Here is a 144,179-nt window from a genome sequence, read left to right as displayed (position 1 = left end):
ATGTCATGTGATGAGCCCAAGAGGTTGATTCCTTGTTGTGGCATTAGAGGGTGACCCCCTCTATAGCATGTTGGTTTTGTTTCATGCTTAGTAGTTCATATGTGCAAGTTGTGCCTAGTCAAAGTAGGCATGTGGCTGAAAATTCCAGTTTAGTGAAAATCTGTGATTTTCACCAAGTCTGAGAATCTGCTTATATTTTATTCTCCTGTTGTTGTGCTTGTAGAAGTCCATGTGTTGGGAATCAGCCCTGGCTATCAACTAGAAAGTTGTAGCTTTTGTGTTTGTCTAGCTCTCTGTCAATTTTCATTCCATTTGGATTCGTGTAGATATTGTTTTGGGTGATGTCAAAATGCTTCACAGCATAAACAACTAGTGAGAATCTGAGATTTTCACTAAGTCCCTGAAAACTGATATTTTTGTCCAAGTTAGGAGTTGTAGAACTTTCTGTGTGGAACTCCTTTGTATTATCTTTTTGCTCATGCTTGTAGAACTTTTGAATAGCTTCTGCCATATATCTTATTTGGCATATTTGGGTGGCTATAGGTGCTTTGCATGTAGCTCTCAAACTGCTATGATACTGTTTATGAAAGATTGTATAGTTTTGATGTTTTGATGCTTGTGAGTGCATAGTTGATGGTGTGGTGATATTCCTTGCACCACCCAATCAATACATGTTTGTTTTGTGATTTGGCAACCTGGGAATAGCATAAGTATGCCATTGGAGTGTGTTGTGATGGATTTGATCCGTAGGACTCCATTTCTTGTTTCGTTGTTTCCGGTTGATCCGTAGCTCCGTTCGTAATGTTCTTTATATGTTTTTGCATCATTTTCGCATGACGCATCTGTTCATGTCATTCTCATGCATGTCAAGATAGCTTAGAGTGCAGTTCTGTCCATAAGTTTGTAGTTTCTTCTCGTTCATGTGCTAGTGACTAGAATAGAGATGCATGTTCATTTTCATTCCTCGGGTTAGCTATTCCCTATGTTGTTGATTAATGCAACTCGTGCATAGTCTGCATAGGGGCTAGCTATTCTATGCACGAGTAGAACACAAAAGGTTGTGGGCAATGATTTGTCAATTGCTTGCCGCTACTAGTCTTATTCTTTTCTGGCGGTATTGTAGGATGAAGCGGCCCGGACCGACCTTACACGTACGCTTACGTGAGACTGGTTCCACCGACAGACATGCACACCGTGCATAAAGGTGGCTAGCGGGTGTATGTCTCTCCTACTCTAGTCGGATTGGATTTGACAAAAAGGGTCCTTATGAAGGGTAAATAGCTTTGGCATATCATCGTTGTGGCTGTCACGTAGGTAAGAAGGCGTTCTTGCTAGAAACCCAAATCAGCCACGTAAAACTTGCAACAACAATTAGAGGACGTCTAACTTGTTTTTGCAGGGTTTGACATGTGATGTGATATGGCCAAAGTTGTGATGTTGCATGTATGATGTATGAGATGATCATGTTATTGTAATAGGTTTCATGACTTGCATGTCGATGAGTATGACAACCGGCAGGAGCCATAGGAGTTGTCTTAATTTATTGTATGAGATGCAACGCCATGTGCTTACTACTTTCACTTCATTGCTAACGGTTAGCTATAGTAGTAGTGATAGTAGTAGTTGGCGTGACGAATTCACGGAGACACGATGATGGAGATCATGATGATGGAGATCATGGTGTCATGCTGGTGACAATGATGATCATGCGATGCCTGAAGATGGAGATCGAAAGAGCAAAGATGATAATGGCCATATCATGTCACTATATGATTGCATTGTGATGTTTATCATGTTTTTCATCTTATTGCTTAGAACGACGGTAGCATAATAAGATGATCCCTCTTAAAAATTTCGAGAACGTATTCCCCTAAGTGTGCACCGTTGCGAAGGGATCGTTGTCTCCAAGCACCACGTGATGATCGGGTGTGATAGATTCTAATGTTCGCATACAATGGGTGTAAGCCAGATTTACACACGCGAAACACCTAGGTTGACTCGACGAGCTTAGCATGTACAGACATGACCTCGAATACGAGAGACCGGAAGGTCGAACATGATTCGTATGGTTGAATACGATCAGCATGAAGTTGCTCACCATGATGACTAGTCCGTCTCACGTGATGATCGGACAAGGGTTAGTCAACATGGATCATGTATCACTTAGATGACTGGAGGGATGTCGATTTAATAGGGAGTTCATACCTAATTTGATTAACTGAACTTAATTGTCATGAATTTAGTCTAAAAGTTGTCTTTATAAATATTGTAGATGACCAACGTCAACCTCAATTTCAACGCATTCCTAGAGAAAAACAAGCTGAAAGATGATGGTAGCAACTATGCGGACTGGGTCCGCAACTTGAAGCTCATCCTTGAAGCAGCTAAAAAGGTTTATGTTCTTGATGCACTGCTGGGTGACCCTCCTGCTCCCACAGCAGCCCAGGACATTCTGAACGCCTGGCAAACGCGGAGTGATGACTACTCTCTGGTTAGGTGTGGCATGTTATACAGTTTGGAAACGGGGCTCCAAAGGCGTTTTGAGCAACACGGTGCATATGAGATGTTCCAAGAGCTGAAACTGGTTTTTCAAGATCATGCCCGTGTTGAGAGATATGAAGTCTCCGAGAAGTTCTTTAGATGTAAGATGGAGGAGAACAGTTATGTCAGTGAGCACATACTCAAAATGTCTGGGTTACACGGTCGTCTGACTTTACTTGGAGTCGAACTTCCGGACGATGCTATAATTGACAGAATCCTCCAGTCTCTCCCACCAAGCTACAAAGGTTTTGTGCTTAACTACAACATGCAAGGGATGGAAAAGACCATTCCCGAGTTGTACTCGATGCTCAAGTGTGCAGAAGTAGAAATCAAGAAAGAGCATCAAGTGTTGATGGTCAACAAGACCACCAGTTTCAAGAAGGGCAAGGGTAAGAAGAACTTCATGAAAGACGGCAAAGCCGTTGCCGCGCCCGGTAAGCCATATGCCGGGAAGAAGAAAAAGAATGGACCCAAGCCTGAGACTGAGTGCTTCTATTGCAAGGGAAAAGATCACTGGAAGCGGAACTGCCCCAAGTACTTAGCGGACAAGAAGGTCGGCAACGTTAAAGGTATATGTGATATACATGTAATTGATGTGTACCTTACAAGCGCTCGTAGTAGATCCTGGGTATTTGATACCCGTGATGTTGCTCACATTTGCAACTGAAAGCAGGAACTTCGGAATAAGCGGAGACTGGCCAAGGACGAGGTGACGATGCGCGTCGGGAATGGCTCCAAGGTCGATGTGATCGCCGTCGGCATGCTACCTCTACATCTACCGTCGGGATTAGTTTTAAACCTTAATAATTGTTATTTAGTACCAGCTTTGAGCATGAATATTGTATCAGGGTCTTGCTTAATGCGAGACGGCTACTCATTTAAGTCAGAGAATAATGGTTGTTCTATTTATATGAGTGATATGTTTTATGGCCATGCTCCGCTGGTGAATGGTTTATTCTTGCTGAATCTCGATCGTGATGTTACACATATCCATAGTGTGAGTACCAAAAGATGTAAACTTGATAATGATAGTCCCACATACTTGTGGCACTGCCGCCTTGGTCATATCGGTGTTAAGCGCATGAAGAAGCTCCATACCGATGGACTATTAGAGTCTCTTGACTTTGAATCATTTGACACATGCGAACCGTGCCTCATGGGCAAGATGACTAAGACTCCATTCTCAGGAATAATGGAGAGAGCGACCGACTTATTGGAACATTGAGGCTCGCGGTGGCTACCGTTATGTTCTCACTCTCACCAATGATTTGAGTAGGTATGGGTATATCTACTTGATGAAGCACAAATATGAGACGTTTCAAAAGTTCAAGGAATTTCACAGTGAGGTTGAGAATCAACGTGACAGAAAAATTAAGTGTCTACGATCTGATCGTGGAAGAGAATACTTAAGTCACAAGTTTGGCACACACCTAAGGAAGTGTGGAATCGTTTCACAACTGACACCGCCTGGCACACCGCAACGCAACGAAGGGTCTGAATGTCGTAATCGCACTTTATTAGATATGGTACGATCTATGATGTCTCTTACCGACTTACCGCTATCATTTTGGGGATACGCATTAGAAACTGGAGCATTCACTTTAAATAGGGCACCGTCTAAATCCGTTGAGACGACACCGTATGAACTATGGTTTGGCAAGAAACCTAAGTTGTCGTTTCTTAAAGTTTGGGGTTGCGATGCTTATGTGAAGAAACTTCAACCAGAGAAGCTCGAATCCAAAGCGGAGAAATGTGTATTCATAGGATACCCTAAGGAAACTATTGGGTATACCTTCTATCTTAGACCCGAAGGTAAAACCTTTGTTGCCAAGAACGGATCCTTTCTAGAGAAAGAGTTTCTCTCGAAAGAAGTAAGTGGTACGAAAGTAGAACTTGATGAGGTAATTACACCCCCTCCCGAATCGGAGAGTAGCGCAGCGCGGGAAATTGTTCATGTGGCGCCTACGCCAACTGAAGAGGAAGTTAATGATAATGATCATGAAGCTTCGGATCAAGTTACTACTGAACCGTGAAGGTCCACAAGGGCACGCTCCGCACCAGAGTGGTACGGCAACCCTGTGATGGAAATCATGTTGTTAGACAACGATGAACCTTCGAACTATGAAGAAGCAATGGCAGGCCCGGATTCCAAAAAATGGCTTGAGGTTATGAAATTCGAGATAGGATCCATGTATGAGAACAAAGTGTGGACTTTGGTGGACTTGCCCGATGACCGGCGAGCCATAGAAAATAAATGGATATTCAAGAAGAAGACTGATGCAAAACGGTAATGTGACCGTTTATAAAGCTCAACTTGTCGCAAAGGGTTTTCAACAAATTCAAGGAATTGACTACGAAGAGATTTTCTCTCCCGTAGCGAAGCTGAAGTCAGTCTGAATCATGTTAGCAATTGCCGCTTTTCATGATTATGAAATTTGGCAAATGGATGTCAAAACAACGTTCCTTAACGGGAACCTTAAGGAAGAGTTGTATATGATGCAACCAGAAGGTTTTGTCGACCCTAAGGGTGCTAAAAAAGTGTGCAAGCTCCGACGCTCCATCTATGGGTTGGTGCAAGCATCTCGGAGTTGGAACATTCTCTTTAATGAGGTGATTAAAGCGTTTGGGTTCATACAGGTTTTTGGAGAAGCATGTCTGTACAAGAAAGTGAGTGGGAGTTGTGTAGCTTTCCTCGTACTATATGTGGATGACATATTATTCATGGGGAATAATATAGAGATGTTGGAGAGCGTAAAGGCCTATTTGAACAAGAGTTTTTCAATGAAGGACCTTGGAGAAGCTGCATACATATTAGGCATCAAGATCTATAGAGATAGATCGAGACGCCTCATAGGTCTTTCGCAAAGTACATACCTTGACAAGATATTGAAGAAGTTCAATATGGAAAACTCAAAGAAGGGGTTCTTGCCAGTTTTGCAAGGTATGAGATTGAGTAAGACTCAGTAACCGACCATGGCAGCAGATAGAGAGAAGATGAGTATTGTCCCCTACGCTTCAGTCGTAGGCTCTCTAATGTATGCCATGTTGTGTACCAGACCTTATATAAACCTTGCCATAAGTTTGGTAGGGAGGTACCAAAGTGATCCCAATATGGAACACTGGACAGCGGTCAAGAATATCCTTAAGTACCTGAAGAGGACTAAGTTGATGTTTCTCGTTTATGGAGGTGACGAAGAGCTCGTCGTAAAGGGTGACGTCGATGCTAGCTTCGACACAGATCCGGATGACTCTAAGTCACAGACCGGATACGTATATGTTTTGAATGGTGGGGCAGTGAGCTGGTGCAGCAGCAAGCAAGGAGTCATGACAGCATCTACATGTGAAGCGGAGTACATAGCTGCTTCAGAAGCGTCTCATGAAGGAATTTGGATGAAGGAGCTCATCACCGACCTTGGAGTGGTTCCAAGCGCGTCGGGTCCAATGACACTCTTCTATGATAACACTGGGGCCATTGCCATAGCCAAGGAGCCCAGGTTTCACCGGAAGACCAAGCACATCAAACGCCGCTATAACTCCATCCAAGACCATGTCCAGAGTGGAATGATAGATATTTGTAAAGTACACACGGATCTGAATATTGCAGACCCGTTGACTAAACCTCTTCCTCGAGCAAAACATGATCAACACCATAATGTTATGGGTGTTCGATACATCACAATGTAACTAGATTATTGACTCTAGTGCAAGTGGGAGACTGTTGGAAATATGCCCTAGAGGCAATAATAAAATGGTTATTATCATATTTCCTTGTTCATGATAATCGTCTATTGTTCATGCTATAATTGTATTAACAGGAAACAGTAATACATCTGTGAATAAATAGATCACAATGTGTCCCTAGCAAGCCTCTAGTTGGCTAGCTCGTTGATCAATAGATGATCATGGTTTCCTCATCATGGACATTAGATGTCATTGATAACGGGATCACATCATTGGGAGAATGATGTGATGGACAAGACCCAATCGTAAGCATAGCACTAGATCGTATTGTTCGTATGCTAAAGCTTTTCTAATGTCAAGTGTCTTTTCCTTCGACCGTGAGATTCTGCAACTCCCGGATACCGTAGGAGTGCTTTGGGTGTATCAAACGTCACAACGTAACTGGGTGAATATAAAGGAACACTACGGGTACCTCTGGAAGTGTCTGTTGGGTTGGTACGAATCGAGATCGGGATTTGTCACTCCGTGTGACGGAGAGGTATCTCTAGCCCACTCGGTAGAACATCATCATGAGCTCAATGTGACTAAGGAGTTAGTCACACGATGACGTGCTACGGAACGAGTAAAGAGACTTACCGGTAACGAGATTGAACAAGGTATAGGTATACCGACGATCGAATCTCGGGCAAGTTCTATACCGACAGACAAAGGGAATTGTATACGGGATTGATTGAATCCTTGATATCATGGTTCATCAGATGAGATCATCGTGGAACATGTGGGATCCACCATGGGTATCCAGATCCCGCTGATGGTTATTGGCCGGAGAGCGTCTCAGTCATGTCTGCATGCTTCCCGAACCCGTAGGGTCTACACACTTAAGGTTCGATGACGCTAGGGTTATAGGGAAATATTATACGAGGTTACCAAAAGTTGTTCGGAGTCCCGGATGAGATCCTGGACGTCACGAGGAGCTCTGGAATGGTTCAGAGGTAAAGATTGATTTATAGGATGGATGGTTTTGGACACCGGAAATGTTTCGGGCGTCACCGGTAGCGTACCGCGACCACCGGGACCACCGAAAATGGTCCCGGGGGTCCACCGGGAGGGGCCACCAGGACCAAGAGGTAGCATGGGCCAAAAGGGGGAGGGCAACCAGCCCAAAGTGGGCTGGTGCGCCTCCCACAAGAGGCCCAAGGCACAGGAGGGAGAGAACTGGGGAAACCCTGGTGCTGGTGGGCCTAAGGCCCACCTAAGGGGTGCGCCACCCCCTCCCCCTGCCCTAGCCGCCACACCTCCCATCTAGGGGGGTTGCCGCACCACCTAGGGGGAAACCCTAGCGGTGGCACCCCCCTCCCCTCCTCCTATAAATAGAGAGGGGTTTGGGGCTGTTTTGGCACACGGTTTCTTCTCCTCTCGGCGCAGCCCTGCTCCCCTCCTTCCTCCTCCTCCCACGATGCTTGGCGAAGCCCTTCCGGGAGACCTCGTCTCTCCATCAATACCACGCCGTCGTGCTGCTGGAGAGCTTACCCAACCTCTCCCTCCTCCTTGATGGATCAAGGTGTGGGAGACGTCACTGGGCTGCACGTGTGTTGAACACGGAGGTGCCATGGTTCGGCACTAGATCGGAATCACACCGCAATCTGAATCGCCGCGAGTACGACTCCATCAACCGCATTCTAGCAACGCTTCCACCAAGCGATCTTCAAAGGTATGAAGATGCACTCACCCCTCTCTCGTTGATGGTCTCTCCATAGAAAGATCTGAATATGGCGTAGGAAAATTTTGAATTTATGCTACGTTACCCAATACCATCCCGGGGCAACTCAGGAGATTTCTCTGGCCACTGTATGCTTTGCTTATCCGGCGTATCCTCAGACTGAGATACGCGGCTCTTATCGGGGTCGTCGACACATTGGGAGGTCCTGCTAGTCTTGTCTTACCTTAGCGATATATCTTGCGTATAGGAATCCCGGTGAAGCTTTGGTTCTCCCCAGAGTTGAGGTTTTCCTCTAAGGAATCCGACGAGATCACGAGATTCGTGATAGAGGATTACTTTGCGGCCCGTGACCGTTTGTGATGGACTAGTTGGAGCAACCCTGCAGGGTTTAATCTTTTGGAAAGCCGTGCCCGCGGTTATGTGGCAACTTGGAATATTTGTTAACATCCAGTTATAGATAACTTGAACATAATCCAATAAAATTGCCAACTGTGTGCGTAACCGTGACTGTCCCCTTCGAAGACATCTCTTCGATCGGGAACACGGTGGGGTTATGATTGACGTAAGTAGGTGTTCAGGATCACTTCTTGATCAGCTAATCATCGATCGCTAGTATAGACCACCTTCAATACTTGTTCTACGTAAGTTAGCCACCATAAATGCTTAGGATGATGCAACCTAAACATTGAACCTTCCTTACCTAATAACTTGACTAGTTCTGGCACCGAGGTCATAGATTGCTGAGTCCCCGTGGCTCACAGATTACTTCAACACACCAACAGGTACAGGTACGCCCAACACAGGTGATCCCGACGGCACCCAGCTAGCGTGGCAGTACGATGAGGAGAACGACCGCCTGTACGTGAACTATCCAGAAGACCGAGACATGGTCGTGATCGTGGGCAAGCATGCAGGGTAGCATAGCCTTTTTCTCATGTTATGTAGTACGTAGCTGAACTACCTTGTTTGAATAAATGACTGATGTAACTCTGATATTATTTATGAGATGGCAGATGAGTCCCTATTTGTCATTCTATTATTATGTATGTGCTATGTTATCGTGCTTGCGAAACGCTTAGATGTGCTTCTTTCCATTTTGGGGCCTCGTTCCCTAAATCAGAAAGGACCGCATCTTAGTCATTACAACGGGATATCATGGCTGGCCATCCACGGCGCCATGGCTAGCCATGGTCACGTGTTGGCCATCCGTCCCTCCCCGGTGTCATATAGGTCACCGTCGACCCCCTGGAAACCCTAACCCTCGATCCCCCACTCCCTCGCTCGTAGCGCTCGGTCCAGTGAGCTTCGTCATTGCCGCCTTTGTCGATCCCGGGGCCACCGACCGCCCCTCGTCGCGCCAGGATGTCCAGGAGCCTCCTCACTCTCATCTCCTTCGCCTACATACACTGAATCAAGTTGAGCCGCACCATACGCTCGGAATCGAGTTGGTTTCTCGCCATAGTCGTCGCCAACTCGCCGTTGATGCCGTCGCTCTGGTCTGTCCCTGTTGCAACCAAGCTGTCTACAAGCTCTGGGGTAAGCTCATCATCTAATTCCCCCTTCCCCGGCTTGATCCAGGCCTATAGACACAGCAATCAAGCTCGCTCGAGCTCCTGTATGCGTACGTGTGTGCTGCTCCTTGCTGCCGCTCCTTACTTTGTTGTCGTTGTTGCTGCTCCTCCTACTACTGTTGTCTCACACCGATGCTCCTGCCACTCGTCCGCGCGTATGTCGGCCCTGACCGCTGCCTGGTTGCGTCTGCCCGTTCCGCCCGCAGACGTGTTTGTTTGTGTCCTCTTGCTGATTGGTGCATTGTGTGCTACTTCTGTTGTTTACTCCTCCTACTGCCGATGTGTGCTACTGCTGTTATTTGCTTCTGCTACTGCGCTGCTATGTCAATCTATTGCCGCTTCTTGCTGCTTAGTTACTCCTCCGCTGCCAACAGCTGTTGTCAGCTCCCACTAGCTACTACTTGTTGTTGCTCTACCTGTTGTCGTGATACGTTTCCAACGTATGTATATTTTTTTTTACTATTCCATGCTGATATATTATCATTCTAGAATACTTTTGGGGTGTTTATTTACCAATTTATACTATTTTCGAGCGCTAACTTATTTACCCAGTGCCAGTGGGTGTTTTCTGTGTGTTTTTCACTTTTCAGGTTTTCCATACCAAATGAAGTCCAATTACCGTGAAACATTTTGGTAATTTTTTGTGGACCAAAAGAAGACCAATGAGCATTGGAATAAGGTTGGAGGACTCACGAGGGGCCCACAAAGCCCCCAGGCCGCACCGTGATGACTTGTGCCTCCCTTGTGGACCTCTCGACTCCATTCTTAGGCTTATAAATTCTCATCTACCCTAAAAACACCAGAGGGAGTCCCGAAACACTGTTTACGCTGACGCAAGTCTCTATTCTGATGGGAGGCCATCTCGAGCTCCATTCCGTCACCCTATCGAAGGGGGATCGATCATAGAGGGCCTCTTCATCAACCTTGCTGCCCTCACGATGATGTGTGAGTAGTTCACCACACACCAAGGGTCCATAGTCAGTACCCAGATGGCGATCTCTCTCTTTGATCTTCAATACAATGATCATCGCATCTTCTCTTTGATCCATATGATGTAATTCCTTTTGTGTGGTGCATTTGTTGGGATCCGATGAATATTGGGTTTATGTTCAGATTATTCATGATAAATATTTGAGTCTCCTCTAAATACTTATATGATTCTTATGTGCATGATTATGATAGCTTCGTAATTCTGTCCGATCTATTGAAATAGTTCGGCCAACTAGATCGATATTTCTTCGGTGAGAGAGGTGTGTGTGGTAGGTTAAACCTCGTGAATTTCTATATCACAGTGATAGAAGGGGACAAGATGTGTCTTTGTGTTGCTGCTACTAAGGATAAAACGATGGGGTTTATTCATATTGCTTGAGTTCACTTTGTCTACATCATGTGATTGTTCTCCATGCATTACTTTGTTTTACTTAATACTCTAAACACATGCTGGATAGCGGTCTATGAGTGGAGTAATAGTAATAGGTGTAGACAGGAGTCGGTGTATTTTTTTATGGACATGATGCCTACACATAATCATTGCCGTGACTATTGCATAACTATCCACTTTTCTGTGAATTGCCCAACAGTAATTTGCTTACCCACCGTATGTTATTTTTCATGAGAGATGCCATTAGAGAAAGCTATGGCCCCGAGGTCTATTCACAACATATTGATAAAACCTTCAATAACTTGCTATTATTTACTTTTTTATTTTATCTTGCTATCTACAATTATCTACACACCTCACTGGCTTGCAAATAACAAGACAAGAGGATTGACAACCTTGGTTTCATAAGTGAGGGAAATACTTACCCACATTGTGCTGCGATAACCCGTTCCTCTTAATGGAAAACTCAACGCAGATCACAACTATTAGGAAGGATTTCTCGCGCCGTTGCCGGGGAATATCATCACCAACTACCAAGTAACTCCACATAAAATTTCATCCACTTGTCCCTATATTTATTTGCTGGTATATTTAGTTTCTCTCATAAAAAATAAAAATACAAAAATATTTACCTTTGCTTGCTTAGCTTGTCACTAGTTTGCATCTTTGCTCTCTAGTTTACTTGCCTAGCTATGTTATCTTTATCTTTGTCACACCAAAACAGAAATTAAATGCAAAAATAAAGATAAATGGATCATCATCAACTAGCTAATCTTTTCAAAACACCCATTTATGTTGAAACAGTCGCTAGTGAGAGTGCACTAGATTATCTTTATGAGGTCTTGCTTGAAAATCATGAATCTAAAAATTGTGAAATTTATAAAGTGATTCCTAATAGTTCCTTGAATGAAAAGCATGATTCTTGTATTGTTGAATTTGAACATGATCCTATGTGTAATCGTTATGAGAGAGACAAATATGGTCATAGAAATTTTTATGTTACTCACTTACCTCTCTTGATATTCAAATTGTTAATGCTCCATTCTTCCTACTTGCTTATGCTAGACACTTATTGTCTTGACAAAATGTTTGCTTATAAAATGCCTATGCATAGGAAGTATGTTCGACTTAAATGTTCTTGTCACATGTTTTATGATGCTCTCTTTGTTATTCAATTCTTGTCTTTCATGTGAGCATCATTGAAATTTCAAGCCTACCTTAATGGCTATAAAGAAAGAGCTTGTTGGGAGACAACCCAGTAGTTATCATTTATTTCAGTTAGTGTGTGATAACATGATTATTACCTCTATAATGATTGTGTTTTTATGTTTTAATTAGTTTTTGTGCCAAGTAAAGCCTTTGGGATGATTTGCATGATGAGTAGAATTGATATGATGCAAAAAATAGAAACTTTGACGTCCAATGCAGAATTCCTCTGATTTTACTCAAACATATTTTTAAGCTGACATTTTTACACGATATTTCTATACAAATTCCTCAGGTCATACTATTGTTTTAGAATTTTTGGAGTTACAGAAGTACAGGTGCATTACAGATAACTACACTGCTTTGTTTTAGCCAGATTCTGTTTTTTGCATGTGTAGTTTGTTTGTTTTGATGATGCTATGGATTCTATCGGGAGGGTATAAGCCATGGAGGAGTTAAGATAAAGTACCCTATGCTAAAATAAAATAATAATAAATTTGTAACAGCAGCTTAAAGTATTTGATATGTTGCATATACTAACGAATCTCACGAAGTTCTGTTGAGTTTTATGTGATTGAAGTTTTCAAGTTTTGGGTATTGTCATGATGCACAAAGGATTGAGGGGCAGCAAAAGCCTAAGATTGGGCATGCACAAGGAACCCCAAGGTAATATTCTAGGAATACTCAAGTGTCTAAGCTTGGGGATGCCTCGAAAGGCATCCCCTCTTTTCGTCTCAATCCATCAGTATATGTTACTTGGAGCTCTATTTTTATTTGTCACATGATATGAGTTTTGCTTGGAGTGTCGTTTTATTTTGTTTGCTTTTACTTTCATTTTGCCACAATAATTGTTTTCTGGACACACATATTTGAGAGGGAGAGATACCACATCATCCCAAATTGTTAGAATACTTTATGTGCTTCACTTATACCTTTTGAGCTTAGCAGTTGCTCTAGTACTTCACTTATATCTTTTTAGCACGGTGGCGTGTACATTTTATAGAAATATTATGCTCTTATTCTTCACTTATATTTGTCTGAGAGCTAGACAAATAGTGATGGTAATTTTCATGAGTCATAAGACTAGATCAAAAATAATGAGTATCCAATGTGTGATAATTAAAACCATCATGTAGCACATATAGAGAAATTGTGGGTTAATGATATTGAAGTGGTGATATGAAAAAGGTGTGAGTGCATTATTATTAATTCAGATAGGTGTCAATGTTAAGAGATGTTAAATTCCTTGTTCATCTAAAGAATTAAAAAGGCATGGTGATGATGTGTGAGCATTTCTATTCCTTGTTGAAATCCTAGTGTTGTTTTGAGTCGGAGTCACGCGATGGTTAACTCCTACCAACCCTCTCCCTCAGGGCATGTGATACGTCTCAAACGTATCTATAATTTTTGATGGTTTCACGATGTTATCTTGTCTTCTTTGGTTGTTTTATGTACCTTTTATATCTTTTTTTGGGACTAACTTATTAATTCAGTGCCAAGTGTCAGTTCCTGTTTTTTCCGTGTTTTTGACTCTTTTCAGATCGGATTTTGGAACGGAGTCCCAACGGAAGAAAAAACCCCCAAATGATTTTTTCCCGAACGGAAGAAGATCAGGGGGGCTTTGGTCCAAGCTAGGTGGGCTCCAGGGAGCCCACAAGCCCCCACTCCGCCACCAGGGGGAGGGGCGGTGGGCAGGCTTGTGGCCTCCCTGGCCGCCCCCTAACCTAGATCTTTGGCCTATAAATTCCCAAATATTCCGCAAAAAATCAGGGAGCCTCGAAAATACTTTTTCGCCGCCGCAAGCTTCCGTTTCCGCGAGATCTCATCTGGAGACCCTTCCCAGCACCCTGCCGGAGTGGACTTTGGAGTTGGAGGGCTTCTTCATCATCATCATCGCCCCTCCAATGACTCTTGAGTAGTTCACTTCAGACCTACGGGTCCGTAGTTAGTAGCTAGATGGCTTCTTCTCTCTCTTGGATCTTTAATACAAAGTTCTCCATGATCTTCATGGAGATCTATTCGATGTAATCTTCTTTGGCGGTGTGTTTGTCGAGATCCGATGAATTGTGGATTTGTGATCAGATTATCTATGATATATATTTGAGTCTTTGCTGATTTCTTATATGCATGATTTGATATCCTTGTAAGTCTCTCCGAGTCTTGGGTTTTGTTTGGCCAACTAGATCTATGATTCTTGCAATGGGAGAAGTGCTTGGTTTTGGGTTCTGCCATGTGGTGACCTTTCCCAGTGACAGTAGGGGCAGCAAGGCACACATCAAGTAGTTGCCATCAAGGGTAGAAAGATGGGGTTTTATCATAGGTTTGAGATTATCCCTCTACATCATGTCATCTTGCTTAAGGCGTTACTCTGTTCTTATGGACTTAATACACTAGATGCATGCTGGATAGCGGTTGACGTGTGGAGTAATAGTAGTAGATGCAGACAGTATCGGTCTACTTGTTTTGGACGTGATGTCTATAGAAATAATCATTGCATAGATATCGTCACGACTTTGTGCGGTTCTATCAATTGCTCGATAGTAATTTGTTCACCCACCGTCTACTTGCTTTCATGAGAGAAGCCACTAGTAAACACTACGGCCCCTGGGTCTATTCACATCCATCGTTTACATCTCCGCTTTTACTTTGCTTTGTTACTTTGTTGCTTTCAGTTCTCACTTGGCAAACAATCTATAAGGGATTGACAACCCCTTCATAGCGTTGGGAGCAAGCTTTTGTGTTTGTGCAGGATCTTGAGATACTCCTCCACTGGATTGATACCTTGGTTCTCAAGCTGAGGGAAATACTTACCACCGCTACGCTACATCACCCTTTCCGCTTCGAGGGAACACCAATGCAAAGCTCCAAGGCCACGGGGGAAATCCTTTGCACACTTGCCTAGGAAGTCCCTTAAGGCGTAGCCGCAGCAGAAAGATCAAGCCAAGTATTCTCCCGTCGACGTGCCTATTTCTGGCACCGTTGGAAGGTCTTTTGTTGCAGTAGCAGAAGTATTTCTGGTGCCGTTGCCGGGGAGGAGAAATCAAGATCTATCCAAGTAGGTCTCACAACCTCATCTCTTGCATTTACTTTTGTTGCCAGTTGCCTCTCGTTTTCCTCTCCCCCACTTCACATTTGACGTTTTCCTTTGCCTTTCTCAATTGCCGTTTTCTTTTGCCTTTTGCCTTTTTTGTTCGCCCTTTTCTCTCGCTTGCTTTCTGTTTGCTTGTGTGCCATGTGCCTTCAATATGCTTGCATCTTCATTTGCTGAAAATCTAGTGATATGGATCCTCATCCACTAGCTAATCTCTTTAAGAGACCCACTTATGTGGAACGAATTGCTAGTGAGTTGAGAGCACTTGACTATCTTTATGGAGTTTTGCTTGAGATGTGTGAATCTGAAAATTGTGATGAAGAAACTTATGAAGTGATTCACGAGGGATCCTTGAATGAAAAGCATGATTGCAATGGTTTCACTATAAATTCTATTAGTGACAATCATGCTAAAGATATGCAAAACCCTAAGCTTGGGGATGTTAGTGTTTCTATGTCCACTACTTGTTGCAATAATCATGATTGGGGTGATGATCTTTCTTATGATCTTGAAAATTTGTTCAAACCTCATGATGAATATGATATTTGCAATAATATTGAAAGTGGGTTTGGAGAAGTCATGACTTTAGTTGATGATAATCCCACTATTTTTGAAGAGCATCAACTTTGCATGCATGTGGATCATGAAAATAATATCCTATGGGATAGCTATATTGTTGAATTTGAATATGATCCCACATCTAATTGCTATGAGAGAGGAAAATATTGTGGTAGAAACTTTCATGTTACCAAGTTACCTCTCGTTATGTTGAGATTGCTATTGTCTCTTTCTTCTTCCTTGCATGTGGCAGCTATTGGTTGTCTTGACAATCTGTTTTCCTATAAAATGCCTATGCATAGGAATTTTGTTAGACTTAGATGTGATTTTCACATGCTTTATGATGCTCTCGTTGTGCTTCAATTGTTGTCTTTTGTGTGAGCATCATTGAATGCCTAGCTAAGGGCGTTAAACAAAAGTGCTTGTTGGCAGGCAACCCAACGAATCTATCCTTTTTCTTTCTGTTTTGTGTTTTCCACACTTTCATAATTCTGTTATGATTGTGCTTTTTGTGTTTCTTTTTGCGTTTGTGCCAAGCAAAACCGTTATGATTAGTCTTTGGGATGATCGTTTGGTCATGTTGGAAAAGACAGAAACTTTCTGCTCACAAAAAGAATTTTCACTTTTTTCTGTAACAGATTTTGAGTTGATTATTTTTGCTGTTGATTGCTACGCAAATTCTTCACACTCTCGTAATTTTTCAGAATTGTTGGAGTAACAGAGGTATACGAAATATACAGATTGCTACAGACTGGTCTGCTGTTAGCAGATTCAGTTTTTGTTGTGTTGGTTGCTTATTTTGATGAAACTATGGATAGTATCGGGGGGGTATTAGCCATGGAAGATTGAAAGTACAGTAACCCAACATCGGCACACGTAGAATTTAAGTTTGCTATAGTACCTAAGGAAGTGGTGGTTTGCTTTCTTGTACTAATGTTATCACGAGTTTCTGTTTAAGTTTCGTGTTGTGAAGTTTTCAAGTTTTGGGTGAAGTTCTTATGGACAAAGAGATAAAGAGTAGCAAGAGCTCAAGCTTGGGGATGCCCAAGTCACCGCAAGAGATTCAAGGATGCCGTAAAAGCCTAAGCTTGGGGATGCCCCGGGAAGGCATCCCCTCTCTCGTCTTCAATCCATCGGTAACCTTACTTGGGGCTATATTTTTATTCACCACATGTTATGTGTTTTTGCTTGGAGCGTCTTGTATCGTAGGAGTCTTTTATTTTTGTTGTGACACAATCATCCTTGCTGCACACCTAGAGATAGAGACATGCACACACCGTGATTTTGTCGAGCTTCACTTATATCTTTTGGTAGACAATTCAGCTCACATGTGATTCACTTATATCTTTTGAGCTAGATACTTTTGCTCTATGTGCTTCACTTATATCTTTTAGAGCACAGTGGTGCATGGCTTGGTAGTTGATCTATGATTTGGAAGTAGTCTCAAAAGGGGTAGTTATCCAAAGGGATACGAAAACTTTCACCTTCATGTGCATTGAATAGTTAGAGAAGTTTGATTCATCTCAATTAGTTTTGAGTTGTGGTTATGGTAATATTAAAGTCATGCTAGTAAGGTGTTGTGGATCTAGAAATACTTGTGTTGAAGTTAGTGATTCCCGTAGCATGAACGTATGGTGAACCTCTATGTGATGAAATCTGAGCATGATTAGTCTATTGATTGTCATCCTATGCGTGGCGACCGGGATCGCGCGATGGTTTATACCTACCAACCCTTCCCCTAGGAGTACGCGTTGAATGCTTTGTTTCTATTACTAATAAAACTTTTGCAACAAGTATATGAGTTCTTCATGACTAATGTTGAGTCCATGGTTTAGATGCACTTTCACCTTCCACCATCACTATCTTCTTAGTGCCGTGCAACTTTCGCCGGTGCACAAAACCCACCATTAGCCTCCCTCAAAACAGCCACCATACCTACCTACTATGGCTTTTTCAAAGTCATTCCGAGATATATTGCCATGCAACTACCACCATGACATGTGCCACCACGTCTACATTGCCATTGCATGATCGTAAGATAGCTAGCATGATGTTTCCATTGATGTCTATGCCATGCAAGATCATTGCCACGGTACACTACCGAAGGCATTCCATATAGAGTCATCGTTACTCTAAGTTTTGAGTTGAAAGTGTGATCATCATCATTAATGGAGCATTGTCCCATGTGAGGAAATAAAAGAGTCCAAAGAAGCCCACCAAAAAAAGAGTCCAAAGAGCCCACCAAAATAAAAATAAAAAAATGAGAGAAAAAGAGAGAAGGGACAATGCTACCACTTTTTCCACACTTGTGCATATTAAGCACCATGATCTTCATGATTGAGAGTCTCTCGTTTTGTCACCACCATATAGCTAGTGGGAAATTTTCATTATATAACTTGGCTTGTATATTCCTATGATAGGCTTCTTCAAAATTGCCTTAGGTCTTCGTGAGCAAGCAAGTTGGATGCACACCCACTAGTTTTCTTTAAGAGCTTTCACATACTCATAGCTCTAGTGCATCAATTGTATGGCAATCCCTACTCATTCACATTGATATCTATTGATGAGCATCTCCACAGCTCATTGATATGCCTAGTTAATGTGACTATCTTCTCCTTTTTGTCTTGCAACCTCCACTACATTCCACACCATCTATAGTGCTATAACCATGGCTCACGCTCATGTATTGCGTGAGAGTTGAAAAGGTTTGAGAAAGTAAAGGTGTGAAACAATTACTTGGCCAATGCCGGGGTTGTGCATGATTTAAATTCATTGTGCAATGATGATAGAGCATAGCCAGACTATATTCTTTTGTAGGGATAACTTTCTTTGGCCTTGTTATTTTGAAAGTTCATGATTACTTTGCTAGTTTGCTTGAATTATTATTGTTTCCACGTCAATAGCAAACTATTGTTTTGAATCTAATGGATCTGAACATTCACGTCACATAAGAGGACTTACAAAGGACACCTATGCTAGGTAGCATGAAAGCATCAAAAATTCATTCTTATCACTTCCTTACTCGAGGACGAGCAGGAGTTAAGCTTGGGGATGCTTGATATGTCTCAAACGTATCTATAATTTTTGATGGTTTCACGATGTTATCTTGTCTTCTTTGGTTGTTTTATGTACCTTTTATATCTTTTTTTGGGACTAACTTATTAATTCAATGCCAAGCGTTAGTTCCTGTTTTTTCCATGTTTTTGACTCTTTTCAGATCTGATTTTGGAACGGAGTCCAAACGGAAGAAAAACCCCGAAATGATTTTTTCCCGAACGGAAGAAGTTCAAGGGGCCTTTGGGCCAAGCCAGGTGGGCTCCAGGGAGCCCACAAGCCCCCACTCCGCCACCAGGGGGAGGCGGCGGTGGGAAGGCTTGTGGCCTCCCTGGCCGCACCCCGACCTAGATCTTTGGCCTATAAATTCCCAAATATTCCACAAAAAGTCAGGGGAGCCTCGAAAATACTTTTCCGCCGCCGCAAGCTTCCGTTTCCGCGAGATCTCATCTGGAGACCCTTCCCGGCGCCCTGCCGGAGGGGACTTTGGAGTTGGAGGGCTTCTTCATCATCATCATCGCCCCTCCAATGACTCGTGAGTAGTTCACTTCAGACCTACGGGTCCGTAGTTAGTAGCTAGATGGCTTCTTCTCTCTCTTGGATCTTCAATACAAAGTTCTCCATGATCTTCATGGAGATCTATCCGATGTAATCTTCTTTGACGGTGTGTTTGTCGAGATCCGATGAATTGTGGATTTGTGATCAGATTATCTATGATATATATTTGAGTCTTTGCTGATTTCTTATATGCATGATTTGATATCCTTGTAAGTCTCTCCGAGTCTAGGGTTTTGTTTGGCCAACTAGATCTATGATTATTGCAATGGGAGAAGTGCTTGGTTTTGGGTTCTGCCATGTGGTGACCTTTCCCAATGACAGTAGGGGCAGCAAGGCACACATCAAGTAGTTGCCATCAAGGGTAAAAAGATGGGGTTTTTATCATTGGTTTGAGATTATCCCTCTACATCATGTCATCTTGCTTAAGGCGTTACTCTGTTCTGATGGACTTAATACACTAGATGCATGCTGGATAGCGGTCGACGTGTGGAGTAATAGTAGTAGATGCAGACAGTATCGGTCTACTTGTTTTGGACGTGATGCCTATAGAAATAATCATTGCATAGATATCGTCACGACTTTGCGCGGTTCTATCAATTGCTCGATAGTAATTTGTTCACCCACCGTCTACTTGCTTTCATGAGAGAAGCCACTAGTAAACACTACGGCCCCCGGGTCTATTCACATCCATCGTTTACATCTCCGCTTTTACTTTGCTTTGTTACTTTGTTGCTTTCAGTTCTCACTTGGCAAACAATCTATAAGGGATTGACAACCCCTTCATAGCGTTGGGAGCAAGCTTTTGTGTTTTTGCAGGATCTTGAGATACTCCTCCACTGGATTGATACCTTGGTTCTCAAACTGAGGGAAATACTTACCACCGCTACGCTACATCACCCTTTCCGCTTCGAGGGAACACCAATGCAAGGCTCCAAGGCCACGGGGGAAATCCTTTGCACACTTGCCTAGGAAGTCCCTTAAGGTGTAGCCGCGGCAGAAAGATCAAGCCAAGTATTCTCCCGTCGACGTGCCTATTTCTGGCGTCGTTGGAAGGTCTTTTGTTGCACTAGCAGCATGCGAGTAGTACTTTGATTTTTCATAAGACTAATAAAACTTTGCAATAAGTATATGAGTTCTTCATGACTAACGTGACATCATGGACATATGCAATCTCACCTCCTCATATTTGCTAGCCTCTTTGGTACCGTGCATCGCCCGTTCTCACCTTGAGGATCGGTGCAACTCTTGTTGATGCATCCAAACCCCGTGATGTGACACGCTCTATTGCACATAAACCTTTTATATCCTCCTCAAAATAGCCACCATACTACCTACATATCATGGCATTTCCATAGTCATTCCGAGATATATTGCCATGCAAATGCCATCGTCACTTCACATGACTAGTGAAAGGACGTGGGTGTTGCCTAGAGGGGGGCGAATAGGCGCTTTAAAATAGTTACGATTTAGGCTTGAACAAATGCGGAATAAAACTAATGTTTAATTAGTCAAGTACAAAACCTAAAACAACTTGGCTAACCTGTGTGCACCAACAATTTATGATAAGCAAGATAAACAACTAAGTGATAGCAAGATATATAACAAGAAACAATATGGCTATCACAAAGTAAAGTGCATAAGTAAAAAGTACGGGTAAGAGATAACCGAGGCACGCAGAGATGACGATGTATCCCGAAGTTCACACCCTTGCGGATGCTGATCTCGTATGGAGCGGTGTGGAGGCACAGTGCTCCCCAAAAAGCCACTAAGACCACCCTAATATCCTAACACTCTTGCACAATGCAAGATGTCGTGATTCCACTACGGGACCCTTGAGGGTGGTCCCGAACCCATACAAACAAGGGTGGGGCAATCTACACAACTTAATAGGAGGGTGCCAACAACATCAGGATGCTTCAGCACAATGGACTGTGGCTCCGAGATGACCTCAGATGCTCGGGTCAATCTCCACAACCTAATTGGAGACCCTTGATGCTTGCTCGGAGCTTTACACCACAATGATTGAGCTCCAAGGCACCACCAAGATTCTAGGACACCAAATCACCCAAGAATAACAAGCTCTAGGGTAACAAGCACCCAAGAGTAATAAGCTTCTCAAACTTCACTTCCGCATATTACCATGGAGAACTCAAACCGATGCAACTAATGCAATGGCAAGAACACACGGAGTGGTCAAGTACCTCACACTAAAATCCCTCCACAATAACAAAAGCTATGGAGGAATATGAGAGTAATAACAAGGAGCTCACAAAGAAATCAAAGATCTAAATCCAAGGGGTTCCCCTCACAAAGAGGAGAAAGTGATTGGTGGAAATGTGGATCTAGATCTCCTCTCTCTTTTTCCTCAAGAACTAGCAAGAATCATTGGAGGGACTAAGAGTTAGCAAGCTCGAAGAAGGTCAACAATGGTTGAAGAACACGAGCTCAACCGATAGAGACCATTGGGGAACAAGACCCCTTAAATAGGTCCCTCAAAATCCATCTGTTATGCACTCAGCCTGTGCACAAGCGGTAGTACCGCTCAGGCAAGCGGTACTTCCGGTGGAACAGAAGATTCAAGGAAAAATGTGCAAACGACAAAGATCTCGGGGTGGTAGTGCCGCCAGAGCAGTACTACCATTCGAACCAGTGGTACTACCGCCGAAGAAACGAGACACAAAAACTAAGCGCTGGCAGTAGCGGAAGTGGAGGACGGCAGTACCAACCGAGCGGTACTACCGCTTCCACCGTACTAGTATTTCCGCTCAAAATCTGCTCGAGTGCCGAAGATACCAGAGAGCTAAAAATAAGCGGTAGTAGCAGTAGTACTAGAGATTGGTAGCACCACCCGAGCGGTACTACTGCATCCACTACAACGGTACTTCCGCTTAACAGAGAAAAACTGTCGTGACACTAAAATTGCCATAACTTTCGCATACAAGCTCCGAATTGAGCAAACTCAAGCTTGTTGAATAGCACACGACAACTACTATCCAAACTCAAGCTTCTTGTTATATTAAGAACACGTAGTTATGAAAAAGTCAATGATATAGAGATGTGAAATCTCTATGAATGAAGAATCGGCAAAAACTCCAACATCGAAAACATCATAGAAGATGCACATGAACTCCATTTTCGATGAACTCGAGCTTGTCATGAAGATGACCATAAGCTCAAGAACCTACATAGAGAAAATCCAACCAAGAACCAAGAAATATGATGATGCCAAGAATGTGATGGTTTGAGCTCTCAACGAATGATACAATCAAGCTACTCACTTGAGCCCCCCCCCCCCCTTGTAATAGTACAACAATCTATCCTATAACCCGGTCTCCCAACTAACACACAAAGACCGGTAAAATAGAAAACCTATCAAGGATAAACCTTTGCCTTGCGCATAGTCCACTTGAGCTAGATGATGATCATGTTGTCCTCCTCAAGATGAACCACCTTTCTTGATTGTGCCAGCTTGATGAAGACTAGTAGATTGCTCCCCCATACTCCACTATGGGTGAGCCACTCTTCAGTACATATTCACAAGTCCATTGCCAACACAATCGATGGCAAGCTTCAATCATGATCTCTTCAAGATGCTCCACTTGAACTTGCACACCGCAATCTTCCATGGGTTGAATGAGATCTTCCTCTTAACACAAGCCCATGGAAACACACCTAACCCCACATAGAAATCTCACGAAGACCATGGGTTAGTACACAAAGCGTGATGGACAACGCTTACCATACCATGGTATCATTTGATCCCTCTCGATACATCTTGTGCACTTTGTGTGTTGATCAACTTGATTCACTCTTTGATTTAGTCTTGATCAACCTTGTGTCTTTATGGCCAATCTTTGGATAAAACCTTGAATACCACCATGGTCAACATATAAACTCTTTGAAACCAACAAATTGACTTCAAGAAGTGCCTATGGACAAATCCTTCAAATATAACTCTAGGCAACCATTAGTCCATAGGGATTGTCATCAATCTCCAAAACCACATATGGAGAAATATGCTCTAACAACAAGTTCGTTCATCATCATAATGCTTTGCATGAACATATAGAGCTGACATAGTATTTGTGGCAAAGACACCGTTCATCATATTTTTGATACATGTCACGCTAGATCTTTGCACATCCTCGTACACTGCCAGAGGCATTCATTCAGAGTCATATCGTCCTATCAGTTTTCATATTTAGTTCTAAGTAAATAAAAGTGTAATGATCATCATTATTAGAGCACTGTGTGAGTGAGGAAATAAAAATGTGGGAGGCCAAATGAGCCCATAAAAAAATGAATGAGAGAAAAGTAGAGAAGGTACTTTGCTACTATCCTTTACTACACTTGTGCCTCAAAGTGGCACATTGTTCTTCATATAGAGAGTCTCATGTCATATCATTCATATGCTAGTGGGAATCACTTTTTCATAAACTTAGCTTGTGTATTCCAATGACGGGCTTCCTCAGATGCCCGAGGTCTTCATGAAAAAGCAAGTTGGATGCAGACCCCACTTAGCTTCAGTGGAGCTTTCATACACTTATAGCCCTTGTGCACCATTTTCATGGAAATCCCTACTCCTCACATCGATATCTATCAACAACCATATCCATAACTCATTGGTACACATAGTTGATGTGAGACTATCTCCTCCACTTTTACCCCTTTTAAACCTACCACCATATTCTATTCCACCTTTATGATATGTCCAATGGTTCATCTCATGTATTGCGTGAAGAATAAAAAGTTGATGCATACTAAAAAAGTATGGTCTAATTGCGTGACTTGGACACTGTGGTTCTTGAAATTTTGTATTAATGTGTTGAATATGGAGCCATGCCTTGATAATATAATAAAGATGGATGGGGAGTAAAACAATCTTTGAGGATTGTATACTTTGAAAAATTAATGATTTGCTTATTATACCTATAAGTATTGTTATGTTAATATTTGTTAATCCATCGTTTCTCAATGAGCATACATACATAAGGTTACATCATGGATAGCCTGTCGCATCAAAAATTCTATTTTTATCATTTACCTACCCGAGGACAAGCAGGAATTAAGCTTGGGAATGCTTGATACGTCTCCAACATATCTATATTTTTTATTGTTCCATGTTGATATATTATCATTCTAGAATACTTTTGGGGTATTTATTTACCAATTTATATTATTTTTGAGCACTAACCTATTGACCGAGTGCCCACTGCTAGTGGGTGTTTTCTGCGTGTTTTCAACTTTTCAGGTTTTCCATACCAAACGAAGTCCAATTGCCCTGATACTTTTTGGACATTTTTTCTGGACCAAAAGAAGACCTACGAGCATCGGAAGAAGGTTGAAGGCCTCACGAGGGGCCCACAAGCCAATAGGGCACGACCTTGGGGGTCGTGCCCTGATGGTTTGTGCCTCCCTCATGGGCCTCCTGACTCCGTTCTTTGGCTTATAAATTCTCATCTACCCTAAAAACACCATAGGGGGTCCTGAAACACTTTTTATGCCGCCGCAAGTCTCTGTTCCGATGAGAGGCCATTTGGAGCTCCATTCTGGCTCCCTACCAGAGGGGGGATCGATCACAGAGGGACTCTACATCAACCTTGTTGCCATCACAGTGATGTGTGAGTAGTTCACGACAGGCCTACGGGTCCATAGTCAGTACTTAGGTGTCAATCTCTCTCTTTGATCTTCAATACAATGATCATCACGTCTTCTATTTGATCCATATGATGTAATTTCTTTTGTGATGTGCATTTGTTGGGATCCGATGAATTGTGGGTTTATGTTCAGATTATTCATGATCAATATTTGAGTCTCCTCTGAATACTTATATAATTCTTATGTGCATGATTATGATGGCTTCGTAATTCTCTCCGATCTATTGAACTAGTTTGGCCAACTAGATCGATATTTATTTGGTGAGAGAGGTGCGTTGTGGTAGGTTCAACCTGGCAAATTTTTATATCCGTAGGTCATCTACATCAACCTTCTTGCCCTCACACCCCTTAGTTGTATGACTCTATAAAGCTACTATCGAGTACCGAGGGTGATACCTCATAATGTACTCCTCATGTTAACTCTGTAGCCAGAGGTGGATTACGGAGGGTGACTCGTCCTTCACCACTTCTGATAATGACTCTGTCATGCAACCCCTCAACCTTGAAGCATCGAGGGTGATTCCTCCCTGCTCACCTTGACTGTGACACCTCGGATTCCTTTGATCCTATAGACACATGGTTAATTTAAATTTCCTACTTCAACATGACGAGATGTGTGGAGCGGGTGGATACATGCGTGATAGTGACGAGGCATGGCCGGGCATTCTTGGCGCTTGCCACAAGTGCTCAAGATGGGGCGATGGGACCACCTACCTGGATCATTGATCGTCACCGCAGTTAAGGAGCGGGTAGATACCCACGTGATAGTGATGGGGCGTGGTCGGGCATTCTTAGCCCTTGCCACAAGTCCTCGAGACGGGGCGACGGGACAACATATCGTGGATCATTGATCGTCATCGGAGTTAAAAAGCACTAATTGGTTTGGATATGTGATCTGAGAATGCCTCTGGCCTATTTTGCACTAACCACCACGTGGGGATAAGTATGGGCACTCTGTGTGGTACATTCGCCCGAAAGCTCTTCAGATGTCACAGTGAGCCGCACGTGCCCGGGTGGCCTACGTAAGCATCATCTTTGTATAAAGAGGTGCCAGAACTGACATTGGTCGTCCTCGCAATGCACAAGATTGTGAAGGAAGATTGGCCCATGGCCCCTTTGCAATTAGGAGTACACCAGCATGTGGCCTCTCTGTTGATCCTAGGTAGGACTACGGTGTGTCGGTCAACCGAGGTCGGGCATGACCCAGGAAAGTGTGTCCGACCGGAGTTAATCTAGAGTGTTGGATAAGTTTGTGCACCCCTGCAGGGAAGTATATCTATTTGATTAGTCATGTACACTGTAACAAACGCTCAAAGAGTATCTCGGTCTTCTATAACTAGAACTGGATACTTGTGATGTTAAATTGAAATGTTGGCTCCAAGATTGCTTTCTCGCACGGAGTCTGCGAAGGATCTCTGGGCATCTTTAAATAAATTTGCTACAACATAATTACTACATATGTCTTACTAATCTACACTCTTCTAATGCTGCAAGACCCCGAAGATGTTAGTATTTGATAGGACTATGTCTTCCTCCTGTATTCTGGCATTTTTGAAGTTCGGTCCAAAGATATAGCCCCATTCCTTTGAAACCAATGCATACTTAGCATAGTTCTGATGTTAGTCTTGCGAGTACTTTGGATGAGTACTCACCGTTACTTTGTGATACGTCTCCAACGTATCTATAATTTTTGATTGTTCCATGCTGTTATATTATCATTCTTGGATGTTTTATAATCATTTTATAGCAACTTTAAATCATTTTCGGGACTAACCTATTGACATATTGCCCTCTGTCGGTTGCTATTTTTTGTTTGTTTTTTCCTTCATAGAAAATCAATATTAGATGAAGTCCAAATGTCACGAAACTTTTTGGAGATTGTTTTAGACCAAAAGGAAACTTGAGGACCAAGGAAGTTCACCAGGGGGCCGAGGCGGCCCAATAGGTACTAGTGTGTACCCTGGCCCCTAGCGCGCCCTGGTGGGTAGCGGGGGCCTCGGGCACCTCCTCCACCGCCTCCGAGCTCTATGAATACCCAAATATTTTAGAAACCGTAGAGGAGCCGATGAAAAATTGTTTCAGGTGATGAAAAATTGTTACCTGCACACTTAAAACACGTGGAGCAACTAAGCTTTCATATCTGTCAGCGTAGTTAGCAGCCATGTATTGTATCTCTTGTTCGGTATCATCAACACCCCGTTCTTCACTTGCAATAAGAGTCAGGGTCGCCTCATCATAATCACTGGCGGAGTCATATCCACCATCCTCAGTAATAATCATCACACGCTTGGATGGGCACTCTCTCGCATAATGACCTCCATCCTTGCAACGTCGACAGATAACCTCATGTGTTTGCCCTGTAGATGCCATGGATGAAGAAGAGCTCTGTGCGGGCCCGGAAGGTGTGCTCTTGGTGAAGGGTGGTGCATGTGCCTATTTCCTGGTATCTCTGGTGGAATTGGCGGATGAAGCAGGTGGTGCGGATGTAGGAGGACGTGTGGAAGTAGACGTGGTTCGTGGCGTCCATGAGGAAGTGCGATCTGCAGAAAAGTTAGTTCTCGCCAATGCCTGTCGATCCTGCACCTCATGTTCACCTTTGCAAGCAAGATGGAATAAACGAGTGATAGTGTTATAATCCTTATATTCTAGAATAGTCTGAATATCTCTATTTAATCTACCCATAAAACGTGCAAGCATAGCTTCATTGTCCTCAACAATACCACATCTAATCATGCCAGTTTGTAATTCCTGATAATATTCTTCTACAGACTTTTTTCTTTGTCTTAAACGCTGCAAGTTTTGAAGTAATCTACCCATAATATTCTTCTATAGTCTTAAACGCTGCAATCTAGAGCCTGTTCGGGCACCCTGCCGGAGGCGAACACGGTCACGAAGGGGTTCATTATCCTCATTGGTGCTCGTCTGACGATGCGTGAGTAGTTCATATCAAACCTACGGGTCTGTAGGCAGTAGCTAGATGGTTTTCTCTCTCGTTTTGCTTCTCAATACAATGGTCTCTTGGAGATCTATTTGATGTAACTCTTTCTTTTGCGATCTGTTTGTTGGGATCCGATGAACTGTGAGTTTATGATCAAATATATGAAATTATATCCATGTTTCATTATTATAGCCTCGTATTTATTCTGTGATATTTGGGTTTTATTTGGCCAACTTGATCTTTTTATCTTGCAATGGGAAGAGGTGCTTTGTGATGGGTTCGATCTTGCGGTGCTCAATCTCAATGACAAAAAGATACATGCCACGCATGTATCTTTTCTATTAAGGAAAAACAATGGGTCTATTCCTATATTAATAGATATTGTCTACATCATTTCATCGTTCTTAAAGCATTACTCCATTTCTCCATGAACTTAATACACTAGATGCATGTTGGATAGCGGTCTGTGCGGAGTAATAGTAGTAGATGCAGGCAGGAGTCGGTCTACTTGCCTTGGATGTGATGCCTATATACATTATCATTGTCTTAGATATCGTCATAATTATTTGCTCTTCTATCAATTGTCCAACAGTAATTTGTCTACCCACCGTTTGCTATTTTCTCGAGAGAAGCCACTAGTGACACCTATGACCCCCGGGTCTATTTTACATTATCTATTTGCAAGATCTATTTTGCGATCCATGTTTTCAATTTATTTGCTCTTTTATTTTTAGATCTATATTATCAAAAACCCAAAAATACCTTGTTGAGTTTTATTTATCATTACTTTATTTGCATCTATCAATCTATCTTTTTACCGCTTTATTTTACCCACGAGGGATTGACAACCCCTACACGTGTTGGATTGCGAGGATTTGTTATTTATGTGCAGGTACTGCTTACATAGTCTTGTGGATCTTCCTATTGGATTGATACCTTTGTTTCATAACTGAGGGAAATACTTGTCGTCGCTATGCTACATCACCCTTTAAGCTTGGAGGGAAACCAATGCAATCAGCGAGGAGTCACTTTGCTCCCCTTTTCCTCTTGATACGATTGTTGCGACCAGATGATGGAGCCCACGAGACAACTGATCTTGTTGATGACTACTACTACCCCGATGGAGCGTACTTCTACATAGAGGTTGTTGAGTAGTTAGGAGGCTCCCATACAGGAGGCCTTGCCTTTTCGATCCATTGCTTATGATTGTGCTAGCCTTCTTAAGGCATACTTGTTTACTTATGTGTGTACTAGATATTATTTGCTTCTCCTGACTCGTCCGTATTTGAGCTTATGTATTCGAGCCCTCGAGACCCCCGGCTTGTAATATGAATCTTGTATGACTTTAATTTGTGTCTACAGTTGTGTTGTGATATCTTCCCATGAGTCCCTAATCTTGGTCGTACACATTTGCGTGTACGATCAAAATGTGGGCGTCACAGCTGCTTGCCTTCGCAATTTTCTCGGAGGTTGGGGTGCCAACCAAGGCCAGGAGGATAAGCTGCGTTGGTCTGATCTAGTGGCAGAGATGGCGGATTTGGATCAGCACGCTAACTCCCGCAACTTTTCAGAAGCGGAATGGGCGCACTATTATGCCCTCGAGGATCAGGTGTTGGCCATCATCAGGGGTGAGGAGGAATATTGCTCGCGTCCTGGTGGTCTGAAGTGGACGCTCAAAGGGGACATAAACACGTCCTATTTCCATCCTTACGACAATGGGCACAAACAGAAATGCTTAATCTTGTGGCTACAACCAGAGTAGGGGCTTCTGCTATCGCAAGACGCGATCACTACTCATATCTATGAGTTCTACAGGCAGCTGATGGGCATGAAGGAACCTAAGCCGGCAGGCATAAGGGCTAACTTGTGGGGACAAGATCAACATGTGTCCCCGGAGGAGAACGAGGGACTCCTGCTGGCCTTCTCCCCTAAGGAGGTGGAGGCGGCACTGGTGGCTATAAAAGGTGATACTGGGCCAGGCCCCGATGGCTGGCCGACCTCCATGCTCAAAGCATTTTGGCCTGCTTTTAGGGATTTGACCATCGACATTTGCACGGGTTTCCCACGTGGTATGGTCAACATCTCCCGCTTGAACTACGTGATCCTCCCTCTCATTCCTAAGGTTCAGGGTGCAGACTCGATCAAGCAGTTTAGGCCGATTGCGCTTATCAACGCCCCCTTCAAAATATGCGCCAAAGTGGTTGCTACTCAAATGTCTCCAGTGGCACATCAGGTGATCAACAAATGTCAGACCACTTTCATTTGCGGGTGGAACATTTTGGAAGGGCCGGTGGTGCTTCAAGTGATCGTGCATGAAATTAAGCGGACGCTCCAAAAGGCAATTTTACTTAAACTAGATTCTGATAAAGCATATGACCGGGTGAACTGGGATTTCCTTAGGGAGGTTCTCTTGGCTAAAGGTTTCGATGTTGCATGGGTGCAATGGATACTGCAATTGGTCTCGGGAGGTCAGATTGCGATTTCCATCAACGGGGAGGTGGGGCCGTACTTCCGTAACAAGCGAGGGCTTCGCCAGGGAGACCCCGCGTCTCTGCTTCTCTTTATTTTTGTTGTTGACGCACTTTCTTATTTTATGGAAAAAGCTAGGGTGTCGGGGCACCTTAAGGGTGTGTTAGGGCATCTTATCCTGGGAGTATCCCAACTACAGTACGTGAACGATACTATGTTGGTTTTTGAGCCGAACACTCATAATATTGCTACAGTCAAGTTGATCCTACTAGCATTCGAGGATATGTCGGATATGAAGATCAACTTCCATAAGTGTGAGGTCATAGCCATGGGGATGGATGAAACGGAAGGTAGGAGGGTGGCAGACTGGCTTAACTGTCAGGTACGCACGCTGCCGATCAAATACCTAGGTTACCGATTGCAACTAAGACGCTCACAATTGAGGATTGGGACCTTCTCTGCGTGAAAGTGGATGGAGAGTATACTACTCGCGCGGGAAGTTCATGTCTTCAGGGGCTAGACTGATTCTCACTAATTCCATCCTTTCCTCCCTACCCATGTGTATCATGGGCTTGTTTCTCCTTGCAGACGGGGTCCATGCGAAGATAGACACCCCTAGGTCTATGTTCTTTTGGGAAGGATATGAACCCAAATGCAAGTATCATTGGGTTTAATGGGTGGTTGTTTACCGCCCTAAAAACACAAAGGTCTGGAAATCATTAACTCCAAAATTCATGAATATTGCTCTCTTAACAAAATGGATTTGGAAACTATCGCAGAATGAATCGGGGATTTGGTCTGACCTCCTCGAAGCCAAATACTTCCCGAAGGGTTTCTTCTTCGAGGCGTCGGCTCGCGGTTCCCCATTTTGAAATGTGATCCAAGCAGTGAAGCCAGTTTTGCGCTCGGGACTAGGTTTCACGTTGGCAATGGCCGCTCGATCAAATTTTGGTTTGATGCATGGACTGATCCCAACCCTGATGGACGTAATTCCACGAGTTGTACGCAATCGCAATAGACCCGTACATTTGAGGCACGAATGCCCTCCACTCCTCGCCCCATAGGTGTCGCTTTTCGTAGGCAGCTTTCCCCTGTCGAGGAGGCGTCGTGGAATTTTCTATGTGTGAGAGTTGCTAATACTAGTGGATAAATGGCTACGCATAACTCTTGTTCGTGGTGTGCCATTTCTCAGCAACGCCAGCACTAATATTTTCAAATAGTGCTGGCGTGGGCTAAATTTGTATGACATAGCTACTAGATTAGTGCTCGCGTTGGACGTACATGGAATTCCATTTGTATGTGGACTCCAATGTTGTGTATAGGCGTAAATTACTCTTGGCATACCAGGTCAAAGCTACACCGACAGTATTTGCTATATCTATGGTGTAGGATTTGTCCGGATGCCAATAGTATATTTTGTGGTCTATTTTTCTTGGTCAACTTTTGGGCCCATATAACATCGGCATAGCGTACAATGGGACGCGAGGAGTATACATATTAGTGCTGGCGTTGTATTGTCTAGCGACGCCGGTACTAAAGTCGCAACGCTTCCCACTTGGTCACCCATGTGTATACACCTAGTATATTCCCTTCTTCTTCCTCTTGCTCTTCATCTTTCTCATTTCTCTTCCCTCCACATCTTGAGAAGAAACCCAATTATTCTAGCATGATTCCTAATTAGGTAGTTAGATCTAGCTAGGTGATACAAATCCAATGTATCTATAATCTTTTATTGTTCTATGTTGTTATATTATCATTCTTGGATGTTTTACAATCATTTTATATCATTTTCTAGGATTAACCTATTGACATAGTGCCGAGTGCCTGTTTTTTTGTTTTTTTGCTTGTTTTTTACTTCGTAGAAAATCAACATCAAACAGAGTCCAAATGTCATGAAACTTTTTGGACATTTTTTTCGGCCTAGAAGACATCGAGAGAGTCAAGGAAGCACACGATGGGAGGCCCATGGGGTCCACTAGGCACTAGGGCGTGCCTACCCCTAGTGCGCCTTGGTGGGTAGTGGGCACCTCGTGGCCTACCTCGACGTGAGACCGACGCCAAAAATCCTATAAATATACAAACCCCCAGAAATAACCCTAGATCGGAAGTTGCGCCATCGCAAGCCTCTGTGTACAAGAAAACTCAATGAGGAGCCCGTTCCAGCACCCTGTCGGATGGTGGATCATCACAGGAGGCCATCTTCATCATCCAGGCGGCTACCATGATGAGGAGGGAGTAGTCCACCCTCGAAGCTAAGGGTTTGTACCAGTAGCTATGTGTTTAATCTCTCTCTCATGTTCTTGATTTGGCACGGTCTTGTTGTATCGCGAGCTTTGTTAATTAGTTGGATCATATGGTGTTTTCCCCTCTTTATATTGTTGTGATGAATTGAGTTTTCCCTTTGAGATTCCATTATTATCAGATTGAATACTTTTATGGATTTGAGGACACTTGACATATGTCTTGCTAAGAATACCCGTGGTGACAATGGGGTATCATATTGATTCACTTGATCTATGTTTTGGCACGTAACTCACGGATTACCGAGGTAACATTGGGGTAATCTATGCATAGGGGTTGATGCATGTTTTCTTCCTTATTTCTCTGGTAGAAATTTTGGGGCACTCTTTGAGGTTCTTTGTGTTGGATTGAGTATTATGAATCTGAAATTGTTTGATGCATATCGTATAATCAACTCACAGATACTCGCGGTGACATTGGAGTATCTAGGTGACATTAGAGTTGGTTGATGCGTATCATATGGTGTTATTTTATTACGAACTCTAGGGCCATTTGTGACACTTATAGGGATAGCTCAAAAGATTGATCGAAAAGAATAACTTTGAGGTGGTTTCGTGCCCTACAAACAATTTCCTTTTATGTTCTCCGCTAGACAAGAACTTTGGAGTTATTCTTCATCGCACATTGAGGGGTGGTTATATGATCCAATTATATTAACATTGTTGAGAGACTGCACGAGCGAAAGTACGGACCCTAGGCCTTGTTTTAAGCATTGCAATTACGTTTGTGCTCACTTTTGTTACTTTCTACCTTGTTGTTTTTATTTATTCAGATTATAAAAATATATTTCTACCATCCATATTACACTTGTATCACCATCTCTTCGCCGAGCTAGTGCACCTATACAATTTACCATCATATTGGGTGTGTTGGAGACACAAGAGACTCTTTATTATTTGGTTGCGGGGTTGTTTGAGAGAGACCATCGTCATCCTATGCCTCCCACGGATTGATAAACCTTAGGTCATCCACTTGAGGGAAATTTTGTATTGTCCTACAAAACTCTGCGCTTGAAGGCCCAACACGAGTCTACAAGAACAAGTTGTGTAGTAGACATCACTAGGTGATGCCTTAGTCTCTCTTCCTTCTTCATCTTCCTCATCTATCTTCTCTCCTCCTCTCCACACACCCCACTCTCTAAGTAATTAAGATTGCTAGATAGCTCGCTCCTCCACCCACGGTAATTTCCTCCACCCAGAATGAAAATAACACATACGGCGAAGTATAGGTCAAATTTCCTCCATTCAATTTTTGTTGGCTTTTTCGTGGACTATAGCTATGAAGAACGGATGCGATCTAACTACGAAAAACTGGTAAAATCTCACCGAGCAACCTGGAAATCTGATACCACTTGATAGAGGCGAAGTTGTCCCTGTCTTTCGATGAGATCATGGGTACGTTTTGGTGGAGTAGACTTTGACGATCCGACTACGAACGTGTGATGATGTCGCACCTTAGCAATCGCGAAACCAACTCCGAGAGGTTATTGATCACACCGGAGCACGATCAACCTGCCACGAAGGTATGTTTCCTACACACAAACGAAGAACAAGCAAGAAACCAGGATTGCAATCAAGATATTGCGAATATAAGAGGAAAGCTTTATTGATTAAGGTGGGGTTCTGTGACGCCTTTGTCTGGTCGTAGAACACAAACGAAGAATGCAAAGTTGCAGCTATGGCGAAGTTGTAATCTAAACAAGACCCAAGTCTTAACGGTGCCCTAAGGTTTGTATATATGAGTGAATAGAGAGGCAATTTCGTGACCCTTGGAGGAGGGGTCCGAAAACAGCCCTAAACTCGGTTTCCCCACACATACGGACTCTAAAAATTGCCTATATTATGGTATTTCGAAATTACATGGGCCTGGCCCAAAAATAAGGTGGTGCGACACCTATAATAGCCTATGGACGAAATTTATAAAGTGGCGTTTTGAATATTTCGTCCAAAGCCTTCATGCTCTCCTTATGGTGGCTTTAGAGTGCGAAAATCACCAGTAGAAGCTCCATTGTTCTCTTCCGGACGTGCACCTTCTTCTCCATGCTTGATCCCGCTCCAACGGATATCCTTCTTGTCCATGCTAGGTCCTTCATTCACGAGCACAACAAAAGTATCTAACTTAGGCAACATCATATGTTTATGAACATTAGAAGTATTCCCAAGAAACGAAAGTACCTAGTAATTCAATTGGCGTGCACGAGCTCTAGTAACTGGTCGAGTATGTATAGCAGCTGGGGCTGTGGGGATAACAATGGTGTTGATGTCCTCATCATCCTCTCCTTATTGAACTGAAATCGTCCTCGACAGAAGCTCATCTTCCTCACCCAAATATGGCTTGAAATCTGCAATGTTAAAAGTGGGACTAACCCCAAAATCTGCAGGCAGCTCAAGTCTATATGCATTATCATTTATTTTCTCTAACACTTTGAAAGGACCATCAGCACGCGGCATTAGCTTTGACTTGTGCAAATCAGGAAACCTATCCTTACGCAAATGCAACCAAACAAGATCTCCAGGTGCAAAGACAACATGTTTTCTACCCTTATCTCCAGCAAGTTTATATTTAGCATTCATGCGCTCAATGTTTTCCTTAATTAACTCATGCATCTTTAATATCAAATCAACATGTTCTTTAGCATCAATATTAACCTTCTCCGAAGATGGAAGAGGTAACAAATCAATAGGTGCACGAGGTAGGAAACCATACACAACTTCAAAAGGACACATCTTTGTAGTAAAATGCAGCGAACGGTTAGAAGCAAATTAAATATGAGGCAAGCATTCTTCACACAGTTTTTAGATTGTTCTTCAAAACAGCCCTAAGCATAGTAGACAAAGATCTATTGACTACTTCAGTTTATCCATCAGTTTGGGGTGACATGTAGTACTAAAAAGCAATTTTGTCCCCAACTTAGCTCATAAACATCGCCAAAAGTGGCTAAGAAATTTAGCATCACGATCTGAAACAATCGTATTTGGCTCACCATGCAAGCGAATAATTTCATGAAAGAACAAATCAGCCACATTAGCGGCATCATCACTTTTATGACATGGTATAAAGTGTGCCATTTTAGAAAATTTGTCCACGATAACAAATATGCTATCCCTCCCCTTCTTTGTTCGAGGTAAACCTAAAACAAAGTCCATAGATATATCCTCTCGAGGAACACCAGGTATAGGCAAAGGCATATATAAACCATGAGGATTGAGTCGTGACTTAGCTTTTTGACATGTCATGCAGCGAGCAACAAAAAGCTCAACATCCCATCGCATCCTTGGCAAAAGAAATGTGTAGCAAGTACGTCCTCTGTCTTCTTTACGCCAAAGTGTCCCATCAATCCTCCTCCATGCGCCTCCTGTAACAACAAAAGATGAACAGAGCTAGCTAGAATGCATAGTTTGTTAGCACGAAACACAAATCCATTATTAATGATGAACTTGTTCCATGTTCTCCCTTCTTTACAATTCTCCAACACATCTTTGAAATCAGCATCATGCACATATTGATCTTTGATGGTCTCCAAACCAGATATTTTAAAGTCAAGTTGTGAAAGCATAGTATAACGACGAGACAAAGCATCAGCAATAACATTTTCTTTACCCTTCTTGTGTTTAATGACGTACGGGAAAGTCTCAATGAATTCAACCCATTTAGCATGTCTACGGTTCAATTTTGCTTGACATTTAATATGTTTCAAAGATTCATGATCAGAATGTATGACAAATTCTTTGGGCCATAAATAATGTTGCCATGTTTCCAAAGTCCGAACAAGAGCATATAATTCCTTATCATAAGTAGAATAATTCAGACTAGGCCCACTTAATTTTTCAGAAAAGTATACAACAGGTTTACTATCTTGTAATAACACACCTCCTAATCCAATTCCACTAGCATCACCTTCAAGCTCGAAAGTCTTATTAAAATCAGGAAGTTGGAGTAAAGGAGCATGTGTTAACTTATCTTTCAAAACCGTGAAGGCTTCTTCCTGTGCGGTACCCCAAGAGTAAGGCACATCCTTCTTTGTAAGTTCATTGAGAGGTGCAGCAATGGTGCTGAAATCTCTCACAAAACGCCTATAAAAACCGGCGAGTCCAAGGAAACTCCTCACTTGTGTGACCGTTTTGGGCTGCGGTCAACTCTCAATAGCTTCAATATTGGCTTTATCAACTTCAATTCCCTTTGGAGTAACAACATAGCCAAGAAAAGATACTCGGTCTGTGCAAAAGGTGCACTTCCCAAGGTTACCAAACAGACGTGCATCACGTAGAGCAGTAAAAACGGCACGCATATGATCCAAGTGGTCCTCCAAAGATCTACTACAAATCAGTATATCATCAAAGTAGACTACCACAAATCATCCAATGAAAGCTCATAAAACCTCATTCATTAATCTCATGAAAGTGCTAGGTGCATTAGTCAATCCAAAAGGCATAACTAACCACTCATATAAGCCAAACTTAGTTTTAAATGCCGTTTTCCATTCATCTCCCAATTTCATGCGAATTTGATGGTATCCAATACGCAAATCAACTTTGGAGAAAATTATAGAGCCACTTAATTCATCAAGCATATCATCTAGCCTAGGAATAGGATGACGATAACGAATAGTAATATTATTAATGCCACTACAATCAACACACATACGCGATGTACCATCCTTTTTCGGCACTAGAATAATAGGAACAACACAAGGACTAAGAGATTCACGTATATAACCTTTGTCGAGCAGCTCTTGTACTTGATGCATAATCTCCTTCGTCTCCTCTTGATTGGTACAGTATGGTGCACGGTTGGGTAGCGATGCACCGGGAATTAAGTCAATCTGATGCTCAATCCCTCTAATAGGTGGTAATCCCGGTGGCAGGTCTTGTGGAAAGACGTCAGCGAACTCCTGCAAAATGTTAATGACAACAGGAGGCAAAGAGGGTGGCATGTCCTCGAATGAAAATAATACCTCTTTGCATACGAAAGCATAGCAAACAGATGTAGTAATATCCAAATCAGTAATATCAGATTTAGTGGCAAGTAAACAACCACTCTTCGGTTTTATTTCAGAGGCAACACTAGATGATGATTTAGTAGGCTTATTGTGTTGCTCAAATTCCTTTGCTACAATCTGATTTTCACTCTTATGTAGGTCTTGTTTTGCTTTACGAATATGTTCAGGAGACATAGGAAGCAAAGTTATATTTTGATCCTTATGAACAAGAGTATACTGATTTGTTCTACCATGGTGCGCATAATTTTTATCAAATTGCAATGGTCTACCAAGTAAAACGGAGCATGCTTGCATGGGTACCACATCACAATCAACAAAATCAGAATATGTAGCGGTGCTAAAATGCACACGAACAGTACGTGTTACCTTAACCTTGCCAGTGTTGTTGAACCACTCGATATAATAAGGATGAGGATGTGGTCTGGTGGTGAGAGGCAACTTCTCCACCATCTCCATGCTAGCTAAGTTGTTGCAACTCCCTCCATCGATGATTACACGAACCGAACGTTCCTTTACCACTCCCTTAGAATGGAACAAGTTGTGCCTCTGATTTTGCTCATCCTGTGTTACCTGCACACTTAAAACACGTGGAGCAACTAAGCTTTCATATCTGTCAGCGTAGTTAGCAGCCATGTATTGTATCTCTTGTTCAGTATCATCAACACCCCGTTCTTCACTTGCAATAAGAGTCAGGCTCGCCTCGTCATAATCACTGGCGGAGTCATATCCACCATCCTTAGTAATAATCATCACACGCTTGGATGGGCACTCTCTCGCATAATGACCTCCATCCTTGCAACGACGACAGATAACCTCATGTGTTTGCCCTGTAGATGCCATGAATGAAGAAGAGCTCTGTGCGGGACCGGAAGGTGTGCTCTTGGCGAAGGGTGGTGCAGGTGCCTATTTCCTGGTATCTCTGGTGGAATTGGCGGATGAAGCAGGCGGTGCGGATGTAGGAGGACGTGTGGAAGTAGACGTGGTTCGTGGCGTCCATGAGGAAGTGCGATCTGCAGAAAAGTTAGTTCTCGCCAATGCATGTCGATCCTGCACCTCATGTTCACCTTTGCAAGCAAGATGGAATAAACGAGTGATAGTGTTATAATCCTTATATTCTAGAATAGTCTGAATATCTCTATTTAATTTACCCATAAAACGTGCAAGCATAGCTTCATTGTCCTCAACAATACCACATCTAATCATGCCAGTTTGTAATTCCTGATAATATTCTTCTACAGACTTTTTTCTTTGTCTTAAACGCTGCAAGTTTTGAAGTAATTCACGTTGATAATATGGTGGAACCCAACGAGTACGCATAGCAGTTTTCAAAGCAAGCCAAGTAGTTGGAATATTAGCATGATGTATTCTACAATATTCAGACCTCCAAATACAAGCAAAACTAGTGAAAGAACAAACAGCAGCAGCAACACGTCTATCTTCAGGAAATTGCAAGCATGTAAGACGTTGCTCTGTTTCTAACTCCCAAGTAAGATATATATCAGGAACATATCAACCATCAAAAGTAGGAATATTCAATTTAAGTTTAGGGAGATGGTCATGATCCCATACCTGAGGGTGTGGTGCATCCCTACCATTGCGATTGTATCCATGTGGACGACCGGCGGCTTGTCGTGGTGGTTGTTGTTCCTGGTGCTGAACTGGAGCAACCTCTCCCTCATCATCGTAATCACCATCATAATCATCATCATAATACTCATTCTTCTCAGCCATAGAAACCTCGGTAGTAGCAGAAGTAGGAGCAGCAGCAGCAGTAGGAGCAACAACACCAAAATTCTGCACTTGGCCGATAGACACACGTCACGCTCGTAGTCATTGTTGTGGTTGAAGAGGGACAAAAGCTGCAGGTGGTGATGGTAAACGCGCAAGCACCTCATCGAACTTAGCGTTCATCTTGGTGTCGAATTTCTTCTCCATACCTTCGAGCTTGTCCATGGCCTCTCCAAAGGTGGTCATGAAATCCTGTACGTGGGCAGACATCATTTGGTGAAATTTATCATGGAGCTCCCGGTTGGTCAGGTTCTCCCAGTCGATCTCCTCGTCGTGTGATCCTGGCATGGTTAGCAAAAATAGAAACACAGAAGAATATGAACCTACAGACTACTAGGAAGTGGTGGTGGTGGTGGTGGTGTGTCACAAATCCGTCAAGCAAATCTCAAATTCTTACCAATTCTTACCCACAGCAGGTGGCGATCGACAACCGGTGTAGTCAAAACTCTCAAAGCTTGCATAGAGCGATTGCCAGGTGGTGTCAAACACACGATGTAGATGTATGTGGATCTGAGAAGGCTTATAATATGGTAGCAAGAAGGGTCAACAATAATCAGTTCAGAGATGCAAAATTGAAAAGACGCTCAACGAGGGTACCATGCTGGTCCTAGGCTAGACCGTACTAAATACGCGAGCCTAGAACACTAACGAAGTCATGGCTACACGTACTAATCAAGGGAAGAGCCACACTGTTTTTTCTCTTTTTTGCGCTCTTTTTTTCTACGCTTTTTTTCTTCAGAAAATCACTATAATGGCGAGTGTCTCAAAACTCTTCCCAAGCACCAAAAACAGGATAGGCACGAAAAAAATTTGACAATTTTTTTATTTCTGGAGCAATTCGGGGCTGCGACGATCAAAAATTGCGACAAAAATCACTATGATGGCGAGTGTCTCAAAAATCTCTAAAAAGCCTAACAAAACGATAGGAAAAAAATCACCCCTCGAAATTTTGGCCTAAAAAGTGCTCTGGAAAGTGTGTGAGACTCTTTTTTTCCCTTCTGAAACCTACTCAGCTAAGGAAACGCGAAACTGAAAGCAAAAGGATCTCGAAATTAACCTAAAGCGGAAAGGATTGTGGTGGATATATGGTGGTGGTATATGGCAGCAAGGATAATGGTGGCGTGGTGGTGGTATATGGCAGCAGCGATGATGGTAGCATGGAGGTGGTATATGGCAGCGATGAAAGATGGTTTGGTGGCGGCGTGATAACCTGTGAACAAAACTCGAAACTCTAAAGAACTAGACATTAAGACCAGCAACTTGACACGACGATGTAACTGCAATTTCAACAAAGCAAACTACTGAAAAGACTATGCAAAGGCTCAGATTGGTTCGAATATGATGATCTAACCCTATTTATTTATTTGGCTTTTTCGTGGACTATAGGTATGAAGAACATATGCGATCTAACTAGGAAAAACTGGTAAAATATCACCGAGCAACCTGGAAATCGGATACCACTTGATAGAGGCGAAGTTGTCCCTGTCTTTCGATGAGATCGTGGGTATCATTTTGGTGGAGTAGACTTTGACGATCCAACTACGAACGTGTGAGGACGTCGCACCTTAGCAATCGCTAAACCAACTCCGAGAGGTTATTGATCACACCGGAGCACGATCAACCTGACCACAAAGTCTGTTTCCTGCACGCAAACGAAGGACAAGAAAGAAACTAGGATTGCAATCAAGATATTGCGAATATAAGACGAAAGCTTTATTGATTAAGGTGGGGTTCTGTGACGCCTTTGTGTGGTCGTAGAACACAAACGAAGAACGTGAACTTGCAGCTATGGCGAACTTGTAATCTAAACAAAACCCAAGTCTAAATGGTGCCCTAAGGGTTGTATATATGAGGGAATGGAGAGGCTATTTCGTGATCCTTGGAGGAGGGGTCCAAAAACAGCCCTAAACTCGGTTTCCTTACACATACAGACTCTAAAAATAGCCTATATTATGGTATTTCGAAATTACATGGGCCTGGCCCAAAAATAAGGTGGCGCAACACCTCTAAATAGCCTATGGACATAATTTATAATGTGGCGTCTGATGACCCACAAGTATAGGGGATCAATCGTAGTCCTTTCGATAAGTAAGAGTGTCGAACCCAACGAGGAGTAGAAGTCTCTGATAAACGGTTTTTAGCAAGGAAATAACTGCAAGCAATGAAAGTAGCGGTAACAAGTGATGGTGTAGCAAGGTGAAAAGTAACAAGTGAAAAGTAACAAGTAACAAGTAGTAGCAATGGTGCAGTAAGTGGCCCAGTCCCTTTTGCAGCAAGGGGCAAGCCTGAACAAAGTCTTATAGGAGGAAAAACTCTCCCGAGGACACGCGGGAATTTCTGTCATGCTAGTTTCATCATGTTCATATGATTCGCGTACGTTACTTTGATAGTTTGGTATGTGGGTGGACCGGCGCTTGGGTACTGCCCTTACTTGTACAAGCATCCCACTTATGATTAACCCCTCTCGCAAGCATTCGCAACTATGAAAGAAGAATTAAGACAACGTCTAACCATAGTATTAAACTAGTGGATCCAAATCAGCCCCTTACGAGGCAACGCATAGACTGGGGTTTAAGCTTCTGTCACTCCAGCAACCCATCATCTACTTACTACTCCCCAATGCCTTCCTCTAGGCCCAAATATGGTGAAGTGTTATGTAGTCGACGTTCACATAACACCACTGGAGGAAAAGACAACATACATCATATCAAAATACCAAACGAGTATCAAATTCACATGACTATTATCAGCATGACTTATCCCATGTCCTCGGGAACAAAAGTAACTACTCACAAAGCATAATCATAATAATGATCAGAGGTGTAATGAATAGCATCAAGGATCTGAACATAAACTCTTCCAACAAGTAATCCAATTAGCATCAACTACAAAGAGTAATCAACACTACTAGCAACCTTACAAGTACCAATCGGAGTCGCGAGACGGAGATTGGTTACAAGAGATGAACTAGGGATTGGAGAGGAGATGGTGCTGATGAAGATGTTGATGAAGATGCCTCCCCTCCGACAGAGGAGTGTTGGTGATGACGATGGCGATGATTTCCCCCTCCGGGAGGGAAGTTTCCCCGGTAGGATCGTCCTGCTGGAGCTCTAGATTGGATCTGCTCAAGTTCCGCCTCGTGGCGGCGGCGAAACCACGAAAAAGCTCCCGATTGATTTTTTCTGGAACGAAACCCTTCATATAGCAAAAGAGGGGGCCAGTAGGCCGTCAGGGAGCCCACAACCTTGCTAGCCGCCACCAGGGGGTGGCGGCTACCAAGCTTGTGGCGCCCTGGTAGCTCCCCTCTGGTACTTCTTTCGCCCAGTATTTTTTATTAATCCCAAAAAATTCCACGTAAATTTTCAGGGCATTTGGAGATGTGCAGAATAGTGGACTAAGATTTGCTCCTTTTTCAGTCCAGAATTCCAGCTGCCTGAATTCTCCCTCTTCAAATAAACCTTGCAAAATAAGAGAGAAAAGGCATAAACATGGTACCACAAAATAATATAACAACCCATAAAGCAATAAATATCAACATCAAAGCATGATGCAAAATGGACGTATTAACTCCCCCAAGCTTAGACCTCGCTTGTCCTTAAGCGAAAACCAAGTTCCATAAACATGTCCACATGTTTAGGGACAAAGTTGTCGATAAAACATAATACGGACATGAGGGCATCATGATCACACATAGAACAGCAATACATCATAAAGATTCTTATGGGGAAGTAACAATTCCTTCACAAAGCAAAGCATGAAGCAAAAACCTTACCGAGGAGTAACCAACAACAGTCCAAAGTCATTAAAGCAATTGCAATTTATCATAACATCAGAAAGAGTCAAATAAGAGCTTGTAAGGCAAACCCACATACTCAATCATCTCTTTTGTTTTCCACAATTGTTACAACTCACGTGTACTCATGGTGTCAAAGTTTCAGCTGGACACGGAGGAAGATAGGGGCTTATAGTTTTGCCTCCTAACTATTTACCTCAAGGGTAAAGTCAACAATAATAAAGCATAAGTACTCAACTCCAAGTTGATATATGAATATAGATCTTTCCCAAGCATGTGACGGTAGCCAAGACAAAGGCAAAATAGGGAATTGGTGAAGATCACCATGACTCTTACAAGGGCAAAAAGTAAAGGTACAAGATAGGCCCTTCGCAGAGGGAAGCAGAGGTTGTCATGCGCTTTTGAGGTTTGAATGCGTGTCTTCTTAGTGCGGAGGAACGTCACTTTACATTGCCTCATGTGATAAAGAACTTTATTATGCAGTCTGTCGCTTTTATGTCTTCCTCATCACAGGTTCGTACAAAGCTTATTTTCCACACACTAATAGATCATACATATTAGAGAACAATTTTTATTGCTTGCACCAATGACAACTTACTTGAAGGATCTTATTCAATCCATAGGTAGGTATGGTGGACTCTCATGGCAAAACTGGGTTGAAGGTTTATGGATGCACAAGTAGTATCTCTACTTGGTGCGGGAGTTTTGGCTAATATGAGGTGGAAGCAATCGTCACATGCTATGGGATCTCTAATCGTATAACATTGTTTGGAACCAAGCAAACACAATTCATTATGTTGTCTTCCTTGTCTAACATCTACTCCTAAGCATGTAATAGTTTGGCGAGTGCTCACAATTGTAAAAATTGTCTAAGATGATATATTTATATGTGAACCTCTCTTTCCTTATTACTTCTTATTAATTGCAATAATGACTGAGGTCTATGTTGATTTATTCTCAACAAGTTTCAATCATCATACGTGTCATAAGTGAAGCTATCACTTTCCATAAGATAATCTCATGATCTTTCATGCTATCGTTCTTTTCATACTTTTGATCACGACAAAAAGCAAAGCCCTTGACTAAGATATTCTTTATTATATAGCTCGTAAGCTCGAATACAAAGGGGGAGAGACAAAAGCAAAAGACTCAAACTAAACACTAAAGACTTATTCCTCTAAGAGAAGAAATAAAAACTGAAAAGGAAAGAACTAAAACAAAGGTAAAAGCAAAAGATATAAAGGTGATATGATACCAGGGCAACTCCCCCAAGCTTGGCAGAAGCCAAGGGGATTGCCCATACCAATACTTAGTTGTCCTCCTTTGGTGGTGATGGTGGTGGAGTTGTTGAAGGAGTCTTGAGCTTGTCTAATTTCCACTTGAGCAAAAAGTTCTGCTCACTTAGATCATCATTTTCCTCTTCAAGTTTCAACACTCTATGGCAAAGTTCCTGCTTACTCTCCTGCAAGAAACAAGAGGGGATAAATATGGTCTTAGGCTTCTTCCTGGAGTTAGGGAGGCTTGACTTCTTGAACTCCACATGGGTGTTTGCAGGTTGAGGTAAAGGAGCCTCCTCTTCATCGGAACTCGTTTGTTCTTTCCCTTTGGGCTCATAGTCCTCTTCCTCATCAGTGGTCCAGCCATATGGTTCCAAGTCCCCATTAATCCTAGAGTTAGCACGATCATCGGCCACATAGATCTCTTCTTCTGAATCTTGAGAAGACATCTTGACCTAAATCTGCGGCAGACAACAGGCTCGAAACGAAAACAGAGGAAAACTGCGCGATACGGAGATCTAAACCTTCGGGCGAATATAAAATGATTTTTTTGGACCAGAAGGAGTGCTCTGCAAGGAAACGGGGTCCGGGAGGCACACGAGGTGCCCACAAGCCCCCTAGCCACCACCAGGGGGATAGGGGCGGCTAGCAAGCTTGTGGCCGCCTCATGCGCTCCCCTGGCTGCTTTTTATTTTTCTAATTTTCCAAAAATTCCAAAACGGAGGAAATTTCCTATTGGAAAAGCATCGGAGTCCAATATCTTACCGAAACAGATACCTCTTCATTTTCAGGGTCTGAAACAGGCTGATAAACATCCCTTATGTACTCCTCTGGAGTTATGACATTGATGATATTGGTCTCAACATTTATGGGAATGCCCGAGATATAATGCTTGATTCTTTGCCCATTTACCACTCTAGGAAAATTTCCTTTCGTGTTATTGATTTTGATCGCACCGGAACGATATACTTGCTCGATAACGTAAGGACCTTCCCATTTAGAGAGAAGCTTGCCTGCAAAGAATCTTAAGCGAGAATTGTATAGCACGACATAATCACCTACATTGAACTCTCGTTTCTGTATTCGTTTATCGTGCCATCTCTTGACCTTTTCCTTGAACAACTTGGCATTCTCATATGCCTGGGCCCTCCATTCATCTAACGAGCTGATATCAAACAACCGCTTCTCACCGGCAAGCTTGAAATCAAAGTTGAGCTCTTTGATTGCCCAATAAACTTTGTGTTCCAGCTCAAGAGGTAAATGACAGGCCTTACCGTAAACCATTTTATACGGCGACATGCCCATGGGATTCTTATAAGCAGTCCTATAAGCCCATAGTGCATCGTCAAGTTTACTAGACCAATTCTTTTGAGATCTATTAACGGTCTTTTGTAGGATCAATTTGATCTCCCTATTACTCAACTCTACTTGACCACTAGACTGAGGATGATAAGGAGATGCAACTCTATGGTTGACATCATACTTAGCGAGCATCTTGTGGAAAACACCATGAATGAAGTGTGAACCGCCATCAGTCATCAAATATCTAGGGACTCCAAATCTTGGGAAAATGACCTCTTTAAGCATCTTAATAGAGGTGTGGTGATCAACGTTTTTAGTGGGGATAGCTTCTACCCACTTAGTGACGTAATCCACAGCAACTAAGATGTGAGTGTACCCATCGGAACTCGGGAAGGGTCCCATATAATCAAAGCCCAAGACATCAAATGGTTCAATGACAAGTGAATAGTTCATAGGCATTTCCTGACGCTTACTGGTGTTCCCTATTCTTTGGCATTCGTCACAAGACAAGACAAACTTACGGGCATCCTTGAAGAGAGTGGGCCAGTAGAAACCTGATTGCAATACCTTATGAGCAGTTCTATCTCCAGCGTGGTGTCCTCCGTAGGCTTCGGAATGACACTTCTACAAGATCTGTCCCTGTTCATGTCCAGGCACACAACGTCTAATAACACCATCTACTACTTCCTTATAAAGGTAAGGATCATCCCAAAAGTAGTGTCTCAAATCAAAGAAGAATTTCTTCTTTTGCTGATAGGTGAAACTGGGTGGTATGTATTTGGCTACGATATAATTTGCGTAATCAGCATACCACGGTGCACTATGTGAAGTGCAGATGACATTTAATTGCTCATCAGGAAAGCTGTCATCAATAGGTCATGGGCCATCAAGGACATTCTCTAGCCTGGACAAGTTATCTGCTACAGGGTTATCAGCACCCTTTCGGTCAACGACGTGCAAATCAAATTCCTGTAGCAGGAGAACCCATCTGATTAGCCTAGGCTTAGCGTCCTTCTTCTCCATAAGGTACTTAATAGCAGCATGATCAGAGTGAATAGTGACTTTGGAGTCAACTATGTAAGATCTGAACTTTTCACATGCAAACACGACTGCTAAAAACTCCTTTTCCGTAGTGGCATAGTTTCTTTGGGCACTGTCTAGAGTTTTACTAGCGTAGTGAATAACATTCAACTTCTTGTCAACTCTTTGTCCTAGAACATCACCAACAGCATAATCACTACCGTCACACATGATTTCAAAGGGCAAGTTCCAGTCAGGTGGTTGAACAATAGGTGCGGTTATCAAAGCCTTCTTAAGTATTTCGAAGGCTTCCTCACAATCCTCATCAAAAACAAAAGGAACATCCTTCTGCAAGAGGTTGGTAAGAGGCCTAGAAATCTTAGAGAAGTCTTTAATGAACCTTCTATAGAAACCAGCATGACCTAGGAAACTTCGTATACCTCTGATATCTGTGGGGCAAGGCATTTTCTCAATTGCATCAACCTTAGCCTTATCAACTTCAATGCCTCTTTCAAAAATTTTGTGTCCTAAGACGGTACCTTCATTAACCATAAAGTGGCACTTCTCCCAATTCAAGACGAGGTTGGTATCTTCGCATCTCTATAAGACTCGATCAAGGTTGCTGAGGCAATCATCAAAGGAAGACCCGTAAACGGAGAAGTCATCCATGAAAACCTCGACAATCATTTCACAAAAGTCAGAGAATATAGCCATCATACATCTTTGAAAGGTGGCAGGTGCATTGCATAAGCCAAAAGGCATACGTCTATAGGCAAAGGTGCCGAAGGGGCAGGTGAAAGTGGTTTTCTCCTCATCAGATTGTGCAACAGGTATTTGCGAGAAACCTGAATAACCGTCTAGAAAGCAGAAGTGTGTGTGTTTGGATAGCCTTTCTAGCATTTGGTCGATAAACGACAAAGGATAATGATCTTTCCTGGTGGCCTTGTTCAGTTTCCGGAAGTCTATCACCATCCTATAGCCAGTAATAATCCTTTGTGGGATTAGTTCATCCTTATCATTAGGAACGACGGTGATACCTCCCTTCTTAGGTATGCAATGTACTGGACTTACCCAATCACTATGAGCAACATGATAAATGATTCCTGCTTCCAGAAGCTTTAATATTTCTTTTCTAACTACCTCTTTCATCTTAGGATTCAATCTCCTTTGATGATCAGCAACTAGTTTGATGTCAGGATCAGTTTTAATCTTGTGCTGGCATAGAGTAGGGCTAATGCCCTTAAGATCATCAAGAGTATATCCAATAGCAACACGGTGCTTCCTCAGAGTTTTTAGTAACTTCTTCTCTTCGTGCTGTGAGAGGAGAGCACTAATAATAACAAGATATATCTCCTTCTCATAAAGATAGGCATACTTAAGAGTATCAGGCAATTGTTTAAGCTCGAACACAGGATCACCCTTTGGTGGGGGAGGATCCCCAAGCAGTTCAACAGGCAAATTATTCTTGAGAATAGGATATTGTTCTAAGACGATTTTATCTATCTCATCTCTTTCCTCCATATGCATATCATTTTCATGCTCAAGCAGATATGTATCTAAAGGATCCGTAGGAGGTACCACAATAGAGGCAAGAGCAATGATTTCATCCCTACCAGACGACTCTCTTTCATGGGTTTGTCTTCCAAACTTGGAGAAGTTAAATTCATGAGACACACCCTCGAAACTAACAGTGACGGTCTGCTTAGTGCAATCAATGTGAGCATTGAGAGTGTTGAGAAAGGGTCTACCAAATATGATGGGACAAAAGATATCTTGTGCAGTACCAAGGACGAGGAAATCAGTAGGATACTTCGTCTTACCACACAGGACTTCTACGTCTCTCACAATTCCCAGAGGGCAGATAGTGTCTCTATTAGCTAGCGTAATAGTGACATCAATGGGTTCTAACTCAGCAGGTGCAATCTCATCTTTGATTTCATCATATAGAGAATGGGGTATTGCACTAACACTAGCTCCCATATCACATAAACCATGGTAACAGTGATCTCCTATCTTGACAGAAACAAAGAGCAGGCCAACTACAGGTCCGTATTTGTTTTTCGCGTGAGGTTTAGCAATTCTAGCAGAGTCCTAACAGAATTTGATAACATGCCCGTCTACGTCTTCGGCTAAGAGATCCTTGATAATAGCAACACTAGGTTCAACTCTAATCTCCTCAGGGGGTGCAAGTGGTCTAATGTAACCCCTACGTATCACAGTTGGAGCTTTAGAATAATCCTTTATCCTAGCAGGGAGTGTAAGCACAAGGAACAACAGGATCACTAAAAGCAATGACTTTCTCCTCAACTAGATTGGTTTTGGCTATGTTGCTTTCTACAGGAGGATGATACTTAAACCACTTCTCTTTGGGAAGATCAACATGAGCAGCAAAAGATTCACATAGAGAAGCTACTATCTCAGAGTCAAGTCCATACTTAGCGCTAAAATCTCTAGAAGTGTTTGTCTCAACAAAAGATTTAACGCAATCAAACTGGAAATTCATACCGGACTCCTTACCTTCCTCCAGCTCCCAATCTTCAGAGTTACGTTTGATTCTTTCCAATAAATTCCACTTGTGGTCAATATCCTTCTTCATAAAAGAACTGGTACAAGAAGTGTCAAGCATGGTAGGATCTTCATGAGAAAGCCGAGCATAAAAGTTTTGAGTGATAATTTCTCTCGAGAGCTCATGATTGGGGCATGAATATAGCATTGATTTAAGCCTCCCCCAAGCTTGAGCTATGCTTTCCCTGTCACGAGGCCAAAAGTTATAAATAAAGTTCCGATCACGATGTACTAAATGCATAGGATAAAACTTTTGATGAAATTCCAATTTCAACCGATTGTAGTCCCATGATCCAGTATCATCACATAGCCTATACCATGTCAACGCCTTATCCTTCAAAGATAAAGGAAAGACTTTATTATTTACCTCATCCTTGGGCAAACCTGCAAGCTTAAATAAACCACAAACTTCATCTACATAGATCAGATGCAAGTATGGATGTGTAGATCCATCTCCTATAAAAGGATTAGCCAGCAGTTTCTCAAGCATACCTGAAGGAATTTCATAAAAGATATTTTCAGTAGGTACCTCAGGTTGAGGAACAACTCCTCGTGCTTCCGTTCGTGGTAAAGATACCCCGAACAAACTCCTCAAAGGAACAGTTTCCATAGTGACAAGTGACAATAAATTTCAGCACAGTGTATAAATGTTTCCTTACCAATTTCCACTTACCAAAGGCACTTCACTCCCCGGCAACGGCCCCAGAAAAGAGTCTTGATGACCCACAAGTATAGGGGATCAATCGTAGTCCTTTCAATAAGTAAGAGTATCGAACCCAACGAGGAGCAGAAGGCTCTGATAAACGGTTTTCAGCAAGGAAATAACTGCAATCACTGAAAGTAGCGGTAACAAGTGATGGTGTAGCGAGGTGAAACGTAACAAGTGAAAAGTAACAAGTAACAAGTATTAGCAATGGTGCAGCAAGTGGCCCAATCCCTTTTGCAGCAAGGGACGAGCCTGAACAAAGTCTTATAGGAGTAAAAACGCTCCCGAGGACACACGGGAATTTCTGTCATGCTAGTTTCATCATGTTCATATGATTCACGTTCGTTACTTTGATATTTTGGTATGTGGGTGGATCGGCGCTTGGGTACTGCCCTTACTTGGACAAGCATCCCACTTATGATTACCCCCTCTCGCAAGCATCCGCAACTATGAAAGAAGAATTAAGACAACGTCTAACCATAGCTTTAAACTAGTGTATCCAAATCAGCCCCTTACGAAGCAACACATAGACTGGGGTTTAAGCTTCTGTCACTCCAGCAACCCATCATCTACTTACTAATCCCCAATGCCTTCCTCTAGGCCCAAATATGGTGGAGTGTTATGTAGTCGACGTTCACATAACACCACTAGAGGAAAAAAACATACAACATATCAAAATACCAAACGAATATCAAATTCACATAACTATTATCAGCATGACTTATCCCATGTCCTCAGGAACAAAAGTAACTACTGACAAAGCATAATCATAATCATGATCAGAGGTGTAATGAATAGCATCAAGGATCTGAACATAAACTCTTCCACCAAGTAATCCAACTAGCATCAACTACAAAGAGTAATCAACACTACTAGCAACCTTACAAGTACCAATCGGAGTCGCGAGAAGGAGATTGGTTAGAAGAGATGAACTAGGGATTGGAGAGGAGATGGTGCTGATGAAGATGTTGATGAAGATGCCTCCCCTCCGACGAGAGGAGTGTTGGTGATGACGATGGCGACGATTTCCCCCTCCGGGAGGGAAGTTTCCCCGGCAGGATCGTCCTGCCGGAGCTCTAGATTGGATCTGCTCAAGTTCCGCCTCGTGGCGGCGGCAAAACCATGAAAAAGCTCCCGATTGAATTTTTTTTCTGGAACGAAACCCTTCATATAGCAAAAGAGGGGGGCCAGTGGGCCGTCAGGGAGCCCACAAGCTTGCTAGCCGCCACCAGGGGGGTGGCGGCTACCAGGCTTGTGGCGCCCTGGTAGCTCCCCTCTGGTACTTCTTTGGCCCAGCATTTTTTATATAATCCCAAAAAATTCTACGTAAATTTTCAGGGCATTTGGAGATGTGCAGAATAGTGGACTAAGATTTGCTCCTTTTCTAGTCTAGAATTCCAACTGCCTGAATTCTCCCTCTTCAAATAAACCTTGCAAAATAAGAGAAAAAAGGCATAAATATGGTACCAAAAAGTAATATAACAACCCATAAAGCAATAAATATCAACATGAAAGCATGATGCAAAATGGACGTATCAGCGTCTTGAATATTTCGTCCATAGCCTTCATGCTCTCCTTATGGTGGCTTTAGAGTGCGAAAATCACAAGTGGAAGCTCCATTGTTCTCTCTCGCGCGTGCACCTTCTTCTCCATGCTTGATCCTGCTCCAATGGATATCCGTCTTGTCCATGCTAGGTCCTTCATTCATGAGCACAACAAAAGTATCTAACTTAGGCATCATCATATGTTCATGAACATTAGAAGTATTCCCAAGAAACGAAAGTACCTGCTAATTCAATTGGCGTGCACGAGCTCTAGTAACTGGTCCAGTATGTATAGCAGTTGGGGTTGTGGGTGTAACAATGTTGTTGATGTCCTCATCAGAAGTATTCAAGCAAGATTAAAAAGACCCAAATCGTTGTTGAGAGGATTGTCAAACAAAGTCGTACTACATGATTTGTGTACTTCATTGTTCGTGTTGCACTTTTGTGTACTTTTCATATTTTGTGTAATACTTCACACATTAATTTGTGTGTACCTCCTAAATTGCATTATTATATACTTCAATCCACGCTTCTTATGTAATATGCGTTTTCACATGCCATTTGTCAATTATAGCAGCCCTAACAACACAACACCAATTACTGTTGGTGTTGACCACGTCACTCGCGCCAGCACTAACAACCAACCGGCACTTGAGTTACACTATGTTATGCGAACGACTCATTTCCCTCATCTCTCCCAATGCCGAGCATCGTTCTTTGTCGCCCCCACCTTGCGCGAGCCGTACCGCGCGCCGTGCTGCCCAACCATTCCAAGGACCACCCGCTCATCAAAGAGCCTCTCCCTCCGTGTCATGTCCAGCCACTCTCTCCCTCCGTCGGCCTGTTCGGCCGGCCCGTCCGCCCCGTACCCCCACACCAACGCACAGTCTTCATGGGCGCCCACATCCCCCTCGCGCCCTGTAGATTCGGACGATAGAAAACCTTCTCTAACCAACTGATGAATGTCCCACCTGTTCTTGCGAATTGTCTCGCGCTACGTTTCTTTATGCAGGGAATGTCGAAAGAGTTGCCAATGTTTTGGCGAAACGTGGATTCAATTCGGTTTCATCAAATTTCTGGCACTAATATGTCCATTTTTTCAACGTTCATGTTGATTTTTCCATATTTTGATAGATCACACATATTTTGGTTGTGCTAATTGAAAAGGATTGACCAAAGCTTACGGATGCACGATACATGCCACTAGTCCATACCTTAAACATATGCAACATTTGTAGAAAATGCATTTCGTAAGAGTTTCGACTGTATAACATGTCTTTCACATATATACATTCTATTACACAAGCCAAGTGTGGGTTACTATATTGCTCACTATGTTACTATTTTCTTCAAGGATAGAAGCTCCCAAGATGTGTTGTGCCTCCGATGATGGATGATCACTAGGGTGATATGACAATTATTTCCACCGACAAGATCTATTTCAGAGGTACATATATACTTGATTGCACCAGATGGACAACTCGTGAAATAAACGAATGGAGGCACCTACTGAGTGACTGCAACTTGAAGATTGGAGACCGGTGGATCTCTCTCCTCCACCATGATGATGCACGGGTTTTTCTATTCTTCAAGATTGTTCCTAAAGGAAAAGAGTTTTATACTAGTAGTCACGTGTGGCAGCCCGAGACCGACGCTCCAGAAGATTCCCCTTTTATTCCGTTGTTGTCATGTGATTATTTTAATTGTCGCATCATCATTGCATCATGCGCATCATCTGCATTGCATCGGCACTCCGTTGCCGTCAGATTTCAAACTTGCATACGTTATTAGTAGCCGGTTTTCTCCGTGTTCTTCGTTGACCGTGTTGAGCCCGACCACACTCGCACGCGCCCGGGGCATCGTCAAAACCTTGTTTTTAAAAGTGTGTATATAACTTCCTCTGATTGGGTTGAAACTTGGCGTGCGGTCTTATTTAGTTGTAGGTAGGCCGTCTGCCATATTTCGTCACAATCGGAGTCCGTATGGTACCCGAACGATCGACCGTAGCGGCACCGTTGTTGGCTATTCGTCAGATGGTTTTGTCGGTTTGAAATACGTTGTCGGGAGCTGTTTCCCCTCTCATATCCAGCTAGCCTACTCTACACAACCACTTAGCATGTCCCCGCGTTCGAGATCATTAGATTTAGGTCGCGCGGTCGAAACCGGGGTGAAATTCTGCTAACCCTAGCCCGTGTCTATAAATAGACATCCCCACCCACCTAATCTAGCCCCTCTCTCTCTCTCCTCCTTGAATCCCGTGCCAAACCCTAGCCGCCTCCACCTCCCTGTCTCCCTCCTCTAGCCGTCGGGCCCGCGTGAGCCCGCAACCGGCCCGCTCGAGCCCATCTGGGCCCAAGGCAACTGCAGCTACCCGCCCCTCATGCCCGAGCTCCAGATCGGGGAGGAGCCCCGATGCACAGCCCCGCGCCCCGCGCCTCCTGCCACGACGCCCGCCGGCGACCCCGCGCCGCTGGACCCCGATAGGCCAGCCCCGGTCGAGCCGCCGCCCGAAGCTCCTTCGTTGCGCCGCCAAGCTTCGTCCCTGGCCCGATCTGCAGCCGCTGCGATCGCTGGAGTCCGCCGCCGGGAACAGGTCCCTTGGACCTGGATCCGTCGGATTTGTCGGCTCGCCCCCGCCGCATGCCTCGCCGGAGGGCCTCGCCGCTGCCTCGCCGGGAGCCGCTGCCTCCAGCGCCCGACCTGCTCACCGATCCAGACGAGCGTATCGCTCGCCTTGCTCCTCGGCTGCCGCCCCGAGCAGGCCCAACGCCAGCACGCGCCCAGGCCGGCCTCCTCCAGCCGACAGCAGCCTCGGCCCATATCCAGTCCTCGCCGAGCCGGGCCTCGGCCTGCTAAGGTGAGCCCGTGCCAGCCCCCGCTATGTCGCCCACTGCGTGCTTGTTAATTATCCCACACCAGCCTTGTAGGCCCAACAACTCCCTCAGTTTCGGCCCATAGCATTTTCAGGATTTTTTTTCTCTTAATTAGTATTTTCAGAAATGCTAGATATTAAAACGCTCGTAGATAATAGACCGTGCATCGTATCGCGACGTATTATATATGTAACTCATGTAGAATTTCGCGTAGATTATGATTTTACAACTTGCATGCATGTTTGGAGTGGTTTGATCTGCCATATGCCTAGAATTGTGTGTTGTCCTAATAGGGAATTATCCCGTATTTATTTTTGTGCGTGTCCGGATTGCTCAAATCCCGTAGATAAAATATTCGTGTTGTTTGTAATCCTTTGTCATGTATTTTAAAGTAGTTGTTTACATTTTTGCATGTAGGTTCCGTCGCTTGTTTGCTATGTCGTGTTTAGGACATATTCTCGCATATATGTGTGGCGCTAGTTTATTTTTCGAACCCCACATATTATAAATGTTTTTGGGGTAAAAAAATCCATAGAATTTAACTATGCATTTATTTTTAGCTTTTGAGCAAGTTAGTGCGCGTGATATTTTGCCATGTTGCCCTTTTTTATTTTGTGGAATTTATTCCGTGCATGATATGAATGAGTTGTCAACTAGAGATATGCCATTGGATATGTAGGCTAGCCATGGTAATTTTGGTTGCAATAGAAATCCATGTTTAGGTGTTGTCTGCTTGTCGCCAACATGCTAGAAAATAGTGCTGATTTGGAGATGCTGAAATATTTCTAAGTCTGAAATCTGTTATATTTTGTTGCTGTCTTGCCATGAGTTTTGCTAGTAATTTGTAGCTCTTTTGAGGTTCGTGCAATGAAGGTATTTGTAGTCCTTAAGATTATCTAGCATGTTGTGAATTTTCATGCAATTTGGAGCCGTGTAGCATATAATTTTGCTGTTGTCAATATGCCTTCAGATCGAAAACTGCACTGTCAAAACTGTTATTTTCACTAAGTCTGAAACTGTGTGTGAGATGCCATTTTGAGAGTTCTTTTCCTAGTGATCCATGTTGTCATGCTAGATGTTATTAGTAGTATGTTGTAGTGCATCTTGACCACTATTGCCTCATGCCTTGTTTGAGCATTTTAGATTTGTGTAGCTTGTTGTTTTGGGGTGTAGAAAATGCTATGTGGCTGATTTTGGCAGATTATGACTATTTCTTGTGTAGCTTGTATTTGTTGAACCGTTGCTCCGTTTTGATCATGTCCTATATGAAAATTGCTTAGAATATCGTATAGGTTCATATTATCTTGTTGTTTGTATGTTTATGGATGCGTGTGGCTGTCTTTGCATACATATTGCATTCATGCCATCATATCTTGCGGTGATCATATCTTTTGAACCGTAGCTCCGTTGGAGATGGTCTCTATGTGAAAATTGATTGGAACGATGCGTAGAATCACATGAACCTATTTATTTTGATATTTAACAAATATTAAAATGTGTTAGTTCAGATCTGGATAGAATTATAAATTAACGTTTGAGGTCATCTTGGAGATGCTATAAGTCGTTTCTGGCCTCATTTAAAATGCCTAGACAGGTAGATTAATTACGCTTCACCTCTTGTCATGATTAACCACAATTAATATTGTCGTGTACCTAATCGGGATAGAACTAAGTAATTCATATGTGGAGTTTCGTCAATATGCAACTCGTTGCATATTGAACTTCACTTAATGTGCAGTGCTTGATTGTTGTGAATTGACATGCCATGTCTTGCGTATATTCAACTGATCATGCATCATATGTGAATTTCATCTTGTCATGCATGTGTCGTGGTGAATATCTGTGTTTATGCTTGTTTCCGGTTTGCTTCGTCTCGATAGAGTTCCGCAAGCGTGTCGGAAAGTGAGGACCCGTTCGACTACACCGGTTCGTTTGCTTCACGGAGTCGTTCTTCTTCCAAGCGGGATCTCAGGCAAGATGACCATTTCCCCAGATATCATTACTATCATTGCCATGCAAGTTGTCTCGATTCTTTCGTTATGTTTCGCTACCTACCACCTGTTAAATATCAGCCTCTTGCCGCCTACCACCTGTTAAATATCAGCCTTTCTAGCCTGGTGTTTTGTTCCACCTTTGCCCCCTTAGTTTCGGATACCGGTGTTATATTCCATAATTGAGCGCTCCTAACACCATCGGGATTGTTATGGGAACCCCCTTGATAATTCGTCTTAGCTTAAAACTGGTTTCGCAAGGCCCAACTTTGGTACTACATTTGCCTAATAACCTAATAAAAATGCATAGGGACCCGCCGGCACCCGCGGAGTAATTAATCAACCCCCGGGCCAGTGCTCCTCATGAGCATTGGTCCAAACTAGAGCACCGTGCGGGGCCAACCCGAGGCAACTCGGGAGATGTCTATCAGGCCACCGTACGCTTTGCTTATCCGTCGTGTCCTGAGAACGAGATACGCGGCTCCTATCGGGATCGTCGACACGCCGGGCGGCCTTGCTGGATTAGTTTTACCTTTTACGAAATATCTTGTGCATCGGGATTCCGGTCATGCTTTGGGTAATCTCAGAGTTGAGGTTTTCCACTAAGGAGTCTGACGAGATCGCGAGTTTCGTGATCGAGGATTTCTATGCGGCTTGTGGTAATTTGTGATGGACTAGTTGGAGCACCCCTGCAGGGTTAAATCTTTCGGAAAGCCGTGCCTGCGGTTATGTGGCAACGTGGAAACTTTGTTTAACACTGGTTCTAGATAACTTGAAGTAAGCTTAAATTAAAACTTGCCAACTGAGTGTGTAACCGTGACTGTCTCTTTCGTGAGCTCCTTCTCTGATCGAGGACATGGTGGGGTTATGTCTGACATGGTGGACACCGTGACTATCTCATTGATCATCAGTAGTTCACGTCCGCTATGCGTAGATCACCCCCCCTCTTTAATTCTTGTACTCGTAAGTTAGCCACCTCAATAAATGCTTAGTCGCTTGCTGCAGACTCACCACTTAACCATACCTCACCGATTAAGCTTTGCTAGTCTTGATACCTTTGGAAATGAGATTGCTGAGTCCCTTGTGGCTCACAGATTACCACAACACCAGTTGCAGGTACAAGTAAAGGTTACTTTGACGTGAGCGCGATGATTGTCCATTTGGAGTTTCTTCTTCTTCCTCTTCGTCAATCTAGGATGGGTTCCAGGCCGGCAACCTGGGATAGCAAGGATGAACGTCGTTATTTTATCGTTTGTTTTCGTCCGTAGTCGGACCCTGCTCTTCCTCATGTTGTTTATGTATTGTACTAATGTGACTCTGATGTAGCTTGTGGCGAGTGTAAGCCAATTCCATATACTCTTCTCTTCAGTACATGTACTTGTAATGATATCCATTCTTGAGAAACGACGAGATGCGCTTCTATCCCTGTCGAGGCCCTCGTGCCAAAATAAGGATATGATCGCATCTTGGATGTTACATTACGATGGTAAATGTATGCATATCTTATGTTATACGTGTACATACGTGTTGTCGTATCTTATCGGAATCAACGTGGGACGCAAACATCGTTATGTATATAGTGATACAAAATTGCGTTGGCGTGGCATTGTTTTTTGTTGTTGCATTATTGTCATCATTAATGGCATGCGAAAAAGATACAATGCCTTAGGTATTTATGATATTGTCGTCGTTGAGATGTAGCCCACGCAATAGGTATTACGAATATTGATGGCGTCAGCACCAAAGCCAACAATATTTTTTAACTGTGGCATGGGTGTCCACGCCAGCAAGGCCTTTTTGTCACGCCATAGCTAGATTTTCTTGCACTAGTGTAGCGTACACTGTCGGTTGATCCGGACAGGGTGTCATGGAAACTTGCACCGTCGGGAGTTATTTGTTAAATCCCTTTATGGTAAACTTACCCAGGGAGCGGGGCTCTGTGTCGCGCGGGCCGTGTGGAAGGTGCACATTCCCGTGAAAGTTAAAATTTTCACATGGCAGATGTTTCAAAATCGTTTACCGACCTCGAAAAAAGTTGTCAAGCACAATGTGCCATCGGTTGGGTCATGTGCGGTGCCTGGACTCCCGAAATATGCCAACCATGCAATGTTCAGTTGTCATCTCCTGAAATTTACTTGGAGTGTCGTGAGAGCCGCGACGGGAGTTGATTGGAACCCAACTTCTGGTGCCGACCTTCTCTCTAGTTTGGGTACTTTTAAAGGTCGGGCTAGCCATGTCATGTGGACTTGCGTTGGGGCGTTTCTTTGGGCTCTGTGGCACATTCGTAACAAGCTAGCGATTGAGGGTGTGTTTTCTGCTCACCCAACTGACATTACTCTTAAATGTCTTATCTTCCTGCAACACTGGAGTTCATTGGCAAGGCGTCAGGACTCTAAGGGCCTCGAGTTGCCAATTCAGAGACTTCACAACATCAACGACACTCTTAGAGCTTCTGGGACGGCTACCTAGAGGAGGTGGTCAGCCTTTTTGGTGTTTATTATTTTAGCCTTGTGCTTCTTGCTTGATACTTGCTGATGTAATAGTCTAGTTATTGATGATCTCTATTTTGTTCGATCGGTTTATGTCAGGACTTGTATACCCTGCCTGTTGTGGCTTTATTAATTTAAAACCGGATGCCTCCGGCATCTTCGTCGTTTACAAAAAACATTACACTTCAAATGGGATAAAACACATACATTTTCTATCAAATAAAGTGCAAATTAATCTAATCCAATCTAATCTACTAATAAAGTAAGGAAAACGCTCAACATTAGTTGGCGGATTTTCTCTCGCGCGTCCGCCATCTCCCACGAGCGACGCGTGTCCCGATGGGCCTGGACCGCTTGACATGCTGCCTTATCTTCTCATCCGGTTGCTTCCATCCACAATTTTTCGCTATACCTTCTTCCTTTCTTCCCCAATCATCAATCCTCCTTCATACACTGCATGCTCGGAGATATTAGCTGCCATAGAGACACCCACGAGTAGCTCCAACCCTTGTCGAGCAGCCACGACCACGGAGGTAGCATGCGAGCATGCATGCCCACGCAAAGTCTTTGATGGACATCACAACAACAAGCACTATGGAGGTAGCATGCGAGCTCATCGGCCGACGAGACCGACGACGGGGATTGGTGGCACTCGAGCCGGGAGCTCAGAGGTGGATGGCCTTGTGGTTCGCGGCAACGACGTGAACGACCGTGTTGTTGGCAACGACGTCAACGTTTCTGTAACTTCATTTTTACTGATTTTTTCTACAATCTCATCTATGTCGCAAAAGTTTTTTCCGCAACAACACTTATGTTAATGAAAAGTGAAGTACAAAGATCATACAGACATTTCCGCAACATGATCTCTGTTGCAAAAAACTATAATATGACCTTTTGTGGCAAAAAACTATAAAGATGTTTCCGCAACATGATTTTTGTTGCCGAAAATATTCTATAACAAACTCTTATGTAAAAAAACTTTACAGATATTTCCGCAACACGATCTTTGTTGCAGAAATATTCTATAACAAACTCTATTGCAAAAGAAAATCTACATATGTTTCCGCAACATGACCTTTGCTGCAGAAAATATTCTATCACAAATTCTGTTGCAAAAAAAATTCTACATGTGTTTTTTTAACATAATCTTTCTTGCAAAAAATTATGCAACATAATCTATGTTGTAAAAGTTAGGATAATCGTCTGCTAGCGATCGGCCGACGGACGCATAACATCGCTCATAAAGTAATAATATTACTTCCAACGACATTAGGCTGGCCATAGTGGGGGTATCATAGCTAGCAACATAGTCTTGTGACTAGCAAACATGATGATGTGACAAGTAATTAAATAAGAGAGAGAGAGAGTTAGAGCATGGTTAATAGTATAGCCAACTGCTGGCTATAAGCCATCTTATAGCCCATCTTATAGCTAGGTTGTACAATAGTTAGCTATAAAAGAATACTACTTTTATCATATATGGCCCATCTTTCGTTCTCACAAAGCACCTAGGAGCACGTGCTAGAGCTGGCTCTTCACGAAGAGCCCGCTTCCCTTCTCTCTCCTCTTCTCTCTCATCCAACTCAACAAAAATATAGTATTTTAATCCTTACAGCCTGCTGAATGTACCTTATTGTACTTGCTCTTATAGTAACATAGGTAGATACCGTATCATGTTAAATGCTATGCTACTATGTGTCATGCATGTCAATAAATGAGAACACTTATGAACACTAGTTTACAATAGTAAGGCTGCTCATAGTGGGGAGTAACATATAATAATATCATGCATATGTTACTATTATATGATACTACCTTCATAATGTATAGTATCATGACACATAGTAGCATATCATTTAACATGATACGGTATCTAACTATGTTACTATAACCGTCTCTCCCTTCTTTAATTACTTGCCACATTATCATGTTTGCTAGTTTCAAGACTATGTTACTAGCTATGACACCTTCACTATGGTCAGCCTAACATATGCATGATAATGCTATATTTACTCCCCATTATGAGCAGCCTCAACATTAATTCAAATATTATTTCTAATCAAATGAAGTACTAATAAAGTAATAATATTGTCCCTCCCCTTCTCATCGCCTTCCTCGCGTCGCTCTCGTCTGGTGGTCGTCTCCCCTCCTCTCCCCCGTCCCCGCGCGAATAAAGCCGGCGTCGGATTCTCCCCAGCCCCAAGCTCCGATTCCCCGCGCCGAACCAAGTAGGCTCTCGCCCAGGTTAGGATTTGGCTCAGCCGATGCGCCAGCGCGACGCATGGCCGTGAACTGCCTATACGTGGCCGCCGCATCCACGGCGGCCAGCGCCGCCGCGCTGCAGTGGTGGGCGGCGTCCTTCCTCGACGCTCCGCGGGACGGGGATGTCGGCGGCGGGGACTGGCTTAAGACCGTGCTGCGATCGCACGTGACCGTTGCGCTCTTAGCGAATCTGGCGGCACACGTGTTCCTCGTCCTCGTCCTAGCTCTTAAGGTGATTGGTTAATCGGCTCAGGGTAGGATTGTTTATCAATTCGGGGATAGTTTTCCGGGCTCGTTAATGCCGCCACGGATACTGGGTTCCATCGCTGCGGTGTACGCAATCGATCAAGCTCATTATGGTCGGTTGCGTTTCTGGTGGCTAATCGCGATAGCAACCTGCGCCATATTCCTGATGTTATGGTCATCGAGCTGCAATTTTGTTGGGGGTGCATTTTGTTAGAAAGGCTTGCCACTCGTCCTCATTTCATTTACCCCATGTATTTGATGTCGATAGTTGGGACTGGGAAATGTGTGATAAGTTTTTTCTCTAATCGAAGTGCTGGTCTTGCAAGAGCTGGGTTGATGCTGTGATATGCTTAGTTGAGGCTGTCCTCAAGATTCATTTGTTTGTGAGTTGTTTAGTCGTCATGTAAGCTGACGATACTAAATGCATTTTACTTTGTGCTATGCTGATAATACTAGTGGAATCGTTCTATTAAAATATACGGTCTTAGATGCCAAGCCCATATGTATTTTGCATTTGCTGACTTGCTGAGTTTTAGTTATTTACATCGCTAGGTTTCTTGGCTAAACGAACAGTAGTGGCGGGCTTATGACGCTGGAACCCAATGAAACTACCGAATAACCCAATCTTAATGGTATTCCTAATTATTTCTATGAAGTTATCCTTTTGGAATTTATGTTTGTCTGACTGAGTTGTAACTGAGTTTCTTCAAATTCACACTGTGCAATATGAGACATCTAAAACAGGGTTATAATCTTGAATCTTAATCATAAAGCTCAACCAAGGCATATTCTATGCTGGAAACTCTAGCTTACTACATAAACACCTTGGCTATTTTCCTTAAAGTTCAGTTTTAAAGGAGAAATCAAGATTAGATCTATTACGGAACAAAATAAAATGATGGTAGGTACTATGGCGATGGCCACCCAGTGTTCCAAAAAGCAGGAAAGATAAATGAACAGACCATGATCATTCTTTGAAAGTAGCAACTGTTGTTATCTGGCCATATCTACCTTCTCTTGGCGCCTTTCACAAATTAAGCTCAAAGCATATTAGATCTTACCATAGCATTCAGAATTGTCTATTACTCCCTCCAATCCATATTAATTGTCGCTGATTTAGTACAAAGGGAGTCGTAATCTCCAGTAATATAAAATATCCCTGGGTGCTGTAGCTTGGCTGTAAATTCAACACTCACCTTGTTCTTTCTCTGATACAGCAGTCTGAGACTTACATATGTTTTCTCCTATGCAGACATTAGTTTTTGTTCGGTTAACTCCTACAGAGACTAGAAAAGTGTTGGAACACATCATTAACTATGTAATCTACAAGGTAATACTCTCTCTCTCTCCCTCACCCACTCACTCTCTCTCTCTCTCTCTCTCTCTCTATCGTTATTATATGTCCTTCCATTGAACTATTCATGTGTTTTTACTGCTCCCAAATATTGCTGACAAATTTGGCCTACTTAAACCTCTAGTACTCTGAACAAATCTATGGTTGATAAGATGAATCTTCAATCTAATGCTCCAGTGAGCTTCAAGCATCTGGATAATGAGCTTAATTTTTCTGATATGAAATTAAATGCAATATCACACTTGGTTATGACTCGCAGCTGACATAAAATTCTCTTGTGCCCTCATGCATTTCCAATAATAATACACATGCATCGTAGGAAAGCCTTGCCCTTTCAGTTTGTTTGAAGTGATTTACTTAAAAATACTCTTTATCGCTAATTATGCATGTTTTAAGCTTTTGTTGAACTCATTGTGCCTTTAAAAGTGGCAATTATAGTTAGGTTAGAATTTTAAATTACTAATGGCTAGGAAAATGCTACAGAACATGACTAGTTCACATGTTGTGTTAGTACTGTTTAGTGTTCGCATTGCAACTATACGTCACACAATACCTGTTATTTGCATCGTCATCCCTTAAATTGCACCCCATGTAGATTGCCATTTGTGTCACTTTACAACAGTTTTTGCAAGATTAAACACCTCACATCAGGTCTAGACCAATAATATTGCACTGTCCAGCTCTCATTACTCGTCGTTGTCTGAGGAGCAACTTGTGGATGAATACATATTAGAAGGGAGTTGGACTACAAGTAAGGAAATTTAGACTAATACAAATGCGTAAGGAGGCCTAGCCAAATCTTAATAGTACTAATACTTCGTACCCCCCCTCTCAAATGCAAAGCATATGCAACAACATTGAATTTGAAGAAGTATAAGACAAAGAAATAATGAAAATCCAAATCCTTGTCTTGGTACTGTCATTATAGCATGGAGTCTTCAAAAACCTGTTGAGTCAAGCAAAAATGTGATAGAACAAGAATGCCAAAGATCATAACATAGGAAATCAGCGGATAAAGAAACTCGGCAGCAAGAGAATTAACGTAAATCAATGGCAATGCAAAAGGAGACTACATAAATCTTATAAAAAAACCACTAGGACCAGAAAGGCCACAAAAATTGTTTAAAAAGGACCAGGACCAGAAAGGCTTTGTCGGGGAACTGCCAGACAAGGAAGGCTCGAGCGAGCGGTTCCCACGGGGGCCTCAATCTAGACATCGGCCGAGCGAGACGACATGCAGTTGGTTGGCAAGAGCTGGCAGCCCAAAGCTGGGCGCATTTGAGATGTGGCCGCGAGATGGATCTTAGCTATGAGATTGAAAGCACGACCAAATGAATCAATCAGGAAGTAATACCAGATCGATCTATCAAGGATGTATGACGGGAAAAATATATCAGAATTATTGATAAAATTGGAGACTGATATTCGATAAGATGGAGACCGAGAGGGAGAGAACTCGATCAGGAGAGATAAGGACCAGTTGCGGTGTCCAGAAAAAACCCTAAACCTGGGCTCATGATACCATGCAGAGCAACTTATCTGTGTTGCATAGCCGACGGATGAATATATATTACAATGAACTTGGAGTACAGGTAAGGAAATCTAGACTAATACTAACACGTAAGGAGACCTAGACCAATACTTATACTCCTTAGAGCAAGTACAATAAGGTACAGTCAGCAGGCTGTAAGGATTAAAATACTATATTTTTGCTGAGTTGGATGAGAAAGAAGAGGAGAGAGAAGAGAAGCGGGCTCTTTGTGAAGAGCCAGCTCTAGCACGTGCTCCTAGGTGCTTTGTGAGGATGAAAGGTGGGCCATATATGATAAAAGTAGTACTCTTTTATAGCTAACTATTGTACAAGCTAGCTATAAGACGGGCTATAAAATTGCTTATAGCCAGCAGTTGGCTATACTATTAACCATGCTCTTAATAGTTGTGACCTCTAAGAACCTGCAGTTTGCTCCAATATGTCAGTGAGGTTGGAAGGATACCAGTGGGTGTGTTGTTTGTCTCCTATCCTTTCTCTCATGCCCTGTCCCTCCAGATTGGCTCACTGGAGGTGAATACTGTTAGGAAATATGCAACTTGTATTCCCATGAGGCCATAGGCTGATATATATACATGTACAAGTGTGGAATATATGCAGGAAACCCCTTATACAATGGGTTAAGTACAAAAGGGTACATGGTTATATTATATATACTCTAACACCCCCTCAAGCTCATGGTGGATGGACAACACTGAGTTTGGAGAGATAGAAGCCATGTTGCGCTCTAGTCTGGGCCTTCGTCAGGAAACCCGCCGACTGCAACTCGGAAGGCACATACTGAAGAGCAATAACCTGATCCTGCACACCAACGCGCACATAGAAAGCATCAACACCAATATGCTTGGTGAGCTCATGCTTCACAGGGTCGCGCGCAATGCTGATAGCACATGTACTGTCAGATAAGAGCAGAGGGTAGTGACAGAAACACCAAAATCCTGAAGTAACCACCGTAACCAAGTCACCTCTGCCGTCAAAAGAGCCATCGCTCGCAACTCAGCCTCTGCACTCGAACGGGAAACTGCGGTCTGTTTCTTCGTCTTCCAGGCAATGAGAGAACCACCAAGAAAAACACAGTAAGCAGAAAGTGAACGGCGATCTGAAGGATCACTAGCCCACGTAGCATCCGAATAGGCCTGAAGCTGTAAAGAACTGGAGTGAGGAAAGAATAGACAGTGAGTGATCGTGCCCCGAAGATATCGGAGAACACGAAGGAGGTGACTATAGTGAACCGAGGTGGGAGCGGAGACAAACTGACTTAGAATATGAACCGGATAATAGATATCCGGACGAGTGACAGCTAGATAGACAAGACTGCCAACAAGATGATGATAACGCGTCGGGTCAGACAGGGGGTCACCTTCAGTATCACGGAGGTGAACATTGAGCTCCATGGGAGCCTCAACAATACGCTCGTCAGTAAGAGCAGCACGAGTAAGAAGATCCTCGATATACTTTTCCTAGGATATAAAAAAGCCATCAGAGGTAGAAGAGACTTCAATCGCAAGAAAGTAGCGAAGAGGTCCAAGATCAGACATAAGAAACTGCTCACTAAGACGGGCCTTTACAAAGGCAATATACTCGGGGTCATCACCAGTGATGATCATGTCATCAACATAGAGAAAAAGAAGAGTCCGACCACGAGGAGAAAGGTGGACAAACAATGCTGGATCATGAGCACTTGCTAAAAAACCAGCGGCAGTCACCACAGAGGCAAAACACTCAAACCAGATGCGGGGGGCTTGCTTAAGGCCATAGAGAGAGCGACGAAGACGACATACCATGCCATCAGGAACAGAATACGCAGGTGGTGGCTGCATGTACACCTCCTCACGCAGCTCACCATTAAGAAAGGCATTCTTAACATCAAGCTGAGATACAGACCAGTGACGTGCAGAGGCCACGGCAAGAAGTGTACGAATAGTGGTCATATGAGCCACAGGAGCAAAAGTCTTGTCGTAATCACGACCATGCTCTTGTTGAAAGCCACGAGCCACAAGACGAGCTTTGTAACGCTCAAGAGAACCATCAGAGCGAGTCTTAACCTTGTAGACCCACTTACAAGTGATGGGACGATACCGGGAGGAAGAGAAACAAGATCCCATGTACCAGTGCGTTCAAGAGCAGTAATCTCCTCTGCCGTCGCAAACTGCCATTCAGGATGAACAACAGCCTGACGATAAGAAGTCGGCTCAAGAACAGCAGCACCAGCGGTGGGAAATCCAAGGCGATCAACAGGCGAACGAGGACGAGGGCGCAAGCCATAGGTAGGCTGAGACGGGGAGGACGACACATCCACAGAGGCATCCACATTACGTGAACGATGAGTGAAATACCGAGGAAAAGATGGAAGAATACAAGGAGGAATCGCTGAGGTAGAATCGGGGGGTGGAGACGAAGAAGTCATCAGAGATGAAGGTGCAGAATCTGGTGACATGCTAGGTGAGGAAACCATGGGGGATGGTGGTGGCAAATCGGTAAGAGGTGGAGAAGCAGAGGTAGCAGAACAAATAGATAAAGGCTCGATGGGGGTGATAGTGTGTCAGGAAAAGTGAGGAAAGAGATATCCTCCACTGAAAAGGTCGAGGAACATGGGCGCGGGTAGAAGGGACGAGACTCATCAAAAGTCACATTCCGAGAAATACGCATCCGACGACCGATAGGATCCCAACAACGATAGCCCTTATGCTCATCACTATAGCCTAAGAAGACACACTCAACAGATTGAGCGGTCAGTTTGGTGCGTCCGCGAGGGGCAAGAAGGACATAACAAACACAACCAAACAAACGAAGCGCCGAGTAATCGGGAGAACGATCAAAGAGACGCTCGAAAGGAATGCCACCCTGCAAGGCAGCGAATGGCTGAAGGTTGATGAGATAGGTGGAAGTAGAGACAGCCTCAGCCCAAAAGTGAGGCGAAAGAGAGGCAGCGATCATCATCGCACGAGCCGTCTCAAGAAGGTGACGATGCTTGCGCTCAGCCACACTATTCTGAGCATGAGCACCAGAACAAGAGAACTGAGCAAGTGTACCCTGCTCAGCGAGAAATCTACGCAACATCTTGGAGATATACTCTCCAGCAGAGTCAGCACAGAACACACGAATAGGCGTAGAGAACTGAGTGTGAATCATGGCAGCAAAACACTTATAGATAGATAAGACCTCACTACGAGAAGACATGAAATAGATCCACGTGTGTCGAGAGAAATCATCTATAAAGATAATATAGTAGCGATGCCCCCCCCTTCGAGGCAAAGGGAGCTGGACCCCAAACATTAGAATGAATAAGGTCAAAAGGACGCTGAGACACAGTCTCGCTATGAGGATAAGGTAACTGAACCTGTTTACCAAGCCGGCAACCCTGACAGTCTAAAGACACACCACCGGAGACGGATCCAAGAAGACCACGTCGAACTAAGGATGAGAGACGAGAGCCACATAAATGACCCAGACGGTGATGCCACTGCTGAAAAGAGCTGGTAGACAAGGCAACAGAGGTGGAGAGACTGGCTGCGGTGGCAGCGGATGGAAGGTGAAGCCAGTCAAGCTCCAGAGACCCTGAGAGTCACGAGCCGGGGGCCAGCACCAAGAAGAGCACCAGTGTGATGGTCCAGAACTGAACATGAGTCAAAGTCAAGAATGACCCGACAACCAGAGTCAACAATCTGGCCACCAGAAATGAGCTGCATGGTAAGCCAAGGAACATGAGCAACATCGGGAACATGAAAAGATGAAGTGCTAAGAGTGCCTCCGCCAGTAACCGGGAGAGAAGTACCATCGACAATAAGAACATGAACATGAGAATCAAGAGGTCGAGTAGATGAATCATGAGTCATATGAAAAGATGCTCCAGTATCAAGAATCCACGGAGATGTACGTGCTTGTGTAGAAGGTGGTCTCACAATGCCAGAAGAGTCCGTAGCAGAAGCAACAAAACCTGTCGATGAAGAACCAGAAGATGGAGCGAGCAGACATCAAAATCGCCCAATCTCCTGCTCAGTCAGGGGCGTAACGGAAGATGTCGATGCAGACACACCCGACAATAGAGAGTCAGAGACAATCAGCAGGGCGCGAAGTCGCGTAATCTCGTCCTCGGTGAAGTACATAGCTGAAGTAGGCGGCGTAGTAGCATCGGGAGAGGAGCAGCCACCACCGCCCGTGGAAGCCGCTAGAGGTCGTCGTGTAGCATAACCAGTAGCACCCACAAGAGCCGATGAAGGAGACGAGGGCGCAAACAGACAAGCCCCAAGTGCCAAGGGAAGGCGCATGTCGATGAAGTCATATGCACCAATACAGTCGATGAGAGGAGTCGGTGTAGAGAGACAATCACCGGTAGAAGTCACGGAAAGAGTCGATGTAGAGTGACAATCACCGATAGGAGTCACAGGAAGAGTCGATGTAGATCGATAATCACCATGTGTGGAGGTCCCAAGAGTCGGAGAAGAGCGACCCACACAGTCGGCGAAAGACCGCAAACAGAATGACGTCAGAGACGAACGAGCACCATGCTGAATCGAGAGACAACGCATGGGCGAGACGGAAGCAGGGTAGGAAACACCCTCAAACGCCATGGATGGACAAGTGGAAGGCACCATTTTCTTTTAGAAGCCATTTTCCTAACATGGCTTGGTGGAAATCGATCGCCTGTTGGCTGGTTCGAGCGGAGCTGCGGGAGAACCAGCAGGATCGATCCAATCGGGACGAGCAGAAGGAGGAGATCGAGGCCGACGGCTTCGATCGGGGAGGAGAGACGGATCAATCGCACGAGTTGCAGTGTGCAAAAAATTGACCTAGCTCTAATACCATGTTAGGAAATACGCAACTTGTATTCCCATGAGGCCATAGGCCGATGTATAGACATGTACAGGTGTGGAATATATGCAGGAAACCCCTTATACAATGGGATAAGTACAAAAGGGTACATGGCTATATTATACATACTCTAACAGATACTCCCTTCTTATTGCCACCAAGCAGCTGTTACAGCCAAGTAGCTGATACAACCATGGCTAGTTCTAGTGATACTAATGCAGTTCTGGTTCAAGATGTCAAAAAATTAGAAGTCAGAGAAAAATTACTTGCAACACATTTTTCAGTTTTACAACTGGAACATCAATGAAGAGAAGGCCAGAGCCCCAGCTGCCGCTAAGTTGTGCGCACACACAAAACCAAATTATGTATGTGCATGAACCAACACATGAGGGATAGTAGAATTATCGGTGGACTGTTTTTCTGGTAAGACAAAAGGAAATGTTCACAAGGCCTGTACTTGAGTAATCACACAGTTGATTTAGATTGGAGGGGAAGTGTATGGGATGATGTCTAGTTTGCGTGCAACGAAAAAGTTTTTTCTGATTTGTCCCAGGAAGTCAAGTGCCAATCAAAGATAGATTGTTTTCCAGATTGAGGATATGTTTGATTTGATCCCCAACAGCTACCAAATTACACGGGTCAATTTTTTGGCGCCAATCCAAACAGCTACGAAACACACGGGCCAACCAATTTTTTGGTAGGGTCTGCTTTGGTAGTAATCCAAACAGGCCCTGAGTCTTTGTCTCCTTTTTATTCTAGGTGTGAGATAGAAATTTGTCGGTTGGTTGTACTATATAATAGGTACATATGCCATTGCAATGATAAGTTGCAAGTTGATGAATTAGATTGAAGGTGTGCTTTAGGGTACAACCATTATCATTTTTTCAGAGAATCTTGACAATAATCCACGAGTTTTGGAGAAAGCTTTATTAAACCTTTGGGCCATCTGTGGGGAATTGTCCTGATACGTGAATTGCTAGGTTTAAACCCTCTAGGCCTCTACTTTGTGTACATTGTGCGCGCGAGCGAGAGGCCTTCCCGCACGTTGTCGCTGTTTGGACCAGCTTGCAGGACCGTGGAAAATTTGGAGTTGGGCTGCAACGATTTTTCAGAGAAGGGCATATAGATGTGTTGGGGCAAAGTGACTTTAGGAGGAGAATGTGGAGGGTAAAAAATGTTTGGGCAGTGCCACAAGGGCTTACTGGTGAGGTGGTGTGCTGATGGATCATGTATGTGTTAGATGTGTATAGTCCCTTTGGTGTATATCCCCATTGTATAAGGGGTTTTCTTGCCTTTTACCACTTGTATAAGTACTGGCCCTTGGCCCCCTGTGAATGTTAGTTGTTCATTCCTAACATGGTATCAGATGCTTAGGTTCTCCTCTCGCAGCTGCAGCTCCGTGCTCTCCCCCTCCATCGCCGCCGTCGCTGCTAGCTGCCTCTAGCTGCTCCGGCCGCTCCGCTCCCCCTCGTCCGGCCGCTTCGGCCGTTCTCTCCTCGTCGGGCTGTCCCGTGTCACCGGCCGCCTCCTTGCCTGGCCGCGCCCGTTGTTGCCATCACCTCGACTGCCTTCGTCGCGGCCGACCGCCTCACGTCTGGTCCTGCCCGGATCCGTCGCCGTTGGTTGCGCCTCGCCCGGCCTTGCACGGCTGCGCTGTCGCTGGCGCTCCCTGACGTGGCTGCTGCTCTCCGTGGCTGCTGCCACCACCTCCTCGTCTGGCCGCCGCCCCCTCCTTGCCCGGTCGCCGCTGGCACCTCCCTATCGGGCCGCTACTCTTCCAGCCGCAGCTGCTGCCTGCCCTGACTGGTTGCAGCTGCCGCCGTCGCTGCGTTATCCAGCAGCCAACTCGAGCTCGATCCAGATTTTGGTTGACCAAAAAAAAGAGAAGAAGAAAGCAGAGAGCTCATCATGTCTTCTTCGAGCTATGTTGTTGTTCCTCGGTGCTCGGTGATCTTCGATGGCACCAACTATGCTGAGTTTGTGGGCTTCATGCGTGGTCTTCTGCTGTGGGGCGTTCTCTCTGGTGAACTCCCCTGTCCGCCATGCCCTCTTGCTCCCGTGGCTCCTACCCCGCCGGTGCCGCCTGTTCTGGCTGCAAATGCTTCTCAGGCTGATCGGGATGCAGCCAAGGTTCTTGATGATGTTGTGGTCGATGCTTATGATCAACATGTATCTGCTTATTCAGATGCTCTTTCTGTCTACCGGGATGATCTGTCTGCTTATACTCAGTGGTGCAATGATGATGCTCGGGTTGCTGCTGTTCTCACTGTGAGTGTCCTCCCTCAGTTTGCCTCGGAGTTCATGGGTCTCGGCACCGTTGCAGCAATGTGGTCTTGTCTCTGTCAGCGCTATCAGCCCTCTGGTGATGCTCTCTACCTATCTGTGGTGCGTCAGGAGCATGCTCTTCAGCAAGGTGACTCTTCTGTTGATGAGTTCTACACACAGAGTTCCGCTATCTGGCGCCAGCTTGACTCTCTTCGGACAGCTGTTTGTGGCGCTTGCCGTTGTTGCCAGACTATGCGGTTTGACTTGGAGTTTCAGCGTGTCCATGAGTTCTTAGCTCGCCTCCGCTTCGAGTTTGAGCCTTGGCGTGCTCACTTGCTTGCTCGAGACCATGTTCCTATCATAGAGGTTCTTGCTGAGCTTCGTGCCGAGGAGACTCGCCTTCGTTCTGCTGGGTTGCTTGCGGTTCCCTTTGTGTTGGCTGTCCGAGCTCCCGTGCCATCTGCACTGCCACTCCTGCCCACACCCGCAGGGGGATGGGTCGCCCTCCTTATGCTGAGAAGGGCCGATCGCGTCGTGATACAGTCTGTGGCTACTGCTCCAGGTTAGGCCACCCAGAGGCTGATTGTTGCCAGAAACAGCGAGACCAGAGGCACTCTTCCTCCAGTGGGAGTCCTGCATCTTCCTCGACTCCGTCACTCACTGACCAGGACATTATCCGGCTCAAGCGCCTCCTGGCTTCTTCTGGCTCTTCATCGACGGGTTCCGCTGCCGCTGTGACAGCTCCCACCCCTTCATCACAATCGGCACCTACACAGTCAGGTACATCTTCGTGGGTTCTGGATTCTGGAGCTTCTTTTCATATGACTTCTAATTCTTCCATGTTGTCTTCTCTTCAACCTCTTGATTCGCCTGTTAATGTTCTCACTGCCGATGGCACTCCTCTTGCTGTTGCTAGTCGTGGCACTCTTTCTACTCCGTCTTTTTCTGTACCTAGTGTTTCTCATGTTCTCCGTCTTACCATGAATCTTTTCTCCGCTGCCCAACTTACTGATTCTGGTTGTCGTGTTATTCTTGATACCAACTCTTGCTCTATTCAGGAGCTTTACACCAAAGCTCTGGTTGGTGCTGGCCCTCGGCGCCGTGAGTCGGAGGGTCTTTGGGAGGTTGACTGGCTTCATGTTCCTTCCGCTGCCACCACTTCTGCCAGTTCTCATGCTCTTACTGCCTCCTCTTCCGTGACCTTCCAACAGTGGCATCATCGACTTGGTCACCTACGTGGTTCCCGCTTGTCGTCGTTGGTGCGTCAGGGTGTCTTAGGTGAGTTATAATATAAGTCATGTACCCTTTTGTATTTATCCCGATATATAAGGGGTTTCCTGCATATAGTCCACCACCTGTACATGTATATATACCGGCCTATGGCCTCATGGAATACAAGTTGCTTATTCCTAACACTGTATTAGAGCTAGGTTAACTTTTACACGCCGCAACTCGTGCTGTTGATCCGCTCCTCCTCGTCATCCTCGTCGCCGGATCCCGTCCAGAACCGACTCTGCTCTCGCGGCGGTTCCTGGACTTCAGGCGCCAATCCGCTCCCTGGATCTCGCCCAGCCTCGATCCGCCAGGATCCAGCGAGAAGCCGTCTTGGATCGATCTCTGGGAAGGCCGGCCCCTCTTTTTTTTAGCTTCTGGTGAGAAGGCTCCGTCTCGTACCAATCTTTGGTAGCGCCTCCTCCTGCTACCGATCCAATCCAGACGGGATCGCGTGCTTCCTCCTGCTGCCGATCCAAATCCAGACGGGATCCAGATCGAGTGCCTCCACCTGCTGCCGCTCCAAATCCAGACGGGATCCAGATCGAGCGCCTCCTCCTGCTGCCCATCCAAATCCAGACGGGATCCAGATCGAGCGCCTCCTCCTTCTTTGACTTCGATCGGGACGCAAGTCGCCGCCTCGTCGTCTGCTTTGCTCCGCCGGCCCTCTCTGATCTGCAGCTCCTGTGAGCTCTAGACGGGATCTGCTTCATCCGGCTACGTTGTTGTTCCTCGTTGTCCGGTGATCTTTGATGGCACTAATTACACCGAGTTCATTGGCTTCATGCGCATTCACATGCGTGGCATCCGCCTATGGGGTTTTCTTTCTGGCGAGGTCTGCTGTCCGCCATGTCCGGTTCCTCCCGTGGCTCCCACTCCGCCGACCCCACCGGCTCTTCATGCGGATGCTTCTCAAGCCGCAAAGGATGAGGCTAAGCTTGCTGATGAGGCCGCTATCCGTGTTTATGATGAGAAGGATTTGACTTGTGAGGAGGCTCTTCAGACGTATCATGGTGCTCTGTCTGCTTACACCCAGTGGCTTGATGATGATGCTCGTGCTGCAGCTGTTCTCACTGCTAGCGTTCTGCCTCAGTTTGCCTCTGAGTTTCTAGGCCTTCCTACTGTGTTTGAGATGTGGACTCGCCTTCGTCAGCGTTATGAGCCCTCGGGTGATGCCTTATACCTCTCTATGGTCCGTCAGGAGCATGCTCTTCAGCAGGGTGACTCTACTGTTGATGACTTCTACGCACAGAGTTCTGCTATCTGGCGCCAGCTTGATTCTCTCCGCAGTGCTGGTTGTTGTACTTGCCCCTGTTGCCAGGCTGTCCAGGCCGATTTGGAGTTTCATCGCGTCTACGAGTTCCTGTCTCGGCTCCGTAAGGAGTTTGAGCCCCGACGTGCTCAGTTGTTTGCTCGTGGCCGTATCTCTCTCATGGAGGCGCTTTCTGAGATTCGTGCCGAGGAGACTTGCCTACGTGGTGCTGGTTTGCTGGAGGTTCCCGCGGTGCTCGCTGCTCGGTCTCCTTCTACGCTACCTGCTGCACCGACACCTTCTCGCTCGAGTGCTCCGCCGCTCTTGCCCACTCCTTCTGGAGGCTCAGGTCGCCCCTGTCCACATTGTGGCTACTGCAACAATGATGGTCATATTGAGTCCCACTGCTACACGAAGAAGAAACACTTGCGCAAGGCGCGATCATCATTTACAGAGACTTCGTCATCTACCTCGACAGCTTCAGCCATCGCTTTGACTGAGCAGGATATTCCGAGACTTAAGCATCTGCTCGCTGCTTCAAGTTCTTCCTCGACGGGTACTGCTGGTTCTGTGACTGAGGCTTCCCGCACTGAGCAACCACCTTCTACACAGTCAGGTACATCCCCATGGGTTCTGGACTCTGGAGCTTCCTTTCATATGACTTCTAATTCTTTCACTCTGTCCTCCCTTCGATCGCTTGATTCTCCTGTTCATGTCCTCACCGCTGATGGTACTCCCCTTCCTGTCGTTAGTAGAGGCACTCTTACCACTCCTTATTCTGTTCCTGATGTTGCTCATGTTCCTCGACTTACCATGAATCTGTTTTCCGCTGGTCAACTTGCTGATTCTGGTTGTCGTGTCATCCTTGACCTTGACTCTTGTTCTGTCCAGGACCGTTGCACGCACACTCTGGTTGGGGCTGGTCCTCGCCGCCGTGATTCTGAGGGTCTTTGGGAGTTGGACTGGCTTCCATGTTCCTTCCGCTGCCCGCTCTATCGCCTGTTCTTCCGCTTTGGTCGCCTCGGCTAACGGTTCCTTCCAGCAGTGGCATCATCGACTTGGTCATCTGTGTGGTTCTCGTCTGTCGTTATTAGTTCGTCGAGGTCTTCTGGGGTCTGTCTCAGGAGATGCCTCTTTAGAGTGTCAAGGTTGTCGTCTTGGCAAGCAGATTCAGTTACCATATCCACATAGTGTGTCAGTGTCTAAGCGTCCTTTTGATTTAGTTCATTCCGATGTATGGGGTCCGGCTCCCTTCGCTTCGAAAGGGGGTCATAAATACTATATTATTTTCATAGATGACTTCTCTCGTTACACATAGCTTTATTTCATGACTTCTCGTAGTGAGGTGTTGTCCATTTATAAGCGTTTTGCTGCCATGGTTCATACTCAGTTCTCTTCTCCCATTCGTGTGTTCCGTGCTGACTCGCTGGCGAGTATATCTCTAAGATGTTGCGTGGTGTTCTTGCTGAGCAAGGGACTCTCTCTCAATTCTCTTGTCCTGGTGCTCACACTCAGAATGGCGTGGCTGAGCGCAAGCATTGTCATCTTCTTGAGACGGCTCGTGCATTGATGATTGCTGCCTCTCTCCCGCCTCATTTTTGGGCTGAGGCCGTCTCCACCTCCACCTATCTCATCAATTTCTAGCCTTCCGCTGCTCTACAGGGTGGTGTTCCTTTCGAGCGTCTTTTTGATCGTTCTCCCGATTATTCGATGCTTCGCTTGTTTGGTTGTGTTTGCTATGTTCTTCTTGCCCCCCGCGAACGCACCAAACTGTCCGCTCAGTCTGTTGAGTGTGTCTTCTTAGGCTATAGTGATGAGCATAAGGGCTATCGTTGTTGGGATCCTATCGGTCGTCGGATGCGTATCTCTCGGGATGTGACTTTCGATGAGTCTCGTCCCTTCTACCCACGCCCATCTTCCTCGACCTTTTCGGTGGAGGATATCTCTTTCCTCACTTTTCCTGACACACCTATCACACCCGTCGAGCCTTTGCCTATTCGTTCCGCTCCCTCTGCTTCTCCACCTCTAGTCGACTTGTCGCCACCATCTTCCACGGTCTCCTCGTCTAGCATGTCACCAGATTCTACACCATCTCCGGTGACTTCTTCGTCGCCACTTCCCGATTCTACAATGGCGATTCCTCCTTCCATTGTTCCATTTTTTCGTCAGTGTTACACTCGTTGTTCACGTTCTGTGGATGCCTCTGTGGATGTCTCGTCATCCTCGTCTCAGCCTACTTATGGCTTGCGTTCTCGTCCTCGTCCGCCTGTTGAACGTTTTGGATTTTCCACCGCTGGTGCTGTCGTTCTTGAGCCTACTACTTATCATCAGGCTGTTGTTCATTCTGAATGGCAGTTTGCGATGGCAGAGGAGATTGCTGCTCTTGAACGCACTGGTACGTGGGATCTTGTTTCCCTTCCTCCCGGAGTGCGTCCCATCACTTGTAAGTGGGTCTACAAGGTTAAGACTCGCTCCGATGGTTCTCTTGAGCGTCACAAAGCTCGTCTTGTGGCTCGTGGTTTTCAGCAGGAGCATGGTCGTGATTATGACGAGACTTTTGCTCTTGTGGCTCATATGACTACTGTTCGTACACTTCTTGCCGTGGCCTCTACACGCCACTGGTCTATCTCTCAGCTTGATGTTAAGAATGCTTTTCTTAATGGTGAGCTGCGTGAGGAGGTGTACATGCAGCCACCACCTGCGTATTCTGTTCCTGATGGCATGGTATGTCGTCTTCGTCGCTCTCTCTATGGCCTTAAGCAAGACCCCCGCGCCTGGTTTGAGCGTTTTGCCTCTGTGGTGACTGCCGCTGTTTTTTCACCCAGTGTTCATGATCCAGCTTTGTTTATTCACCTTTCTCCTCGTGGTCGAACTCTTCTCTACGTTGATGACATGGTCATCACAGGGGATGACCCCGAGTATATTGCCTTTGTCAAGGCCCGCCTTAGTGAGCAGTTCCTTATGTTTTATCTTGGACCTCTTCGCTACTTTCTTGGGATTGAAGTCTCTTCTACCTCTGATGGCTTCTTTATATCCCAGGAAAGGTATATCCAGGATCTTCTTGCTTGTGCTGCTCTTACTGATGAGCGCATTGTTGAGACTCCTATGGAGCTCAATGTTCACCTCTCTGCTACTGATGGTGATCCCCTGCCTGACCCGACGCGTTATCGTCATCTTGTTGGCAGTCTTGTTTATCTAGCTGTCACTCGTCCGGATATCTCTTATCCGGTTCATATTCTGAGTCAGTTCGCCTCTGCTCCCACATCGGTTCACTATAGTCATCTCCTCCGTGTTCTCCGATATCTTCGGGGCACGACCTCTCACCGTCTATTCTTCCCTCGCTCCAGTTCTTTACAGCTTCAGGCCTATTCGGATGCTACGTGGGCTAGTGATCCTTCAGATCGCCGTTCACTTTCTGCTTACTGTGTTTTTCTTGGTGGTTCTCTCATTGCCTGGAAGACGAAGAAACAGGTTGCAGTTTCCCGTTCGAGTGCAGAGGCTGAGTTGCAAGCGATGACTCTTTTGACGGCGGAGGTGACTTGGTTACGGTGGTTACTTCAGGATTTTGGTGTTTCTGTCACTACACCGACTCTGCTATTATCTGACAGTACAGGTGCTATTAGCATTGCGCGTGACCCTGTGAAGCATGAGCTCACCAAGCATATTGGCGTTGATGCTTTCTATGTGCGCGCCGCTGTGCAGGATCAGGTTATTGCTCTTCAGTATGTGCCTTCCGAGTTACAGTTGGCGGATTTCCTGACGAAGGCCCAGACTAGAGCACAACATGGCTTTTATCTCTCCAAACTCAGTGTTGTTCATCCACCATGAGTTTGAGTGGGGGGGGGTGTTAGAGTTATAATATAAGTCATGTACCCTTTTGTGTTTATCCCAATATATAAGGGGTTTCCTGCATATAGTCCACCACCTGTACATGTATATATATTGGCCTATGGCCTCATGGAATACAAGTTGCTTATTCGTAACATTAGGGTCTGTATTCGGAGATGTATCTTTACATTGTAATGGTTGTAGGCTTGGCAAACAGACTCAATTACCTTATCCTCTTAGTGAGTCGGTATCTCAGTGTTCTTTTGACTTAGTTCATTCTGATGTATGGGGACTAGCTCCCTTTGATTCAAAAGGTGGCCATCGCTATTATGTTCTATTTATTGATGATTTCTCTCGCTACACTTGGCTCTATTTTATGAAATCTCGTAGCGAGGTTCTCTCTCTATATAAACGATTTGCTGCTATGGTTCACATCCAGTTTTGCACGCCTATTCGCACTTTTCGTGCTGACTCCGCTGGAGAGTATATGTCCTAGATGTTGCGTGCCTTTCTCGCGGAACATGGTACTCTTGCTCAGTTCTCATGTCCTGGTGCCCATGCTCAGAATGGCGTTGCGGAACCCAAGCATCGTCATCTACTTGAGACGGCTCGTGCGCTGATGATCGCCGCTTCTCTTTCACCCCACTTTTGGGCTGAGGCCGTTTCCGCATCCACCTATCTCATCAACATTCAGCCATCGATTGCCTTGCAGGGTGGCAGTCCGATGGAGTGTCTCACTGGTCGTTCTCCTGACTACTCAGCTCTTCGCATGTTTAGGTGTGTTTGCTACGTCCTTCTTGCCCCGCGAGAACACACCAAATTGATTGCTCAGTCAGTCGAGTGTGTTTTTCTTGGCTACGGTGATAAGCACAAGGGTTATCGCTGTTGGGATCCTGTTGGTCGTGGGTTGCACATTTCGCGTGATGTGACTTTCGATGAGTCTCGTTCGTACTACCCTCGCCCTTCTTCCTCGCGCTTTTCTGTGGGCGACCTTTCCCTTCTTCCCGATACCTCCTCCTATGTGCCTCATGTCTCCCCCCTTGCTCTGGCACATCTCACTCTTCCTCATCCACCACCGACACCACCTTCCCCTCCATCCTCCTCCCCACCCTCACCATTCGTATCTCCTTCCCCTCGATCCTCCTCCCCACCCTCCTCATCCGTCTCTCCTTTTCCTCCACTACACTCGCCGCCCTCGTAGTGAAGATGATCCTACTGACGCGCCCTCCACTTCCAGAGCGCCTCCCTTCACGCCTCCCCCGGTTCATAACCTTCGTGCTCGGCCTCGCCCCCCGCCTGATCGCTATTCTCCTGACCGTTATGGTCTCTCCGTTGTTGCTGAGCCCACTTCCTATCGGACTGCCATGACTCAGCCTGAATGGCAGCTTGCGATGGCCGAGGACTTTGCTGCCCTTGAGCGCAATGGCACCTGGGATCTGGTTTCCCTTCCTTCCGGTGTTCGTCTCATCACCTGCAAGTGGGTCTATAAGATTAAGACTCGCTCTGATGGTTCTCTTGAGCGCTACAAAGCTCGCCTTGTTGCTCGTGGCTTTCAGCAGGAGCAAGGACGCGATTATGATGAGACATTCGCTCCTGTAGCCCACATGACCACTGTCCGCACTCTCCTTGCTGTGGCCTCTGTTCGCCATTGGTCTGCGTCTCAACTTGATGTCCAGAACGCCTTTCTCAATGGTGAGTTGTGTGAGGAGGTTTACATGCAGCCACCACCGGGGTACTATGCTCATGATGGTATGGTCTGCCGTCTTCGATGCTCCCTCTATGGTCTAAAACAGGCTCCTCGCGCCTGGTTTGAGCGTTTCGCCTCTTTGGTGACTGCCGCGGGTTTCTCTCCCAGTGATCATGACCCCGCGTTGTTCGTTCACATGTCTCCTCGTGGTCGGACTCTTCTCTTCTCCATGTTGATGACAGATCATCACTGGTGATGACTCCGACTACTTTGCCTTTGTTAAGGCCCGCCTTCGCGACCAGTTCCTCATGTCTGATCTTGGTCCCCTTCGCTATTTTCTTGGGATTGAGATTTCTTCGACTCATGATGGCTTCTTCATCTCCCAGGAAAAATATATTCTGGATCTTCTTGCTCGCTTCGCTCTCGGTGATGAGCGCACTGTTGTGACCCCTATGGAGCTCAACGTTTAACTTCGTGCTTCTGACGGCGATCCTCTTCCTAATCCCACTCGCTATCGCCACCTCGTTAGGAGCCTTGTCTATCTTGCTGTTACGCGTCCTGACATCTCCTATCCTGTCCACATTCTCAGTCAGTTTGTTGCAGCCCCCACCTCTGTCCACTATAGTCACCTCCGTGTTCTACGATATCTTCGTGGCACGATCTCTCATCGCCTTTTCTTTCCCCACTCCAGCTCACTCCAGCTCCAGGCCTACTCTGATGCTATGTGGGCTAGTGATCCCTCTGATCGCCGCTCGCTATCTGCTTACTGTGTTTTTCTTGGTGGCTCTCTCATTGCCTGGAAGACCAAGAAACAGACTGCAGTTTCTTGCTCAAGTACCGAGGCTGAGTTGCGTGCGATGGCTATGCTGACAGCTGAGGTGGTCTGGTTACGATGGTTACTTGAGGACTTTGGTGTGTCTGTTACTACATCGACTCCCTTACTGTCCGACAGCACAGGTGCTCTCAGTATCGCGCGAGATCCGGTGAAGCATGAGCTCACCAAGCACATCGGTGTGGATGCCCACTTTGTGCGTGTTGCTGTGCAGGATCACTCTCGCTCTTCACTATGTGCCCTCTGAGTTACACTTGGCGGACTTCTTCACGAAGGCACAGACTCGAGCGCAACACGGGTTCTTTCTCTCCAAACTCAGTGTTGTTGACCCACCATCAGTTTGAGGGGGGGGGGGGGGGTGTTAGATGTGTATAGTCCCTTTGGTGTATATCCCCATTGTATAGGGTTTTCTTGCCTTTTACCACTTGTATAAGTACTGACCCTTGCCCCCCTATGAATGTTAGTTGCTCATTCCTAACAGTATGGATTTGGGGCGCGATGTGGAGATGATAAAAGGAGGTAGAAGGTGTCAGAGTATATATAATATAGCCATGTATCCCTTCGTATTTATCCCATTGTATAAGGGGTTTTCTGCATATAGTCCACACCTGTACATGTATATATATGGGCCTATGGCCTCATGGGAATACAAGTTGCATGTTCCTAACATGGTATTAGAGCTAGGTCAATTTTCTGCACGCTGCAACTCGTGCGATTGATCCATCTCTGCTCCCGATCGAAGCTAGTCCTCAATCTCCTCCTTCTGCCTCGTCCCGCTCGAAGCTGCCTCGTTCCGCTCGTCCGCTCGAAGCTGCCGGATCTCGATCGAAGCCTCGCTCCCCAGCCGGCCCCGATCCCAGTGGCCCTGACCGTCTCTGCTCCCGATCGAAGCTAGTCCTCGATCTCCTCCTCCTGCCTCGTCCCGCTTGAAGCTGCCGGATCTCGATCGAAGCCTCGCTCCCCAGCCGGCCCCGATCCCAGCGGCCCCGATCCAAGCGGACTCTCGATCGAAGCTGCTTCTCGATCGATTCGGCGGAGGCGGCGGCGCGACCCGCAACCCTAGCCAGCTCCGGATCCGCCCCCCTCCTGCCGATTCCCCTGCTGCGTCGGCCGATGCCCCTTCCGCGTCGGCCGATTCCCCTTCCGCGTCGGCTGCCTTCCGCTCCGTAACCAACTGTTGGACATCTCTGCTGCCGGATCCAGCTCGTACACCAACCCCTGCTGCGGATCGCACCAACTGCTGGACATCTCTGCTGCCGGGAGATATTCCTAAAAAAAATTAAAAAAAGTCTGCTGATCGGGCTATGTTGCTGTTCCTCGTTGTCCGGTGATTTTTGATGGTACTAACTACACCGAGTTCATTGGCTTCATGCGCATTCACATGCGTGGCATCCGTCTACGGGGCGTTCTTTCTGGCGAGGTCCGTTGTCCGCCACGTCAGGTTCCTCTTGTGGCCCCCACTCTGCCGACGCCACCGGTTCTTCCTGCGAATGCTAATCAGGCTGCGAAGGATTCAACTAAGATTGCTGATGAGGCCGCCGTTCGTGCTTATGATGAGCAGGTTTTGATTTATGAGGAGGCTCTTCAGGCGTATCATGGTGCTCTGTCTGTTTACACCCAGTGGCTTGATGATGATGCTCGTGCTGCAGCTGTTCTCACTTCTAGTGTTGTGCCCCAGTTTGCCTCTGAGTTTCTGGGTCTTCCTACTGTCTTTGAGATGTGGACCGGGCTTCGTCAGCGTTATGAGGCCTCAGGTGATGCCTTATACCTCTCTATGGTTCGTCAGGAGCATGCTCTTCAGCAGGGTGACTCTGTTATGACCGGTACAACATACCAATGGAGGAGGCCCAATGGACAGGGTTAATTACGGGCTTAGCCCAAGTTATCTTACCTATCTTAGAGTCCAAGTTATATTAGAGTCCAAGTTAGAGTCCAAGTTATCTAGGGTTTAGTGGAGGCTGTCCTCCTATATAAACACATGTACCCCTTCGATATTAAGCAGACAATAAACAGTATATTCTGTTGTCGTCTCCCTCAGGAGACGAGAGCCCCAAACCCTAGCCGCCTCTCTCTCTCTCTCTCTCACGCCGCGACGGCGCCCAACCGCCGGCGCCGGCGTCCCCAACCTCGCAGCCCGCACTTCCACCCCTACAACCTATGTCCGAGACCTGGTAGAACCCTAGCCTCTACCAGACTCCACTGTTGATGATTTCTATGCACAGAGTTCTGCTATCTGGCACCAGCTTGATTCTCTCCGCAGTGCTGGTTGTCGTACTTGCCCATGTTGCCAGGCTGTACAGCCCATTTGGAGTTTCATCGTGTCTACGAGTTTTTGTCTCGGCTCTGTAAGGAGTTTGAGCCCCGGCGTGCTCAGTTGTTTGCTCGTGGCCGTATTTCTCTCATGGAGGCACTTTCTGAGATTCGTGCTGAGGAGACTCGCTTACGTGGCGCTGGTCTACTAGAGGATCCCTCTGTGCTCGCTACTCGAGCTCCCACTACGCCACATACTGCACTGACTTCGTCTCGCTCGAGTGCTCCGCCGCTCTTGTCCACTCCTCCTGGCGGCTCGGGCCGCCCCCGTCCACATTGCGGCTACTGCAACCTGGATGGTCATGTTGAGTCTCAGTGCTTTCGGAAAAAGAAACACCTGCGTCAGGTGTGATCATCATCTTCAAGGACTTCGTCTACTACCTCGACATCTTCAGCCACCGCTTTGATTGAGCAGGATATTCTGAGACTTAAGCGTCTGCTCGCTGCTTAAAGTTCTTCCTCGACGGGTACTGCTGGTTCTGTGACTGATGCTTCTCGCACTGAGCAACCACCTTCTACACAGTCAGGTACATCCCCATGAGTTCTGGACTCTGGAGCTTCTTTTCATATGTCTTCTCATTCTTCCACTTTGTCCTCTCTTCGATCGCTTGATTCTCCTGTTAATGTCCTCGATTCTCCTGTTCATGTCCTCACTGCTGATGGTACTCTCTTTCTGTCGTTAGTAGAGGCAATCTTACCACTCCTTATTCTGTCCCTGATGTTGCTCATGTTCCTCGACTTACCATGAATCTGTTTTCTGCTGGTCAACTTACTGATTCTAGTTGTCGCGTCATCCTTGACGTTGACTTTTGTTCTGTCCAGGATCGTCGCACACACACTCTGGTTTGGGGCCGGCCCTCGCGGCCGTGATTCTCAGGGTCTTTGGGAGTTAGACTGGCTTCATGTTCCTTCCGCTGCCACCACTATCGCCAGTTCCTCCGCTTCGGTCGCCTCTGCTACCGGTTCCTTCCAGCAGTGGCATCATCGACTTGGTCATCTTTGTGGTTCTCGTTTGTCGTCTTTAGTTCGTCGAGGTCTTCTGGGGTCTGTCTCAGGAGATGTCTTTTTAGAATGTCAGGGTTGTCGTCTTGGCAAGCAGATTCAGTTACCATATTCGCATAGTGAGTCAGTGTCTAAGCGTCGTTTTGATTTAGTCCATTCTGATGTATGGGGTCCGGCTCCCTTCGCTTCGAAAGGGAGTCATAAATACTATATTATTTTAATAGATGATTTCTCTCGTTACACATGCCTTTATTTCATGACTTCAAGTAGTGAGATGTTGTCTACTTATAAGCGTTTTGCTGCCATGGTCCACACTCAGTTCTCTTCGCCCATTCGTGTGTTTCGTGCTGACTCCGCTGACGAGTATATTTCTAAGATGTTGCGTGGTGTTCTTGCTGAGCACGAGCCTCTTTCTCAGTTCTCTTGTCCTGGTGCTCACGCTCAGAATGGCGTGGCTGAGCGAAAGCATCGTCATCTTCTTGAGACGGCTCGTGCATTGATGATTGCTGCCTCTCTCCCGCCTCATTTTTGGGCTGAGGTCGTCTCCACCTCCACCTATCTCATCAATTTACAACCTTTCGATGCTCTACAAGGTGGTGTTCCTTTCGAACGTCTTTTTGATCGTCCTCCTGATTATTGATGCTTCGCTTGTTTGGTTGTGTTTGCTATGTTCTTCTTGCCCCTCGCGAACACACCAAATTGACCGCTCAGTCTGTTGAGTGTGTCTTCTTAGGCTATAGTGATGAGCATAAGGGCTATCGTTGTTGGGATCCTCTCGGTCGTCGGATGCGTATCTCTCGGGATGTGACTTTTGGCGAGTCTCGTCCCTTCTACCCACGCCCATCTTCCTTGACCTTTTCCGTGGAGGATATCTCTTTCCTCACTTTCTTGATACACCTCTCACCCCCCTCGAGCCTTTGTCTATTCGTTCTACTACCTCTGCTTCTCCACCTCTTGCCGATTTGCCACCACCATCTCCCACGGTTTCCTCCCCTAGCATGTCACCGGATTCTGCACCTTCATCTCCGGTGACTTCTTCGTCTTCACCCCCCGATTCTACCTTGGCGATCCCTCCTTGCATTGTTCCATCTTTTCCTCAGTGTTACACTCGTCGTTCACGTCATGTGGATGCTTCTGCGGATGTGTCGTCATCCTCGTCTCAGCCTCCCTATGGCTCGCGTTCTCGCCCTCGTCCGCCTGTTGATCGCCTTGGATTTCACACCGCTGGTGCTGCTGTTCTTGAGCCGACTTCCTATCGTCAGGCTGTTGTTCATCTTGAATGGCAGTTGCGATGGCAGAGGAGATTGCTGCTCTTGAACACACTGGTACATGGGATCTTGTTTCCCTTCCCCCCGGTGTCCGTCCCATCACTTGTAAGTGGGTCTACAAGGTTAAGACTCGCTCCGATGGTTCTTTTGAGCGTTACAAAGCTCGTCTCTTGAGCGTTACAAAGCTCGTCGTGGCTTTCAGCAGGAGCATGGTCGTGATTACGACGAGACTTTTGCTCCTGTGGCCATACGACCACTATTCGTACACTTCTTGCCATGGCCTCTGCACGCCACTGGTCTGTATCTCAGCTTGATGTTAAGAATGCCTTTCTTAATGGTGGGCTGCGTGGGGAGGTGTACATGCAGCCACCATCTGGGTATTCTGTTACTGATGGCATGGTATGTTGTCTTCGTCGCTCTCTCTATGGCCTTAAGCAAGCCCCCCGCGCCTGGTTTGAGCGATTTGCCTCTGTGGTAACTGTTGTTGGTTTTTTAGCTAGTGCTCATAATCCAGCATTATTTGTCCACCTTTCTCCTCGTGGTCGGACTCTTCTTCTTCTCTATGTTGATGACATGATCATCACTGGTGATGACCCCGAGTATATTGCCTTTGTAAAGGCCCGTCTTAGTGAGCAGTTTCTTATGTCTGATCTTGGACCTCTTAGTTACTTTCTTGGGATTGAAGTATCTTCTACCTCTGATGGCTTTTTTATATCCGAGGAAAAGTATATCCAGGATCTTCTTGCTCGTGCTGCTCTTACTGACCAGCGCATTGTTGAGACTCCCATGGAGCTCAATGTTCACCTTCGTGATACTGATGGTGACCCCCTGCCTGACCCGACGCGTTATCGTCATCTTGTTGGCAGTCTTGTCTATCTAGTTGTTACTCGTCCGGATATCTCTTATCCGGTTCATATTCTGAGTCAGTTTGTCTCCTCTCCCACCTCGGTTCACTATAGTCACCTCCTTCGTGTTCTCCGATATCTTCGGGGCACGATCTCTCATCGTCTATTCTTTCCTCGCTCTAGTTCTTTACAGCTTCAGGCCTATTCGGATGCTACGTGGGCTAGTGATCCTTCAGATCGCCGCATGAGCTCACCAAGCACATTGGTGTTGATGCTTTTTATGTGCATGCTGGTGTGCAGGATCAGGTTATTGGTCTTCAGTATGTGCCTTCCGAGTTACAATTGGCGGATTTTCTGACGAAGGCCTAGACTAGAGGGCAACATGGCTTCTATCTCTCCAAACTCAGTGTTGTTCATCCACAATGAGTTTGAGGGGGGGGGTGTTATAGTATATATAATATAGCCATGTACCCCTTTGTATTTATCCCATTGTATAATGGGTTTTCTGCATATAGTCCACACCTGTACATGTATATATATATCGGCCTATGGCTTCATGGGAATACAAGTTGCATATTCCTAACAGAAGGGACAAGTGCGATGTGGGGTCTATATAACCCATTACACTGCCTTGTGGGACCCTCATGTGGTGAAACGGACGTGGCAACGGAGGGTAATGGAACCTAGTGCAAAGTGTAATATCGTTTGTCCTGAAATGGTGTCAAGTGTTTATTCTTCCGAAGCCTGGTATAAAGAAAGTGACACATGTAGTACTCTACTTTGTGTTATGTGCAATTTGCTCCGTCCTTTATTTATGTGCATGTGACAGTCTACAATGTGAATACAATTACATGGACTTCTTTTGTGTTGCAGGGAACTTTTCTCACATTGGTTGTGCCTCCTAATTCTCAACAAATAATCCTTTGGTCAACTTGGCTGGTCCTTCTTTGTTCACTGAAGGTACTGTGTGCAATTACATCTACTTGTTGAGATTCTACCCGTCATATTAACTGAAATAAATGTCATATCCAGATGTTTCAATCATTGGCCAGAGAACGGCTTGAGTGCCTCCATGCGTCACCCTCAGCAACTCCATCGAAATATCTCCGTGTATATTCTGCATTGTTGCTGGTTCTTTCAACTGATCTACTATGGTAATATTCCCTGGTTAGTCAGCATGGATCAAGCTTTATAGCAATTTATCTAAGTATCATTTGGAGATGAATTTACCCAATTTATTAAGGTATTATGGTGTTCCCTGTCGGTCTAGGGTTTGTCCTTGAGTCCTTGTACTATATATTTGCACCCTTTGGCTGTGCAATACAACAAATCCAGTTGGTAACATTGTACTAGAGCTAAACATGGAGTGCAATTTGTCTCCACTGCAGCTCGTCGTCTTTGCTGCGCTGTCCCTGGAGAGCGAGCTCCACAGCAGGGGGCGGACTTGACACCCCAAACTCACTGCCGTACCCATCGTAGTTGTGTAGTAGCAACTGGCTGATGTCCCCATGCCACATCTGCCTCACCGATTTCCTTATCCTGAGATCCCTCATTTTCAGCTTGGCGTCTCTTCAAGTTGAGCCTACCTGCACCAAGGCTGGATATGGGAACCACCTTATCTTTTCGCCGCTGGTCCCCAGTCTGTTGCTGGCGTGGATTTTTAGCCCGCCAATCTTGTTCGGTATTGCTGGTTACCAACGTGGTATTCTCGTCGTTGACCTTGCTTTTCCAGCAAGGCCTACCCATTGCTGATCCAATCTCCTACTTCATCAGCTCGCTTGCGGGCCTCCTCTTTTCATCTCAGCTGGCTTCACCCTCAGCACTGGTCCCTCTGCTGCAGCTTGTGTTGGCCACAGTGTGCTGATGCTGCTACTTGTTGCAGGCTTGCAGCCAGTGCTCTGATTAGCCGCTAACCAGGGTTGTACTGTAGAGCAAAAGAAAGCTGGAAAGGTTTGTTTGATAGAATCTGCATCTTCAAAAGAAGCTGCGTCTGGAGGGAGATTTTCCCACTGAACAAGCCATTGAACCACTGGTAGATTATCTCGTGGTATTTGCCGGGTTTTCAGTACTGCTGCTGGAGCATTTTTAATTGATCCGTCTTCATTGATTAAGGGAAGATCTTGACCAGGCACCACTTTTTGTCCCAAGTGCTGTTTTAGCTGACCAACATGGAAAATTGGATGAATCTTCACACCTTCAGGTAACAGGAGTTTATAGGCCAGTTTGCCCACTCGCTTGAGTATCTTAATAAGGACATAGAACATGTTCTGTAGTTTAATGGAGCCACGCTACCCAAATGCTGCCAATGCGGTAGGGTTCCATTTTAAGGTAGACCATATCACCTTCTTTGAATTGGCAGCATATTTCTTCATGCGATTCTGAGCTTTATGCAAGTTGTCCTTAATCTGGGCCAACATCTCTTGTTTAGTCTGAAGGAACATGTTTATTTCCTCATCCATAGGTCCAGGGACAGAGAAATCAGATATCAGAGGTGGGGGAAACCCATACAAGGCCTGAAATGGGCTGAACTTTGTGCTGGTATGAAAACATGAGTTATACCAATACTCAGCTAATGACAACCAAGCAGCTCACTTCTTTTGGTTCATTCGTAGCCATGCAACGCAAATAGTTTTCCACACATTGGTTAGCATGTTCTGTCTGACCACCAGACTCTGGATGATAAGCTGTACTGCACCGTAGTTGGATATCCATTGAGTTACGCAGGTCCTTCGAAAAAATTGCTGTTGAAGATCCTATATTTGTCAGAGATAATCAATTTGGGAGGGCCATGTAATCTGATTATGTTATCCAGAAATGCTTGTGCAACAGTATGACCAGTATAGGGGTGGGATAAATCAACGAAATGGGCATATTTGCTTAATCTATCCACCGCAAGTCTACAACCATTATAACCTCTTTTCCTGGGATGTTGGCAGCCCCTTTACAAAATCCATTGTAATGTAGGTCCATGCCATATCAGGAACAGGTAAGGGATCTAAAAGCCTTGGGTAGTGACGGTGTTCAGATTTGAATCTCCTACAGACTGGGCATTTTGCAATAAACTTTTCAATTTGCTTCTTTAGACCAGGCCAATAAAATATTCTTTTGACCTTGTGATATGTTGCTCTCGTTCTTGAATGTGATGGATAAGTCTATGTACTATGGTCTTTGTGGGGCTGCAGCACATAGTCCTTTGTGGGGCTGCAGCACATGGTCCTTGTGGCTGTTAGGATAGAATCCTTGACCATCAAGGACTGTCAGTTAGGATAGCATCTTAGACTAGCATCTTAGCAGCATCTTAGACTAGCATCTTAGCATATGCTTGGCTGGCTAGCAGCCTATAAATATGTATCCCCAACCCCTCAGGTTGGCATGGCATTGTGTGAGAAATAAACCAACGAAAATTGTCCCAATTCTCCTAGTGTCATCCACAACTATCAATGCTCAGGCTGAAAGGTCTAACAAGTGGTATCAGAGCCAGGTTATCTTGTACCCTGAGCATTTCCTGCTCACCTCTCTCACCGGGAGCTGAGCAGCCTAAGCCGGTAGCAGCAGCTGCTCCGACCGCCCCTAGTTACCTCCCTCCCTCCGGACTGTCGAGCAGCAGCAGCTCGTCAGCAACAGCCTCCTCTTCATGCAACAGCCCCCCTGCAGCGAGCCATGTCTGCAGGTCGCTCTCAGCACACGACTACCTCGAGCATACGGCGCCGGCAGGAGGCCGAGCGCGCCATGGCAGAGGAGCGTGAGCGAGCAGCTGTAGCAGCAGCTGCTGCGGCAGCAAGGGTGCCGAGGCTGGCTGCAGCGGAGCTGGCAGCAGCCAGAGCAGAGGTAGAAGCAGCCAGGGCAGAGGTAGAAGCAGCAGCAGCAGCGGAGGCAGCACGTGAGGCTACGGCGGATGCCAAGGCACTCCGCGTCGGCTCCGGCAGCTCCAACGGCTCCGCGCCTGCGGACGACGGCGCCGACGCAGACCGTGCCAAAGTGGCGCAAGAGCGAACGGCGCAGTGGGCAGCCGAGCACGCCCGCGCTCCAGGTGGAGGTGCGCACGGCGACGGCGGCTGCAACGACCAGGACCGCGGCCTCTACGAGGTCCGGACTGTGGTCAGGGATGTTGGTCCCAGTGTTGGGTGGCCTACCCTCACTAAAACCAACTACGCCGAGTGGGCCGCGATCATGAAGATCAGGCTCCAGGTGCAGCGGCTGTGGGAGGCAGTCCAGGACAGCAACGTCGACCACCAAGAAGATCGACGGGCGCTGGACGCCCTCATCGCCGCAGTCCCGCCCGAGATGCAGTTCTCGCTTTCCAACAAGCGGACTGCCAAGGAGGCTTGGGACGCCATCGTCGCGGCACGCATCGGCAGCGACCGTGCTCGCAAGTCCACACTGCAGGCACTTCGTAAGGAGTGGGAGAGCCTGGCTTTCAAGCCAGGTGAGGACGTTGATGACTTTGCTCTCCGCCTCAACACTCTGCTGCAGAAGATGGTGAAGTTCGGCGATGCCACCTACACCGAGGAGAGAGCTGTCGAGAAGCTTTTCCAGTGCATTCCCGAGAAGTACAAGCAGATGGCTCGCTCGATCGAGTCTTTGCTGGACCTCTCCACGATGACGATCGAGGAGGCGATAGGTCGCCTCAAGGTCGTCGACACCGACGAGCCACAGCCGCCCTTGGGGCCCATCACCACCGGCGGGAAGCTGCTCCTAACTCGGGAGCAGTGGGATGCCAGCCTTGGTGACAAGAAGAAGGGGGAGCCTTCTTCCACGACGGGCGGCCGCAAGCGCGGCAAGCAGCGTAAGGCGCGAAGGGGTGGCAAGGCACAAGGACGTGCCGAAGGTGACGCCCGCGGAGGCGCCAAGGACGGCGTCGCTGGCAAGCCCAAGCCGGCACAGGACAACAGCTGCCACAACTGTGGCCGGCTTGGCCATTGGGCCAATGAGTGTCGACAACCACGACAAGGCCAGGCTCACGTCGCACAGGCGGAGGAGGAGGAGACGGCTCTGTTCATGGCGCATGCAAGCATCGAGCTACCTTCAGCGACACCAGTCGCAAAGGCTCTCCTCCACCTCGACGAGCCAAAAGCACACGCTCTTCTCGGCGATGGCTCCGGGAAGGACAAGACTGCGGGGTGGTGCCTCGATACCGGCGCCACCCACCACATGACCGGTCGAAGGGAATTCTTCGCCGAGCTCGACTCCGACGCGCGAGGCTTCGTCAAGTTTGGGGATGCCTCAGCTGTGGAAATTAAGGGCGTCGGCTCCGTCATCTTCACCACCAAGACGGGAGAGCACCGGCTGCTCACCGGTGTCTACTACATCCCCGCGCTAAGGAACTCCATCATCAGCTTGGGACAGCTGGATGAGAACGGCTCACGCGTGCTGATTGAGCATGGGGTCCTACGCATCTGGGATCGCCAGCGTCGCCTTCTCGCCAAGGTACCCAGAGGTGAAAATCGACTCTACGTCCTTGATGTGCAGGTGGCACAACCGGTCTGTCTCGCTGTCCGTCGGGACGACGAGGCGTGGCAATGGCATGAGCGCTTTGGGCACCTACATTTTGAGGCCCTGAAGCGTCTAAGTGCCAAGGAGATGGTGCGAGGCCTGCCATGCCTCGACCATGTGGAGCAGTTCTGCGACATCTGCGTGCTGACGAAGCAGAGACGACTCCCCTTTCCCCAGCAAGCGAGTTTTCGGGCCAAGGAGAGGCTGGAGCTCGTGCACGGAGATCTGTGCGGCCCGGTGACGCCAGCCACACCAGGAGGTCGACGCTACTTCCTGCTGCTCGTCGACGACCTCTCTCGCTACATGTGGGTGATGGTCCTCGGCAGTAAGGGAGAGGCGGCGGACGCCATCAGGCGCGCGCAGGTTGCTGTGGAGGCGGAGAGCGGCCGCAAACTGCGCGTGTTGCGCACTGACAACGGCGGCGAATTCACGGCGGCTGAATTCGCGTCGTACTGCGCTGATGAGGGCATCCAGCGCCACTACTCCGCGCCGTACAGCCCGCAGCAAAACGGCGTCGTCGAGCGGCGCAACCAGACGGTTGTGGGGATGGCTCGGGCTCTCAAGCAGAGAGGGATGCCGGCTGTTTTCTGGGGAGAGGCGGTGCTAACGGCCGTCTACATCCTCAACCGCTCGCCTACTAAGGCACTCGACGGCAGGACGCCGTACGAGGCCTGGCATGGGCGGAAGCTGGCGGTCTCCCAGTTGCGGGTCTTTGGCTGCCTTGCGTTCGCCAAAGAGCTCGGCCACATCGGCAAGCTCGACGACAGGAGTACTTCGGGAGTCTTCATCGGCTATGCGGAGGGCTCAAAGGCCTACCGCATCCTCGATCCAGAGACACAGCGTGTGCGCACGGCGCGAGACGTCGTGTTCAACGAAGGGCGAGGGTGGAAATGGGACAAGGCGGTGGACGACGGCTCGACGCCGACGTATGACGACTTCATTGTCGAGTACGTCCACTTCAAGGAAGCTGGGGGAGCAAGCAGCTCCTCTTCGCCGAGCACGTCTACCCCAGCCCCCAAAACTACATCGACTTCGGTACCTGCTACGCCGACGTCACCACAACCGGCGACGCCGCATACTCCAGCCCCGGCAGTCACCACTCCGGGCTCGTCTTCATCAGCACCAGCTCACGCAGAGCACAACCCGATGAAGTTCGCTTCCCCGCTCACTCACGACGAGGAGCGCATCGACGCGTATCATAGCGGCGAACAGCTGCGGTATCGTACGATGGACAATCTACTCGGTAACCAGCCGGTGCCGGGACTGGTGCCACGCGACCTGGAGGCGCAGCTACAACTCGCGTGTGAGGACGGCGAACCTCGGTCCTTTGCAGAGGCTGAGAGAGACGCGGCATGGCGCGCCGCGATGCAGTTGGAGATGGATGCGGTCGAGCAGAACCGCACCTGGGAGCTCGCTGACCTCCCTCGTGGTCACCGCGCAATCACCCTTAAGTGGGTGTTCAAGCTGAAGAGGGATGGAGCCGGCGCCATCATCAAGCACAAGGCTCGCTTGGTGGCCCGAGGCTTCTTGCAGCAGGAAGGAGTCGACTTCGACGACGCTTTTGCTCCCGTGGCACGGATGGAGTCTGTGCGACTTCTCCTTGCGCTAGCTGCCCAGGAGGGCTGGCGTGTCCATCACATGGATGTCAAGTCGGCATTCCTCAACGGCGACTTGAAGGAGGAAGTCTATGTGCATCAGCCACCGGGATTTGCGATCCCGACCAGGAGGGCAAGGTACTCCGCCTGCGTAAGGCTCTCTACGGCCTACGGCAGGCACCTAGGGCGTGGAACGCCAAGCTGGACTCCACGCTAAAGAAGATGGGCTTCGAGCAAAGCCCGCATGAGGCGGCCGTCTACCGACGGGGCAGTGGAGGAAATGCCCTGCTGGTGGGCGTCTATGTTGACGACTTGGTGATCACCGGCATCAAAGATGCAGAGGTGGCGGCGTTCAAGGAAGACATGAAGGCCACCTTCCAGATGAGTGATCTGGGGCTCCTCTCCTTCTATCTAGGGATCGAGGTGCACCAGGATCACTCCGGGATCGCGCTTCGACAGTCCGCCTACGCCAAGCGCATCGTTGAGCTAGCTGGGCTCACCGACTGCCACCCAGCTCTCACTCCAATGGAGGAGAGGCTGAAACTGAGCCGCGGCAGCACGACGGAGGAAGTGGACGCTACACAGTACCGACGCCTTGTGGGGAGCCTTCGCTACCTCGCCCACACACGGCCGGACTTGGCATTCTCCGTGGGCTATGTTAGTCGGTTCATGGAGCGACCGACGTCGGAGCACCAGCAGGCAGTGAAGAGGATCGTCCGCTACGTGGCAGGGACACTCGACCACGGCCTCCACTACCCTAGGTGTCCGGGGGCGGCACACTTCGTCGGGTACAGCGACAACGACCACGCCGGCGACATCGACACCAGCAAGAGCACGAGCGGGATCCTCTTCTTCCTCGGCAAGTGTCTCGTGAGCTGGCAATCGGTCAAGCAGCAGGTGGTGGCCCTGTCCAGCTGTGAGGCCGAGTACATAGCGGCCTCCACCGCCTGCACTCAGGCGCTCTGGCTCGCTCGACTGCTTGGTGATCTCCTCGTCCGAGACACCAGAACGGTGCAGCTCCTAGTGGACAGCAAGTCCACCCTGGCCCTGGCAAAGAACCCCGTTTTCCACGAACGGAGCAAGCACATCCGACTGAGGTATCACTTCATCCGCAGCTGTTTGGAAGAAGGGAGCATCGAGGCGAGCTACATCAACACCACGGACCAGCTCGCAGACCTGCTCACCAAGCCTCTTGGGAGGATCAAGTTCCTCGAACTCTGCTCCAGGATTGGGATGATTCGACTCTCCCACAAGACGAGGTACAAGACTTAGGAGGAGAATGATGGATAAGTCTATGTACTATGGTCTTTGTGGGGCTGCAGCACATAGTCCTTTGTGGGGCTGCAGCACATGGTCCTTGTGGCTGTTAGGATAGAATCCTTGACCATCAAGGACTGTCAGTTAGGATAGCATCTTAGACTAGCATCTTAGCAGCATCTTAGACTAGCATCTTAGCAGCATCTTAGACTAGCATCTTAGCATATGCTTGGCTTGCTAGCAGCCTATAAATATGTATCCCCAACCCTTGAGGTTGGCATGGCATTGTGTGAGAAATAAACCAACGAAAATTGTCCCAACTCTCCTAGTGTCATCCACAACTATCAATGCTCAGGCTGAAAGGTCTAACAGAATGTCCCCCAACAGCAGAAGAATGGAGAGCTTGTACGAGCCTTGTTTCTAGTGCTAAATCATTGCCAATGAAAATCCCCCCTTTATCTCAAAACACCAGCATGTTGAGAATAAGCATTAGTATCAGTAGCAGGGGAATTGAGGAGTTGCTCTAAAAGATCTTGCTCATCCTTGTGATAAGCAGTGACTTCTGTTATCCACTTAGCTACTGATACATTCTGGACAGTGCATCAGCTACAATGTTTTTTCTTTTCCTTTTTTGTACTCCATAGTGAAGTCAAATTCCAGAAGTTTGAACATGAGCTTGTGCTGTATACCTTACGTGATCCTTTGCTCTGTGATATACTTTAGGCTTTGTTGACCTGTCCTGATTACCAGTGTATTGCTCCACAAGTAGTTTCTGTATCTCTTTAGAGCTTCTATAATTCCAAGAACTTTTTCATAAGCTGACATGGCATCATTTCTGAAGCAGCACAAGGTTGTGGAGGAACAACCCCACCTTGCTGCTACAATGTGTACAACACAAGTGTTGAAGAAACTACTCAACGTGCTGCGCTAGATATCACTCTAGAGGCGAGTGGAGGCCAATATGGCAGCAGGAGTTCAATCCAAAACTACTAGAGCACAAGATCTAGTCCAAGATCTTAGATAGGAACAAAAAGTTCTATTTAGATAGTGGGTACGTAGTCCGGTTACAAACTAGAGGCGAGGACCTCTATTTATAGGGCTTCGAGGAAGCCTTCAAATACTTCTACTTATGGCTAGAACATTCCAGAAAACATCACTTAACATTCATCATTCTACTCATAGCTACTCATAACTAGAAGACTCTAGAAAACAGTAGGTAGTGTAAAGAAAAGAAAACAAATACTACACTAGAGTGGAAGTATCTAGAAGTGGCCAAACAAATCTGACATATTATTATTATTTTCATCTATTGTTCCTCATCATTGTCCCCTGGTTGTTTGGAACTCGCCCTCGAGTTATCTTCATAGAGTGCTTCTTCTGGATGGTAGTGAGTCAAGTCCGCAACATTGAAAGTGTTGGATATATCCGCAATATTGGAAGTGTCGGATATACCCATGTCGCTTGGAAGGTCTATCACTGTGGGGACCCCGATTTGTAAGTCATGATAACCGAATGCACGTGTATAGTGATCCCAGAGATCAATGCTCACTGAACACACAGAAGCTGAATGACAAGAGTCTTACATCCATACATACCGTCTGATACAATTAAGGACCATTAAGGCCAAGTCTTACATAGGTAGGATCTTGAAGGCCGACACACCAAACACAACTAACAACGGATATCTTGATTGGAAGCATGAACCCATGCCATCTGCCTGAACCTATTGGCATTCTGACTGGGAAGCGTCCTAGTTCGCATGTTCGTCACCGACGAACTCTTCTCCAAGTTTTTGCTCTTCCATGCCTGGCTAATTAAATAAGTAGTGGCAAGCCAATGAGTACTTTGAATATACTCGCAAGCAACCCATGATATGGAAAAAGGCAATAATGAAGCATGATATAACACTAGTATGCTATTTTGAGGAAAGCAGAGTTTTCCCTAGTGCAATAACATGATCAACTTCTCGTACGGCATGCATCATAAGGCAAGTGGTAACCACGCAACCGGTTTATAGATTTCAATATCAACTGAGGGCTGCACAACCCATGTTCACCCATCATGCCAAGAAATGAAAGCCGAAGCGGTCTTGTACCCAGGGATTACCGGAATCCTGATGCGGCGGATCCCGAGCTCGATCTCGAGCTTGGGGGCTCCTGGCGATGAGTGGGTGGCTCAGGGGTGCGATTAGGAGTACCAGGAGGTCGAAGGGAGGGAGAGGGAGGCTCGGGGTGTCGTTATATAGAGGGGGGACGGTTCACCGAAAGCTCGTGTGCCGGCGAGACCGTGGCGATGGCCAGGGGGGGAGAGGGGACTTGGGGACGCAGTCTGGGGTTGGAAAGGGAACGAGGAGGAGCGGGAGCTGGCTCCTGGCGTGCCATGGTGGTGGGCGCCATCTGACCGAATCAGCCGGCCGGGGGCAAGAGTTGTAGGGGGGAGGAGAAGGGAGAAAGGAGGGGCACGACATGACGCAGGGCCTTTGCCGTCAAGGGGGCCTCGGGGGACAGCCGGAGGGGTCCAAAGCTGGTCGGGGGTGGCCTCCCACAGTGTGCATCCGCACTGTAGCGCGTCCAGAGCGCAGTTTTGGCATGACATGACATGCTGCTGCTGGCGCGCTCTGGCGCGTCCCACCTTGTCCTCTAGTGTCTGGGGGATGTGGAGATGCCCCTTGGATGCTTTGGAGCAGAGGAGGGAGGCTGTGGTCAAAGGAAGAGGGGAAGAAAGTCTCTGCGAGGGTGAATCAGGGGCTTAATTGTGGTCTCCTAACATTGAACCAGAGCTGGATCTCCCTGCTGTAGGTGAAGAGAGTGGCTTAATTGTGGTCTCCTAACATTGAACCAGAGCTGGATCTCCCTGCTGCAGGTGAAGAGTAACTCTGTGGGCTTGTGGTAAAAATTTGGAGTGAAGGAGAATAGTGTCAGAGGTGAAAGTAGCAGTTTTACCAAATCACTAAGGTGTTTGATGCTGGTTTGAGCAAGATAAACCTCACCACTTGCAGTGAGATTTAACAGGATTAAATGATGGGCAAAATCAGTAGGATTCACCAAGTTTGAGCTCATTTGAACAAAGTTGACAATGTAGACATGAAAAACCCTAGAAATGGACATAATCAGATTTCTATGGACCAAGGTGATCAAATCAACTCCCACAAATATACAACTTGGTGCTTGTGTGACTGATTGAGTTTTTGAATCACTATAGTTGTTCTTCTCTCTAAAACCTACCTCCTTGACCCCAACCCCTTGCCCAATGATCATGCCATGTGAATGAAACCAGAAAACCATTTTTCTAAATTATTATTTTTATAAAATACATTTAATCATTTCAAATTCTTCAAAACTCCTGATTGGGATTTGTACTGCAAGTCCCCAATTTAGGGGGGATGTTTTACACCAAAGACTTTATTTGAACCCTATTATTCAAAAGACTTCCCAAAACCATAACGTAACTATTTTTAAAGTTATTTTCCTATTTTATATAAATACCTTTTTTTTAGGCTAGAAATGGTATTTCATAGGGAAAAATTATTTTCTTGCTTCAAAAATATTTGAAATTTTTTAGGGAAACACATTGGACATATATTTTTCATACATAAGAGTTTTAACACATGGTCATGTTCAAAATATTGGACAAAACCCTTAAAACCCTTTCTGCCTATTTCAGTCTTTTGAAATATTTTCATAGGAACTATTCTCAATAAATTTCAGGAAAATTCTAGCAAGTCATACATGATAAAGGCGGTGATCCTGCAAAGTTTCATCTCAATTCAAGTTGATTTGATCCACCTATTATTCCCAAAGCTCTTTCTGTTCAGTACAAAATTTGAGCAACTTTACATTGCCAAGTTTATCCAATTGATCCCAAACTTTACAAGAGTGATCCAGCCCCCAAATAAGGATGCTACTCTTGTAAAATTTGGGATCAATTGGATAAACTTGGCAATGTAAAGTTGCTCAAATTTTGTTCTGGATAGAAAGAGTTTTGGGATTAATAGGTGGATCAAATCAACTTGAATTGAGATGAAACTTTGCAGGATCGCCACCTATGACTTACTAGAATTTTCCTGAAATTTATTGAGAATAGTTCCTATGGAAATATTTCAAAAGCCTGAAATAGGCAGAAAGGGTTTTGAGGGGTTTTGTCCAATATTTTGAACATGACCATGTGTTGAAACTCTTATGTATGGAAAATATATGTACATTGTGTTTCCCTAAATTTTCTCAAATATTTTTGAAGCAAGAAAATAATTTTTCCATATGAAATAACATTTCTAGCCTCAAAAAATGTATTTATATAAAATAGGAAAATAACTTTAAAAATAGTTACGTTGTGGTTTTGGTAAGTCTTTTGAATAATGGGGTTCAAATAAAGTCTTTGGTGAATCAGGGGTTTTGGAGAATTTGAAATGATTAAATGCCTTTTATAAAAATAATAATTTAGAAAAATGGTTTTCTAGGTTCATTCACATGGCATGATCATTGGGCAAGGGCTTGGGGTCAAGGAGGTAGGTTTTAGAGAGAAGAACAACTATAGTGATTCAAAAACTCAATCAGTCACACAAGCAAGTTGCAACAAAATCAATCATCACAAACATGCAAAAAGTTTTAATTGGTCCCAATTTTTATAAAAACAACACGTGGCAAAATTGGTACAAACACAGGGTGTGATAACCTATCCCCCTTACAAGAATCTCGTCCCCGAGATTCCTAGGCTAGGCGCTAAAAAGAGAAGGAAACTCGGATCTGAGGTAGTCTTCACGCTCCCATGTTGCTTCTGCTTTAGTGTGGTTGCTCCACTGTGTTAGGAAAGCAACTTATCTTTATTGAAGGCCCAAGGGGCATATATATATTACAGAAGATCTGAGGTGCAAGGAAAGTAAACATAGACTAATAGGACTCCTACACCAATACTAATACTTCCTAACACCCCCCTCAAATGCAAAGCGTATGCAACAACATTGCATTTGAAGAAGTGTAATACTAGAAAAAATGGTAATCCAAATCCGTGTCTTGAGAGTGGTCGTAGCATGAAGAGTCTTCAAAACCTGTCGAGTCGCCAAAGGGTATAACGAAGAGATGGCACATCAGAGGAAGATGGGTTGAAGATACAACATAAGTATCAAGAGAAGATGGGTTGTCAAAGAAAGATGACACATCAAGAGAATGAAGCATTGCTTAAAGAATCATTGCCCATGAAAACCGACGGCGAAAGAAGCTCGACGGCAAGAGAATAGGCTTAGATCAACAATGCAAAGAGAATAAAGCATTGTGCAGAAAATCATAGTCCATGACAACCGACGACGAAAGAAGCTCGGCGGTTAAGGCGCGATGGGCGTAGATCGACAATGCAAAAGGAGTCTAGAAAATCCTATGGAAAACAACAAGGGCAAGTAGGCCACAAAAGTTGTATAGAAAGGATCAGGACGGGAGAAAGGCTGACGGACAATGATATGGTGGACTCGCATGGCATGAGAAGCAAAAAATATCAACGGATTTGATGAACGCAGCAAAAAATATAAAAAACTAAAGAGCTAGGAAGCATATACTAGACGAAGATGCAAAAGCCATCGTGAAAGCAGACTGTAAATGAGATGTTGACAAAGGAGCAGCAAAGAGGAGCACCAGGCAAATGAGGGCGTAGCAATAGCAGCAACAAGCACATACACGTTGGATGGAGGGCAGCAGCCACGTGCTAGGCATAGGCTACACATGTGAGCAGTAGGAGAGCAGCACATCTGCATGGCTGCGCACAGACTTGCAGATTGGGCAGCACGCGCGTTGATCTTGCGGGCGGACGGATTGGAACGGCATACGCAGTCAATGCAGGTAAGGCGTCTGAGATCCAATAAGGCGACGACGGAGAGCCTAAGAGGCGGCTGCTGGATCTGCATGCGTTGACCTGCAGACATGGCGAGCTGGGCGACAACGGAGATGACGTGGAGAGCTGGGCGGCAGCGAAGATGAGCCAGACGGGGCGTCAATCTGCAGGGGCAGTGGCGACGCGGGGAGCAGGGGCCGGCAATGGGAGGAGTAATCAGTGCACGAGTTGCACATATCGATCTAAGATCAGAAAAAGTCAATCGGGAGAGAAGGACGAGTTGCGCGTCCAAGGAGAAGACCTAAACCTAGACTCTAATACCATGTTAGGATAGCAACTTATCTTTATTAAAGGCCCACGGGGCATATATATATTACACAAGATTTGTGGTGCAAGGAAAGTAAACATAGACTAATAGGACTCCTAGACCAATACTAATACTTCCTAACACACTGGACCTTGTAGTACCTGATGATGCGGCTTCTGGTGCAATGCTCGGCTTCATCCAGGATGCGGATTGGTCTCTCATGATAAGTGAGGTCTGGCTGAAGATTGATAGCTCGGTGATCGATATCCTTGTAGAGCTCACGACGGTTGGGAACTTGGAGGCACTTTCGGAGTTGCGACACGTGGAAAACGTTGTGCACATCCGAAAGTTCGGATGATAGCTCCAGCTGGTAGGCAACTTCTCCCCGTCTTGTGGTGACCTTGAAGGGGCCAATGTACCTTGGTGCAAGTTTCCCCTTGACGTGGAAGCGCTTTGTTCCCTTGAAAGGCGTGACTTGAAGATAGCCATAGTCGCCAACATGGAAACTCATGTCTCGGCGATGGGAATCGGCGTAGCTCTTCTACCTTGATTTGGCGGCCTCTAGGCGTTCCCTGAAAAGTTGAACTTGCTCTTCTGCTTGACGGAGGACATCTGGTCCGAAGACCAACCCTTCTCCGGTTTCTTACCAGTTGAGGGGAGTGCGGCACTTGCGACCATACAACACCTCAAATGGTGCCATCTGGAGGCTGGACTGATAGCTGTTGTTGTAGGAGAACTCAACAAAGGGCAAACAATCTTCCCACTTGGCTCCACATGCCAAGACACAGACACGGAGCATGTCCTCGAATATCTGATTTACTCGTTCCGTCTGCCTGCCGGTCTGATGGTGAAAAGCGGTGCTGAAGGATAGCTTGGTTCCCATAGCTTCGTGAAACTTCTTCCAGAACCTCGAGGTGAACTGGGTGCCACGATCTGACATGATCTCCTTAGGAACTTCATGAAGGCTCACGATGCGATTGATGTAGAGGTTGGCTAGCTGGCTCCCATCATAGGTGGTATTGACGGAAACGAAGTGGGCTACCTTGGTCCGGTGGTCGACAATGACCCAAATGGAATCATGTCATTTGCTTGATCTGGGCAAACCAGTGATGAAGTCCATCCCGACTTTGTCTCACTTCCATTCAGGCACTTGGAGAGGTTGTAGCAGTCCAGCGGGTCGCTGATGCTCAGCCTGGATCCTCTGGCATACGTCACATTTAGCGACATAAGAGGCTATCTCTTTCTTCATGCCATGCCACCAGAATTTTGCCTTGAGGTCTTGATACATCTTGGTTCCTCCAGGGTGGATGGAATATGGAGTGTCATGTGCCTCTTGCAAGATCAGGTTCTTGAGCTTAGCTTTGTTGGGTACGCAAATGCGGTCCCCAAACCATACGACTCCTTGCTCATCCACTTTGAATCCTAGGGCCTTGCCATCCTTGATCTTCTTCTTGATACCTTCGATGCTCTCGTGTCCCTTCTGAGCTTCCTTGATATCGTCCATCAATGCAGGCTTCGCTTCAAGGTTGGCCAGATATCCTGGTGCGACTAACTCCAACCCGAAGCTCTCAAGTTCCTCATACAAGGCGGGTAGCCTTTCCTTGATCATAGCATTCAAGGAACACGCCTTCTTGCTCAAGGCATCTGCTACCACACTGGCCTTTCCGGGGTGGTATTGAGTACCGAGGTCGTAATCTTTGATCAACTCCAACCATCTTCGTTGCCTCATGTTCAATTCCTTCCGAGTGAAAATATACTTCAAACTCTTGTGGTCTGTGTATATTTCACGTCGCTTTCTCAGAAGGTAATGTCGCCACATCTTCGAAGCATGAACCACTGCTGCCAGCTCAAGATTGTGAGTGCCGTAGTTCTCTTCGTGAGGACGTAGCTCTCGGGACATATATGCCACGACTCTGCCCTCTTGCATCAGGACACCACCAAGCCTGGTCTTTGATGCATCACAATATATCACAAATCCCTTGTGAATATCAGGGATGGCCAGAATTGGGCCGTTATCAACCTCTTCTTGAGCTCTTGGAAACTTTCCTCACACTTCGGTGTCCATTCGAACTTCTTGTCCTTCAAGAGTTGAGTCATAGGTCGGGCGATGCTTGAGAATCCTTCGACAAAATTGCGGTAGTATCCCGTGAGTTCGAGGAAGCTCCTGACTTCGTTCACGTTGGTCGGTGATTTTCACTTCGTCACGGCTTCAATCTTGGCAGGGTCAACTGACAATCCATATGCTGTCAACACATGGCCCAAAAACCCAACTTCATGCAGCCAAAATTCACACTTGCTGAATTTGGCATAAAGCTGGTGCTCTCGAAGCTTTTCCAGCACCATCCTCAAGTGTTGCTCATGTTCTTCTTCAGACTTGGAGAAGACGAGTATGTCGTCCATGAAGACAACGACAAACTTGTCTAGATACTCCATGAAGACTTTGTTCATGAGGTACATGAAGTAGGCTGGGGCATTGGTTAACCCAAATGACATGACCGTGTACTCATACAGGCCATATCTGGTCACACACGTCGTCTTCGGGATATCCTCGGGTCTGATCTTCAACTGGTAATATCTAGACCTGAGACTGATCTTGGAGAACACCTTGGCACCATTCTGCTGATCGAACAGGTCTTCAATCTTGGGCGGCGGATACTTGTTCACTGTTGTGACTTCATTGAGAGAACGGTAATCAACACAGAGCCTGATTGTGCCGTCCTTCTTTGACACAAATATAACAAGCGATCCCCAAGGAGAGACGCTAGGACGAATGAATCCTTTTCTGAGCTGCTCAGCCAGTTGCTCCTTCAGTTCAGCCAACTCTTCTGATCCCATTCTATAGGGCTTCTTATAGATGGGTCCTGCTCCGGGCATTAGCTCAATAATGAACTCAATGTCACGATCAGGTGGCACTCCGCGCAGTTTGTCAGGAAAGACATCTGGGTATTCACGTACCACATGTACTTGATCCATCTCAACTCCCGAAAGGCAATTAACCCGAGGGGCTTGATTGGTGGTAGGGTTGGGAACATACTTGACCTCGACTCCTTTGCTCTTGGCACAGTCTAACAAGCCTTGGTGCTTGGTTAACCAATCCATGCCAGGGATCACGTCCAAGCCTTGCGACTTAAGGACGACGAGATCTGCTAAGAAGTCTACCCCGTTGATGTTGATCCCAACTCCTCTACACCCTATCTTGGTCCTCATTTCTGTACCCGGGATTTGCACCGTCATGTGACTACTCAAGGGCGGAGGCTCCAAGCCACTCTCTAGCGCAAACTTTTGGGTAACAAAAGCATGCGAAGCACCACAATCAAATAGAACTGTTGCTGGTTGAGTTGACAAGGAACGTACCCAGTATGACATCCGGGTCCTCCCGGGCTTCCTCTGCGGAGACGTGATCCACACGGCCTTTGCCATTGTTTGGGCAGGTTGTGGGGAGCTTGGTTCAAGGATGGCGCTCCACGGCCTTGTCCCTGGTTTGGCGCATTGGGGCACGGTGCATCTGGCTTCTTGTTGGGTCACTGCCTCGAGATGTGTCCAGGCTGACCAGACCTGAAGCATGTGACCTACCCGAAGTTGTTGGTCTTGCCGCCATTATTGTTGTTGGGAGGGTTGTATGCCGGCTTGGAGTTGGCATACGGCTGAGGCTGGTAGCTCGAACAAGGTGCAGGAGTCCTGGATTGCTGAGGCTGATAGTTTGGCTTCGCTGGGGCTGATTGCCAGGGGTGAGTCTTTCGTGGCACGACGCTTATCTTTTCAAGCATGAGGGCCTTGTTCACCAGCTCGAAGAAGGTTCGACAGTCACAGACAACAAGTTGATACTGCAGCGATTGCTGAAGTCCTTCCATGAAGTGTTCTATCTTGGCTGCCTCAGTGCTGACATCCTCATGTGCATACCTCGATAAGAGGTTGAACTTCTGCAGGTACTCCTTGACAGAGCCACTTCCTTGCTTCAGCGCTCGAAACTCCTGCTTCTTGATGGCCATAATCCCAAAAGGGATATAGGCAGTACGAAATCCTTGCTTGAAATCATCCCAGGTGATTACACGCTCGCCTTTCATGACTTTGAATCAATCCCACCAAGCTCTAGCGGTACCTCCGAGGCTGTGAGAGGCATATAGAACCTTCTCACAGTCCTCATTGCAGTTGACCAATGCAAGGAGGTCCCCGATGGTGCGGATCTAGTCATCAACATCCAAAGATTCAACTGTCTCGGTGAAGGTCGGGGGCGAAGACCTCATGAACTCTGACAGAGTGGAACGACCGTTGCCGTTCCAGCTCTGTTGCTGGTTGTTCACGAGAACCTGAGCCATCTGCTGGATAGCGGCAATGTTGGCTTGAGGTTCCTCCCGAAGAGCTTGGAGAAACTGAGCCATAGTCAGGTTCTCCGGCAAAGGCGGTGGCGAGGGAATATCGCCTTATTGCTGCTCCTGGTGACCTCCAGCTTGAGTAGACCCACCGGCTTCTGGCTGCTGGCTAGAGTCGCCGGTGCTGGGGTTGCCAAAAGTACTGGTGTGAGTAGCAGTCACCATCATGTTTGGAGCAGCCAAGTCAAACAACTGGAATAGACGAAAGGAATAGTAACAAGAGGGAAACGCGCCTAAAGGGGGTTGGTACAGTGCAAATGTGTCAAACAATGGATCGAAAGACTCATCACATAAGCTTAAGATAAGATAGGCGATGTAGTCGCTTACATGTTGCCTATGGCAAAAGCGCGACTTGCATCGAAACACAACCAGAAAAACAAACAACAAGCACACATGGTTTCATATGAACCATTACACGGACTCGACTTCACAGGAGGGGTTCATAATTTGTCCTACCCTAGGGGTTCTCGGACTCAAGTAGTGGAGTGCTCGGTCTCGTACCCACGCCCCTCTAGGTCTTCCTCCTGGTCATTATCTGTATGGGCGTCGTCTCCCGTCGAGGGAATCAGGGAACGGGGAGGTCCATCCCGACGACCGGGGAGGTCCATCCCAAAGACGATCTTCTTCCTGTTCCAAATGAAAGAGTAAGAATTTTTCTTTCCTTTACGTGTAGTATCCACATCAAATTGCCAAGGTCTCCCAAGAAGAACATGGCTGGCATCCATGTCAACCACATCACACAACACATTTGAGTGATAATGCTTGCCCCAAGAAAGTGGTAGGTTGCATTCTTTAGTGATCCTCATATTCACTCCTTTCTTGATCCACCCAATAGTGTAGGGTTTTGGATGATCATGAGTTTCAAGTTTTAAATGGTTACCAATTTCTGGGAGATAAGATCCCCCCAGCTGCAACTATCAATCACTAAGTTGCATACCTTGTCATTCACAGTGCATTTGCTCTTAAATATTTTCTTCCGTTGTGTCTCGTCGGGTTGTGGCGTGGAACATAGAAGACACTCAATCACACATACCACCTCTTCACCCCGAATCAGAGCCCAGATCCTACCCCGCTGTAGGATTCACCACCAAATCAGCGCACAAAACAAGATAGAGCATGGGACTTTTCCTTTGACAAAGGACTCGTCAGCAACCGGCTCCAGCCGCCTCCTCTGTGTCTGAATGAATCACCGCCGCCGCAACGCAACCACAACAACAGAAACATCGCCACTGCAAGAAAGGAGTGGAGGATGGGATTTTACCGAGAAGCGAACCACCGCGCCTCCCCGTTTGAAACACCTCCAAGGATCAACCTAGCTGTGAATACCATTTGTCAGATCCCTATTTTACTCAGATCGGCGAAATCACGAGGAATGGAAAAGAAAGTGAAATTGTATCTAGGGTTCGCCTCGGAAGGGAGAGACCCTGACTTGTATTGCTGCATTATACGTAATTTTGTTCCCACGCTTAGATAGTGCTGAGCCAGTTACTCGCCAAGTGAAACGGTAATAATAACTAGTGACAACTGGTGAAACTGAACAGTAAAGTAAATGGGCCTCACCATCTTGGCTGCCCGATAACTGAGGAAACATTAAGTCAACGTTGACAGTAGTTTCAGGTTCAGGCGAGCTCCAGATCTGACATGCTGCTGTGATCTTCTCTGCAGTGCAAGTCTTCATTCAGTGCCGCTGACCTCCTCTATTATTGCCTGACTGCCTCTGCCGTTCCATGAATGGGTATGCAGCTGCAGATTCCTTGCCTCAGACTTCTGCTCTGTTCAGCTTCATTCATGATGGCTTTGTGGGTGGCCGCCGCATTGCTTAGTCCATGGGCTGCTAGTTTGGTGCTGGGAAGCTATTGCTGTTGGTGGTGTTGGGCTGAGTACCATTGTGCTGTCCGATGGTGTGCAGTTCTTGCTGTTTTGGCTGAGTGCTTGCTGGCTGCTGCTACTTCTAGCTAGTATCCCTTCTCGAGTCAGTCTCTTCAGTGTATTGCTTATGTTATATCCATCCATGTCCATCACTGTGTCGTGTTGGTCCATGCCATACTAGTACACAAAAGCCTTGGTAATTCAGCCTCTGTTTTTCTGGTCCTGGTCCATTATTTATATTGTATGAGCATGGCCTCTTTCCATTCGCATGGTCCTTTATTGTAGAGGCCCTTGTGATGCCGCATTGCAGTTTTGCTTTCCCTGAAGTTATTGCTGCTGGGTGCACCTCATCTCTTTTGCGCTATGCTCTTTGCTGTCGTCTCTCTCTCTCTCTGGCATGATTTGACAGGTTTGATGGCGCTACGTAGACTTGGACTGCAGCTGTTTATTTGTCTTTAGTGTCTTACATTTCCAAATGCAATGCTACTTCATACGTTTGACATTTGAGAAGAGTGGGAGGGTGGTGGTACGTGGGTTATGGTCTTTTCCTATTGGCCTAGATTAAGGATATCTCCTCCAGTCCTTTTACTTATATTAGGCGCTTTGGGTTGTGCAATACAACAAGCTCTGTTCATAACACAAATATGGTGCTGTTTCTGTTCAGAGAACTCACTAGTTATTTTTTATCCAACTTCTCCAGGATGAAGCTTTGTGTAGGGTTCTGCAGTTCATGCAATTCTAAGTTATTTTGGCTTATGTTATTTGAGCCACTTAGTATTGCCTTTGAGTCACTGCAGGTAATTTGAACCAATATTGTGAGGGGTATTTGTGACTCATTGACTTCCAGTTTATTCTTGTATATTTTGCTGCACTGCCATTTATGAATATTAAGTTGTTAACTAGGAAAAAAAAACATCATGAATGTTTACCTGTGCATAGTCATTACTTCTGAACCTCTCGATGACATTTCTGAAATAGCTCTCCTTTTTGGCAGTCTATCATGGTGCATGGATTTCAGTTGTTTGACATTTGGCAGCGACATCTGATGGACAGCGGTGTGGACTATCTTGATTTCCAAAAAACTTATAAACAAGCAGCAGGTGATAAGCTCCTCAGCTAACTCATTGTTGATATATAACTCTTATGTTGTGCATGTACAGTTTTTGTTGCTACCATCTCAATGATAGTAATACTGAGGTACACAAGCAGGACATCTGGTTACAAAAGTGATATCCATGCTTACAGTCAAACTATTTAACTTTAACCAGTAATATCTTTGTGAATATTTATCTTGGCCATCAAAGTAGTATGTGTACATTTGTAAGAAATTAGTTCATAAACATTATAATTTTATTAGATTGTACAAACATATGGCCAGAATTATTCTTCTTGACCAGGGAGGTACACAAACAGCAGTTTCAGTCACATATAACACTACTTATTGCTTTGGTGTATCTGTAGGCTGCGCTTTATCTTCAGTTGAACAATGTTTGAGGAGCAAGACTTACTAAGCTCCTGTGCAAACTCCTCTTGAACTCTTTCCACTTTGCTACTAGGATGTAATCATGCTTCACATCTGCAGGTTCATTTTCTGAATGGAGAGGCCAACTTATAAGGAATTTTGGTTTTGCCATTGACCTGATAAGCTTGTTGATGTCACTTGGTCATTATTCGATGATCTTTTGGCTCCGTGGTATGGCGTTTCACCTGGTCGACGCAGTCCTCCTGTTGAACTTGCGTGTAAGGCAAACATCACCTATTGGCAGCTGTTGATAAACTGTGTTACTTTCATGGAATTTAATATGTACTGATGTGTCTTTTTACCATATGCAGGCTCTTGTAGTTTCATTTTTGAAGAGAATTAAGACCTACATTAAGTTAAGAAAGGCACTCCGTTCGCTCGATGGAGCACTCCCTGATGCTACATACGATGAAATCTGCACATACGATGATGAGTGTGCCATCTGCCGGGTGAATAGTTTTCTAGATCTTCAGAAACTCTGTCGTCCTTGACTACTTCTGTATCTGAAATTTTCGTTGCTTCTGCTGCAACTCACAGGGACCAATGGCTCGAGCTAAAAAGTTGCCTTGCAACCATCTATTTCATCTACCTTGCTTGCGATCTTGGTATGCCCAGTTACTTTTAGTGTGTTGCCAATTGATGCTTGATTGCTAGTAAAAAATCATTTGAGTTAAAGGCTGTAGTTATCAATGTACTCTTCCATATGTCCATGTCATTTAGTTACTTGAATTCCGAATTAAACTACGAGACTAGTGTCCTGAACTCCTGATTTTGCTGTCAACTGGAACTTTCTACAATGGAATCAGTAAAGGAGTTTATTTGATACTTCATCCGTTCATATATATAAGATGTTTTCGATATTTCAATATGGACTACATACGGACTGAAATGAGTGAACCAACACTAAAACGTGTCTGTACATCCGATTCACATAAAAGTTGAGCATCTTATACTCCCTCCGTTCCTAAATATAAGTCTTTTTAGAGATTCTACTATGGACTACATACGGAGCAAAATGAGTGAATCTACACTCTAAAGCATGTCTATATGTATCCGAATGTAGTCCATGTTAAAATCTTTAGAAAGACTTGTATTTACGAACAGAGGGAGTATTTGTCAATTGGGGGGGGGGGGGGGGTATTACTTACCAGTGCATAGCGAACAAATCAGGGGAAATTTCACCTAAGGATCAATTACTGAAGTCATGTTTCAGTGCCCCTCTGTTGATCTGCTTAGTAAATCATATTAAACGCTTCAGTGTCTTTACCATTAAATGTATGTACTCCCTCCGATTCAAATTAGTTGACGCAGCCCTTATACAACCTCTATACAATATTGTGTACAGGCTGCGTCAATTAATTCGGGTTGGAGGGAGTAGGAAATTTGCTCCTCGTTTTACTTTACTCATATTGTTGATATGGTTAGGTTGGATCAAGGATTAATGGAGGATTACTCTTGTCCAACTTGTCGAAGGCCACTCTTTCTTTCATCTCAAGGGCATTCTAGGTCAACAACAGCAGAGATAGCAAATATTCAGCAGACGGTTCCTGAACAGCAGAATCCTTCAGATGGTGTTTGGAGGTATGCATAAAAACTTACAATGTTCTATTATCTGTGGCAGTTACTTCACCAGACTATACTCCAGATTGCTTCTCTATTTTTCGTAAGTATTGGATAGATTTCTGATATAATAACGTCATTTTGAAATTAGCCCTCAAAACTCAGTAAATGTTATGCATCAGCGGTACAATTTGTGGTTCTTTAATTCCCTGCATCGACCATCTTCAAAGTTAGCACGCAGTCAAGAGTAACGGTATTCTAGTGTCAAAACCTAAGTTTCTTGGTGGTAACTGGCCAGTTGACACCGGTTATGGGAAGTTCTGCTGGAATCTGGTTGCTTAAAAACTTCTGATTTAGCATATGTGCAGTTGAATATAGATGTACTTCGAAAATTAGAACACTGAACATTTCTCAGGGAAGGGAACAACCACCAAGCAGTAACATACGTTTTGTGCCTAATCATGTAAATAAAATACTCAGGTGTAGAACTCTTGGGAGGTGTTTGTTTCAGAATCGTTAACGCAAACGTAAACGTAAATGATTTACACCGTCACTGTAAACGATATGGCCAAAAACCGAAATTTGTTTGGATGCAAGTGATGTAACGTTAACAGATACCGGCATGAAGCAAGAAACGGGAACCCAGGTCGCTAGCTCCACCCGTTCCCCGGTGCTGGTGGCCATAGGTTGCGCTCGAGGGCAGGTTGAAGGTAGCGCCACAGGTTGGCGTCGCTGCAGAGGAGGACGACGAGCTCGTTCCCGACGATGTGACGGCGGGGACATAGATCGGAGTCACTGTACGGAAGATGTAGAGGCCGCTAGCTGCAGCACCTTTGTCCGGCAAGGAGGTGAAGGGTCGGGGACGAGCCGGTGGCGAGGTCCTCTCCGGCGGCGGGGGAGATCGGAGCGAGGGGGGTAGGGGACGAGCCGGTGGTGATGTCTTTTCCGGCGGCGGAGGAGATCGGAGTGGAGGAGGTCGGGAGGACTGGTTCAGAAAAAGCCATGACGGTTCGGTAACGTAATCAGATTGCAGCGGGGGAGGCCGTAATCAACGGTAAATAGAGGTGGGATTTGTTTCCACGGTACCTGATTACGCCACATTGCTACCAAACCGATGTAACGGTTTCAGGTTGCGCTGTAATCAGATTACGGGATGAAAAACACGAACCAAGCACCTTCTTGGCTGTTTTATTAACATGTTAACTCAAGACCCAGGAGATATGATTCATCAACGATGGCAGAAGTGTAGTCTTCCATTCAATTTAGGTGACTACAGAGTTGTCGATATTTTATTCCTTAATGTGTTTGTGTTGGTTGTCGCAGAGGTGCGGGTCTTGATTCTCGCTTGGCACCACCGTGGTCGAGCCCTGGGGTGGATGACCCCAGTTCCTCTAGTGCAGTGAGATCTGTGGGGCTTAGCGGCGTTCAGATGATGATGAGGCAGTTCGCTTCTGTGACTGATAATTATGGGCATACAGATACCACCTGGAATCTGTGGCCTGAGTCAATGGCAGGCCCTTCAATTATTCCGTCATCTTCCTCGAGGCCCGATGGGGTGTCTGCTAGCTTGCGGTTCCGAGGCACAGCAGGAACACCTAACGGAAGCATGTTGCGGGTTAATATCATGGTAGATAGAGTACGAGAAGTTTTACCCCATATGCCTGACGAGCTAATTATTGAAGTACGTTTCTGGTTTTGCTAGTCTCTTGTTGTAATTTCTTTAGACACTAGTATGCACTAATGCTTTTCCTTTTCAACTTCGTTGCAGGACCTGATGAGAACGAATAATGTGAATGCCACTGTGAATAATCTTCTGCTGATGCAATGATAGAGCAATACAACATTTAACGATGATATTTACTGCCTATAAGTTTACTTATGACAAGTTTGTATAGTTAAAGACGAGCCTGGGTATTAAAGCATGGGTTCCTGTAATAAGTGTTTTGGTCTATTTTGTTCCATATGGATAAAATGCGCCAGCTTTGTATAGTAGTCATAACTGTACAACATTATGCTCAATATGCTGTAGATTAATGTATGTAGAAAGATGCAAGTGCTACCACCCAAATAAAATTACTATAAGTAACTTGTGTTGGCAGTATCGTCGTCATGAAAACGGTTGTGGAGGAGCAACTCCATCTTGCTTCTACGAAGTGTATAGCTCTACATATCGCTCGAGATAGAAAGATATTGCTCTAGAGGCGGAGATAGGCCGATGTGGTAGTAGGAGTTCAATGCAAAACCCATAGAGCATAGGATCTACTCCATAGCGGACCGGGCACAGCTTGGCAGTGGGGTGCACTTATGGGCTAATAGTGCCTAGTGCAAAGTACATGCATAGAGGAGTGTCCTGTTTATTGATCTTTTCTGGCTGACATTGTTAACATAAAACGGAATGTAAACATGATGCAGTATATGCGGATGACATGCACTTTGCGATTGTTTTAAGATTTTCTCAATGGAATATTTGACAATGTGATGCATTTAATTTGAAGTTCCTTTCGTACTGCGTGTAGTCTCTTTCCTATTTTGTTTAACAGCAGGCTTAATTTTTATAGGGTTGCAATGAGTTGGGATTTGAGATTAATTCAGAGCTTGTGCCTTTGCCCACTGAATTTGAAATGATTATGCATGCTACATGCTTCTTGCCAACAAATAATTTTGAACCGAAAATGAACTTGGATGCTCCAGCTGAGAGATGCCTTCATAACAAAAAATAGCTAATTTAAAAAATGCATCCATAAGAGACAGTGGCAGAGACATGTATAACATATACTCCCTCCGTTCCTAAATATAAGTCTTTTAAGCGATTTTACTATGCGTCTACATACGAAGTAAAATGATTGAATGTACACTCTAAAGTATGTCTATATACATCCGTATGTAGTCCACTAGTGAAATCTCTACAAAGATTTATATTTAGGAACGGAGGGAGTATTTTGAAATAGAAAGAAATTCCATGGAAATTAAGTACCAACGCCATAACAATTATGGCATTAAACTATGGACAAATTGAGGGGCAATAATCAGCAGCCAGGACAATACATTTCTCCTTCAACTTAATCTTTTTGTAGGAGAAGTGCAAATAACTTTTTCTATATCTTTTTACTATATCATAGAACACATGCTCTTGAACTATAGCTCCAGGATTGATGTTTGTTGTGTTAGGAAAGCAACTTATCTCTATAGAAGGCCCAAGGGGCATATATATATTACACATGACTTGGGGTGCAAGGAAAGTAAACATAGACTAATAAGGACTCGTAGACTAATACTAATAGTCTAATGAAGACTCCTAGACTAATACTAATACTTCATAACACCCCCCCCCCCCTCAAATGCAAAGCGTATGCAATAGCATTGCATTTGAAGAAGTGTAATACTAAAAAACAATGATAATCCAAGTCCGCGTCTTGAGAGTGTCGTCATAGCATGAAGAGTCTTCAAAACTTGTCGAGTCGCCGAAGGAGAGAACGAAGAGATGGCACATCAGAGGTAGACACCGCATCACTTGAAATACAAGATAAGTATCAAGAGAAGATGAGTTGTCAAAAGAAGATGCCACATCAAGAGAATAAAGCATTATGCAGAAAATCATAGTCCACGACAACCGTCGGCGAAAGAAGCTCACATAAGCTCTGATACCATGTTAGGAAAGCAACTTATCTCTATTGAAGGCCCAAGGGGTATATATATATTACACATGACTTGAGGTGCAAGGAAAGTAAACATAGACTAATAAGGACTCCTAGACTAATACTAATAGTCTAATGAAGACTCATATACTAATACTAATACTTCTTAACATGTTGCAGATGAAGATGCTTGTGATGATTGGATCTCGGCACTCAGGTTGGTAGAAGCAAGTCCAAGTTGTGTTGTCATTTTTGACACTAGCTAATGCCCTCTTTCTGTTTTCTCAGGAGGATTCAAACGCTGCAAACTCAATTAGCGAGTATAATAAGTTAGACAAGGCAACTGTATATAGTACGCATCCAAGCAAAATTTGCAAAGTAATTAAGGTGAGATGTGTGACTGCATAATTGTGTTTTCAGGTATGTATGCAATTAGATGTGAGATGTGCGAGGGCAGTAGCATTTATGTAACTCATCTTTAAGTATACTACTGAACAAGGAACGATCAATAAAGGCAGAGCAATTTTCCCAACAAACCCAGTATAAGGTGCAGGCTTTAAAATGAAAAAGAAAAAGAGAACGACTTATGGCAGGATGGTAGGTATGCTCTCTCCCATGCTCCTCTCGCCTGCTCATGCGGACGCCCCGGCGGCGCCGCCCTCGGCCGCTTGCGTTGGCTTCAGATCTACAGAGTGGTTCATGCCCCTGCCCCCGCCGCCCCCTCGCCCATCGGCTGGTGGCGCGGCCCGGTCTTTGCCTCTTCGGCCGCTGCCGTCCATCATGTCTGTTTCTGCGCCAGATCTGAGCTGGCGCATGCATGCGCCGGCAGCACCAGTGCCGACCTCTCCGGGGAGTTCGTCCCGGACTCGCAGCCGACTGGGCCGCCTTCGAGCAACACCAAGGCTGGGTGGTCCACGCTCGTGCAAGCGAGATCCTGGCGTGCATTCAAGTCCAGGGTGCCATTAACTACCGTGAAGAGGGGCAGCTGGAGCGTGCTGCTCTTCAATGCCGGTGTCGATGCCTGGTGCGGGGCGCGAGGACGAGGTGACCGACGGATGGAAATTCGTCGAATCGCGTCGCAGTCCGCGTCGCCCGGCTTTGCGTGCCTCGGCATTCAAGCCCGCGCCCATCCCTAGCTGGCTCCAAGGACGCTGCTGTTGGTGCCTTGCCCGCGACCATCGAGCTGCATCGTGCCGTGACCCCATCCACCGCAGCCGCTGCCTACAAAACGGCCACAAGGCTCGAGGCTGTCGCAACAGTTGGGAGACTCTCAGCTCAATTGACGGCAGCGCGGTGCCTCCACCACCATTGACTCGCCCTACACCCGGTCAAGAGACAGCGCCCCGCTCCGGTCGTGGCTGGGAGAGCCCTGCGCAAAGCCCTCTCCTCTGCTTCAGCAACCCCTGCTCCAGATGGCGCGCCATGGTGAAACATCGACCAGGCAGGATGAGGACTTCCTTGTCGTTCCGGCAACGTCGGAGATGCAGACGGAATCCGCGCTGCTCTCCTCCAACGCGGCTGTCGCTTGGCTGGAGGGGGCTCGCCAAGACGTCTCCTGTGCTCAAGTTGGCATTGAGATTGCGGCTGCCTGGCTGGAACGAGTACATCGCGACCTTCCTCATCGGTCATGGATGCTCGTTGGACTACATCGAGCCATGTTCTCGCCACAAGGAGGATACGCGAGACCTGTCACTTTCGGCCTGGATTGCTGACCCCAGCGCAATCCCAAAGGTGAAGTGGCTGACGCTGCCGGCCCACGGCCACGGCGGCGCGGGCTGCGCCACCGTGTCATCATCCACGTGGACCTTCACGAGGATCACTCCAAGGCTGCAGACGACGATGAAAACCCTCCTCCCCCCGATGTCCACGAGTTCTCCTAGTTCAGGGGCATTGTTGACGGCACGGTCATCCCCAGGGACCGGCGTCCTGCTCAGGGCTGCGCGGAGAGGCGCCCAACCCGACGTGATGATGACGGCGCAGACCCTGACGACCATCGTGGGCGTGGAGGGGACCGCGGTCGTGATGGTTGGCGTGACAGGGTTCATCGGTCCCTATCAAGGGGCACGCGTGGTCGTCAGCGTGATGAGGATAACGTCTGCAACCGTGATCGTTCCGTTGGCGCTGCTGATCCTATCGGAGCGCGGGGCGCACCCCAATGCGGCACGTGTCCCCGCGGTCCACACAACGCCGCTCACGCGATAATCTGACGCCTCCTACATCACCAACTTCCGTGCTTCCGTGCACACCGGGCTAGAAGCATGATACGCATGTCGTCACTCCTTGCAACCATGGTTTGCGTGCGGCGGTCACCTTCTGCTCGCTGGCCGGCCTAGTGCTGCTTCTGCCGTCCTCAACGCCAGATCGCCCACCTGGCTTCGAAGCCACTCCTGAGCTGCATCCGGCTCCCGACCGGACTTCGGAGGCTGCTGTGGGGATGGACACAACCCTAGTGTGCCTCTCGGCCCTGGTGCATACGTCGGACACTGAAAGGACGTGGATGTCGCCTAGAGGGGGGGGGTGAATAGGCGCTTTAAAATAATTATGGTTTATGCTTGAACAAATGCGGAATAAAACTAACGTTTAATTTGTCAAGCACAAAACCTAAAACAACTAGGCTCACATATGTGCACCAACAACTTATGCTAAGCAAGATAAACAACTAAGTGATAGCAAGATATATGACAAGAAAAAATGTGGCTATCACAAAGTAAAGTGCATAAGTAAAGGGTTTAGGTAAGAGATAATCAAGGCACGCAGAGACGATGATGTATCCCGAAGTTCACACCCTTGCGGATGCTAATCTCCATTGGAGCGGTGTGGAGGCACAATGCTCCCCAAGATGCCACTAAGGCCACCGTAATCTCCTCACGCCCTCGCACAATGCAAGATGTCGTGATTCCACTAAGGGACCCTTGAGGGCGGTCACCGAACCCGTAAAAATGGGAACCCTTGGGGGGCGGTTACCGGTACCCGTACAAATTGCTCGGGGCAATCTCCACAACCTAATTGGAGACCCGGGCGCTTGCCCGGAGCTTTACACCACAATGATTAAGCTCCGAGACACCACACCAAGCTTCTAGGACGCCAAAGCATCCATGAAGAACAATCTCTAGGGTACTAAGTACCAAAGGGGTAATAAGCTTCTCAACTTCTCACTTCCACGTATCACTGTGGAGAACTCAAACCGATGCAACTAATGCAATGGCAAGAACACACGAAGTGGTCAAGTCCCTCACACTCAAATCCCTCCACAACAACAAAAGCTATGGAGAAATATGAGAGGAAGAACAAGGAGCTCACAAAGAACTCCAAGATCTAGATCCAAGGGGTTCCCCTCACATAGAGGAGAAAGTGATTGGTGGAGATGTGGATCTAGATCTCCTCTCTCTTCTCCCTCAAGAATAAGCAAGAATCATTGGAGGGATTGAGAGTTAGCAAGCTCTAAGAAGGTCAACAATGGAGGTAGGACATGAGCTCAACGGATAGATAAGGCCAAGGGGGAAGAAGACCCCCTTTATATAGTGGAGGAAGGAATCAGACCGTTACCCCCACTTACAGCCCGAGCCCAGCCGCTGACCCTCCGGTGGTAATACCGCTGGCTGCAGCGGTACTACCGCTGAGCCCATGGTAGCGCAAAGATACTACCGGGCCAACCACCGCCAAGAAAGTCTTCGCAAAAAGTCCGAGTAGTACATCCGCAAGGATGACGGTACTAAAGTCCTGGAGCGGTACTACCGCTGACCACGGGTGGTACTACCGCTGGGCCAGCGGTACTACCGCCAGCTCTAGCGGTACTACCGCCAGCTCTAGCGGTACTACCGCTAGGGCCAGCGGTACTACCATTAGGACTGGAGCGGTACTACCGCTCGCCACTGAAACAACCATAACTTTCGCATACGAGCTCCGAATCGAGCAAATCTTAAGACCATGCAGATATGAAAATGCCAATGATATAGAGATGTGAGTCCTCTATGAATGAAGAACCGGCAAAAACTCCAATATCGAAAACATAGATGCATATGGACTCCGTTTTCGATGAACTCGAGCTTGTCATGAAGATGACCATAAGCTCTAAAACTCACAAAGAGAAACACGAAATAAGAACCAAGAAGTATGATGCAAGGATGGAAATGGTTTGAGCTCTCAATGAACGATACGATCGAGCTACTCACTTGAGAGCCCCCCTTGACAGAACGACAATCTATCCTAAAACATAAAACCTATCAAGGGCATACCTATACCTTGCACCTCGTCGCTAGATGACGATGATCTTGGCTTCCTCAAGATGGACCACCTTCTTGAGTGCGTTGGCTTGATGAAGACTAGTTGATTGCTCCCCCATACACAACATGGGTGAGCCTCTCTTCAGTATATCTTCACAAGTCCATTGCCACCATAATGGACGGCCGGCTTCAAGCATGATCTCTTCGTGCTGATCCACTTGAACTTGCACACCGCAATCTTGATGATGATCACCACTTGACGTCATCCTTCATGGGTTGTATGAGATCTTCCTCTAGACGCAAGCCCATGGAAACACACCTAACCCCCACATAGAACTCTCACGAAGACCATGGGTTAGTACACAAAACACGTAATGGACGATGCTTACCATACCATGGTATCACTTGATCCCTCTCGGTACATCTTGTACGCTTTGTGTGTTGATCATCTTAATTTACTCTTTGTCTGAGATCTTGAACGACCTTGTGTCTCTATGACCATTCTTTGGATAATACCTTGAATACCATCTTGGTCATCATATAAACCCCTTGAACTCAACAGATGGACTTCAAGAAGTGCCTATGGACAAATCCTATAAATATAACTTAAGGCAACCATTAGTCCACAGGAATTGTCATCAATTATCAAAACCACATACGGAGATATATGCTCTAACAGACACTACTGCAGCCTTGGGTCCTCTATTCAAGCCTATGCAGCCAACCCTACTTCATTCGCCGGGCTCCTCCCAGCCCAAGGCGTCGACGCGCCGACGCAAGACGTTGGCTGGTGTGCATATCTCGACAACGGGTGGGAGGCACTCTTTGCGTCGCAATAGCCCGCGAGTCAAGGCTCGCGGCTCAGGTGTTGCTGCTACCATGGCCAAGGAGGCGCATGTTCTTCTCTGTCGTACCATCGCCATAGTGAGAATGGCCAAGATGTCACAAAATGGGCACTGGAGAAGTTTGAGAAGGAATTCAAGGAGCAGGTGCTAGAGACAGTCTTGGCTGTGTTGAGGAGGCTGTTCAATATCGACGATGCGGAAGCCATTGCAGTAGAGGGAGCGCTCATCAACCATGGTGGCGACGCTGCTCTCGACCACGACGCGTTGACAGCTTCACCGTCCGTCTAGGTCGACGTCCATCCTGCTAGGCTACTGGGTCCCTGTCTTACTTATGTTAAATTTCTCCATTGCCGCTATGTGGTTGCGCCCTGAGGACCACCCCGCTTCGGCTTTGCTGGATACGATGGGCTGTCACCCTGCATGCTAGGAGTCCATGATTGTCTATGTTGTCCTCTATAAGCTGCCATGTTGGCCAGCTGTTTGCCAAGTGATCTTCTTAGTCTCTCCATGTTAGGCCAGAATATTAACTTCTTAAGATGGAATGTTAGGGGTCTAAACTGTGTCAATCGCCGGTCAACTGTGCACGAAACCATCTCAGCAACATCCTGCCATCTAGCATGCCTGTAGGAAACAAAGCTGAGTTCCATGGACCAGTTCATTGCTTCCTATCTTGGTGGTAATAGGCTATGCAACTTCGCCCACCTGCCTCTTGTGGGAACAAGGGGAGGCCTTCTGATTTTATGGGATGATAGTGTGGTACAAGTTACCGATGTCACCTCCATCGTCTACTTCCTTTCAGCCAACGTTCATGTCCGTGAATGGGGACCTCCTTCAAGATCACCAATGTATGGGCCGACTTCCTCGGCGTGCAAGAATGATTTCTTTGCAGAAATACTCTCGCAAAAACCGGCCTCTGGGACCAAATGGTTAGCTTTGGGAGAGTTTAACCAGATTTATCATGCAACGAATAAAAACAAAAGACTGATCAACTCATCTCGGATCAACCGCTTTCGAAACACCCTGCGCGATTGTGAGCTCAAGGAGATCCACCTTCTAAACCGCAAGTTCACATGGAGTAATGAGAGAGACAATCCTACGATGTGCAAGCTTGACTCCTTTTTTGCAATATGGAATGGGATACCACCTTCAACACCCATGTTTTGCACGCCCTCTCACCATCGCTCTCGGACCACTGCCCCTCCTCCTTGCTCATGACAGCGGACCCTGTAGGCCTCACTCCTTCAAATTCGAGAATTTCTTGATATCAATGCCAGGATTCAATGAGGTGGTTCTCAATGCTTGGAACGAAGACTGCAACCATGCTGAGCCTTATTAGAGACTATATCATAAGCTCAAGAAAACGGGTGTGCGACTCAATGAGTGGAGTCGGAGGCTGTTCTCCAAACCTAAACTACATCTCCACGTGGCTCTTCTAGTGATCCTCCACCTTGACATCGCGCAGGAGGAGCGGACTCTGTCAACGGAGGAACAATATCTCTGGACTAGGCTTAAAAGAAGGGTCGTCAGCCTTTCGGTGATTGAAAGAGCTAGAAAAAAGCAAAGTGCCAGAATCTCCACCCTCAAAGAGGGCGACGCCAACACTAAATTCTTTCACCGGAGAGTGAATGCCAAACGCAGAAAAAAAAACATATTCATCGAATCAAGCACAACAACGGCTGGATCACCGACCATGAGCAAAAGGAAAATTTAGTCCACGAACTCTTCTCCAACGTGTTGGGAAACGGGGGTCGGAGATCCATTGACTTCAATTGGATGAGCTTGATCTTGGGGAACAAAACCTTTCCGGCCTCTACTCTCACCTTACCGAGCAAGAGGTCAAAGAGGCAATCAACCAAATGCCCATAGACAAGGCTCCCGGTCGGGATGGATTCACTGGCGCCTTCTTCAAACATTGTCGGGCCATCATTAGGGAGGATTTCATGGGCACCATCCGCCAGTTTGATAACCTCCATGCGGAAAACTTCTCATGGATCAATTCGGCCAACATCGTGCTACTTCCCAAGGAGGGGGCGGAGGGGATCCCTGACTATCGACCTATTAGCCTCATTCGTGCAGTGGCCAAAATTGTTGCAAAGACGCTGACCAATCGTCTGGAGCCATGCATGCATTCGCTCATCTCCCATGCCGAGAGCGCTTTCATCAAGGGAAGATGTATTCATGACAACTTCATGTATGTGCGTGGGATCGCCCGTAAGCTACACAAGATTAAAACGCAAGCACTTCTCTTTAAGCTTGTCATCAAAAAAGCATTTGACTTAGTCAGATGAGAGTACATCATCGAGATACTCCAAAGGAGGGGGTTCCGTCCCAGGTTTTGTTAGTGGATAACTACTTTGCTTCATACTACATCCTCACGGATCATGCTCAATGGAATTTCCGCCCCCCAGTGTCGCATCATTGTGGTCTCCGCCAGGGTGCACTACAGGAATCTAAGAATTTACCGTCTGCCATGGTAGACGGCAAAGGAGGGAACCATGGATGGCAAAGGCTTTGCCGTCCGTCAGCAGACGGCAAAATAAATGGGACGACAAATCCACAGAAGGTCCCGTTAAGTGTTAACGGCAGGCCTCCCCTCTTTGTCGTCTGCCCCCCCCCTTTGCCATGAGGGGGTTGACGGCAAAGGGGGGGACCCAGCCCCTCTCTCTCTCCCCTCTTTGCTGTCTGCTCCCCCCTTTGCCATGAGGGGGCTGACGGCAAAGGGGGGACCCAGCCCCTCTCTCTCCCCTCTTTGCCGTCTGCCCCCACCCTTTGCCATGAGGGGACTGACGGCAAAGGGGGGACCCAGCCCCTCTCTCTCCCCTCTTTGCCGTCTGCCCTCACCCCTTTGCCAAGAGGGGGCTGACGGCAAAGGGGGAACCCAGCCCCTCTCTCCCCTCTTTGTCGTCTGCCCTCACCCCTTTGCCATGAGGGGGCAGACGGCAAAGGTTGAAAACAACCCCTTTTTATTTTATTTCCTATTATATCCAGAAATTTTGACAATAATCAGGATATATATATATATGTATGTATTTGACAAAAATAAATTTGTTTCCATACTCATAATCATATTAAAATAACTTTCATCCATAGTACATACATATTATGCAAGTTGCATCGGTGCCAAACCATATATTACACCAGTTTCATCCATGCATACAAAGTTTCATATATATCCATATACTACAATAGTTTTAATACAAGCTTCCGTGAAGCCATGGTACAAGAAATCATATTCAAGCATTCCATCAATATAATCCAAGCTTCCTGTGAAGTGAATGTAATCTGCAAAATGACAAATAAGAAAGTTAGAAGAAGAATACTAGATGAAGAAGTATATATAGGTTATTTCGGAGAGAACTTAGCTAAGTATAGGCCATTTAATAGCTAAGTTAGGTGGAATAGGTCATCCTGGAGCTACATAGCCTTATTATGTCATTTAGGAGAGAACTTAGCTAAGTATAGGTCATTCTAGAGCTAACTTGGATAAAATATGTCATTTTGTAGCCAACTATGATTATTAATCCATTTTGACCTTATTATATCATTTTGGAGCTAACTTAGTCATTTTAATGAGCAAACCAAGGTTCTTACAAAGTTTTTACCTAACTATGCTAATTATGTCATTTTGGAGGATAATTAGCCAAGTATGTCTTTGTTGGGGAAAATAACCTACGTAGAAGAAGAAAGAGAATAAGCAAGAAGAGAAGAAGCAAGAAGAGAAGAAGAAGGAGAAGAAAAAGAAGAAGAAGGAGAAGGAGGAGGAGGAGGAGAAGGAGAAGGAAGAGGATAAGAAGAAGAAAATAAGAAGGACAAGAAGAAGGAGAAGAAGGAGAAGGAGCTTCTCTCCTCCTTCTCCTTCTTCTCCTTCTTCTTCCTCCTCCTTCTCCTTCTTCTTCTCTTCTCCTTCTCTTCTTATTCTTCTTCTTCCTTCTTTTCAATTTTCCTCTTTCTTCTCCTCTTGTCCCCTTCTTCGGGCTAAATTAGCTAATTATGCCTTTTTGGAGCTAATTATGTCATTTTGAGTATAATTAGCTAAGTATAGGTCATGTTTTATTAAATAGACCATTTTGGACCTAACTAAGCTAATTATGTCATTTAGGTGGAAGCCTAGCTAACTATAGGTCATTTTGGAGCTAACTTGGGTAAAGTAGGTCATTCCGGAGCAAACTATGCTTATTAAGCCATTTTGGATCTAGTTAAGCTAATTATAGGCCATTTAATACCTAAGTTAGGGGTAATAGGTCATCTTGGAGCTACGTAAGCCTTATTATGTCATTTAGGAGAGAACTTAGCTAACTATAGGTCATTTTTTAGTAAAAAGATCATTTTGGAGCTAACTAAGCTAATTATGTCATTTAGGTGGAAGCCAAGCTAACTATATGTCGTTTTGGAGCTAACTTGGGTTAAATATGTCATTTTGGAGCTAACTATGCTTATTAAGCCATATTGGAGCTAAATTGGCTAATTATATCATTTAGGTGGAAGCCAAGCTAAGTATATATTATTCATGAGCTAACCAAGGTTCTTATGCCATTTTGAGCTTATTATTTCATTTTTGAGCTAAATTGGTCATTTTAATGAGCTAACCAAGGTTCTTATGATGTTTTCACCTAACTAAGCTAATTTTGTCATTTTGTAGGGTAATTAGCCAATTTAGTCTTTGTTGGATGAGTCTAAGCTACGTAGAAGAAGAGAAAGAGAAGAAGCAAGAAGAGAAGAAGAAGGAGAAGTAAAGGAAGAAGGAGGAGGAGGAGAAGGAGGAGGAGAAGGAGAAGGAAGAGGAGAAGAAGAAGAAAAGAAGAAGGACAAGAAGAAGGAGAAGAAGGAGGAGAAGAAGGAGAAGGAGCTTCTCTCCTCCTTCTCCTACTTCTCCTTCTTCTTCCTCCTTCTCCTTCTCCTTCTTCTTCTCTTCTCCTTCTCTTCTTCTTCTTCTTCCTTCTTTTTAATTTTCCTCTTTCTTCTCCTCTTGTCCCCTTCTTTGGGCTAAATTAGCTAATTATGCCTTTTTGGAGCTAATTATGTCATTTTGAGGATAATTAGCTAAGTATAGGTCATGTTTTATTAAATAGACCATTTTGGACCTAACTAAGCTGATTATGTCATTTAGGTGGAAGCCTAGCTAACTATAGTCATTTCGGAGCTAAGTTGGGTAAAATAGGTCATTCCGGAGCAAACTATGCTTATTAAGCCATTTTGGATCTAGCTAAGCTAATTATAGGCCATTTAATACCTAAGTTAGGGGGAATAGGTCATCTTGGAGCTACGTAAGCCTTATTATGTCATTTAGGAGAGAACTTAGCTAACTATATGTCATTTTTTAGTGAATAGGTCATTTTGGAGCTAACTAAGCTAATTATGTCATTTAGGTGGAAGCCAAGCTAACTATATGTCGTTTTGGAGCTAACTTGGGTTAAATATGTCATTTTGGAGCTAACTATGCTTATTAAGCCATATTGGACCATTATGCGGCTGTTCATCAAAACACTAGAAATAACATACCATTATCGTCATCACGGCGGTGAAGCATGGTGGCTCTGGCTTGTTTCACGTGGAGAAGGCTGCCCTGGAGAAGGCTCCACTGTAGAAGGGTCGTGCGATGCGTTTCGGGAGGTATTCTGCACCAAACATCGTTTGCAATGTGTCCTTAGCATGAGTACACTCTTAAGATCACTACACTAAAATGAAACTCACCGGAGGGACTTCGCCGGTCTTCTCACACATAGACTGTACATTTGGTTTCGACAAGTCAAACTTTTTAGTTATTAATGAAACGGACATTAAAATGCAAGATTTGAAATAATATGAAGAAGAAACTTACCACGAAGAGCTCGTATATGGCCCTGTTAGAGGCATCATTCCGTGCCCTCTCCGCCTCCACCAATGCAGTTGTCCTCTCCTCCAGCCCACTCATCTCCTTATCCTTCTCCGCCAAAACCGCCTGCATTGCCTCTCTCTCTTTCAGAATAGCAGCCTGCAACACAACTCATTGTTAGCATTGTAATCATATTGGTTCCAACGCACAACATAATGCGGAAAGATACTTGAGTCCATTAAACTAACCTCGATGGCGAGTTGGACTCGCCGTGGACGAGGTGTTATAGCAGGACAGGAGCTCGTTTGGCGTGCCTTTATCTGCCAGAGAGTGCTAGGACAACGTATAAGGCCGTTTCCAATGGCGATCGAGCCATGGGGCCTCCCGTTGCAAGCTATCATCACCAGCTCTGGATCAATAGGCCCCTCGCTCGGGTTAAAGTCCTCCCATTTCCTCGCCTTCCTGTGATCTTTGTACTTCACGAGCTTGTGGTGGGAGGAGATGTTGGTGAAGTTTTCTGGATGCTCGAGGTCAGACTCAGAGAATTCCTTGAACTTCTTGTACGAGGGAGTATGGGCCATCACATACAGGTCGTACATGTGTGGCACCTCCGTCTTATTGTGACGCGCCTAAAAGAGAGAGAGAGGAAAATTGTATTAGTAAAGGGCTCAAGATAGCATTAAGAATGAATTGCATGAGGCATGAAGCAAACCACATACCCAGTTCTCGCCAAATTGGATTAAGTGGACGCTACCTTGATGGTGTGGCACACCAACCATTTTGCCACGCCTCTCCTCGGCGTTGTTGTGGCTGGCCTCCCATGTTTCGGAGCACCACTGATCCACCAAGGCCTCCCAACAATCCATCTTATCCACACACATCTTGGGGAGACCTAAGTTAATAAAGAGAAATTTGAGCGCGTAAGAACCAAATCAAGGAAACTAACTACAAAGCCTTAATAATATGTAATTACCTTCATCTAATGCTCCTTCTCCATCTTAGAATCACGGCACTTTGCCTTGTCCTTCCTAATACGCCGCGAGGCATAGTAGTCTCGAACAGCCTGCACCCGAGCCTCATCCTGAAAGTTTTGAAGTAGGCGGCGACATTCGGTTTCGATAACCTTTGCCGCTTCCTCCTTGTATCCCTCCTCACACCTGTAGTAGGTCTGCAAACGAGACAACACCGATTAGTACAATAACTAGCTATGGTTGATTTATAATTGTGTGAAGGAGAAATTACCCAGAACTGTCGGATCATCATGTAGGCCCTCGTGTGGCACAAAACACCGTCGATCTCCACCTCCGGCGGGGCCGGGGCACCCAAGTAGTGCTCCCAGGTCATTCCTACCTCTCGCTCCCGACCGGGCAACGTAACAAACCCTGGAAAGTTTTGACGGCAAAGCACACCAAGGACGCTGTTGGGATTGCGGACACCCTTGGCAACAATCCAACCCCTGCAGTATGACAAATTAAAGCCAAAACATTAGATATTTGAGAAAACGTGAAGGCAAAAGGTTAAATAAGAGTAAATTAACTTACTTGTCCCCATTTGGCTTAATCGACCACCTCTGCTCGCGGGTCGCCGGCACGAGCGGGAGCCCCGAACTACCACGCTCGTAGACGGTAGCCCCTCACCCAACTCCTCGTCGCTATCAGCATGGCCACTTGGCTTAGCCCAGGTATCCCACCGGGTCTCTGGGGACGTACCCTCATCCCTGCTTTGCTCCGGAGTCGCCTGGAACGAAGCCTCTGGGACACGAGTCTCCTGGGTCGAAGGCTCGTCGACCCGAGGCTCGTGAACCGGAGACCATGTAGCCTCCACCTCAGACTAATCCACCCTAGAAGTCTTGTGCTCAGGTGAATCAGCTTGGGGTGGTGGCGGAGACCGTGTAGCCTCCACCTCAGAACGCGTGGCAGCCACCGCCCTACCTCTCCCGCGGACAAGTGTACCTTTAGTACAACATAAATACCAACATGAGTAATAAAATGTATATAAATACCAACATGCATACAACATGAGTACAACATAAATACCAACATGAATACAACGTGTACCTTTAGTACCTCTCGGCTTTGCGGGGGGGTCGACCTCCTCTCACGGGGGGTGCTCCATGCAGAGTAGAGAGCAACGCTCTCCGAAGAGGCGAGGCAGGAATGGAAGTACCCATCCCACCACCCGCCGACGAAGAAGGAGCCGCGAAGTGCTTTCGACCCTTTCCCACCATCTTTCAACACGTGTCATGACAAAGAGTAAATGAAATTAGTACAACATAAATACCAACATGAGAAATAAAATGTATATAATTTAAGTGTATCGTCGTCATAAATACCAACATGACTAATAAAAATTGAATACCTAACATGAACTCAAAATTTATATATAGTAATAGTTGAATACCTGACATGAACTAATAACTATCGTGCTCGTCTATATATGCTTCGGGGTCAATAAATGCATCATGATCATCACTATCATCAATAAATGCATCATCATCATCACTATCAGGAAGAACATGTGGAAGGGCACCATTATGTAATCGGTCAAGAAGTGACAGGTCATCCGCAACAATAACCTCTTCTTCTTCCAGCTCTTCCTGTTCGGGCTCACGGGTTAAGACAGATTCATTGTCGCTGTCTACTTCAATGTTCTGGGGTGAAGTAGAGCGGTTCTTGAAATGTTGCTTGGACATACGTGTTTCTTGGAAGAATTCTCCTTCATATGTGTCTTGGCTAATGTGAGGTTCGTAATCCTCTTCATTGAGGGTAGGTGGTCTAAAATGTGGTGGCACTTCATAAACGACATCCCAACCTTTGAGATTTGGATCAGTTTGGCAGGCCCACGGTCGATAGAAAACTTGTGTCTCCTGTTGAGCCGTAATATAGACATCGGGAACATCTAAGTGGGTGTTTTGGTTGATTTCGACTAGTCCTATATGTTCATGAGTCCTTGTAGTCTCCCTCGGCTCAAACCAATAACATTTGAAGACTACGACGGTCGGTGGGTTTTCACCATAGAATAGAAGTTCATAAATTGCTTCAACTCTTCCATAATACTCGATGCCTCCTTCGCCGATAGCAGAGACATAACAATTTGTAGTCTTTAGGTCGGGCATAGATAGCTCTTTTCCAAAGGTACGAAAGTGATACCCGTTGATGTTGTATTTGTCAAATGAACGGACCTTATAGTCAAAACCATTAGCGACTTGTCTCAACTCGGCGTCCATAGACTCTGCATCAGCCTACAAGTTTAAAATGAAATAAATGGATGCATTAGCCGCAAATTAGACCAAGAAATCAAATGGGCCATTAATGGTAATTAATTACCCTTTGTTTGAACCAAGAGATGAAATCGGGATAGTCGCCTCCATGCTTTGTGAGAAGCTCATACTCTTCAACGGAATCCTTTTCTATGGCCGCTCCATCCGAGAATTCGGCGACGTGTCGACTATATCAAATATCCGGGAATAAGAGTAGTTCAAAGGAATTAGAAGTTGCCGTTAGGGCACAGTTTATGCCTAAGTAATTTTGGTGATTGATGACAGTACCGCAAAGGACTAACCGTGTGTATTAAGATTTCAAATAACACACGTCAACGGCACAAGACGACTCGCCCCCTCTTTCCATGGAACAGAAGTATGGTGTACTCTACGATTCTCTTTATTTGAGTCATAGGAACGCCGTACTATTAAGAGGGGACCCGTAGTGGAAAGGTTTGGGTGGAATAATTTTTGCACGCACACACTTTATCTCCTTTCCCCCTTGCCGGCAACTTTGGAGTGGCTCCCGCCTTTGTGTTTATCTCCTCTTAGCAAATGGTCCCCCAGCGGTAGTACCGCTAGCCCTAGCGGTAGTACCGCTGGAGTGCTAGCGGTAGTACCGCTGCAGCCATCGGTAGTACCGCTAGCTGGCGGTAGTACCGCCCCTGGTGAGCGGTAGTACCGCTCCAGGAGCTTAGTACCACCTTCCTAGCGGTTGTACTTCGACGAACCTTTTTGCGAAGACTTTCTTGGCGGTGGTTGGCCCAGTAGTGCTTATGCATTATCATGGGCCCAGCGGTAGTACCGCTGCAGTCAACGGTAGTACCGCTGGAGTGCCAGCGGTAGTACCGCTGCGTCAAGCAGTAGTACCGCTAGGCACGGGCTGTGAGTGGGAAAACGGTTGGATTTCCCCCCCACTATATAAGGGGTTTTTCTAGATGTGGAACCTTATCTCTTACCCTCCCAAGCTCCATTGTTGCTCCCTAAGCTCAAAAGTGCCCGATCTCTCTCCCTAGCCAATCAAACTTGTTGATTCTTTAGGGATTGGTTGAGAAGGCCTAGATCTACACTTCCACCAAGAGAAAAGTTGATTCCCCCCACCAATCCCTTGCAGATCTTGTTACTCTTGGGTGTTTGAGCATCCTAGACGGTTGAGGTCACCTCGAAGCCACATTCCATTGTGGTGAAGCTTCGTGGTCTTGTTGGGAGTCTCCAAGCTTTGTGTGGAGTTTGCCCCAACCTTGTTTGTAAAGGTTCGGTCGCCGCCTTCAAGGGCACCTATAGTCGAATCACGGTTCCTTGCATCGTGCGAGGGCGTGAGGAGAATACGGTGGCCTTAGTGGCTTATTGGGGAGCATTGTGCCTCCACACCGCTCCAACGGAGATGTACTTCCTATCAAAGGGAAGGAACTTCGGTAACACATCCTCGTCTTCATTGGTTCCACTTGTGGTTATCTCCAACCTTTACTTTGTGTATGCTTATGTTGTTTTCTATCTCTTACTTGTCTTAGTGGCTCTTGTTGTTAGCTTCATTACGGTTCACCCCATTGTTTTTATTTTTGTGAACCCGTATGTTTTTTACCCTAACTTGCTAAGATTAATTAAAAAGTGGTCGTTGCCTATTCACCCCCCTCTAGTCAACCATATCGATCCTTTCAATTGGTATCAGAGCCTCGTCTCTTTATTAAGGGTTTAACCACCCAAAGAGTATGGAAGATGATGAGGGAGTTTCCTGTGCACAAACCGAGGGCATGGAATTGACTTCGATCACAAGGGACGACTTGAATACGACTATGGCCGCACTCAAGACGTCCATGACGAACGAGGTCAAGACCATGCTTAAAGAGTTATTGGAGGGAATTAAAAACTCTCCCGAACCGGCATTGGTGGTTAAACCCACCACCCCGGATTCGGAGGCCGATTCCGTCAGGGAAATGGCTAAAGGTATGCGACCTTCCTAACCTCTCGAAAATGATGGGAATGGGACGTATGCGTCTGTTCCACCACCCGTAGTCTATGGAGGACCGGTTCCCACGCGGCGTCTTAATCCTGTTGGTCCTCCTCCTAAGCTTGTGAAAGGTGACTTTGCTAACTGGGTATTTTCTATTAAGTCTCATTTGAATCACAGCTCAAAAAATTTGTGGAGAATAATCGAGCAAGGATATTATCCCCATGATCCAAGCAACCTCACTCCAAGAGAAGATGCGGACAATCAATACAATCACTCTGCTTTGTTTATTCTCCAGTCCGCAGTGCCACCTGAAGATCTTCCTCATTTGCGTCCCTTCACTTTGGCCAAGGATTGTTGGGAGCACATTATGGTGTTGTACAAGGGAAGCTCAAGCATTCAACGGTCCAACTATGAAGTGATACTTGATAAGGCCGATGAGTTTGTGATGAAGGAAGACGAGGACCCTTGTGATCTCTATCGGAGGGTGACTGCTATTGCTGTGGCACTCAAGGATCATGGGAGCAAGGATGTGGATGATACATGGGTCAAGCGCAAGTTTCTCAAAGCCATCATGCCTTTCAATAAAGCCATGTCATCTGTCATTCGTTAGCGACCAGACTTCCACTCCTTGTCTTCCAGTGAGGTGTTGGATGAATTCATTGCAATGTCAATCATGAACGAAACATCTGACAATGCACTTGCTCGGGTTCGCTCAAAGACAGCTTCACCCAACCTTGCGTTAAAAGCAAAAGCAACGTTTGAATAAGAAGAAGAGGATGAGGAAGAGGAGAGCTGCCCTGAAGACACAAAGTATGCCTATCATGAGCACATGGCTCTTGCGTCAAGGCAATTCTGAGGCAACAAGAGGAACTTAAGACCCCCCTTCACCAAGAACAACTCGAGTGGGTTCAAACCCAAGCAATGAGTGAGGACATGTTATAACTGTGGTAACGTGAGTCACTTTGTGGCCGAATGTCCCTATGAGAAAAGGGAAGACAACGGGGGCAAGCTCATTCGCAAAGACAAAACCAAGTCATTTCCAATCAAGAACAACTTTGTGAAGAAACCTCACCCAAAGGGGATGGTGGCCCTGAAGAGTACCCTTCCGATGATGATGATGATGATACAGTGGCAACGACAACTGGTGCTATTGCCACTCCCTCTCCCCAGAAGGTGTCTCTCTTCAACGCCCCCAACGAGAACCACATCACTAAGTGTATCATGGCAAAAGGTATCAATCAGGTAACCCCCATCATTAAGACTAACATCGCTACTGCTCCTTCATTATTAAATTGTGTTGATGATAGTGATGTTGGGGAACTTAATGAGCATGATCTTGACAAGTTTTTGTGCACTATTAAGGGAGAATCCAAGAAGCACTTTGTTGCTCTCTTGGAACAACTGGGTGAGGCCAATGACCTCATTGAGTCTCATGATGAGACCATCTCCGAGCTTCAGGGACACAGTCGTGACTATGCCGATGAAATTGCTGAATTATCTATTGCTCTAGAAAAGGAGCGCACTATTCGTTTGGCTCTTGAGGAGTCATACAACGATGACTGTGCTAAAATGCAAAAGAAACTAGATCATGATACTGTTCTTACTCGTATGCTTAAGTCTGAGAAGTATGCTCTTGGGGTTGGCCATGCCAGACTCAAAGGGGAGTTTGACACACTTGATAAGGCTCACAAGGTCTTGAAAGGTGTTCATTTCTCTCTGAAAGAGTCTCATGATCAACTCCAAGCAAAGCTTACCAAGGAGATCTCTACTTTTCCCCCCTTTGTGTTAATTGATAATGCTTGTACAACTAATCCTTGTTGTGAGCATGTACATCTTGTGGAGGAAAATGCCAAGTTAAAGGAGAAACTTGAGAAGGGCCTTGTGGCTTGCATACAAGGTGAGAAGAGCCTGAACGACCTCTTGAGCACTCAAAAGGGTGTTGTAGGAAAGGAGGGACTTGGACTTACCTCCAAGTCAAAAGGAAAAAGGAGGAATAGGAACAAACGATCTCCTACCCTCATGGACTTCTTTGTCAAAGAGGGTGAAGGGACTCAGGAGGTGAACAGGAACAAGGTGGACGATGGTAATGTCAAGAAGGGCAAAACCATTCCTACTAACACAGCCGACAAACTCAATTCTTCTTATGTCTTATGTCGTGCTAGTGATGGGCATGTTTATGCCAGATTTTTTGGTTCCTACTATGAGTCCATTGAATGGGCTATCTGGGTCCCTAAGACCCTTGTCTCTAACATGAAAGGACCCATTAAAAAATGGGTACCTAAAACCAAGCCTTGATCTATTGCAGGAGTTTGCTTCCGGTGGGGTGTCATGGTTGCTCGATAGTGGAGCAACAAATCATATGACCGGAAGCAAGGAATTAGTGGTGGATGTGCATCCTTCTCCATCTATGCCCACCCATGTCCAATTCGTTGATGCATCCTCGTCAAAGGTATTGGGATTTGGTAAGGTGGTCATCTCTCAAGAGTTATCTATTGAGAAGGTCATGCTTGTTGAGTCTCTTGCCTACAATTTACTTTCGGTTCGTCAACTTGCAATTATGGGGTTTTCCACATTCTTTAATCTTGATACTGTGGTCCCCTATGGAGCAGGACTCTTAAAGTAGCCTATGTTGGATATGTCGAAAATGGTCTTTATGTGGTGAACTTCTCAAAGCGACCCACTAAGACCGCGACGTGTTTAATGGCTAAATTTGATGTGGGATGGCTTTGGCATCGCCGACTAGATCATGTCAATATGAGATCTTTGCAAAGTCTTCTAATGGGAGACCATATTCGTGGACTAACAAATGTGAGTTTTGCTAGAGATCGCGCTTGCAGTGCCTGCATTGAAGGAAAGATTCATGAAACTGCTCATCGTCCAACGACTCTCATTTACACTAAGAGGCCATTGGAGCTCCTCCATATGGATCTTTTCAGCCCTCCATCATTTGATAGTCTTGGAGGCAGAAAGTACTATTTGGTGATTGTTGATGACTATTCAAGATACACCTGGGTATATTTCTTCAAAAGGAAGAGTGAGACTCAACAAACTGTCATCAATTTTGCTAATGAAGCTCAACGTCAACATGAAGCAAAGATCTTGATGATTGGAAGTTACAACGGCACCGAGTTCAAGATCTACACCTTGGATGAGTTTCTAGGTGATGAGGGAATAAAACATCAATATTCAGCATCATATACCCCTCAACAAAATGGCGTGGCAGAAAGGAAGAACCGGACCTTGATGGACGCTGCAAGAACAATGATGGCGGAATTCAAATCTCCATATAACTTTTGGGCAGAGGCCATCAACACAGCATGTCATGCGTCCAATCGGCTCTATATCCGCAAAGGCTTGAACAAGACTCCATATGAGATTCTCACTTGAAACAAACCCAATCTCAAGTACTTCCGGGTATTCGGTTGTAAGTGTTTCATTCTCAAGAAAGGTGCACGTTTAGCTAAAATTGATTTTAGAGCACATGAGGGCATCTTTGTTGGTTATGCTACAAACTCTCATGCTTACCGTGTCCTCAACAAGTCCACCGGACTCATTGAGGAGACGTGTAACGTGGAGTTTGATGAAAATAATGGCTCCCAAGTGGAGCAAAGTGGTCTTTGTGATGTAGGTGATGAAATTCCTCCCCAAGCCATAAGAAGAATGTGGATTGGTCAAATACTCCCCATTGAGGAACCCCTTGTGGCCGAAGGAGAAGGACAATGCTCTACTCAAGTGGAGCCATCACCCCCACAAGCCCCACACGCTTCCGATGAACAAAGAGAAGACTCTCAACAAGATGAACAAGCTCAAGGTCAAGATAAATTGCCCAACAATAATGATGTGTCCCATGATATTCAAGCACTTACCCAAGGTTCCGAACCTGCTCATGATCAAGATCAAGTGCAACCACAAGATCCAGACCAAGTAGAAGCACAAGATCAAGATCAAGAGCAACCACAAGTACAAGGACAAACAAGTGAACCTTCTCAAGTCGAAAGTCAAGATGATCAGGATATTGTCTCACAATTCCCTTCTGCAGCACTAACAGCCGGTGCCAAGCGAGGCTCAAGACGCAAGGGCAAGCAAAGTAAACAAGTCGATGCTCCCCAGTTATCCAATGAAGAACTCTTGGAGCGTCGAGCAGCCAAGATTGCGAACAAGCTGAGAGTCAAGTCACATCTTATGAAGAATGTACTTGGCAGTTTAAAAAGGGGAGTATCCACCCGTCAACAAATTTAGAATTATTGTGAGCATCACGCGTTTGTTTCGTATTGTGAACCTCAACAGGTACAGGAAGCGCTCGATGATGAGGACTGGCTTATGGCCATGCATGAAGAACTTAACAACTTCGAGCGTAACCAAGTCTGGGATTTAGTGCCAAGACCAACGGAGGAACATAATGTCATCAGGACCAAATGGATGTTCAAGAACAAGCAAGATGCCAATGGGATTGTGATTCGAAACAAGGCAAGATTGCTGGCTCAAGGCTACTCCCAAGTCGAGGGTATCGACTACGGTGAAACCTTTGCCCCTGTCGCTCGTCTAGAATCGATTCGCATGTTGCTTGCATTTGCTTCTCATTATAACTTCAAATTACATCAAATGGATGTGAAAAGTGCCTTTCTTAATGGTCCTTTAAATGAGTTGGTTTATGTCAAACAACCCCCGGGATTCGAACATCCCAAGCTCCCCAATCATGTGTACAAACTTAATAAGGCACTCTATGGCCTTAAACAAGCCCCACGTGTGTGGTATGAGTATCTTACTGAGTTGTTACAAGATCGTGGGTTTGAAATTAGGAAGATAGATCCCACTCTTTTTACTAAGAGGGTTAAAGGGGATTTGTTCATATGCCAACTATATGTTGATGATATTATCTTTGGTTCTCCTAACATTTCCTTCAATGAAGAATTTTCTCCACTAATGACCGAGAAATTTGAGATGTCCGTGACGGGAGAGTTGAAGTTCTTCCTCGGCTTCGAGATTAAACAAGGCCTAGAACGGACCTTCATCAAACAAGCCAGGTACACTCAAGACATTCTCAAATGGTTCGATCTTGAAGATGTCAAGCCGGTCAAGTTCCCCATGCCAACAAGATGCAAGCTTGACAGTGATCCCAATGGTAAAGCAGTGGATCAAAAAGTATATCGCTCCATGATTGGATCCCTCCTTTACCTTTGTGCATCTAGACCAGATATTATGTTGAGTGTAGGGATATGTGCACGGTTTCAATCCGCACCAAAAGAAAGTCATTATATGGCTGTTAAGCGAATCTTTCGATATTTGGCTCATACCCCAAACTTTGGCCTATGGTATCCCAAAGAGGCAAACTTCAACCTAGTAGGCTACTCTGACTCAGATTGGGCAGGAGATTGTGTGGAGAGGAAGTCAACTTCTGGAGGATGCCAATTCCTTGGTCGCTCACTGGTAAGTTGGTCTTCAAATAAGCAGAATTGTGTCTCACTATCATCCACCGAAGCTGAGTATGTGGCAGCTGCAAGTTGTTGTGCACAATTGCTATGGATGAGGCAAACTTTAAAGGATCACGGTGTCACTTGTGACAAAGTGCCTCTTCTATGTGACAATCAAAGTGCTATCAAGATTTCCCTCAACCCAGTGCAACGTAGCAAGACCAAGCATATTGATATTCGCCATCACTTCATTCGTGAACATATCAAGCTAGGTGATATTGAGGTTCACTTCATCCACACCGAAGAGCAACTTGCAGATATTTTCACTAAGCCCCTAGATGAAGCAAGGTTCCTGGAGTTAAGGCATGAGCTAAATATCATCGATTCAAGTAATGTGGATTTAAGCTAGGCACGTTGCACCTCACTATGCATTCTATCTTGTTCTAGATGTAGGCATGGACATAGGGGGAGTGTTGATCTCTCAATGAACTCTTCCTCCCCCCATTATGCATAAATTGATCTAGTGTTTCACTTTAGCCATTACCAAATGACACATGTGCTTCAAAGACGAGCGTTGGTCATGAACCCAAGGATAATTCTTCGTGGTGTCATACCTTTGTCTCAAACATATGTGGCCTCGGCCACCGCCCCCACCTTTCTCTCATATGGAAGAAAGGATATAAAATGACAAGTCAGTATATCTTGCTGGTGCTATCTTCTTATTTTCACTAACTTGTCATTTGCCCACGTCTTTCTCATCTCCTATGTCTCATTGTGACATTTGCAGCGGTACTACCGCCAGGACCCCAGCAGTACTACCGCTAGGGGTAGCAGTACTACCGCCAGGACCCCAGTCTACCACGACCTAACTAGGACATTTTAGGGCTGTCTCAAGGGGGAGCGGTACTACCGCCAGGACCCCAGCGGTACTACCGCTGCAGCCAGCGGTACTACCGCCAGGTAGCGGTACTACCGCCAGGACCACAGTGGTACTACCGCTGGCCCGTACCCCTTGGGCTATATAAAGGAGGGGGAGCCTGTTTTTTCCTGCCTCTTTCTTCTTCCTCGTGGCTCCTTCCTCCCCAACACCGAACTCCCCCTATTTGGATCTCTATTCGTGGAGCCCTTCTCTCCTTTGAGTTAGAGGGTTTGCTCCACTTCTCCTTCCTCCTCCAAGTGCCATGGACTCCGGTAAAGCTCCTCCCTTTATTCTCTTGGTTGATGTTTTCTTGTTCTAGGGTTAGGAGCATTTCTGATTTGGATCCATGTCTATGGTGTTGTGCTTTGTTCTTGGATGACTTAACGGAGATATTCGATGGGAGTATAGGTCCTATGATTCTTTGCCTTTATATTGCCAATCCCTAGGATTTTCATGTTTTAGATCAAGCACTTCTTCTATTTTTGATTTAGATCTATAACTTGAATCCTCTTGACTAGGCATGTCTTTATTTAGATGGTTCTTGTGATCCTCATGTGTTTAGGGTTGTGGTGGTGTTTTTAGTGATTATACACAGTACCCATGGCCCTCGTAAATCCAATCTAGCTGTCTCTATGGGTCTTTTTCATATTCAGATCTGAAAGTCAAACCCTAGCGGTACTACCGCCAGAGGTTGCGGTACTACCGCTAGGACCCCAGCGGTACTACCGCCAGGGGTAGCGGTACTACCGCTCAGACCCGAGCGGTACTACCGCCACGGGTAGCGGTACTACCGCCAGGAGGATATTCTTTCTCTTCTTTTCATTTGCTTGGCAATGTGTGTTTACTTTTATGCCTCTTTTTTTTCATTGCCTTGACTCCTTCTGTCGCTCTTTTTCGGTGTGTGTCTTGTGTCACAGGTGGTGCTCACCGCTCGAACCCCCCACGGGACACACATTCGAAACATTATCGCAATCCAGAGGCTCCAGAGGGCTCCGCCACTTCCAGTCTGCAACCCAAAAAGAAGTCCTTCAAGAAGGCAGCTCACAGGGACAAGGGGGTCAACGTTCGCACTATGCCCCCTAAGGACTTTCTGCGGTTCCGCACCAAAAATCACTATCTCCAAGAGAAGGCTGTGATCAGGGATGTCGAGCATGTTTGGGCAACGGATCACTGCAGGATCTATCGTGACATCATCAAGCATTTCAAGAAGAGTTTTGTTCCAGTTCAGTGGATTGACTTGGCTCACCTTCAGCAGAACCTGGATTACTTTGGTGACGCTCTCTCTTTGATTGACAAGCTGGGCATTAAGGAGATCATCTCCTTCAAGAAAGACTTTGATCCAGATGTTGTTGCCCAGTTCTATGTCACGGTTCACTTCCGCCTGATGACAAGCGCACCCTGGTTTGGATGAATGATACTCAGAAGATGACAGGTTCCTGGCGTGAATTCATGGCATTTCTCAGGGTTGACTTTCAGGGAGCTGACACTCCAATTGGGTCGCGTCCTCATGATGCAGCTTCCACTGATAGGGCCCCCGCCAAGGACAGGTTGTAGCAACTTTATGTGAAGAAAGGTGTGTTCGCCAGGCATCTGGATATCATGCATCGGATCTTCTGCAACACCCTCTTCCCTCGCATTGGCAACTTCGACGAGGTGCACGGTTCTCTGGCTGAGATGCTTCTGCTTTGTGAGGAGGCTATGACTAAGGAGTCTGCCCCTCTCGATATTTCTGACGTGATGTTCACTGAGCTCTGGAACTACATCATGATGCACAAGGTTCCCATCTACGGCCCCTACTTGTTTGCCTATATTCGTCAGAAGTGGCAAGACACCTATCTGCTTGAGGAGTTCCACCTTCAGGTTGATCACTTTGTGCACGATCCTATCAGGCTCCGCATCAAGGACAAATGGGCCAACCCATCAACTTCATCTTAGCACATGGACACTGACACAGAGACTGCTGCTGACAGATGCACCGCTTCTCAGTTCCGCTTTTCTGCTATGCCATCTTGGGCAGTGAAACTGCAGGATAAAATGAAGACTCTCTTCTGTATGCAGGCTAAGGGACAGTATCAGACTCATGTGGCCCAGAAGGAGAACCGTCAGAGGCACAAGCGTGTCTTGAGGACACTTGGTGTTGACATCTCCAGCGGCTCAAAGGACGACATCACTCCAGAGTCTGCTTGGATGCAGGCTCAAGGTTATCAGTGGTCTGATGCAGAGAAGGAGGAGGACAATGAGGAGGAGCAGGACGATCCGGATGCTACGGACGGGTCTGGGGATGATGAGGATGAGGAGTGACCACCTGTGTCGTTAGGTGTGCCCCTTTTTGGTGTCTTGTGCCAAAGGGGGAGAGAGTCTAGGAGCTGGATTTGAGAGTTGAACTTTGCTTAGCTTTGCTTATCTTTCGTGTTTGCTTTGAACTTGGTTTGCTTCTATTTGCTATCTTTGCTTTGTGTGATGTGAGACTTGAACTAGTGTGAGATTTATTTTCCATCATATGCTGTGAGTCATATGCTTCTTATTTTCATATATCTCTATCTTTTTGTTCACATGTTATTCTTTGTGCAAATCCGGTATTGTCATCAATCCACCAAAAAGGGGGAGATTGTTAGGGCATAGTTTATGCCTAAGTAATTTTGGTGATTGATGACAGTACCGCAAAGGACTAACCGTGTGTATTAAGATTTCAGATAACACACGTCAACGGCACAAGACGACTCGCCCCCTCTTTCCATGGAACAGAAGCACGATGTACTCTACGATTCTCTTTATTTGAGTCATAGGAACGCCGTACTATTAAGAGGGGACCCGTAGTGGAAAGGTTTGGGTGGAATCAATTTTGCACGCACACACTTTATCTCCTTTTCCCCTGCCGGCAACTTTGGACTGGCTCCCGCCTTTGTGTTTATCTCCTCTTAGCAAATGGTCCCCCAGCGGTAGTACCACTGTGCCTAGCGGTAGTACCGCTGGAGTGCTAGCGGTAGTACCGCTAGCTGGCGGTAGTAACGCCCCTGGTCAGCGGTAGTACCGCTCCAGGAGCTTAGTACCGCCTTCCTAGCGGTTGTACTTCGACGGACCTTTTTGCGAAGACTTTCTTGGCAGTGGTTGGCCCGGTAGTGCTTATGCATTATCATGGGCCCAGCGGTAGTACCGCTGCAGCCAGCGGTAGTACCGCTGGAGTGCGAGTGGTAGTACCGCTGTGTCCAGCGGTAGTACCGCTAGGCACGGGCTGTGAGTGGGAAAACGGTTGGATTTCCCCCGCCCCCACTATATAAGGGGTTCTTCTAGCTGTGGAACCTTATCTCTTACCCTCCCAAGCTCCATTGTTGCTCCCTAAGCTCAAAAGTGCCCGATCTCTCTCCCTAGCCAATCAAACTTGTTGATTCTTTAGGGATTGGTTGGGAAGGCCTAGATCTACACTTCCACCAAGAGAAAAGTTGATTCCCCCACCAATCCCTTGCGGATCTTGTTACTCTTGGGTGTTTGAGCATCCTAGATGGTTGCGGTCACCTCGAAGCCACATTCCATTGTGGTGAAGCTTCGTGGTCTTGTTGGGAGCCCCCAAGCTTTGTGTGGAGTTTGCCCCAACCTTGTTTGTAAAGGTTCGGTCGCTGCCTTCAAGGGCACCTATAGTGGAATCACGGTACCTTGCATCGTGCGAGGGCGTGAGGAGAATACGGTGGCCTTAGTGGCTTATTGGGGAGCATTGTGCCTCCACACCGCTCCAACGGAGACGTACTTCCTATCAAAGGGAAGGAACTTCGAGAACACATCCTCGTCTTCATTGGTTCCACTTGTGGTTATCTCGAACCTTTACTTTGTGTATGCTTATGTTGTTGTCTATCTCTTACTTGTCTTAGTGGCTCTTGTTGTTAGCTTCATTGCGATTCACCCCATTGTTGTTATTTTTGTGAACCCGTATGTTGTTTACCCTAACTTCCTAAGATTAATTAAAAAGTGGTCGTTGCCTATTCACCCCCTCTAGTCAACCATATCGATCCTTTCAGTTGCGGAACAATAATTTACCGAGAACTTACTCGATGTACGGCCGCACTTCTGTTAGGTTGGTGAAGATATACAATGAAATGGTCTGCCAGTCTTTGACATCCGACGATTTCCCTTTCGAAGCACCGGATGGTGCGAGCTTACCTTTGAATAGGCTGAGGTTGGATCGAACTTTTTTTGGATCGCCATCATTGTACCGAGGCTTCGGGTTATGCAAATGATGATTTTTGGCTTCGTAGTGTGCTGTCACAAAGTTTGCCGCCTCCTCAGTAATGAATGCCTCGGCCATCGATGCTTCAATTCTACGTTTATTTTTACACTTAGCTCGAAGCGTCTTCTGCATCCTCTCAGTTGAGTAGCACCATCGATTTTGAACAGGCCCCCCAATTGTTGCCTCGGTCGGGAGATGCAAAATCAAATGCTGCATTGGATTAAAGAAGCCTGGTGGAAGGATCTTTTCTAATTTGTAGATCAACTCCGCCGCCAACTCTTCCATTTCATCTAGCACGCCATGCGATAGTTCTTTCGCACAAAGAGAACGGAAGAAATAGCTCAACTCTGCCAGTACTAGCCATTCATCCTCAGGGATAAAGCCACACAACATCACCGGCATTACCGCTCAATCCATATGTGCCAATCATGACTCTTGAGACCAAATATTTTCAATTTCTCAAGACTTGCTCCCCTCTTTAGATTCCCAGCATACCCATCGGGGAACATCAACCGCATTTTCACCCACAATAGCATTTCCCTCATAGCTGGCCTTTCAAGATTGAACCATGCCTTTGGCTTCGCTATGCTTTGCTTTCCTTTTCGTTGTCGCAAGTTTTGTAATGGTCTATCACATTGAGCCTTCAGGTCGATTCTAGCCATAGGATTATCTTTTGACTTCCCCTCTATGTCGAACAATGTACCAAAAATGGCCTCCGCAATATTCTTTTCGCTGTGCATCACGTCGATGTTGTGTGGGCAAAGGAGGTCTTTGAAGTAAGGCAGATCCCATAAGCATGACTTGTGAGTCCACGCGTGTTCCGTATTATACCCTTTGAACTATCCTGGACGCAAAGGATCAGGCTCGAGAGCGTTTAACTGATCAAGGGTCTGTTGTCCTGTCAACGTAACTGGTGCAGTATTTTTGACAACTCTACCTTTGATGAAATTCTTCTTGTCTTTTCTGAACTTATGGTCAGGATCCAGGAATTGTCTATGCATGTCGAAGCAAGAAAACTTGCGACCAGCCTGCAGCCAACGGAACTGAAGAGATGCCTTGCATGTGGTGCACGGGAACCTTCCGTGCACACACCAGCCAGCGAATAGCGCAAACGCCAGATAATCATGCATCGAGTACATGTACCACACATGCATTTTGGAATTTGTTTTGGTAGCCGCGTCGTAGGTCTTGATCCCATTATCCCAGGCTTCTTGCAACTCATCCTTAAGCGGCTGCATGTACACATTCATATTCTTCCCCGGATAGTTGGGCCCTGGAATCATCAACGTGAGGAAAATGTTCTTTCTTTTCATAATCTCTCCGGGTAGCAAATTGAGTGGAATGACAAATACAGACCAACAACTGTATTGTGCTGCCGTCATACCATACACATTGAACCCATCCGTGCTGATGGCAACTCTAGGATGCCTTGGATCTTCCGATTTATCCTTATGTAATGCATTGAAGTGCCTCCACGCAAAACCATCTGAAGTGTGTACCAGCATCTTGTTCCCATCCGCATCTAGTTCGGTTCTTTTCCCAATTTGTTTTGATTCTTCTCACCCATACTATTGTCTACCACAATATACCTGGAAGAATTGCAAATGGGGCAATAGTTCAAGGCCGCATACTCAAGTCTAAATAAGGCACATCCATTCTCACATGCATGTATCTTCTCATAGGGCATCTTAAGTACACGAAGGATTTTCTATGACTGGTACATGTTTGCAGGCAGTACATGGCCTTTGGGTAGAAAGCGTCCAAATATCGTCATCATCGCGTCGTAGCATTCTCTGCCTAGGTTGAATTGAGCCTTCAGAGCCATTACTTGCGCGATGGCATCCAACTGACAAAGCTCGGTCTGCTCGTGGAGAGGACGTTTTGAAGACTCCAACATTTCATAGAAGGCCTTTGCAGATTCCTCCATCTCATCGTCTGAATCCCGAGCATCATCAAAGTCTTGCACCATGTCTTCGATCCCGGTACCATGCTCGTCGGTGCGATGACGAATCACCTCAGCTTCTTCTTTCGAGCTCCGGGGAGGAGGGGTGGCGACGACGCTGGGGCGGGCGGAGGGGGTGGGGAGGAGGGGTGGCGACGGCGCTGGGGCGGGAAAAGGGGACGCAACACTGGGCGGGGAGGAGGGGTGGCGACGGCGCTCGGGCGGGCTAGGGGAGGCGGCGCTGGGGCGGGCGGAGGGGAGGCAGCGCTGGGGCGGGCGGAGGGGAGGCGACATTGGGGTAGGCGGAGGGGGCGGGGAGGAGGGGTGGCGACGGTGCTGGGGCGGGCGGAAGGGAGGCGGCGCTGGTGTGGGCGGGGGGGGGGGGGGCAGAGAGAGGGTGTGAGAGAGACAAAGAGAGGGGGCGAGGAACCTGCCGGCCTATCGAAGACAGGGGGACGTGGGGTGGGGGAGACGGCCGTTAGGGGGCCCCTCTTTTAGCCGTCCGCCCCCCGACGGCAAAGAGAAGGAGGGCAGACGGCAGAGAGAGCGCCCGTTATGGGGTGGAAGGGGGTGTGTGGTGGGCCGCCCCGCGCTCTTTGTCGTCTGCCCTCCTACTCTTTGCCGTGTGCCAGCAGACGGCAAAGAGCCGACGATCTTTGCCATCAGTCTGCTCTTTGCCGTTCGTTTTTTGGTGACTGACGACAAATAGGGTCTTTGCCATCAGCCAGCACACGGCAAAGAAGAGGCTGGCGGCAAATAACTGAATTCCAGTAGTGGTGATCCCATTTCGTCAGTACTGTTCGTCCTTGCTATTGATCCGCTTCAACAAATTCTCAACCTGGCGACGACTCATGGCCTCTTCCACAAGATCAGAGGGCGAAGAGCAATCCTTCACACTTCTCTTTATGCTGATGATGCGGCCGTCTTCATGGCCCCAATTAGGGGAGACATTGAGAATCTTGCTGCCATGCTTAATCGCTTCGGGGACGTCACGGGCCTGCGCACAAATTTTGAGAAAAGCTTAGTCGTGCCAATCCGATGTGGACTGCTCGACCTGGACACTATTCTCACTGCACTTCTGGCTAAGCAGGCATACTTCCCAATCAAATACCTGGGCCTACCCCTATCTGTGTGGCAACTTCGGACAAGCGATTTTCAGTTTCTTGAGGACAAGGCAGCTAAGAGACTTGCGCCGTAGGATGGTCAAAACATTACACCCGCAGGAAAATGCGCACTCACCAAGTCGGTGCTAACTTCCCAACTGGTCTACCACATAATTGCCCTAAACCCGCCTCAGAGAACCCTTCACAACTTCAACAAGATCGAAAGGGCGCTCGTATGGTCCGGCACCGAGAAGGCACCCGACGCGAAGTGCAAGGTCAACTGGGGGGTGGTGTGCTGGCCTACGGACCTTGGAGGATTGGGAATCATTGACCTGACTAAATTCGCGAGGGCGCTAAGACTTAGGTGGCTATAGTTTGAATGGAAGGACCCTGCAAAGTTGTTGGTTGGGTTAGAAAATCCGGCTGATGACCTGGACCGCCATCTCTTCTATGCGTCCACACACATTATCTTGGGTAATGGGGCTCTCACGCCTTTCTGGGACTCACCTTGGCTCAATGGAACAAGGCCCATGGACATGGCATCGCTCATCTTCGAAGCAACAACTAGAAATAATTGGAAGGTCAGGGAAGCCATGCATGGGGACGCTTGGCTGTCCAAGATTAAACTACCTCACAACTGGACAATGACCCACATTTGGCAAATTGTGATCTTATGGGCCAGTTTACGAGCGATCCATCTCCAGGAGGAGACCGCCGACGACATCATCCGGAAGCACACGGCTAGTGGGCTATACTCCGTCACATCGACGTACAAAGCACAGTTTCACGACAACACTTGCTCACCCATGACATATGCGGTATGGAAGGCATGGGCTCCCCCAAGGTCAATTGTTTTGCCTGGCTGACCATTCAGGACAGGATTTGGACCGCCGATAGACCGGAGAGGCGCGGGTGGCCAAACTGTGGTCTCTGCCCTCTATGCAAGCAGACACAGGAATAAGTGAGCCACCTGTTCTACAAATCCCGATACACATTGAGGCTTTGGGGGCATGATCAAGACTTGGCGAAACCTATTGCATTTCGACAACGCCCAATGGACGCATGAGTGCTCAATCAAGGATTGGTGGATCAACATGTCCGACAAGGCTAATGGCAACTGGAAAGCAATGACATCCCTCACCATGCTTGTCTGCTGGATAGTTTGGGGGAACGGAACGTTAGAGTTTTTAGGAACAAGTACTTGCCGCCGTCC

At 46.1% G+C, this 144,179-nt stretch overlaps 2 protein-coding genes across 3 annotated transcripts; both read left to right on the top strand.

The window, feature by feature from the left end:
* Positions 1-61,172: 61,172 nt before the first annotated feature.
* LOC123426085 (E3 ubiquitin protein ligase RIN2-like) lies at positions 61,173-111,733 on the top strand. Of its 2 annotated transcripts, XM_045109862.1 has the most exons (13): positions 61,498-61,567; positions 62,134-62,213; positions 62,834-62,911; positions 86,731-86,817; positions 86,890-87,011; positions 107,266-107,362; positions 107,560-107,665; positions 108,148-108,305; positions 108,399-108,536; positions 108,625-108,692; positions 109,513-109,668; positions 110,971-111,328; positions 111,416-111,733. In XM_045109862.1, the coding sequence occupies exons 2-13, from the start codon at positions 62,184-62,186 to the stop codon at positions 111,473-111,475; spliced, it is 1,458 nt and encodes a 485-aa protein (XP_044965797.1). In that variant the 5' UTR covers positions 61,498-61,567; positions 62,134-62,183; the 3' UTR covers positions 111,476-111,733. The 2 variants fall into 2 exon arrangements, with proteins under 2 accessions (XP_044965796.1, XP_044965797.1); XM_045109861.1 differs by lacking the exon at positions 62,134-62,213 and having other exon boundaries at positions 61,173-61,567.
* Positions 67,165-73,634, top strand: LOC123426086. The gene has a single exon (XM_045109863.1). It carries the CDS (start codon positions 71,205-71,207, stop codon positions 72,126-72,128), a length of 924 nt encoding a protein of 307 aa, XP_044965798.1. The 5' UTR covers positions 67,165-71,204; the 3' UTR covers positions 72,129-73,634.
* Positions 111,734-144,179: the final 32,446 nt, after the last annotated feature.

This window comes from Hordeum vulgare, chromosome 2H, assembly GCF_904849725.1.
Source record: "Hordeum vulgare subsp. vulgare chromosome 2H, MorexV3_pseudomolecules_assembly, whole genome shotgun sequence".
Taxonomy (NCBI): Eukaryota; Viridiplantae; Streptophyta; class Magnoliopsida; order Poales; family Poaceae; genus Hordeum; species Hordeum vulgare.
Note: the sequence above shows the minus strand (reverse complement) of the source record. Positions and strands in the feature narration are given on the sequence as shown.

Excerpts from the sequence above, each read along its gene's own strand:
- LOC123426085 (XM_045109861.1), top strand. The coding sequence starts at position 61,355 with ATGGCCGTGAACTGCCTATACGTGGCCGCCGCATCCACGGCGGCCAGC. Across the intron at positions 108,306-108,398 it reads TCCTCCTGTTGAACTTGCGT|GCTCTTGTAGTTTCATTTTT; the intron begins GTAAGGCAAACA and ends TACCATATGCAG. Across the intron at positions 108,537-108,624 it reads ATGAGTGTGCCATCTGCCGG|GGACCAATGGCTCGAGCTAA; the intron begins GTGAATAGTTTT and ends TGCAACTCACAG.
- LOC123426086 (XM_045109863.1), top strand. The coding sequence starts at position 71,205 with ATGTCTTCTTCGAGCTATGTTGTTGTTCCTCGGTGCTCGGTGATCTTC.